Source organism: Stylophora pistillata, chromosome 1 (genome assembly GCF_964205215.1).
Source record: "Stylophora pistillata chromosome 1, jaStyPist1.2, whole genome shotgun sequence".
Taxonomy (NCBI): Eukaryota; Metazoa; Cnidaria; class Anthozoa; order Scleractinia; family Pocilloporidae; genus Stylophora; species Stylophora pistillata.
In genome coordinates this window covers 22946621-23089913 of record NC_142519.1, presented here as the reverse complement: position 1 = coordinate 23089913, position 143293 = coordinate 22946621, and the positions used below count along the sequence as shown (strand labels likewise).

Genomic DNA, 143293 nt, shown 5'->3' with positions numbered 1-143293 from the left:
GTTCCACATTTTACTATAGTACGAGAGTACTCTCAATAGATTTTCAAGGAGCAGTGAAGTAGATTCATAAATCAAATTTTGCTGAGGCTTTAATTTTCTGTCCAGACCTTGTGGTAGAAGTCTAGTTACTGGAAAGTCCCTCAACTCTCTGTCATGCTTCGTTTTCCATGAATTCACTTTCCGAGTCGCTTCCGTACTCAACTGAGTATTTTAAATTCCATTTTAATTACCCTATATACCCACCCTCCCTCATTTTAGATCGTATGCAATTATACTAGTTGTAGCAGTTGGTGTGATTCGTAGTTTTATTGCGTTTGTTTCAGCTCGTGATTATTTCTTTCCTTTTACTATTTTCAATAAAACTTCTTTTGGACAAATACCATTTCGTATTTTTGTTTTAGGAGCAAAAAGGGCGAATAACCTATGTTGGTTCAAGTCCAACCCTGGACAAAAAATAACTTTGTGGCCATAAGTTAATCCTCTCCCTCACAGTCGTCATGCAGAGGAATCTTTTCGCAAAAGACGAGACGTTTAGGCTAGGCGTAAACCGCCGAGAGGAGTGTATCTGCTTTGTTCTTCGTTCTTCTTGTTGTGTCCTTACTTAGTGGTTTTATTATCATCATCATCATCATCACCTTCACTCTGACAGTCCTCTGTCTCATTGGTCTATAGCTCCCCACCCCACACTTTCATCAAAACTTCCCTTTCCCTTGTTCCTTTCCTCCTTTTTTTTTTAATATTTAAAACACTAATTTGTATTAATTATTCTGTGTGAGTTTAAATAAAAATTGACTTGACTTGACCTGACTTTACCTTTAAACATACGGTCACTAAACGAAAAGAGTAACAGTTGCGATTTTCACCTAATTCTTTTCACCATTTGCCTAGAAGAAATATGAAAACTATTCATAAAGAAAGCTCATTAAATGTTGCTGAATCAGACTTACATATTTATAATCATTCAAAAAAAGATCTTTTTTTTATGGAACTTTGGAACTCCGACTAGTGATTAACATTTCTTGTTATAATATACACAATTGGGTAGGTAAGGGTTTCCCTGTTGTTAAATAACTCATTCCTAGCTTATCAGCATCTTTAGTTCCACTTGAAAAAGTGAACTGTCAATCATACTCTTCGAACAACTACTATTCCTTTTTTCAAAAATCTCCAGGTTAGTCAAGACTTCTATTTTCCTGGGAGTTTGTATGCTATCAAATAGTTACTATGCAATGCATTTCTTTTTACTGAGCCATTCATTCATGCTGCTTTCCATCTTTGCCAGATTTAAGCTTCAAGCTAAACCTAGAAAAAAAAAAACAGACTGATGCTTTAACTCATTCAACAAGCTTTATTGTTGCACACATTACGAGGATCAACACTTTTTCAAAAAAAAAAAAAAAAAGAAGCTCATTAGCATTCCAAGAACTATAAGGTAAGAGAGATAAAACTGTTAAACCTTTAACTCCCATGAGTGATCAGGACAGAATTTCTCCTTACAATATCAATATAATATTTAGTAAACAAGATACGAGATAAAAGAAAATATCAGTTACGGGATTATTAGTTGATCCAACACGAAATTCTCCACACTGACAGCATAACAATTGTATGGCATAGGGTAATAAGGATTACTAATGAGATCTTATAAGTGAAAGGTCTAACAGAACATATCTCCACCGAGCAGATCTCAAATGGTGAGTTGCACCAGTTAGCTTTTATCACCAACTCACCACTGGTATGAGTAACCATCAAGGATTGAACTGCTATGAAATTTTTTTCTTTCAATAATTCTCTCACAAGGATCACTGTGTGAAATAAAGCTCACTGATTGCATGAGCTCTTAAATTAAGAACAGAATTCCATTTTGACATCATGCTCCTTGACCTAGAATCTCCTTCAATCTACAATTTATATAATCAGCAAGTGGATCCAGAGACTGCAAACCCACTACTGCAATAAAGACAAAAAGGCAGGTATACCTCTGATTTATTTCCATGGAGAAAATTGTGTTGGAACAAGAACCTTAGAAAATGCTTTTTTTTCAAAGGGAAGGCAGTCACGAACTAAAAAGAGAAACATAATGCACCATTATTTAGTAATACATTCCAACCACAATAAAATATCCACCTGTCTGTTACTTCCAGGGAGAGAACTCAGCAGGTACAAGAACTTTGTTATGTCCTTTTGCTAAAAAGGAAGAGCAGTCTCGTACTAAGAAAGAAGAAAAATAAGAAATGCTCATTTATTCATGTCACTGATGATGCCCTCCTTTTATTTAGCTAACATACCTACAAATTACCTCAATACTTCATAACCGCCTCCCAGTTAGCTCAATTGGTTAAGCGCCAGACTGTTGTGCAGGAGGTCGAGGGTTCGAACCCTGGCCGGACCAACACTCGGGGTCTTAAAATAATTGAGAAGAATATGCTACCTTTCTATAACATCGATCAAGAAATGGTTGATATTCTGGTCTTCTCGGATAGGGACGAATAAATGGAGGTCCTGTCTCCTGCAGCTATTAACTAGTTAATTTGGTTAGCCAGGGGACATTAAAGAACCTACTTCACGAGATTACTGTGATGTGGTCTGGCCTGGTTACTGGGAATTAGGGGGGAGGGGGCATCTGTTATATTTGCTTTCATTTGATTGTAAACTGCTTAGCAGTCTGGTAAAGTCCCTCGTACAGTGTTGTAAAGTGCCATGAGTTTAAGATATGAGCGCTCTATAAATACAAGTTATTATTATATTATTATTATTATAAGTTTCTTCACTCAGATGTCCTTATCAATAAATTAAGGAAATTGATTCAACAGCTCTCAAGAATCATCTCTTTAACTCTTGCTTTAGGGGAAGACATCTAGGTTCCTCATTAAGGTTGGTTTCTGATTGGACAGGCTCTTTTGGAATTTTCATTTCCTTAACCCTTTACACCCTAAGCCCATTATGCATATTCTTCATACTGTTTGTCACACATTTCCAAAGGTGTTAACAAGGAATAATAATAATAATAATAATAATAACAATAACACCTTTATTTAGACGCGATAATGTTTAAAGTTGAACAGCTTGTGCATGGGGTTGTGTATAAATCTAAATAAACTCTAAATTAATAAATTCAAATGGTTTTTGAGGAGAGGGGAAAACCGGAGTACCCGGAGAAAAACCTCTTGGTCCGGGAATCGAACCTGGGACACATTGGTGGAAGGTGAGCATTCTCACCACTACGCCAACCCTGCTCCCCATTAGGAGAATTGTTTTTTAACAGTCAAGAGCTTCTTTAGTTGGTGATCATTTCCTCTATTCTCCTGACCTTCACGTGTGATTCAGGGGGTGATATTGTAAGGAGAAATTAGATGCCAGGGTTCGACACTAACCTTTAACTTACACGTACTTGCCAAGTGGCTAGTGACATTTTAGATCTTACAACAACTTTGAACAGTTTGTTTACTAGCCAAACTGGCTATTGGACATCGAAAAACCACTTGCAAAAACTGAATTTCTACTAGTCTGTGGCTAGTCTGTGGCTAGTCTTTGGCTAGTTGGCTACTGTTTGTGTTGAGCCCTGGGCTGGGTTGTTCAAAGGTGGGTTAAGATAACCCAGGGTTAGTGTAAAATTTGATTTAGATCTAAAAGCTTTAAAAGACAGTTCAGTTTAATTCCATTTGTCTAAAATTCGATGATTGGGTGCTCTAAAAAGAATTGGGAAAATTATCCCAAAACAGCTTTAGAACAGAGAAATATAGAAACCTGGATTAAAATTTAACCCTGGATTTGCGCTAATCGGCCTTCGAGCAACTGGGCCCTGGATGATAGTCACTCTTACCGTTTTAAGGGTTACGGTGTTTAGGTATTGGGTAGTACACATGTAGTGGCAACTTTGACTTAAAGATCATATGAAATTTTTGGCAAAACACCCACCATCGGCATATAAAAATAAAATTATTTGATAACATGTTGGCCTTACTTGCTTCAACCCATTCCTCAAGTCCTTGTGCTTCCTTACGAATCTTAGAACGATCATCTAGGCTTCGATAGGGCCACAACATGACAACTGAACAACCAAAACAAAAAACAAAACAGGTTGAGACCAAAAAAAAAATTGAAATCAGCTTCAAGATTGCTGTACCAAACTAATTTAAAATGGTTTCAAGCTTTATGTTGTTCTAGGTCTATGAACAATAATATTATTATTACTAACAGTACCTCTGTTTATGGGACCAAATTCAGTAAACCAGACACCAACTGGTTCAGAGAGCTTGCATCTCTCAAAAAATCCTTGAATAAACCTGTGTTCCCACTGCTCTTTTTGTCCGAGGATTAAATCATACATGCGCATTTCGTAAACACCTAAAATTAATGTAAAAATTTATTTCATTTAGTTCCTGAATCAGACACTTGCTGTAAACATAACAATACTAAGTTGTCAGTGTTTATTGCAGCTCTATTATCAGATACTCAGAGACAAATACTACTCAATTAACTTATTATAAGCAATCACAAAATTATATACATGTACTGTAAAGTCACATTCAGTTGATGATCATGAAATTTCAACTGCTACACTAATGGTTTTCAATAAGTACTAAGGTCTAGTGATTACACAATGCTATATGTAGCATCCTTGTTATATAACCATTGTGTGACATTTGAATTGTCAATACTATTTCAATAGTACACCTGCACTTTCCAAGAGAGGACTAAAAATTCAAAAATAAGAAAAACACTTTCTACAAAATAATTACCCTGAATAATAATGATAATATACTAATTATAATAACAATAATTTTTCAAGAAGGAGCCCACCTTCCAACTGAAGGCAATTCATGATGATCACTTTATTTTGTCATCTTTACTATTTTAATTATCTTTTGAACACTTTCATTCCCAAGATCTCATTAGCAATTGTCTTTACTGTCTGCCATATAATTACTATCATGTGAGTTTGAAGAATTTGGTATTGGGTCAACTAATAATCCCCTATAATTTGGATATATCAACAAAGTTGAAATGGTAAATTAGCCACCATAACGATTGCAAAAGCTGATGTTTTGAGCGTTAGCCCTTCGTCAGAGCGAATAGAGGAATTGTGGGTTGTGTGTGCATTTAAAGGCAGAAAATGGAGCTACGTTATTGGTGGTAACATGGCAACAAGAAAAACTTATTCGTGTTAGAAAAAGAAAAATTTATTCATGTTTTTCTTGTTGCCAAGTTACCTTCAATAACGTAGCTCCATTTTCTGCCTTTAAAAGCACACACAACTCACAATTCCTCTATTTGCTCCGACGAAGGGCTAACGCTCGAAACGTCAGCTTTTGCAATCATTAAAGTGGCAAATTTACCATGATTTCAACTTTGTTGATATATCTAAATATTTCGTTACCCCCATCGACGCAGCCCCAAACAGTTTCTTTAGAAACTATCAGCCTTTAATAATCCCCTAATTGTTATTTCTCCTCATTCTCATTGGTTGTCTGCCGGGCATTGTCTGCCATAAAATAGATAACGTAGAGAGAAATTATGTTTTGGTCACTCCTGGGAGTTGAAGGGATAACAACTATTTTTTGCACCATTTTCACTTTTCTCTCCTGTGTTTCTTCCAACATAAAATGATCCATTATGGTTGCCACAGTAACTTATTTCAGTTGTAAAACATCACTCACCCCCTATTGAAAGTGGTGGCTTCACATCAAACCAGGGACAAGGATTCATCACCAGGTTATCCTAAAAGACAAAAGGAAAAAAAATTAATGTACTGTTCAGACACCATCATTTAGATTTGTTTTCAGGTATATATTCTGTAAAGGGGAAGTTCACTCAAAAATCTATCAACCCTATGAAGAATAAAGATATTTTCAACGAGCAAAGAAAAGAAAGTTAATTGAGTAGAAAAAAAAAGAAAAATCTCTCAAAATTGTTTCAGATCATGTAGGTTGTACCTGCTTAACCAACATCTTAAGAATTTTCTTTCTGTAGTTATTGACCCAGGTTTCATCTTGCAAAAGAGATTTTTGTGCCTCCATCTTTTGTGTATAGCTGTCTAAGAAATAATATTTGGTTAGTTAAATATCATACCTTATCAAGAAAACCCAGACATTATTAGACTAACTTATAAGTAGAGACTTGATACCTTGCTTGCCATTTTTAGTATTTGCATTTTCATAATTGTAAAACAATGTGTTGAAGAATCTGAATGGAACAAATTGATTTTCTTGAAAATAATTACTTCTTCTGAATTGCTCATCCTTCATCAGTCTTTTGGAATATGAGTGGTTATAAAGTATTAAATTATGTTATCACTTGCTCAGAAAGGCCCTGCCATGGGAGTAGAGTGTCAAAAATATTTGGAAGTTCAAACACCCCGGTCTTTTGTAAGTGATGGACAGCTCATAATGATCTCTATACATGTAGTCTTCTATACCTTCCTCTTGATGGTGTTGTCCCCCATCAGAATGATTTTCAATTTTGGCAAAGTTTCAAGACATTCAGTTTACATAATAGACGTAGTATGTAATTTGTTGGGAAGTTCCTCAAGGATCATTAGTAGCATTGCATAGAACTGAAAGAATTATGGGGAAAACATTCATGGAAAAAGTTGAAGTTGAAGTTCATTTATTTGTTTAAGCAGGTTGATTAGTTGGCAGCTGTAATAGCTGATGTGGACCTGCTGTCCTAACCCACCCATCCCACCCCAGGGGAGGACATCCATCACACAGTAATCTCGTGTGTGGGAAATTAATGTCTCCTACCCCAACCCTGCAGGAGATGGGACCTCTGGAAGTGATCCAAATAGAAAACTCTATTTTATTACAACCCCTATAACTAGAGACAATGTGATTTGCGACAAACTAAACTTACCATATTCCCAAATGTGTGTGACCTCATTAAGCCCTCCAATATCACTTGTCCAGTAGCCATTCAATTTTGAATTACTATCAGCCTTTAGATGTATGTAATCATTTGTTAACTGCATGAACTCAGCTGCAACAAAAAGAGGAAAGAAGTCACATGATATTTAAGCTGAACTTAATAGCAAGTGAAGTTACTTATTCAAAAAAAAGATCCTTTTGGTGTTTGGCATATCTCAAAAACCAGCCCCTCCTTGGTAACCCTTATCTAAAAAAATGGTAAATGAAAGAGGAAGAGTTGTGACCTCTTGGCCTGATAATACAGAAAAACTTTGGATATACCCCTGGCAACAAAGCCTCAAAAAGCTGAGGCAGGAAAGGGGGTTACTCCCTTACATACAGAGTCCATTTTAAAAGCATGCGTTCCCCCTGAAGGGTGTATAGACCAAGAAAGTGTATATATATCTTATTAACCAAGCGCGAGGACTGTACTGGGAGAATATCGGCCCGAGGTCTTGACAGTATGGACCTCGCTGTGCTCGGTCCATACAAAAAAGACCGAGGGCTGATATTCTTCCAGTGCGGTCCTGAGCAAGCTTGGTTAATAAGAGATTTATTATACAACTGAAGTTCGAAGGGAAACAAGTGCGGTATCATTTGGGACAGTGCCCGGTCCAATACTTAGAGAATATTGGACCGGCAATGGAGCATTTTGATTGGTTGATTTTAGTTATTGGCCCTCTGACTGCCCGAGTCGTGTAATAAAGACTAATATGCATCTTTGACTCCTGATGAATGACACAAAGAGATTTGTAAACAAAGACATCAATTAAGCTGAATTTTCAGGTGAATTCAAAACCTCTTGACCTCACTATAAATGCAAATCAAGTGCATTTTTCATGCGGCTGGTGTGAGAGGATGCTAAGATTATATTTAGTATCCACTAAACAGTACGCAAACAGCAAAGCTGGTTGGCAAATATATTTAATTTGGGGAGAACTTGGCAAAAACCATCCTTAAACACTATATGACATTAACCTATTGACGTCCAGTGCGCCCGTATGCGCCCATGGGGACCCACACCCTTTCTACGCCTTGTGACGTCATCACTTTTAACCCTGGAGCACGACTTTGAGCACATACTTGAACAGGTTGAAAATATCTTACAAATTATACCAGAATGAGCACAATTGAGTGAAGGAGATTGGAGAAATAGCCAAAACACCATGTAACTTTGACCTGAAAATCTGCACGAAAATCTTGTTCCATTACCCACCTACCTTTCTGAGCATGTGCTTTGAAAATAGAGTAGTTTCCTAAAAAATCTCTACACCAAAATGAAGCCTACTAAATTTCCAGCAAGTGAGGAGAAACTTCAAGCAAGGAGAGGGGAAACAAAGGGCAGGAGAAAGAGAGAAAAGTAAAAGTCGTAAGTGGGGCATTACTTTTCAACCCAAAAACTATCTCGAAATTTTGCTTTCTGCGCGTGCTTGAGATTTTCAGGCCACCATTTTGCATTTGGATTGAAAGGCCGTCAAGTGTACGAGCTGTCAAGGGGTTTTTGGTAAGTTTGAGCCTTTAAGACCACAACAGTGGCCCGAAATCTGCTCGACTAGCTCCAAAACACAGTTTTCCACAAAAGCTGCGGCCATTAATGGGTTAATTAAAGTGCACCTACACTCAAAAACTTTTTTTCGCTTAACGAAATAAGCTTATTTTTTTGAGTATTTCTGCGCAAAAATTTTTTTATTTGCTCAAATCTTCAATTTTCTATGCCCAGTCAAAATACGGAAAATCGGCCGCCATCTTGCCCCACGACCGAGTTTAAAGAAGAATGGCTCTAGCGGGTAATGTGACGTCAAATCGAGAACACGAAAGTCTGCATCTCACACATTTTCACTTGTTTGGGAAGATTGTCGTCGATATCGTCCGAAATATGCCGACTAGGTGTGTTGTATGAAGATTGTATGGAGCGCGATACCCTCTTGCAAATTTCGCACGTTGCTACATCCTTCTACAACACACTTAGTCGGCATATTTTCGGACAATTATCGACTACAACCTTCCCAAACAAGTGAAAATGTGTGAAAAGCAGACTTTCGTGTTCTCGATTTGACGTCACATTACCCACTAGAGCCATTCCTCTTTAAACTCGGTCGTGGGGCAAGATGGCGGCCGATTTTCCGTATTTTGACTGGGCATAGAAAATTGAAGATTTGAGCAAATAAAAAAATTTTTGCGCAGAAATACTCAAAAAAATAAGCTTACTTCGTTAAGCGAAAAAAATTTTTTGGGTGTAGGTGCACTTTAATCTGAAATTGCTAATGTGAGCAAGGTAAAGTACACTAATTAGGGTTTACATTATTGTTGGTTCTGAAGTGGTATAACACACCATGACTGCCACTTGGTTATCTGCACAATCTTTCCATCTGACTGCCAGTATAGCTTTGATGCATCGGCCTGGTACCAGGCCGTGCAGTGTCTCTTCTCTTGCTGACAAAGTATTTGTTTCAGCGTTCTTCACAAGCTCATTTGTCATAAATAGAATATAAGTTTGGAAGATGACCAATTGTGGAAAATGACATTTTTTCAGTCTAATAATGGGTCTGAATTGGGAGAATCGGGTTGCACACGCCCATAAGGAGTAACCTTCCCTCTTTCACGATCTCATATGATTACCTGTAGGTTGATTCCACCTAGCATAATAGAATCTTTACACTCTTTGTGTCAGATTAGAAAGGAATTTGATGTAGATGGCAATGTACCAGTGTCTTATCAGAGTTGCCAGAATCAGAAGAAAACCCTCGTGCAAGTGCTACCCGGCTTCACGAAGGTCTGAAGGGGAAAGAGCGAAACTTGTCCACTAATTCCAACGCTTCTATATTGTTAATGAGAACATGACTGACTACTTCTCATCTTACCAAAAGCTTTTGGTTTGACATAGTATGTGCGCATCTCGTAAATCTTCGGTGATCCTGTAGCCTGACCAAAGATGGGTGAGGTGGACAGCATTTGACCGTGAAGCCATGTACCAAGGGCGACCTGACGACCTACAGTTTGGCGTAAGCCACGCAAACCACGCAAGCCTGATCCAATAATCGCAGCCATACAACTTCCAGAGCTCTACTTGAGTTTAAAAAAGCACACAATATTAATAATCAGCCAACCAACAAGAAGTGAATTTTTCCGTGCCCCCAGCCAATGTCAGCGGTGATATTTACGAGGACGCGGGCTCACGGGTTTCAATGAAAAGGATTGGGAACGAATTATAGAAAATAGGAAGTTTACCAACACTTTTATTGCCGGCGTTTCGAAGTATTTTGTTCAGAAAATGGCTTTGGTTTCCGATCCTGAAACGCAAAAAGCCATTGAAAATGAACTAGAGATTGTTAAGAAAACGCTGGCCGAAAAAGTGGTGGGATCTGAGATTATTTCATGTCATCTGGTGGCTGTCAATGTACGAATCACGTAAGTTGCTTCTTTACGGTCTCAATAAATTAATTGAGTATGAATGATGGCGGTTTCTAGGGTAGTCAGGGTTCAGTTCGGGGAAAGTACCTTATACCCAGTTGACGTGAGCTCTAACTTGTCTGTCCATTAGGAGAACGAAATTCAAGAATGTCATCGTCCTTCTGCAATTTCCTGAGAAATATCCCAACAGTGGCATTCTTGTGGAACTGAAAAGCAAAACTTTACCCCCAAGGCTGTTGTCCAAAATGATGGAGCTTTGTGATCAGGAGGCCAAGAAATTTCTGGGCAAGCCTCAGGTAAGTGATGTTCTGTCCAGCCTGTTTTAAGTTGTAAAGATTATCGCACAGGTATTTGGAATCTTGATTTCAGGGCTCCCTCTTGTATTACCTATATGTAGTACTTAAACCGTTGTTTTAAATTTTATTTCTATTTTTTGGGGATGAATATTCATTAAGATGTACTTAATATCAGAGAAAAAATAAAATTTGTTCTAATGATTCAGAACAAACCTCAAAATGTGCAAAGTGAAAAAATATGTTACTATTTCAAAAACAGATGTGTCAGAAATCCTGAAATTGGTAAATTTACAGCGTAAGAGAAACACAACAATTAGAAAGAAGATAACAGCTTATAGGTTATAACAATGTGTTTTAAATGGCTTTGAGTTGCACAGGGGAGGACACCTATTAGAAAAGGGAGCCTATCAGACAGGATAGGCTTAGTAAAAACTTATACATGTCTTAATTTGGCTGTAGATATTCTCGGGATAAGGACGAATAAACCATAGGTCCCGTCTCCAGCATCTAGTAATTAGTTAATTTGGTTAGGCAGGGGATGTTAAAGAACCCACTCACGAGATTACTGTGATGTGGTCTGTCCTGTTTACTGGGAATTGGGGGGGGAGGGGGCATCTTCAAATAAGTTTCCTTTGATTGTTTGTAAACTGCTGATGCAGTCCGGCCAAAGTCCCCTGAAAAGTGTTGTGATGCACATTTGATCATATCCACATGTTAATTTGTGCAATATAAATATTAAATTATTATTATTATTATTAGATATTATTGACATGAGAGCAAATTTCTTTTAGGTTATCCCTATGCTTATATTTGTGAGGAGATTTCTTGATGAGAATCCTTTGATTGCATGCTCTGATGAACTGCAGTATGTCAAGTCAAAGTTACTAACAGACACTGATGAACTGAAAATAAAACAGAAAGCTGGAGTACTTAATATACGTATAAATCAAGACAAGTAAGTAATGTTTCTCTTTCGATACAGTTTAAACCCAAGCATAGCCAACCAGTTAAGCAAGTTTTTTTTAAGTGCAAATGAACCAACTTTCCAAATGTTGTGGAAAATTTGTACTGTGTAGTTGGATTGTAACATCATCAATAATAAATGCCAATATTCAACAAAAGTGTTTTTCTGAAATTATTTTATTCTAGATATCACTTGGATGTGAAGATAACTGTTCCTGATGACTATCATTCTGCTGCTGTAAAGTATGTGGAATGTTTCAGTTTGAATAAGAGCCACTTGCTGAAGTATTGTTTTAGGCATGAGTCTTGTCTATCATTTGCCACTAGGAAGAGAGGTGAATTATTGTCAGAGTGGGCTCCAGAAAAGACAATAACTTTTGAGAGATTATAGGGTAAACATGCAGCCACTCTGCTCATTAAAACTACCGGTATTTCCTCATGTTTTTTTTTTCAGGATAGAGCTCAAAGATTCAAACTTTCCTGAGAACTTAGTAAGAGTATTTATTGGTCAAGCTGTCGACATGGCAAGAACATGTGTTGAGGCACCTTTGCGACGTAGACCCAAGTATGTTCAGCCTGGTTTAACCCTCTTACTGCAAAGATCTGATTCTTAATTCTTCTCCATTGTTGGTTAACAAGAATTTGGTGTCAAATCAAGATGACAACTCTGCCTGAGAAGTTTAAGTATTCTTATTACCTGTTTGCTGGATAATGTATTGATTTTATAGAGGGAAGTTACCTGTTAATCTCTTTGGTTTGAGCTGAAAGATAAGTGATGAAGTTTTTAATCCTAAAGGGTGCCATTTCTTCACAGAACTTTCTGAACTTCACTTGGGTACAAACCTTCTCTTCCTAATGCTACTGATATTTTCAAGAAAGATATTAGCATTTTTGGAATATTTTTTTGTCAGTCAAACCTATTTATCAATAGGAATGGCTTCTGTAATCTAAGAAATGTTTGAGAATGAAAAGTGAAATATTATTATATTATATATTATTTTATTTCCAGAGATCCACCATTTGAACCAAAGCCATCCTTAAGGCTAGTGTGTGATTTCCTAGTTGATCAGTGTGCAAGACCATGTCCACAGCAAAGATGTCCAATTTGTCAAAAAAGAGCTCTGCCTGAAGAACCAAAGGTAATCTCAACATAGGAAAATGACTGCACCCCACAAACTCATAACTTTACCACTCACATGCATATTCGCGTGCCCTGTGTACCTGGAGAAGCACCCTGAAGATGAATAATTTTTTTTGGTAGCCAGTCTACAGTATGAATCACTTATTTAGGGCTGACAATACTAGATTACTTGAAGAGTATTACATATTCAAACTTTATTCGCAAAGAATGCAAATGACTCTTTACTGGCACAATTTTCCATAACAGTTCTCCTTCCAAGAGTTGAGGTCATTAAAAAAAAATCAGTTTAAAACTTACAGACCTCAATCCTATTAGTAAGAACTGTATTGTTTTCCAGGAGAAATGCCACGTACATGTATTTCAAAAGTCAGAGTTATTTTTAAATAATCATTTTCACCCAAAAGTCTACATTCTTGTGCAAAGCATTCTTACTCTCCACAGGAAGCTGTTACAGAACCCACAGATCATCAATATGTTGAGCGTGTTTACTGCAGTCATCTATTTCATTATGGATGTCTGGACAAATACATGAAAACACCTCCTTTTCAAGGTAGGATGCCATTGGCCTGATATTAAAAAACTCTTAAGAGACCTTAAGTCTTTATTTGACAGCCAACAAACTCAATATCTTTTCAAGTTCACTTTATTGTCTTTATATATTCGTTTGTTTTTCATGATTGTTTTTTTTTTTTTTTTTTTTTTTTTCAGGTGGAAAGAAATGTCCAGCATGTAAACAAGTTATTTATCACGATCGTTGGAAAGTAACACCAAAACTTGCAGAGGAAAGATGGGCACATCACGAAGCTAAAAAAAGAGAACTCTCTGAAGTTGTGGACTTCTTGGGAGACTGCCTTTGACAAAATTTTATGCAATTCTAAATGACAAACCAAATTGTCCCAAAATAACTAAATTCAATTCCTCGAGAATGGTCACGAATGGAGACATTTAGTAACTACACGATCAACTTACTGATAGAATACCTTAGACTGGTTTGTTCGAAACCCAATTGACACTATTGGTGGACTAAGCGAATTCAAAATGTTTAGGCAGGTATGTTGTTGATAAGCGCTAATCCTACTTCGACTAACAATTCGACTCGGAAGTACTATTCTAATGAGACAACAGAAGCTCAGCTAAGTCAGGTGTAAAGATAGGTTGATGGGCCAGAGAAAGGAATATCAGCGGATCTCAGTCATTGAGTGGTTTATCTTATAACGAAGTAAGACTACAGTCCTACATTTCCAATAGAAAACATATAACCTAGGCTCCGACGACACTTATTCGTTTTAAAAGAATCCCTCTCAATCCCAGACCAAAACGACGTAAGATATTTACGCGCAGACTGGTGCTTTCGTTTTTCTCTCACCTGTCCACGCTACTGGGTTTCCGTTCGATAACGACTTTATGCATTTTCACCCATCTTCCTTCCTAAAACGCCCGGAATGCAGATAAAAGCGGCTGTATTCACTTGTCCGCACAAGTAATGGAACGTTTAAAAAAAAAAAACGCGCACTTTAAAACATTCTACTATTTCATTAGTGTGTCCGGGCGTTTAAGTATGGGCGAGAGGAAAGACGCATGAAGATATCTGCCGTCAGTTCAATAAACTGGCTATCTTATGTCGTTCTGTTGCTGACCAATACACAAGTAGACCAAATGGCTTGATTTGACTTCTGCATCCTACACGGAGATGAAACTGTTAACGGTGTGCGAAGGAAATCTTTCCTTCTTTAGCTTGGGCCCGTTTCTCGAAAGTCACAGAGCCTGAGCCGTATTTTGAAATCTAAACGTGATGTTAAAGTCGTGCATATCCTAGCTTATGGTATTATATCTTAAGTTTCAAGACTATCTATATCCCATTCTTGAATGTAAATGCGGCAAACAGGAGACAACTATCGGGACCAGTAACTATTGGGACTTTCAAGTAACGGGCTCCAGATCTGTTTACATCATTGCGTTAGCTTTTAAGTTCCGATAAATGTGCTTTTAAATGTTACGGGATACGAACCTGGTACATCATTACTGAAGTGAAATAGATCACAGCGTATCAGTATGAACCAGCCATAGAGTAAAAACTGAAAAGTAACGTGAAGTGCTCTCAATTCTCGAAGGTAGCATAGTAATGATTTTAATTATCTTGGACTTGATAAAGTGTAATGAAAGAATTTTACAACAAAAATGAATTTTACAACAAAAATGAATTACTACACAACTTGAAAACACATTTCTCATCGACATATTGAGTGAGATGGTGCATTGTTGAACTTCATATATCTAACCTTTAGTTAAGATTTGAATTCAAAGTCTGAAGTTACTTGGGTCGAGCTATCGCGATGAGTTACCTGATTGTGACTGTTTCGCCTGAGTTCCTTCGGTGTACGTGCCTAGTTTGTCTACTAAACTTTCCTTGGACTCACACTAATTTCTTGTTTTGACTTTGGTGGTAAGAACTTCATTGTTTGATCGGAAGCATTAAGTGGGTTGATGTGTAGTATTCGTGAGATTCTAGTGAAAGTGTTTGGATATTGCTCTGACAACAAACGTTTGAACTTCCGAGGTCACTTGGCCAGCATACCCATTCAAGACAATCGATAGTGAATATAAAAGCGTGTACTATTGAGTTCGAAGTCGGTTGATCTGATTTAAAGAGAGGGAGTCGACCAGAATAAAGTGGATCAGTCAATCAGAGTTAGAGTAGTCGAAGAGAAATTAATGTAAATAGAATTCCGTCAGAGAGAATAGATGAAAGAAGACTGAGAAAGGACATGTCGAGAGTCCTTGGTGCCTTTCGCTGAGCATAACACGTTCTGCAGCTACTTTCCCCATTATTGCCAGGCAACACTTTTCCCCCTACCCCCTCTCCCCTGGTATGTTGCGTCGCACTGACGAGGGAAACTCTACTTACAGCAAATTCTCTTTTTTCACCTCTTGAACTGAGAACCGTTTGAGAGCAGTAATCTCGCTGAAACAATGATGCCAGGCAAATCGGTATCCGAACAAAACGATCGCCTACCGAGAGTAAACAAGCGATCTTGAGTGTTCCAACGATTTGTGTAAATAAATCTTTGAGGAGACAGAGAAGGACGGTCTGTTTCCAGGCTATGGATACATTCTCCAAAAACTCGATGGACACTGTGCTGGTGCAACATAGTAGTTAATCTAAGACTCAATACCCGCCACCCTTGAAATATATACTACACATAGTTAAGTTTATTACTTTTTTTCAATAACCGCTGTTACATTAAATGATTACACCAGATTCAAAAATTTTAAGATTACTACTCAGTGGAACATCAAAGGGATACAAGTGAACGTTCTCAGCGTAAACTTAAACCTTGTTTTTACCATGTAATACCTCGGTGTATTGTTTTTTTCCTATTGCAAGGAATGTCTCTTAGTCTGAGTATTGGTGCTGAATTTACTTTTCGTTTTCTTGTTTTTATCTCCATATTTACACTTTTCTACGCAATTGATAAATAACTGAATCTCTAATTGTCCTAAAATAAATCTGTGAATCCGGCGATCTCTCAGATTTAACGGAAGCATCGCATACAATTTCATTACTGACCTTAAATTTCTTGTTGCAGTATTGAGGTTTATTCCACCATATTACAACGAGTGCATGCACAATAAGGAATTTTACATGAAGTCATAACCAACTTTTGAGACAAGCACAAGTAACTGGCCTTTTCTTGAAAAGGTAGCATACCGCTGGGCATGTGCAACGTTGTCGATGTGGCCATGTGCTACATCTTTACAAGTTATGTATTTAGGTGCACGGATTCTAGTTCTAATATATACATAGAAAACTGAATTACGTGTAAAAAATATCGCGGTTTTAAATGTTTCTATACAAAGGCGAGACAACGTGCTTCTAAGATCATAAATAGACGCCAGCAGTTGTTATTGAGAACACCGGGCTCGTATCTTTTTGCACTTTGGTGAAAAATTGATCAGGAAAAGTGATGCAAGAACAAAGAGATTTTCGTGTGGCGAATTTGAATGATTACACTTTGCCTCACCAAATTTTATTGTAAAATAATGTCTCTAGCCTGTTTCAGACGGCTCCAAGCCAGTGGGGATGACTGAAAACGGAATGCAGTTGTCATGGAAACATTCAACATTTTTTTCAATCATCTCCCCTGCTCATCAGCCCACCAAAGGCAATTTTTTTTCTTCAATAAAAATGCTTTCTTGTTTTACGTCGAAGTTGCTATTTTTACGTCGCCTAGCTATTTTCGCCTAGCTATTTTCGCCTAGCTATTTTTACCCGTTTTATGTTTCTGTTTGATTTCACCAAGTTTGTCATCATTTCATTGCCGTTGTTGCTTGAGTTTGATTTGTCCCCATCTCGGTCTCTGGAGATACCTCATGACCTTTGTTACACCCCAAGAGCTTTTTAAACTCCTTCCTGTATTCTTTGTTGGTAAAACAATAGATGAACGGATTCACGCAAGAATTGATAAACACAAGAACATTAAACCCTTTATGAACGGGACTACCAATTTTAGTGATCCCGAAAGGACTGAGAACGTAAATGGTTTGTGAGGGGAAAACACAGATTGTCAAAGCAGCCGCTGTAAAGGCGCACATGCGCAGAAGCAATTTCTGTCGCCTTCGTTTGTTAACATTCTCAACGCTTTCCCCAGGGGATGATGGGAGATTTACCATAATATGGGCAAATGTGAACCATGTCAACAAACAGGGAATGTAAAATGCCACCAAACTGTAAGTAATGATGAAGGCTCGAGTGCCGTTCTTGCCGTACGGGGCTTTCTTCGAAACACACTTATTACCTACGAGACATGTTTCGAAAAACTTATTCATGGAAAGAAGACACGTGACAATAAACATAATGAAAACAGAAATGATGATACGTTTTCTGTTAAACTGATTCTTGTATCTGATTGGCCTGAGCACGCAGTACCATCGTTCAACCGCCAGGTAGGCCACAAGAAGGATGGAAACTTTTCCCATAGCGAACAGCAGATATCTGTTGGCGAGCAGGCGACAAAAAATCTCACCACGTAATCCGAGAGGGACTGGATAGTCAGACTTGGAGATGGCATATCCGGGAGTAGCCACGAGGAACACTCCTGAACGGTTTAAGAATTGAAATTAGAGTGAAATAGAAAATCAGAAGAGCAGGTTAGGGATTAGTTGCAAAAGAGGAGTTCGATTAAATCATGTAAATGGTCATTCAGATGAGAGAAGCCCTGAAAAGTACTCTTGTTGACTTAAAAATATATTTCTTGATGATCTCCGCTCGAATCACACAAACTTAAGCAGGAACCGGAAATACCACTTTCCTGATGACTACCTTTACCCGAATGATTACACAACTAGATTTAAGGAAGCATTGTTGCAAATATCGATTTGAACCTTTTTTTCTGATCATGACTTTCTCTGTAATTTCCCAGGAAGCAGGGAATTCTGAAAACTGGGTGCAGTTTTCATTTAAGCGGAAACCTTCAATTAGCAGACAGAAAATCACATTCCCAGCCACTTAACCAGCTTTGTACAACTTGCAATTATTAGGTTTGCTTGAATTTCTTGTTTTCCATCAAAAAAAAGTTAAGTGTCTGGTTAACCTACAAACCGTTATGCCTAGGAACCGATGTGATTCTCAACTCTGCTAATTGAACAATCTGATCTCACGCCAACTGATACCAAGCTACCAGTTCCTCAAGCCCAGCAGAAAAATTCGTGCTATCCCAGCCTGAACTAACAGGATTTTGAAACGTATGGCGTGCAATAAAACTCAAATTATTATGGGAGAAGAAAAGGTCCATTCCATTGATCGGAAATTCGCCGAAACCTTCAGCTGTGAATTGAATACATGCCTGTGCCAACCCTAAAGGACACCATCCAAAATAATCGGGGTGCTCTCCTAGATATTCAGAGCATCGTCGAGAATATTCAGAGCGTCTTCCAGAATATTCGGACGTCTTCGGAAGTGATCGGGTTCTTACGAAAATTCTAGCACTCTGAGGAAGAGAATCTACTCCTTCATTGAAATCCTTTGACTACCAATTCCCTTGGACAAGGATCGGTAGCCGATGTAGTTTCAATGTGAATAAGCTGGATTAAGATAGTGCAACTTTATTAACATACAGAACCGGCTTGTGAAACTCACCAGTTAGCAAGTCCACCACAGCTAAACTGAATAGTAGAATGTTATGGGCCTTCCGTAGCATCGACCGTTTTCTTAGGAGTACAATGCAAAATAACAAATTGGAGGTGAAGGAAAGAGCAGCGATCACCCAGAACGTCACGTTCAGAGTAGTGTCTTGACTCTTTGGAGGCGACACTGTTGAAGTGAGTGATGCTGTTGGAAGATAGGTAGTGTTACCGTCCATAATGTTTCTCTCAGCTGCACTTGTGATGAACCTTAAGGAAATGTTCGTTAAGTTCTGTTTAGATTGTTTAGATCTTTGATGAGAATCATGACAATTATTCAGTCCTCTTGAAGAATGCATTCACTGTTTAACGAAAAGCAGTAATGTGCTGTGGTCAATTTTCATTGCTATTCCTTACACGAAAATACGAGTCAGTTACTGGAAGAAATTTATTTGCGTTCAATGTTTAAGTTCCGTATTTTTGGATTATGTTTTTCTCAGCTGCTTGAAATTTTGATATGGAATATGGAATAAATTGTAAAATCAGTCTCAATCCCCTCAAAAAGAATAATAAAAAGATTTTTTCTTTACTAAGAATGATTAAAACCGACAAACGACATCTTTTTTTGAAGGGGTCTTTAATATGCAATATGCCATTTAAACGTTTCGCTACTCTGAAACTGTCAAAAAATCGCAATGTATATAGCTATTGTTCTTCTGTTAATTGTTTATTACAGCTATTTCAGATTACACTGAGAGGAAAAACTGTCTTTTCGAATCGCTGTAAGTTAGTCGTAAGCTGTACTTTTGACATTGAAATGGCGTCTGCTTGTGGTTTTTTTTTGACGATAGCACGCGCATAACTAAAGTGCAAACAGGTTGGATAAGTTTCTCAGACCAGCGATGGCTGATTTTTCTTAATTTTCTCTTATGGTTGATACCGATAAAGAATAGCACGATGGTCACAGTGAACGTTGATTACCACGCGATCTACGCTTTGTCTTTTTGGAAATTAAAATGACAAACATCCTTCCACTTGAGATCATCAAATGTGTTCAAAGAAAAATTATATGTCATCAATCCAAAATTCAATATGAGGAAATGAAAAACAAATATCGGCCCGAGACGAAGGTTTATCGGTTAATTAGTAAAATGGACAAAAAATAATTTAGCGGGACTGACAACTAAACACAAGCTAATAAACTTCTAGAAGGTTCGATGTTTGTCCATGTTTTATCCCTTGCGAAATTAAAGAAACTGGGTGATCAAGATAAGTGAAACAAAGACAGTCCAGACTTGACAAAGGCGCCAACTGGACTGTCTTGCGATGTCAGTAAATACCCTTAGTGCCGAAGATGAAAACTGAACTGCTTACCCGAAAAAGCACAGATAAGGATGATGATTATTCCGAAGGGTCAGCTTAACTCCTCTTCAGCCCACTTCTTATTCTCGCTAAGTCAGTTATTGCGCAGTAAATCTCACCGATAGATATAATTATGCAAATTACCAACTTTGGTGATGTGAAACTGAAACTACAACAAATGCACGCTCTATTGAATTAAACAAGATATGTGTCAGGGAAATTTCATCCTGTAGCTCCCAGAAGTGATTAACATGAAACTTCTCCCTATAATATCCATACATTATCTAACAAACAGGTTAATTAGAAGAGATCTTAGGCTTATCAGGTAGAACTTCAGTGTTATCCATGCTAAATACCAAATCCTCGTAACTAATTTAAAAGGAAATTTGTAGCAGCTAGAGTGGAGAATTAACAATCAGATCTTGCATGTGTGTTAAAGGGTTATTAAGATGTCTTTCCTGTAGAATGGTAATGAATTAATTGACGTCACTTCATGAAGACTGAGTAATCTTCATGCCTTAAAGATTTGCCTTTTTCGATCTTTTTTAATCTTGTGGTAACCAAATGGTTTCCTATCAGAATTCATACTGACACTGTAATCGTGATAGCGGTCGCCGATAGCAATTATTGCATGGAGGAAACCCTAGAGAGACTACAGGCCCAGAGGGTTCGACGTCTATTTCTTTGTACTTAAAAAAAACAGGAACTTGGACAATAAATTTTAAATGAAGTGTTGTTATACTTCGTGTGAAATATTTTGAATTCGCTATACGATCTGCTTAGAAATACAAGCGGCAGGTTGTCAGCTTATAAGGTTCTCAGAAAGTGTTTAGCATTTAGTTTAAAACATGTTAAAAATGTACTGATCCACCTTAGAGGCCGAGAGCCAATTTGCAATAAAAGTTCAGACTTTTTTTTTCTTATCAGTAAACCGTTTAAGTCAACACATCGATTGTGTAACAAAGGGGAGATGATAGTAAATTTGAAATGAAAAGGATCCACTAGAAGAAAGGTTTTCTCTTTACACTCAAACATACACTATCTATTTTTGGGGATTGTTTCGCAGTGTGATGCATTTCGGATTACATACGAGTGGGAATAGACTATTGACAAGTGGCAGTTGGCACGTATGGCGCTTAGAAAGCATTTAGCTTTTAAAGCCTCTTCTTTTTCTTATGAAAGAGCTTTTTCAATACCGCTGAGCCCGGTTTGATGGTCACGCTGATCAAATCAGACTCACGGACGTGAAAATGAGAGATCGAAATGAGCACCTGTCTCCTTTATCGAAAAATAAAACCGTCATTCTTCGAGATTGCAACACTCATGTTGCCTGAAATCCATTGATCCGGCTTGGAAGTCTCAAACTCTTTGCTTAAACTTTCATCCGCTGAACCTTTGGCATCAACGCAAGGCTATCTTCTCGTGATAACATCGCAGGCCTCATCAAACTTGGCTTAAATAATAAATAGCACACACTACGACTATTTGAATTTGTTTTCTGAAATTGGATTATTTGCTCAGGTTCTTTCTCTTTTTTCATTTTCATTACTTACAAAAATGTATTTCTTCAAATAGTACAGTCGCAGAAAAATCCCGTGGTATTTTGAATCTATCTCGCATGGAAACATACTGATAGCCGAATTGATACAGTTGAAGCCAGGGATGTGTATGGAAGATCTTAAATGTTTTCAGACTAGTTCAAGAGAATGAAATGGCAGTGAGCTGTGTCAAACTATAATTTCTCTTTACAATTTCAAGACTTAAGCGTTTTGAAGTTAATCGTTTGCTTGACTGTCGTTTCAGCGTGGGCAATACTGCTCGCACTTGATACGGTTTGGCTATCGCTGCATGCATGCCCAACCATGTTCCTGGTTTTGCACTTGTTCTTAAATAAATCGACTGAATTCGGCTATGCTTAATCAGAACTCTTAATAACTAAACGACGTGAAAAGACGAAAAAATCAAAGCTCACCTCTCTTTCCTAAAAATAAAACCTTTTGCTTTGAACCGAAAGGCGGTTATGCCGGAGAAACTCCCACGGCCAACACTTGATCGTTATGCGGCAAGAGCTCACTTGGATTATTTCTAACAACATTTCAAACACCTGCCCGAGGTGCGAACAAATAAGTTTTCTTTTCAATTGACTTAATGAAAATTTTGGGCTTACAAAACTATAGATAGCTTCTGAAAATTCTATAAACACGTGTCAAACTCAAGTAAAGATAAATATAACAATGTAATGCTGTTCGTCACTAATTAAGCCGGATTTGCAAGGAAATTTGTCGGAGTTATGAAGAAAACTTTCGTTAATATTTTTATTCGGGGAGAGTTTTGTAGTCGAGGTATCAAAACCTTGAAGCAAAAAGCTGAATGGTTCAGAGACACCCCGTAATGACAATGTGGGTTGCACTAAAGCAGTGTCCTAAAAACTATAAATAGATCTACCTTCTTCAACAACACTCTCGCAACGCGATTTTGGCTAAGTGTAGAAAAAAAGTGGATTGGAAATACAAGGAGGGGAAAAAGGCACTATGATTTTTCCGCTACCAAATATCTAAATCATTAACTATTATTGGACTTCTGCTAACACGAAGTGTCGCATTTATATCCTGTAATTCGACAACATATTACAATTATTAAAACAATGCCGGAGTAATTGGCGCCTCGAGCGAAGATCTCCCAACGAGAAACATTACAAACAACAACAATAACAATAATGTAAAAAACACTTAGGACGTAATTGTCGCCTCGTATAATACACCTTTAGGCATTCGTGAGTACAAAGCTAGGAAAGTGTTAGTGATGATACGAAAAAAAAAAAAAAAAGAAAGAAAAAAAAGAAAGAACAGAACATTGTTGGTAGAAATAAAATTCTCTAATAAATCGTATTGTAATCAATATGACAAATATCTCTGTGGATAAGGTTCGCAAGTTCATTTCACGTAAATTCGTAAAATCGATGACTCATTTCCTTTCATTATTAAGAAACCGTGGAACACGAAAACTTGTTATATCAACGGAGAAGATGAAAAAGATGTTTCTACTGGAAAAATTTGAATAACACATCCCCCTGAAAATCGGCAGGACGCAATAATTTGCACAAACACAATGAATAACGGTAAAACGTAAAAGTAAGTGGAAATACTTCTAACCCCAGGAGATAACGGATTTAAAATTCATGCAAACACTCGATTAAATTTAGAACCGGCTGGATCAAAGTAACACAAAAAATAACAAAGTAAATTTTGAAAAATTACACTGCTAAGATGTGCTTTAACGCAGCTCAGTCGTACCCAATTATGAAATGAAAATTCTCCTTAAAAGGTTCATTCTGCCAGCTACATGGGTACTTTCTCTTGACGTCATTTGCAACCGTACTGACATCAAGAAGTGGAGGTGAATAATTGTTAAAAATCAGCAATGCACTGTTTTTTTTCTCTTTTACGCGTAAAAAATGTAATATTTCACGATCTTGCCACCATGTTTGTTTAGAGCGCATTGACAAACACGTCATTTTACTAAGAAACTAAAGGTCAACTGAGGCAAAATTCGCAGAGTTCTCATTTTAACAACTTAATAACGAAGTTCTCAGCTGGAAACGAAATCAAGACACTGAGGTTAATGATTGTTTTACACCTTTGGCCCTTCATGAACGCAACATAAATTTTCATGACCGCCACTTTAAAGTTATATAACACAAAAGTTCATGCTATCAAGTTAGCGAGAAGACAATCATAATGACGATTTGAACTTTCATTTGGGCTCTTCGCATGAATACGAAAATTAATTTATACACATATACTTTCATTTTAAAGTAAAGTAAATTCTTTAATGCTATTGAGTCAATCGACGCTCGCGAAAAGCTCTATTAATATTCACTTATGTGGAATGTTGTGAAATATACTTATGAACATTTTTGCAAAAACTGAAATATCAGTTGATTAATGTTCCTGAGAATGGCCACTCTGTAGTGATCATGACGGGAGAAATAAAAACTAAAAAGAAAATAAAACTCTGCCCGGTTAAGGATTAGTATTCAACTTTACGAGAATTTCAGACATTGAAGACAAGTTTGTGATAAAGCAGGCCGTTGAGTACGTCACCAAATCCTACCTAAAGAATTTTAAATTTATCCCGTAGAAACGAGATTGACACAAGATATGGGACGCATGTATAAGGCCAGTTTTAAATTAACGCGGTCCATAACACAAACTGAGTTGAGTTAACTCAGTTTAGAGACGTACACCAAAGTCCCGTTCTATTCGCTAGCCTGGTTTAAACGTCACAGATTAAGTTGGTGCAGAATGAAGCATACAGCTTGTATTCCAGGTTTTGAATCAACACAAGGCATAACTCGAAACAATTATTCAAAATTCCGAGTCAACCTAATCTATGGTATCAATGTCCTGGACTGCTGAACACTAGTGTTTGGATTCCACAGACCGATTTGACAAAGATTGTGGCATGTATCTGATGAGCCACGTTTAGGGTTAGTGCAGACCCAAGAACTGTTAAGGGCAGTGTGGGTATCCATCTTCATTCTACGGCAATCAATTAAAACTTTGGAAGAATCTCAGAGAAGTAATTCTTGATTTTGAAAGTTGAGATTTCGAATGTTGGATTAATAAAAATCGCTGAGGATGGTGGGTGGCGAGTGCGTGCGCACCTTTTAATGCAGTCTGGCAGTTCCATTTCTTAATACCCTTATTCTGCTTTCGTGTCAACAATATATATTGTAGAGGGGTCAGTTGTTCAAAGGCCGATTAGCGCAAACCCAGGGTTAAATTCTAATCCAGGTTTCTATATTTCTCTGTTCAAAAGCAGTTTTGGGATAATTTTCCCAATTCTTTTTAGAGCATTCAATCATCAAATTTTAGACAAATGAAATTAAACTGAATTGACTTTTAAAACTTTTAGATGTAACCCTTAGATCTAACTCTAACCCTGGGTTATCTTAACCCACCTTTGAACAACCCGGGCCAGGTCGTCAATATTACCTTGAGTTCAACTGAAATAATCTCTTTCAGAGGTGAATAATTGTTAAAAGTCGACAACGTGCTGTTTTTGTTCTCTCTTTTACGCACAAAAAAATGTTATTCTTTCACGATCCTACCGCCATGTTGCTGCCTCTCTAGTACTCTCTAAAGCAGGGCATGGGACCGAGTTTGGCGACCACCTCGCGCGGCTGCCGCGCGGTCTTCGTCATAAACGGTCATTGTGATGTCAATCTTAACTTCACTCGTTCTTGCAGCAAACCAAACGCAAGTTTGCGCCTTTCGTGAAAGAGTTAAAAAAAGTTTGAGAACAATCAGAGATGAAGTGGGTGACTGCGCAAATATAGCGCTTTCGCTTTTTTTTTGTTTCCTAATGCAACATACAGTGCTAAACTGGAAGGTAAGGTTTTTCCTCCTTCTGAAAAAACATTTTTCTCCATAAAAAGCCTTGCAAGTGATGACTTTTCGGACCTAGCAATAGGAACTAGAACTTAACCTGACTCTTCATGTCAAAGCCGCCTACACCTTTTAAAAGAAATTGCTCAGTTTTCGTTGCTAAATCTGTCGAGTAAAGAGGTTTGGCCTTTTCGCAAGCACATTGTTAAAAGTAATTTAAATCGATTTCCGCAAAACAAATGTTTCTGGTTGCTATGGTAGCTGTGCGCGTGGTTTTAAGTTCATTTCTTTGTAGCGCGCGCTACACAAACGGTTACGTCGCGCCAAATCAGTTATTTTCACTGACATTCCAAACTAACGGGCTTTAGTCACTTCAAAGAACCAACAAGAAGTTCAAAACGTTTTAACCATGGAAAATTTACTCTACATATTTTTCTCATTATCATCATTAATTTTCATGTTTTTGTGTAGAAACTCACTTAAGGAGGCTCGAAAGGGTTTTCCACAATTAACAGCAAGTGCCAATCGGTAAAAGACTCCAGGCCCCGGTTGTTCAAAGGATGGATAAATTTATCCACCGGATAAGCTTATCCGGTGGATAAAAAGGCAATCCACTGGATAGTTATCCAGCGGATAAAAAGTTGTTGCAGAAAGCACGGATAGCGAGACGTATAACTATCCGACGCATAACTCGCTATCCAGGCAATTGCCATGGTTACAGCCCAGGCGTTGCGTGATCTGTTCGCTCGCGCGTGCTGGTGGCGAGACAACATGGCAGAAAATGTTGCTCCTTCCCCGGCAAAGCGCGCTAGAAAACCCAATTTTACACCCGCCGAATGCGCAGTTATTTTGGAAGAGGCGGAAGAAAATATAAACATTGTCAAAAGTAAATTTTCCTCCACACTTTGTAATAAAAACAAAACGCGAATATGGGAGGAAATAACCGAGAAAGTTAATGCCCTCGGAGTTTCCAAAAGAACTGCTATGGAGGTAAAAGAAAAGTGGAGAGGAATGGTGAGTGGAGCAAAAAGAGAGCACAACAAATGTGCCACGGCAGTAAAGAAGACCGGGGGTGGAAAGAAACCGGCTTCTCCAAAGGCTACCACAGCTAAAATTATCGAGCTCTTCGAAACGGATCCGTCTTTCAGCGGCATTTTGGGCGGTATCGATTCAGGTAAGCCACTAATGTTTACAGGTTGGTTGACTTACGATGATACTTACCGTAGGTGTAATCCACAATGTGCTGATTGTTTCTGCAGTTCTTTGTTTAAACATGACGCAGGGTAGCAGGTGATTTTTCTTCTTTTGGAAAGTTTACAATCCCTGTAATACGTCTACGTTTCTGAAATAGACCGGTTCACGCTCTTGAGTGCATGCTGGGTAATTAGGGCAAGCAAATCCAAAATGGCGGACACGCTCGGCTACACTCTTTTGCTTGATCTGAATACTTAATGAATATCGGCTTTGTTTCAGAACTGGTCGCAATTTTTAGTATTGACAGTTCAAGATAAAAGTCACAGCTACATTTTGAGCTCTGTATTTTCGATTTTAATGCGTCAAAAAATAAGATATATAATGGTTAACTACCGATGTTGTGTTGGAGGTTGTAACAACGACTCAAGATATCCAAAAAAGATAGTGAAACGGTCACATGTCGAAAATCTTCGCTGGCATTTTATTCCGAAGGATCCAAAGAAAAGAGCCCAATGGATTGCCAGCATATCCAAAGGACTTGTTGGCTTCGAACCCGGCAACTACAAGACTGTTTGTTCGAATCACTTTCAATATGGAAAGCCAACGTACTCCTCACCAACTCCAACTTTGTATATGGTGCCAAGTGACTCTAACAAACCTTCACCCAAGAAAAGAAAGCTTGTGGCAAGACACGAAGTTGTCTCTACTGCTGAGGTATCCAATAACTCAAGCTTCAAAGAAGAAGGAACTCAATGCTTGATAATAAATCCGCTAACATACGGAAGTATGAAGTTTGCTGATTTAACAACAGAGCAAGATGTCCAGCGTTTCACTGGATTCCCTAACGTAGAAACATTTCAATTGATGTTTAATACACTCTTTGAAAAAGCCATGTGTATGCACTACTGGAAAGGAGACAAAGAAAGTGCTTTGAAGGACACCACCAAGCCCAGGTCAAATAATGTACAGAGAGCTCTAACCTTGGAGCAAGAGTTTTTGCTAACCATGATGCGAATCAAGCTAGGACTCTTTGTATTTGATCTGGCTTTAAGGTTCAAAGTTTCCGAGGCGACTGTCAGCTCTGTCTTTACCACTTGGGTTAAGCTGATGTCTAAAGAATTAAAGTGGATGATTTCCTGGCCAGATAGGTATTTAATTCAAAGAAATATGCCTGATATGTTTCGACGATATTACAGAAAGTGTAGAGTCATCATTGACTGCACAGAACTATTCTCTGAAACCCCATCAAGCTTAGAGAATGCGGCAATGTGTTGGTCAAATTACAAACAACACTACACGTTAAAGTTTTTGATAGGGATAACACCAAATGGCCACATATCATTTGTCTCTGAGACCTTCAGTGGGAGGTCATCTGATGTTTTTATTGTAGAAAACAGTGGTTTCTTAAACTATCTTCAGCCACATGACCAAGTTATGGCAGACAGGGGATTCAAGATTCATGACCTGTTAGCATACTACCAATGTTCTCTAACAATTCCACCCTCCAAGCATTCCAATCTCCAGATGTCAGGTGCTGATGTTAGGAACACATCACTTATTGCTAATGTACGGATTTATGTCGAGCAGGCTATCAAGCGAATTAAAGACTTTGCTATGTTAAAGCAAGAAATTCCCATTAGCATTCTTTCCCATTTGGATGACATAATCATCATTTGTGCAGCAATATGTAATATGAAAAAGCCTTTGAGTACATAGATTTCATTTCATCAATTATGTTTGCATTTTGTACCAGTCCAAAATGTTCCCATTCAATTTTCTCACAGGTTATAAGCTATGGTAGTCAAGTTTATTTACACATCTTCTAGAATACAATTCCTTTATGGAATTACACAAACATGTTTGTATATAGCTACAACAATGTTCAAACAATAACTTTGAAACTTTAGTAATACTAAATACTATAATGTTTTGGTTTCATCCGCACTATTTTGTACTATTTAGTAGTTTGTTGAGGTCATATTGCTTCCACTCTATAATTTTAATCATTATCTATTGCTTGTTCATTGCAAAATCTGCAAATGAATGTTGATTCTTGTTCAAAATTTGAGCAGGCCCAGTGAAACCATAGCATACAACATTCACACTGAACACTGTTTTCATCATCACATTCAATTTCATCTGGCTCAAGACAGGGTTTTTCACAGACAGCACAATAATAAATAGGCCTAGTACCTAGCAACACCCTAGCAACATAAGTCTTGAAAAAAATTGTTAGATTTGGTATGATATCTTGCCACAGTTTTAAATCAAACTCAATAATTTCAATATGAGCACCACTAAGTGGAGTCCAAACAACAAAAAAGGTTTTAGGACATCCTGTTAGGGCCATTTGTCCTTGTATCTGGTAATAATAACTGTGGGTTCTCTTGAGCATGATATTCCCATTCACTAATTCTAGATAAGTTGTATTGTTCCAATGCTCATCAAATTTCATGTCTGCAAGTGAGTATGGACATTTATACTCAATACAAGAATGACCACAGCAATCGCAGTGAAAAATACCATCTGGGGTAGCTCCCACAAAAGGGTAAGTTTTAGATATAAACAAGCCACAAGTCTGAAGCTTTGCATTTTTGTGTTTTTTGGATTCTTGTGCAAAGAATGATGCAGCAGCATCTCTCTCATGTTCTCTTCCCCATTTAATGGCAGGTATCATTGACAGATCGGTACAATCTAAAATTCGCTCAAGAAGAGGTGTTACTTTGCAATTTGGCTTTCTTTTTCTAAGAATTGTTTTTGTCTTTGTGTATACTTCATGAAAATGAGATGCAGTTATTCTACCTTTTCTTTGCTCTTTCCATATACTGGAGTTAGCCTGATCCCTTGTGGCCTTTTCTAATTCTTTAATGCTACTGTCATTGAAAGATAATTGTTCCAGAAATTGTCTCACTAATTCATCAGCATCTACACCATTGTTTTTAGAGGATATATCATCAGCTATAATTTGTAGTGATGGGGGAACATCATCAGAAGTTGGTGGTGCATATGAAATATGGATGACAGCATCAGGATTTATGTTTCGAAGAGAAGCTAGAAACTTTTGCTTGCTTTCTTCGGTAACAACCCTCAAGGATTCTGGCCGAGGATCAAAGTTCTGTTTTTCCTTGCTATTAATAGCATAACTTGGGTTTTCTTTGACTACCTTGTGGCTTTGGAACACCATGTCCTTTAATTTCATGGGTTGGATGTCTTTCTTGCTAGTATTATTCCACACACATGCCTTATCTGTGCAGGAAGGATCTGTGAAACCTTTCTGGTTGGCAAACTCAACTTTATATAAAAGGGCTATGACATGATTACAGCACTGACTGTATCCAGCTGTACAGCTACAATATGCCCCAAGAATTTCACCGGGAGATTTACAAATTATCCACACTTTATGAGGTTCTTCGCGAATTCTTTGAGATGGAGTGACAGATGCAAACAACAGAACTTTGTCTTGTCCATGAATTGTTTTTGAGTATACAGTGTGCACAAAACCACTTTTAAAGTATGAATACGCTTTTCTGATTTTATATTGACCAATATAGTCAGTGTCGAAAGCTTTTTTTCCAAGTATAAACGAGAATATTTGACCAATGTTTGTATGCGGCCACTTTGTTACACAGTCCTCCCAATCGACCATGGATAACGGATCCTTTATACCGCATGTGCGTAGTAGTTCTACATGTTCATTTTGTAGTGACTTGGCTTGGCTTTCGGCCGAATCTCGAATAGGCGTTTTATGTTCAAAAGCTACCAAAGCACGAGCAGCAAGATCCGAGTGTGTCCCTCCAGAGGGCAAACCTCGCTGTTTAAGATAAAACTGCAATTCCCCACATGAAAGTTCCAAAAAATCTTCGAGGTGCGTGGCCATGATCGTGTTGTTGGGATATTGAACTGTCAACGACTTTTGAGCGAGATGGCAATAACATAAAGAGCTCAAAATGTAGCTGTGACTTCTATATTGAACTATAAGTATTCAGATCGAGCAAAAGAGTGTTGTTCGTATCCGCCATTTTGGATTTGCTTGCCCTAATTACCCAGCATGCACTCAAGAGCGTGAACCGGTCTATTCAGCGGACCCTTGTTGAATTGAATCGATCGAGAAAAGCTAAGCTGCTCTCGTATCGTGGCCGGAAAGTACTTCTAGACTTACACTTTAAACGTTTCACACATTCGGACTCATTTTTCGTAATTTTTTTCCATTTTGATTGTGAAGTGAACAAACGCTACCTTAATCATCGATATTACAGAGCGTTTTTTTTTTTTTCAGAACGGTTTCCTTGGCAGTCCGCAATGTATTTAGAGATGACCTCCTTGTATGAAATTCTCCTTTTTAAAGGTTCTTAACAGCTGATAATTGTTGTCATTGAAATTAATTCCTTTTATTATTATAAATATATTGCTTAATTTAATAGGAGTGTTAACTCAAATTTTCTGGAGTAATTTTCAAGGAATGCGTACCAATTTATGGTCAGAACTTACACCATATAGGAATCAAAGGTTTAATACATTTTGTACAAATTCTACGCAGCACAAGTTTCAGACTTATCAACAGTGGATACAGGGATTCTTGCAATAGAAAGTGAACTTCACCCTGTTGCTTCACACTGCGTACCTCCAGACACCTGTGAATCCACCGACCCCAGTGAACTGTCACAGCTAGATTGCCCCAGTATCTGTTCTAAAACAGCTGCATCATTACCATTGGAGGAGCCAGCAATACTTGCCAAGCCACACTCAAGAAAAAAGGTCACCATTGATGACATCAATGAAATGCACCTTGAAGTCCTTAAAAAGGAAAATGAAAAACTTGACCTAGAAATTGAAAATCTAAAACTAAAGAAGAAAGAAATAATGTTAAGGATTCTAGAGCTTGAGTCTCAAAGTAGGGCCGAAAATAATTTATGAATCAATCTTTATACAATCAAACTGAAATGGCTTTGATTGTGACTCATGTAACTGGTTATTTATGGATTGTTACTGTCAGCTCCCTATATCTTCAATCCACTGATAAACTGTTTCCCCAGAAATGTACACAGGCTTTAATCACATTGGTTTTAATTTGGTTTCCTTTTAGTACTAATGCATCAATCTGTTGAAAGGTTCAACATCCCTCCCTTTAAAAATTTGAGATTGATTTGTTCAAATTCTGCCCCTGCCCCTCCTCCCTCCTCCTCCTTGGGCAAAAAAATTTGTTCAAATTCCCCAACCGTTTGTAAAAGCCAAAGTCAGCCAACATGACTTTGTGCACCTCGACCAAGTTTTTTAAATTTAGACCTTCTATACCTTTTCTTCTTGAGCCATTTTCAGTTACAGAAGTGAATTTTTTTTTGCCATTAACTCCGCTTTAGTTAAAGATATAACACTTGTATTTCACTGAATGAACTTAACAATTCTAGTTCAAATTACCAACCCCAGCCAGGCACAGATGATGGTTGAATGCCCATGGTTCCCCAGCCTGAGGGAAGGGGTGGTAGGGTGGAATCCAATGCTTCAAATTAATTGGCCCATAATTTTGTGATTCAAATTTTTTTCTTTTCAATTTTCAATTCTCAAATGAGTTTGAATTTGTTTCCTGTTATAATGCTCTCAAATGAAGGGAAATGAAAAAAAAAAAAGTTCTACCAATTCAAAACCAAAAAAATAAACTAACTGTACATGCATGTGTTTATTGGTAAAATAGAAACTGCAGATATAAAGCAAAGACAAATGCATCATGTAACTAATATTTACATCTCTATGATGTAAAACTAATTATTCAATGGAGTTTATTAATTACATGTAAATATATTTTTTCAAGAATTAGTTACACCGAAGCAATTTTGAGCATTTCTTGGATTTAACCACAATTTATATTTTTTCATATCAAAAGAAAATTTAATTTTACATGAGACCCATCTTTTAATTTAGAAAACAATACAACAAGCTACAATTACTGAGCACACCCTGTGAGGAGCCATCCTTACTTCGGAGTGCAGCACATGAAATCTCCTTTTAACACCCCAAAAGTTTGCTCGATGGTACATCGCGTTATTTTGTGAGCTCTGTTGAAACGTTCTTCCTGTGGTGTTTTGGGGTTGAGATAGGGAGTCATGAGGAATGGGGAACATGCATATCCACTATCTCCAAGTAGTACACCATCTGCCAGACCAGTTCCTTCCAGGTCACGCCCTATGGCTGATGTTCGAAAAATGTGGCTATCATGTGTAGAGCCAGGCCATCTAGCCACAACATTTGTAAACATTTCTACAAAATTCAATTACATTCAATGCAACACAAATGGTTTTTACGTCCAACACAACAATCCCAGTGAAAAAAAAAACTTAGCAATTTATAGTGCAAGTGTACGTTTGCCTAGTCTTAAATTGTATTCTCGTAAAAGTTTCGTAATGTGAGCATACACACAGACCCTAAATTTGGAGCTGTAATCGTAAGGTTTTTGTAAATCAATTTTGTCAAAACGAAGTGTTCGAAACTGGATTGCCGCTTGCATTTAAACCACAGTTTATAACCAACATCAATTAACTACAACCTATCCCTTTTCTAGAAATTGTAGATTTCAAGAGATTTCTTGACATGTATCTTTGAGTAACAGCAAACTACATGTTATTAAACAATGCTACTTAGCGAGAGAATGCTCTGTAAAATTATGTTATGTTTCAGCACTCAATCTAACACAGTCCACTGAAAAATGTCCATGTTGGAAAACACATCAAGTGATCACCGATGAATATTTTCCTTGCGGTCGTGTCACCATTCGAAGGCTCAACACTTGTTAGCAAACAAGATCGATTACAGTTGAGAGTTCCAGAATGGAAAGGCAGATCTCACGGTTCGAAAACTCAATTACTTCAATCAATTCATTCAGTTCGTTTCGTCGTAAATTGTGTACATGCGTGAATCTTGGGATCACATGATTGATCACATGCGTTACTCAAGCCAATCACTCGCACATTCCTCCTTACGTGACAGAAAAGCATTACAATTTTAAAGTGAAATTCTTCGGCTTTCATGCTCATATTCGGGACAAAATAATACCTGAAATACACATGAGATAGTTAGCATAGTAAAGCTTGGGTTAAACGGAATGTTACCCTTTGCTATACAAATAATGAGAGCAACACAAACTTGCTTACCTCGATGGTCGCAGATTGCCTGGACATTGATTGAATGAAATCCTTTCCGGTTCACGAAGTCCGGCTCGTTTTCGTGAGGGCCTTTATTCTGACATGAGTACCGTCGATGCACCCGATAGCACAGGGAAAACCACCTACTCTGAATAAACCTTGCTTTATTTCGTCTCGTTCTGCACGAGTGCACGGAAATTTTATGAAGTCGCCTAACTTTGCAGTCAAGGCTTTTGTCACCCGGCGAACTATCCGGCTGACAGTCGACTTGTCAAATCCCTGAAAAGTGTCACCTACTACTTGAAGAAACGAACCCGAAGCTAAGAATCTGAGGGTGATAAGGACTCGCATTATAGCAGGAACAACACGGTTGCGATTTGTTTGGGGAGTGATATCGTCTGCAACAAGGCCAACGATGTACTGTATCGCCTCTCGTCCAAAACGATACTTGGATCTCAATTAAGCGTCTGTATATGTTTCAAACGGATCGAGTTGGCGGCGATAAATTCTCCTTTTTCTTCGATGTTGATTGTCGGGAAGGTTACAGCGAAGAAGATGTAACTGTCGAGCAGCCATTTTATTTGTGTTTATCCGGTGGATAAAATTTATACTACCTACCTAATCATGGATAAATTTATCTCCTGGATAGCGAGTGGATAGCGCTATCCATGCTTTCAACAACCGATATGACGCCATGGATAAAATTTATCCGCTGGATAGCGATTTATCCAGCGGATAAGAAGTTATCCATGCTTTGAACAACCGGGGCCTGGTGGATAGCGCAGTGCGCAGTACGCAGTACGTTCTGGTAACACTTGTCCAGTTTCTTTCTCAAATTTTGTCATAGTTTTGATTAATTGGTAACAGGACTTTCTGTCGATATCCAATTCAGTCTGTAATCAAACTCATGATTTAAAAATGAGACTCGACTGCATTGGACTCTCTTGGTCATATTACCACTTCTAATTGTCGTCATTTTGATCTTGTAAATGGCATCTTAAGGCAATAAAAGGTCAATCATCCAGCTTAAACTGAATGGAATCATGTTACCATATTAAGAACAAGTCTTTTTAGCCAATAGATAGGGGCTTCTCTACTTTTTCAACATTACTTTGACAAAATGAATAAGCCCACAAATTGTTATTGGCAAGCAGCCTTTTGTCTTTTATTCATTGCCTCTTTATTCACTCTGTAATTTATTGAATTTAAAGTGAGGAAGTGATTTTCAAGTCATTGGTTGGTTTCAACTGCAATTCTCAATATATAAATGAAGATTTTGTTATTTGTATGACTACAGAAAAAGTGCAATGGAAAATTAAAATTGCTGCTTCAAGCATTATTTAATCACATGAAATGATCAATGAACTTTGAACTTCATAGTGTAAATTAATTGTTATTAAAATGCCCTCTGTTTTCTAAATTAAATGATGGGTCTCATGTAAAATTAAATTTTCTTTTGATATGAAAAAATATAAATTGTGGTTAAATCCAAGAAATGCTCAAAATTGCTTCGGTGTGACTAATTCTTGAAAAAATATATTTACATGTAATAATAAACTCCATTGAATAATTAGTTTTACATCATAGAGATGTAAATATTAGTTACATGATGCATTTGTCTTTGCTTTATATCTGCAGTTTCTATTTTACCAATAAACACATGCATGTACAGTTAGTTTATTTTTTTTTGGTTTTAAATTGGTAGAACTGTTTTTTTTTTTTTTCTTCATTTCCCTTCATTTGAGAGCATTATAACAGGAAACAAATTCAAACTCATTTGAGAATTGAAAATTGAAAAGAAAAAAATTTGAATCATAAAATTATGGGCCAATTAATTTGATGTATTGGATTCCACCCAACCACCCCTTCCCCCAGGCTGGGGAACCATGGGCATTCAACCATCATCTGTGCCTGGCTGGGGTTGGTAATTTGAACTAGAATTGTTAAGTTTTTTCAGTGAAATACAAGTGTTATATCTTTAACTAAAGCAGAGTTTATGGCAAAAAATAATTCACTTCTGTAACCGAAAATGGCTCTAGAAGAAAAGGTATAGGTCTAGATTTAAAAAACTTGGTCGAGGTGCACAAAGTCATGTTGGCTGATTTTGGCTTTTACAAACAGTTGGTTGGGGAATTTGAACAAATTTTTTTGCCCAAGGAGGGGGAGGGAGGAGGGGCAGGGGCAGAATTTGAACAAACCAATCTCAAATTTTTAAAGGGAGGGATGTTGAAACTTCCAACAGATTGATGCATTAGTACTAGAAGGAAACCAAATTAAAACCAATGTGATTAAAGCCTGTGTACATTTCTGGGGAAACGGTTTATCAGTGGATTGAAAATATAGGGAGCTGACAGTAACAATCCATAAATAACCAGTTACATGAGTCACAATCAAAGCCATTTCAGTTCGATTGTATAAAGATTGATTCATAAATTATTTTCGGACCTACTTCGAGACTCAAGCTCTAGAATCCTTAACATTATTTCTTTCTTCTTTAGTTTTAGATTTTCAATTTCTAGGTCAAGTTTTACATTTTCCTTTTTAAGGACTTCAAGGTGCATTTCATTGATGTCATCAATGGTGACCTTTTTTCTTGAGTGTGGCTTGGCAAGTATTGCTGGCTCCTCCAATGGTACTGATGGAACTGTATCAGAATTCATACTGGGGCAATCTAGCTGTGACAGTTCACTGGGGTCTGTGGATTCACAGGTGTCTGGAAGTACGCAGTGTAAAGCAACAGGGTGAAGTTCACTTTCTATTCCAAGAACCCCTGTATCCACTGTTGATAAGTCTGAAACTTGTGCTGCATAGAATTTGTACAAAATGTATTAAACCTTTGATTCCTATATGGTGTAAGTTCTGACCATAAATTGGTACGCATTCCTTGAAAATTACTCTAGAAAATTTGAGTTAACACTCCTATTAAATTAAACAATATATTTATTATAATAAAAGGAATTAATTTCAATGACAACAATTATCAGCTGTCGAGAACCTTTAAAAAGGAGAATTTCAGACAAGTAGGTCATCTCTAAATACATTGCGGACTGCCAAGGAAACCGTTCTGAAAAAAAACGCTCTGTAATATCGATGATTAAGGTAGCGTTTGTTCACTTCACAATCAAAATGGAAAAAAATTACGAAAAATGGGCCCGAATGTGTGAAACGTTTAAAGTGCAAGTCTAGAAGTACTTTTCGGCCACGATACAAGAGCAGCTTAGCTTTTCTCGATCGATTCAATTCAACAAGGGTCCGCTGAATTTTAGAAACGTAGACGAATTACAGGGATTGTAAACTTCCCAAAAGAAGAAAAATCACCTGCTACCCTGCGTCATGTTTAAACAAAGAACTGCAGAAACAATCAGCACATTGTGGTAAGTATCATCGTAAGTCAACCAACTTGTAAACATTAGTGGCTTACCTGAATCGATACCGCCCAAAATGCCGCTGAAAGACGGATCCGTTTCGAAGAGCTCGATAATTTTGGCTGTGGTAGCCTTTGGAGAAGCCGGTTTCTTTCCACCCCCGGTCTTCTTTACAGCCGTGGTACATTTGTTGTGCTCTCTTTTTGCTCCACTCACCATTCCTCTCCACTTTTCTTTTACCTCCACAACAGTTCTTTTGGAAACTCCGAGGGCATTGACTTTCTCGGTTATTTCCTCCCATATTCGCGTTTTGTTTTTATTACAAAGTGTGGAGGAAAATTTACTTTTGATAATGTTTATATTTTCTTCCGCCTCTTCCAAAATAACTGCGCATTCGGCGGGTGTAAAATTGGGTTTTCTAGCGCGCTTTGCCGGGGAAGGAGCAACATTTTCTGCCATGTTGTCTCGCCACTAGCACACGCGAGCGAACAGATCACGCAACGCCTGGGCTGTAACCATAGCAACTGCTTGGATAGCGAGTTATCCATCGGATAGTTATACGTCTCGCTATCCGTGCTTTCTGCAACAACTTTTTATCCGCCGGATAACTATCCAGTGGATAGCCTTTTTATCCACCGGATAAGCTTATCCGGTGGATAAATTTATCCATCCTTTGAACAACCGGGGCCAGGCTCCGGTTGTTCAAAGCGCAGATAGCGCTATCCAACGGATAAATCACTATCCAGCGGATAAGTGTTACCAGAACGTACTGCGCTATCCACCAGGCTCCGGTTGTTCAAAGCGCGGATAGCGCTATCCAACGGATAAATCACTGTCCAGCGGATAAGTATTACCAAAACGTACTGCGCTATCCACCGGATAGGGATTTATCCACTGGATAGCGTTATCCGTCCTTCGAACAACCGGGGCCAGATAGAGATTTATCCAGTGTATAACGTTATCCATCCTTTGAACAACCGGGGCCAGATAGAGATTTATCCAGTGTATAACGTTATCCATCCTTCGAACAACCGGGGCCAGATAGAGATTTATCCAGTGTATAACGTTATCCATCCTTTGAACAACCGGGGCCAGATAGAGATTTATCCAGTGTATAACGTTATCCATCCTTTGAACAACCGGGGCCAGATAGAGATTTATCCAGTGTATAACGTTATCCATCCTTTGAACAACCGGGGCCAGATAGAGATTTATCCAGTGTATAACGTTATCCATCCTTCGAACAACCGGGGCCTGACCCGTAATGAATCCTCTCTCCCTTTAAACGTTTTTCTTCCCCTATTAAATATCTACACCGATGGAATTTTTTTTCACATACAGGCAACTTGTCATAGCCCCCAAATCTGGACCAACACAAATATGAACATGCAGTGTGGTCCAAAAAGAATCGATCCTCCACATTCAAAGCGCCCAAAAGAAATAAGCATTGATTTAACAATCGATATCAGTCAAACATCAACTTCAACTTTATTGTAATCAGACACGAGTACCCGAGAGGTGATTGATAAACTGCTCTTGGTTCCTGTTGACGAATATACCGGAGTTCAGTCTCGATCTCGGGTGGGCGATATTGAATGTAAGCTAATTGACCTATTACCACCAACACCCCCAAGATAGGGTCATCGTGCGCTTGCTTTACTCAGTCGATCTATTTCATTCCTCCATGATATCTCGAGCGCGCGTTAAAAACATGAAAATAACTTTCATACGAACAACAGTGGACTCCAAACCTCAATTTGCCTTGAAACTACGATGCCAATTCTTGAACTTGTCCGTTTCGAAATTCCAAATAATAAACACCACGCGCAATGAATGACAAAACAGTACGAAAAAATAGCGTTTCTACCACTAATTCAATGAAAAGAAAAGAAATAAAATGGTAGAATCCTTAAAGTGCACCAAACCGCTAAATTTTTTTTTCGTTTAAAAAAAACTTCATGCTTTGGTGAGTATCTCTACGAAAAAATTGTTGGATTTGGTCAAACCTTGAATTTCTGTGTCCCGTTGAGGTACGGAAAATCGCATTAAAATCACTGCCATTTTGACTCACGACCGCGTCGCAAGGATCAAGAGTCTGGCGACTAATGTGACGTCACTTCGAAAACTCAACAATCTGTATTTCGTGCCATTTTGCACAGTTCACTTTTTTTTTAACAACAACAACAACAACATTGACTTTATTTTTTAAAATGAAAGAAATAAAGGCTTTTGTAGCCCGCAGTTAGCAAAGCTATTCTAGGCGGGCTACCTAAACAGACACTGTATAGGCTCTCACACATACACACACACACACACACACACACACACACACACACACACACACACACACACACACACACACGGACACACACACACACATACACACACACACGCACACACGCAACAATGAAATAAATAAATAAATGAGCAAATAAAAATAAATAATAAATAATAGTAGTGATAATCATGTTAAAGGTTTTAACTGAGCCAGTCACACAAGGGAGTTTTTAACAGGTCAAAGAGAAAGCTAATCAGTTGAAATACAAATATAAGCTAGAAAGGTCAAGGTAGCGCAAGTCAACATTCATCTCCTCAATTTCAAGAATTTTCAAATGCAAGTGAGTTAGCTCACGTTTAAAAGGTGCTTTCTTTAGCTTACGAATTTCAGGGGGGATGCCATTCCATATTTTCGCACCAACTCTAGAAAAGGAAAACAACTGATGATTTGTTCTCGCCTGTTTTATATAAAAGCTTCCAGCTACTGAGAAACGAGTAGAGTAGGAATGAACCTGTTCAGAGTGAGTAAAAAGTTCACTGGTTATGTTTGGAAGGTTAGATCGATATTGGTCGTAACTGATGCCGCAGAATGAATCTAGTGCTAGAAAGTATTTCGCAGGTCGACGACTGGCTGAAAATTCCTTGAGCGTCTTCTCGACGTAACGTCACAAGTCTACTCTGCCCAGATCCCCATTTACGCGGTCGTGGTCCATTTGGATCTCGACTTCAACAGGGCATAAAAAAATGAGGGTTTAACCAAATCCAACAATTTCTTCGAAGAAATACTCACCCAAGCAGTAAGATTTTTTTTAAGTGAAAAAAAAAAATTTAGGGGTCAGGTGCACTTTAACTCCGTTGCAGTCTTCGCGGTTTAAGAATTAAACTAACAGAGACTTTGTGTTTGAATAAGATATTCAACGGTAAAGTTTTAAAAGCGTAGAGGAGAGAAGTAAACACAAGAAGGGGCGTCATCTGCGCATGTCTGAGATTTTCCTTAACTCACGTGCGTACGCTGTTCCGTGAGGCCTAAATTTAATAATAATAATAATAATAATAATAATAATAGTAATAATAATAATAAACAGTTTAACGTGGAGAAACACTTAGCTAGAAGCTAGTTTACAGGTTTTCCACCAAACAACTTAGACAAACAATTCAAATTGAAAATGAGTTTAATGATAATGAGTTTAATGTTATATTACAATGGTATATTACAATATTACAAAAAATCAATATGCACTGCCCGCAGTAAGCAAAGGCTAGTCGAGGCGGGCAGTGTTTAATACGTATATTATAAAATATAAAATAAAAAGATTTACAGACCAAGAGAATGAAAATTCTAGACAAATTACAACTACATTAATACATTTAAGAAACGGCAAGAAAACAGAACAAGCTGGGGTCTTATAGTTGTGCTATTAAAGTAGACAAATCAATACAATCGTCATATTTTTCGAGTCGAGGAGGAAATCATGAATTTTACTATTAAAGTTGTATTTTGATAGCTGGCGCACTTCACAAGACAAGCTATTCCAGATTCTAACACCATTTCTTGAAAATGCCCTTTTTTGTATATCTAATCTTGAACTTTCAACAAAAGGGCGACATACGATTAAAACATAAAAATAATGATGTAGAGTGAGAGTATCATTCACGCATAGATTAGGAAGCAAAGAAGACTTTTCTGTGGCGCCTTTGCTATACAACGACTCCACTACTGACGTTTACACGATAAAATACCATCTCTCGTCATTACAATTAGGTCAAAATTCGATAACCTTCCAGATTATGGACAGTCAGTCGAAACTTGAAGGTTTGTAAGTATTTTTCACAAATACTTTTGACGAGTTCATCACAGCTTTTTCGATGTGCTGTAAATGAACATTAATTTGTCATAAATTTTAATGAAAAAATTTGAATCAGTATATCGTAACAAATACAATGATTTGGTTACTTATTTAATCTCTAATTAGAAAAAATATATTGAAATTTGTCCCTCTAGAATAACTCTACACTGAAAAAAGTTGGAGTAAGACCACTTGAAACAGTTTGTCTCAGAGCTTGCTCTCACCATTTACAAAACAATGGAGATAACCTTAACCTTGTATCTCTCTTTCCACCAATAATAATCACGTCTTAAAAAAATAAACAAACTTAGTTGGAAATTACTTAAAAACTCAAATGACGTCTCAATGAAGCGTCCTATCGAAATAAGATATTGAACAAGAAACTGCAGGGATTCACTCTGTCATTTCCAACTTTTTCTGCCCCTAAAGTTCATTTTAGTTTTATTTAAGCTTTTTCTCCGTAAGGGTTCAGGTGCCGACCTCTTTGGTGGTGGGCTGACTTCCCTGGTTGCTCTTCCTCTCAGAGCGCTGACATTCAGAGTCGTTGTATGCGCTGACCGTTTACGAGATCCCCCGTGAGGGTCCCTTAATGTAGCTTCGATAATTGGAGGACCCAGTACAGGAGGATGCCGTTGCCGCACTACTTCTGCTGCTTCTTCAGCACTCCGCACTGTTTTACGTTTTTCATCGAGAGAGAGAGTACGGCTTAGTCCTAATGAATTTGAAAGGTTTGATGGTCGTGCGGTTCCGGGCCGCAAGGAAAGAGTAGAAGAGTCATTTGAAAGCCTTGACGTACTAGAGGAAGATAATGCGTTTGAAGCATTAGCTGTAGATCCCTGAGGTCTTTGCGGATGACCGTTACCTTCCAATACACTTTTCAAGGACGGAGGTTCAGAGTTCCGCCTGAGCGGAATAACTTTTGACGACCTTGACGCATTAGAGCGAGATGATGAGCTACTGGCGTTATCTGGCAGAATTGGAGCAGTTGGGGCCAGGGGAGTTGTATTGGAAGGCCCAGATGATACAAAAGAGTGGTTAGACGACGTGGGCTGTGGGACCCTTGTTAAGGCGGTTAGAGCCTGGTCGACGGGTGACCCAGTATTACCTGGTGACCAGGTGCGTTGGACTGGTGAGGACCTTGCAGTTGCTTCTTTTTCTTGTCGATACAGCTGCCAAAAATAACCCTTTTTATGTGTCATATTGTTTCGGATAACATTATGCAGCATAGGATTTTGCGTATCAATTTCAAGTGAGGAATCTGAATCATTATCCTCCAAATCAGAAATTGGATCCCTGGACGTAGGAGTAGGGGCCTTTCCAGAAAAATTAATAGCTGTAGCGTCTAGCATATCATCACTTTCGATACGCTTCATTTGCTTTCCATGTACACTGTCTTCAGGGGGATGACGGGGCGATTGCTTCTCGATGGCAATGTTTGGAGAAACAGTCTGTGTCCTCTTACAAGATGGGCCGTTAGAGGTCGCTTCGTCCCTGTTTGAAACTCCATTTTTAACCAAAGGATTTATGGTAGAATGTAATTGATATGTGACTTTATCATCTGATGTCTTTTGGCTTTGCCCACCTGATCTTTCCTGGTGTGCGCTCCCTTTTCGATGCAATGAGTGACGTGTAGAATGCTTTGACTCCTTCCCGACAGAGTGCTTTTCTCTATGATCTTCAGGTCTGGAGAGTTGTTTACAGTCCTTCCTAGAAAATTGTTGATGACGATTTCTGGAGTGAGTTCCTTCCTCACCACTCTTCTCTTCCCTACTTATACTCTCAGGGTTGACAACTTCAATTATCCTTGTAGGATGACTGTTCAAGGATGCCTCACTGCTGGCGGAGGTCGCGTTGATGCTTGTTACCTCTCGGAGCTTGGTTACTGAAGCTCCAACTGATTTTTCCATCTGATCCATCCCCTTTCTAAGACCTGGTGCCTCTGTCCCACCATTATGTTCAGACTCTTGTCGTGTACTACAAACGTTTCCTGGTGCATGGTTAGGGTCCACTGCAAGGTCACCACTGTTGGAACGGTGATAACCAACCCTTGTCGAGGACGAGTTAAGGTTTTTAACCCGTGGATCTTTGGCAGGCGAATGGTCTGTCTTAACTGATCCAATGGAAAGAATCGACCGTACCTCTAATGAAGATTTAACAGGAAAGAAACATCCTCTTTTTTCTGCATTTTCTATCAAAGCTCTCCAATCTGAAGATCCTCCCTGTTAAAATATAAAGGTAGGACGGAGCAGTTATCATTTAAGTTGTTCTTGGAATCACAGAACGCAGTCTATAAGGATTAAACAAACACTACTCATATCATCCCACCTTCAGAGTTTCCATATGGCCAAAAACATACAGGGCATGTCGCGCCCTCGTTAACGCTACATTCATTCGTTGTTTATCGGTTAGAAATCTGTGAAAGAGAAAATAAAAAGTCCAGCAGGATCACATCTAGTAACCTTCCAACATACAGAAAACGTTTTTGACGTTTTTAAGTAGACATGACAAAGTCAGTTAAAGGAACTGACATCAACCAAAAATTATATTAAGAGTCACAAGTTTAACTAGCTCAAAACCTATACGCTGACACAGGGTGTTGCATTGGCTGGCGAGGAAAGGTGTTTGGATAATGATTAATGTAAATAAACTTACCCTATAGACCCACGACACTGCTGTGCTCGAACACAACTCAAAATGATGACATCCTTCTCTCTTCCCTTACAACGAAAAAAAGGCAACAGTGTACTTCACATTCTACAGGAGCTACATAAAGTGGAAGGCAAGAGAAATTACAAAGATCGGATAGTTTAAACAAACCTGAAAGCCATCCACAGTGTTGACCTCGATTACAGCAGTTCCTGTGGATAGACCCCTGAAAAACATGTACAACAGGGTTTCGACAAAATGGTTTAGCATTAGAAAATTTTTCTTGGTCGAATCTTTAGTTTTAAGCGCACGCTCTTAGCAAAAGTCTGTGGATTAGCTGTGTTCTGGATACCCAACTAACGAATGCAGTCTTTGAGAAAAGACTAAATTCAGAGTAAGCTGCTTTTTTTTTCATTTTTTTTTAAGGCTAGAGGGTTGGAGACGCTCTAGCCAAATGGTACTGGAGAGCAGATCAAAAGGTTAACGAGCATTTACAATTGCGAAAAGTTGCTACATATGAAGTCAATTCAAGCGACACTTGAAGCAACGATGCTTCCGGACTATTCTTTACTTTCCACCTGTCATAAAAAAAACGTCAATTCCGTTGAAGTAAAATCATGCTTTGCTTCAGCTAAAGTAAGGGGTCAAACCATCTAACCGATGTTCATCAACGAAAATTTACAACATATACTATACTTACTTTAGTCTCCCCTGGATCTCAACTTTCTGTTTCCGATATGGTGTGATAATGCCAATGCTTTCAGGTTTTAAAATGTCTGTCAAATCGCGGCAAAAATTTACAATCATATCAGCTTCGTCAGGGTTCCACAAAGCGCTGGAGAGAGAGACGACTTAGAACAATTACTGAACTAGAATACTTTTATTACTGTACAATAACTTCGTACCTAGCGCCTGATCGGTTTCTGAACCACTTCATTATACATAGATATACAACACAACGAGTTGATATTACTAATGTAAATAAACTGTACACTATAGAAAACTGTTCAAGATTGATAGTTAAACAAAGCTAAAAGTAATTTAGGCAAGGCTAAAACCCAGACAATACAACGTTTTCACCAATATGAAGTTGGGCATTCCAAGGAGGCTTGTAGGAAAAAGTCATGTGCTGTCGCTCAATTTACAATCCTTTCCTCTCTCGCACACTTAGTTAGACGGTATTGTGTTGGCAGCACCTGGAGGTGAGCTGCGGCTCGGTTACCAACGTGACCTCCTTTGCCACTGAGAAGAAAACTGGTCTTCTCTGTTACTACCTTTGCGGCACCTACGCTACAAGACTATTGACTAAGGGCCGGTTATTTGAATGGGGTCTAAACCAAACCGCGGTTTTACGCAAGCAGCAGGCCTAAGGTATCCTCTATATGAGGACTGATTTAATTAAATAAATGTCCTTCCACTCTTAGCTTTCGGCTCTTTTGGCACTGTTCGCAGAATAACTGCTCAGATAATAGGTTCAGCCAAATTGAAGATAGTTTAGAATGCTGTTTAGCACTTTGGTTTCTCGAAACTCAAGAGAATTCAAACCAAGAAGGTTTTGTCGCTTGAGTTACAACATTTCAATGGTTGAAACGATTAATGTAAAATTAACGTTTGCTAGTTGCCAAGGCTTCATAAGAGAACACCAACATTGTTTAACCATGGTTTTTGCCAAAATGGTTTCATTTGCTTACCCTCTATCCTGGCATAGCTCCCTTCCAGTAACAACGTCAAAGAGTGCATAGTGCTTTACCAGAGGAAACTGTCTCTGCTCCAATGATCTAAAGTACAATATACGCATAAGACAGATATGAAAAAGCAGTTGATCCAAAATTTGATCAAACGGCGAATTAACCTAATCATTTCTACTTCAACCATCCATCCTTTCGTAAGTTATTCAAACAGTGAGACACTCGGCATTAGTCCGTCTGTTGGCCAGTCTGCCCGTCATATTTGTTGGGGGGTGACGCATAAACAGTTTACTAAGACGGGGACCTAACACCGTCAGCCGGTCACTCTGTCCGTCCGTCCATGAGTGAGTTATTAGGTCAATTAGCTGCATGGGACAACGGAGGGTCAAATAAAAGCAAACACAGAAAGGTGGTTGCTCAAAAATGAAACGATACTGAGAAACTCCCAACCATTTCTCTGTAAAATTGAGGAACAATATCTAACCTATGGCTTCTAAGAAAGTTATTGTACACACGAGAGGAAGGGAAAGCCGCAATCTCTGGATGCATCCGGTACTGTTCCTCTAGCATCAGTACTGGCTTCTCAATTTCTACAAACATCAATAGAGTTTGAAAGTGCAACATGAGAAATAAGGCCATCTAATTTCAGACTGATAATGCGGAAGCCAGAAGTAAGGAAGACGATCGGGTAAACTGAAGGGACACCCTTGTACACATATGTTGGTCTACAACAATCAAGGGAGTTGCAAACCTATACTGCCTCTACCCAATTCATGCCAATAATACTTTTAGAGGTACTCTTTCATGTAATAATACTTCGAGGTTTTCCGTGGATACATCATAAAATAAATCGAACGTTGAGTGCTTAGACATGAATGGGGTAGCAGACAAATTAATAGTGCTTAAAGAGGTAGCTATCACTAAAAATGTAATGGTTACAGATCTTTGTAACTTGGCATACTAATTAGTTCAATCAGAACTTGCTGAAATATCAATGCATAGGAATAAAATCATTGAACAATACAGCTAATCCTGAAATGGAATACCAATTAGTTTTGCAAGGCTTCCGCCCTAGACTAAGATTCTCCTTGGAGTTCGATTTAGACGCTCACAAGTCTGGATTTCGAAGGAATCAACAGGCTACAGCACAGATTTTGGAGAGTGCTTCGTACAAGGTGTTAGAGGCTATAGATTCGGTAACATTTCAAACGGTTCTTTTGGAAACAAACTGTCCACTCGAGCCAAGACGTTTTTACACTTCAAAGACTCGACGAGTCTGGAAATATTAGTACTAATGAGGAAACAAAGCAAACGAACGTTCAATGTTGTCAGTGTCGAAACAGCGTCTGCTCTGAGAGACACAGCTTCAAGAGGCATTTTTAGATAAAAGGACAACACAGTTTTAGCGAAACATAAAGCCCAGGGCAGCCTTAAAATAGCTTGTGGTTCTGCAGTAGAACACTCTTTTGATTTCTCCTCCTTCTTAGAGAAACAGTTTCGTAGGAAACTCACCTATGACCAGGTACGTGAAATTCTCGACAACTGTAATATTTCAGCTGTCGACTGTTTATTTACGCCTTCCCTGGACCCTTCTGTCGCAAATCAAATAAACCCTCCGCAAACAAAGAAGTACATACAGGATCACGATAAGGAGATGGCTACGGTCCAAAGGGCCTACCTTAACACAACAGGGCCTCTCTGCTCTCTTCATGATGCTCTTACCTCTGGAACCCAGGTCCCATAGAGGACATTAAAAGCATAGTTGAGCAAACATTGTGCCTCCTTGGTTCAGCAAACCATCAAATGTCAGTATTACGAAGAAAGAAAGTTCTTGCAAATATCAATGAAGATAAAATAAGTCCGGCTGATCAGCCACTCCCTAATGCCAAACGTTTCCTGTTTGGAGAGGATTTCCCTGCGGTTGCTTCAAAACAAGCAGAACTCTCTAGTGGCCTAACCAAGAACTTATCGCATGCCCAAAAGCCCAAACAAACCTTCCAAAAATCTGGGAACACAAAGGACAGGCAACGCCGTGGGACCCCGGGCACTTTCTCTAAGTACCAAGCAAACCGACCAAAAAACTATCGGTCCTTTCGCCCCAACAAGGGTTCCTCAAACCAAGACTCAACAACTTCCTAGATCAGTGGAAGGAAATCACCTCAGATCCAGAAATCTTAAACGTTGTGTTGGGATATCAAATTTCCTTTCACTCTGTTCCTGTTCAGTTACACGTTCCAGTTACATGTTCAGATTCGACAGCTCCCCTTGTTTAGATGCAGAGGTGAACATACTCCTCTCAATGGGGGCAGCAAAAGATATCCCATTCTCCAAAGAGAATTTCAACAGCAGAATCTTTCTGGTTCCAAAAGGAGGGAACATTTCGCCCTGTAATCGACCTGAGTCGTCTCAACAATTTTGTGGAGAACTTCCATTTTCAAATGGAAAATATCTCCTGTCTCAAAACTCTCTTAAAAAAGGGAGACTTTATGACATGCATAGACTTAAAGGATGCATATCTCTCCGTCCACGTACACAAATCCTCACAAAGGTACCTTTGCTTCCAGTGGAGAAACAAAACATTTGCCTTTCAAGGTCTGCTAGTTGGGCTAAATACAGCCCCCAGAGTGTTTACAAAGCTAATAAAACCCATAGCTGCTTATCTACGGAAGAGAGGTATTCGAATAATCGTCTACCTAGATGATTAAACTTCCTAATCCTAGGCTCCTCCTTAGAAGAGTCAACAGCAAACACCAGGCAAACACTGACCCTTCTGCAGCAGCTGGGCTTCACCATAAATTGGGAGAAGTCTATCCTGGAGCCCACCCAGTCATCAACATTTCTGAGCCTTTCTATAGACTCGCAGACAATGTCACTCAGCCTTCCAGAGGGAAAGATCCTGAATATACAAAACAAATGTCAACACCTTCTCCTCAACCCTACCCCTTCTACTTGCGAAGTAGCAAGCCTGATAGAGACATTGGAGGCTGCTCGCCCTGCCATTTGGCAAGCCCCCCTCCATTACAGATATCTACAAATACAGCTCACAAAGTCCCTGCAGGAGTCTCAAGACAATTACGAGACACTCGTGTCCTTGAACAGCAACGCTCAAGCAGAACTAGAGTGGTGGCTCCAGAATGCTGTAACCGTAAACGGCAGTGCGATCAATCTTCCTCCCCCAGACCTCTACATAACATCAGACGCCTCCAGAACGGGCTGGGGTGCTTGCGTGCGGGAACTTAACCACAAACGGCCGTTGCTTGCCTGTGGAAGCCAAACAACACATAAACGTCCTTGAACAGAAAGCGGCCTATCTTGCCGTCAAAACCTTCCTCAAGGACAGGACCAACATTGTGGCATGTCTCTGCATGGACAACACTACAGCTGTAGCCCACGTAAACGACAAAGGGGGAACACGTTCCCCACAACTTGTCAGCTTAACTCTGAAACTATGGCAGTGGTGTCTTTAGAAGTCAATCCTGATCACTACTCAACACTTACCAGGCAAGCTCAACAGTGTAGCAGACTGAGAGAGTTTTACGACTCCAGCAAATGGCAAATAGACCCAAAGGTAATCCAACCCTTCATAACAGGGTGCAATGTAGACCTCTTTGCCTCTCGCCTAACAGCTCTTCTCCCAACATACGCCAGTTGAAAACCAGACCCAAGGGCTTCTTACACGGATGCAATGACCCTAGACTGGGCCCCTCTGAAAGGCTATGCCTTTCCACCATTTGGCCTGATAGCGCCAGTCCTGAAAAAGGTCTCGCAGGACAAGGCGGATCTGGTCATGGTAGCTCCAGTCTGGCAGGCGCAACCTTGGTGGCCAGTTCTCCTGAACCTCCTCACCAAACAACCAGTCATGATCACGAACTCCAAACACTTGCTGAGAGACCCTGCATACCCCCTCAGAATCCATTCACTGTATCCCAGGCTCCATCTGGCCGTCTTTCACGTATCAGGGAACAACATCAAACAGGTTTTTCAGAGAACATTACCGAAATACTCCTCTCAGCCACTCGTACCTCCACACATAAGACATACCAGTCAGTCTGGGGGCAATGGAACTGGTGTGGTAAACAGAAAGTTAATCCAGTTTCAGCGACACTAAATGATGTCCTTCTCTTTTTGACTGATCGCTTTAAAAGCGGGGCTGCGTATAGGTCAGTCAATGTAGTACGTTCAGCTATCTCCTCTTGTCACCCAAAATTGACGGCTACCCCGTGGGCCAACATCCCCTTGTTGTTCAACTCTTAAAAGGAATGCAAAACATGCGTCCTCCACAACCCAGATACACACACGCGTGGGATGTGCAACTTGTAACTAAGTACTTGGACTCTCTTGGGAAAACTAAACTGTTGCCCTTAAAGTTCATCTCTATCAAGCTGGCAATACCTTTTTCCCTCATGTGTCCTGAGCGAGCTTCGTCCCTTGCTAAATTGGACCTCCGGTACTCCCGTGTAGCCCCCGAGGGAGTTTCCTTCACACTCACACTTCCGAGGAAGCGAGGTTCAACAGATCAGTTACCTCAAGCATTTTTTGCGTCCCTTCCGTACAAGGGACTCTGCCCTGTTGACACTCACCTTGTTTACCTTAAGGCTCCACGTCACTTGCGTCCAGTCGTCCCATCGTCAAAACCAGATCCCTTGTTTGTCTCCTATGCTAAACCTCATAACCCGATCACGACCCCAACACTTAGTTGATGGCTTCGTACAGCTATAAAGAATGCTGGAATTAACACTGAGCTTTTTAAGGCTCATTCGGTTCGCGGAGCCTCGACCACAGCAGCTGCGAACAGTAACGTTCCACTTGACGATGTTATGAAAATGGCAGATTGGTCTCGTGTCAGTACCTTTCAAAGTTTTATTACAAACCTGTTTTTAAGGCCAGTTATGGTCACTCTGTACTTCAATAACTTACAAGTTCTACCTGATGTTTTCTCATATATTTCTCACTTCGTTTGTTTACATAATTTCAATTATACTGGCAGGCCGCTTGGCGGCCCTGGTATAATTGTTAAGTGTTACTCTACCAAACCCTCAAAACGATACAGCCCACTAGTAACTTAAAACGTGCTTTATCGCTTGGATCACTACTTTTGAGATTTTTAGACCAATATAACAAACCTAAGTAGCATGTCTCCCTTATCCTTCCACATTGCTCCCTTTCTCTTGTGACTACTATCTCTGTACACCCGTTCCCTCTGTCAAAATATCCTGCCAGCCCCTTTCACCTTCCATACACGAATTGAGCAGCGATTTCCACATAACTTGATGCACCAAATTAACAAACATATGAGCGTGTTAATGTTTGGATTCCAAACACCAAAGTCACCTCTCGCCGCTCTTCCCTCGTCTGCATATGTAGGCACTTTAGACCCGTTTCCTTTATTTTGTACTCCTTAAACAGTAGCTTCCTTGCAGAGTTTCGTATCTTTTCCTATTTCTTATGCATCAACACGATGATCTACAACCTCTTTTAAACTAAGCACAAGTTTAAAAACACCCGACTCGTAGAACGACCCGGTTGTCCACTCCTTGCTTCAGCGTATCCCTGTGATGGAGAAAATTCTCCATCAATCTTGACGCTCGTGGAAACTTTCCAGGCGCAATGAAATATCCTCATACATTTCAACAACAGTCCCACATTCCAGAGTTTACAAGCTTCTTCAAATGCGTTTCAAACCATCCGAGAAACACTCGCTACCTTTCGAAGGCACTGGATCTATCGCAAAAAACATCTTCCGTTGCACACTGCCCAGAGAGCTCTACATCTTGACTAGTACAATCATGACAAGGGTTACCCTGTCAGGTAACACCACCAGTATAAAGACGTTTCCTTTTAGTCAACGTAGAAGAAATTAAGGTTTCCCATCATTAGACAATTTCCCATGCGCTTTTTACTTTGCTCCATTTTCAAGCTTAATTTCCTCTATTTTGGACTCTCTCGTCGACTCGTACCATAATGTGACATTTGATGTCACCCTATATCAATCCCACATATGCTGAACGAACTTTTCAATACGTGAAAAGGTTTTAAACCCCATGGCCATTTAACCGCAAACTACTCATGAGGGCTCACAGAAGGATGTGAGACTTCGCTACTGACAACGGCTCCTCTTCATGATATATTACACTTTTGGAACTTCCAAAAGTTATAACCGATGGTTAATAGTGATGCTCTTTGATTTACTGACCAGAACTTGTTAAACAGTTGCTCCGTCTCCATTTGCCAATTTCCAGACGGTTTAGGCCCAGAGTTACAAATGTGGTACAGACCTTGAAAGAAGCTCCTCCTGTCATCCTTGTGTTACAAATTTGACCTCAGACCTTATCCACTTATTACCTTGACACTTTATTCAGAGCAATATAGCCCCGAATAGGAAAATTACAGAACGGTCTGCAGCAATAAGGTTATAATCAATTTGAATGGTCGGGTCTACTTTTCAAGCTCAGTAATGCCTATTAAGGCTCGACATTCCACGAATAGGACGGTCACAGATATTGTAAATGAGAAGGATAATAATAGCCCAATTCCGAATTGACCTTAGCCTCTTTTTCAAAGCGAGTCCTGGTGCTCCTTCTTTCGTATGGTAATAACTTTTCATTCACATGCAAATTAAACTCATTTTCATATGTATGGTTGAGCACCAGGCCTCGTTTTGAAAAAGAGGCCAAACGTAATTCGGAAATGGCCTATTATAAAGTCAAAAGCAATCGGTTATAAAATTTCGATGCGAAATGTCTTTTTTTTCGCTGCTTCTTACTTGAGACCTCACACAAATCACAGGTTATAGAGTAAGGCTGAGATGACACAAAGGCTTGCGAGTGAGCTTACCTGCTTTGTGATATCTGAAGAATCTGTAGAGTCTTTCAAACATGGATCGTGCAAATAATTTCTCCTTTGCTCTCTAAGAAGTTATGAGTAGATAAGGAAAGGATATCACGTTTTCGTCTGACTTTAAAACTTTCTTTAAACATCCTTATACAAAATTATTGATATGGTATGCTTGGTGGAAACGGCAGACACAACTCAGAAAAAAATGTGCCAGAGATGAATCATTCACTGAGAAAGGGGCAGAAATGCCTAAATCTAAATCAGGAAATACAACAAAAGCAGGCTTGTTGGTATGGCCTAGCAACTTGGATCGCAAAGCCATGAAGAAGAATAAAGCTGGAAAACTAGGGGATCATTGAATGAACAAATCTGCTACAGGACGGCAGAAAAAGAAAGAAAGTGGTAAGGATTTGCCAATTTATGTTTAACGTACCCCAGACAGTACAGTGCAGGGCAACTGCTCAGGATCGCCGACAAGAACCAGTTTAGACGCCTGGAAGCAGAGTGGTATCAGCAAATCCAGTTCATTGGACTGACAGGCCTGTGCAAAGTGACATAAGACATAACACACTTTACTGTATGTTTTTAGAGCAAACGATTAAATGGAGCATTAGCCGAGCGTGCTTTAGTTCCGTTTTAACTTTCGCGCGTGATAAGCGCAAAGAATTCGTACCATCCTCTCAATTGATTAGGAGTAACCTGACTCTATCATGCGCGTTTCCGCTTTCAGTTTTTTGTTGCCTCGAGTTCTCATCATCACCTTTTAAAGTCTCTCGTGTTGTATTAGGTAATTTTTATTTGTTTGGTTTCCACATCACGGCACACAGTCGAAAATCGCTCAAACATAAAAACAGCGACTAACATTCTAAGAGAGTACAAACAAGTTTCAAAACTAAAATATTTTAAGCTTAGGGGAAAAAATACAGCAACGCCATATTCAGTATCATATTGGAAATGAAATATTCAAGGTTAAAATCTTAATCCATGGACGTGAATCTTGTCTCTCTTGAAGTTATCTTACCTCATCGACAATAACACATGTGAAATGGGGATAAATACGCCTGCAAAGAAGAGAAACAATAAATATAAAAATAAAAACCAACAAGTAACATCATGACCGCTGAAGCAGATCAGTTCTAACCGTCCTTCCAGGTCCTGCTTTAAGCTTGTGCTACCAGCCCCGCTGAGAGTTGTACAGATAATATCAGCACGATGAAGGATCTCCTTTCTTATACTTGATTCTTTTCTACGTTTGTTAGCTTGCTCTGCCCTTTCTTCACGATATTTCTTTTGCAGGGTTCGTATTGTGTCCATAAGGTTTGACTTCTCCTTTTCCAATTTCTCCAGTTGCTGGTCGTAAATCATTTAAATAGAAAGGTAATGAGTTTTGAAGTTTAAATACCTCTTTATGACTTCCACCACTTCTAAACTAATGTTGGTACTGTCTTCAAAAATGATCTTGCAAAGTGGATTGTCCATAAGTAACCTACGTTTTAGCTTTTTACCTTTCTAGACTACAAACACGACAACAACAACCACAACAACGAACCAACGAAAGTAAAAATAAACAAAAAAACAGAACGAGAGCAAAAGACCCTCAATTTTAGGTTGACATATGTACCTCGTGAGACGTGCGAGGCGAACTTTTCAACTTCGTTATCTTGTGCTCCAGTTTCTTCTCTCTTTCATCAATGATTGCAAGACTTTCTTTGGTTTTGTTTAATCTGTCCTCCGATTTTGAAGATGACTGATCGACTACGAGCTTTGTCATATTGTCTAATGAGAACTTCAGAACGCCCGGGTGGATATATGACTTACGGCCCACTCGTACCAGACACAGATCCCCACAGTTTTTAGGGATCGCTTGAAAAGGGCAAATGAATATAATTGTCAAAGGCCTTGATAAGTTGTTCACAAAGTACAATTATGTTAAATGCCTCAAAGACTGCCACCAACAGAAGAATGACACTTTAGATATAAAAACGGATGAGTAAAGCTTTGTTCCTTAAAATGCTTCTTTTATGGGTTTGCCTTCGAATGTCAACAAATCCAATTGCTAAGAGAGTAATTGGTTTGAACCCAGGTGTGAAATTTTGTAGGAAAATTCATTACTTGACGAGGGAATTCCGCATTAAGCTGCACGCGAAAACCGATATCGCACGGATCGCGAAGCGATGAGTGCGATATCGGTTTTCAAGTGCAATTTAACGCGGAATTCTCAAGTCAAGTAATGGATTTTCCTTGAATCGCATAATCGAATAAAAACAAGAAAAAAAGAAAACAGCATTATCTATAGTTGTTATGTATACGTAGATGCGAAGCAATATCACTTAGCCTCGTTTTCAACTCGCAATTCCACGCTAAAGACCGCATCTTTAACTAATCAGAATGCAAGATTTTATTCAGTGATGCGATTCATGGCATAATCGGATCGTCCAGATGAGAGTGCTCTTGAAAACGACTGTTGCCGGTAGTGGTAACAACTGTTTCAACAATTTACGCAAGGCATCATTAGGATGAAGTGTTGTCTTCCGCTATGGGTATCGGGACGTCGACCACCGTTTCCGACACAGTCCTTCTCAGGACTAGTGCCACTACCGTTCACAAATTTCGGACATAAAAAAATGCGAAAGCAAGCACCTCGATCGTAATCAGCTGTGGTAAATGTTCAACGTGACGTAACAAACAAGCGAAGAACTAATGATTTATTCCAGAATGCTTACTTTTGTGGCAGAAGTACCTTTCATACTTTACTAACCTCTCTTGACATCATCCTGACGGTTACATCGCCTGTTTTCCTTATTGTCAGAACGATTTTGAAGTCGGATCTGAGCCTTTGTCAACCGAGCAATCAACTCATCTATGGCAGCATTAGAAGGGGCACATAAGAGAATTCTCACTTTGTTTCGAACATTTCCATTCGATGAGGTAGCTGTGGTCTGTCCTGGCATTTCTTGACCCCGCTACGAAAAAAAAAAAAAACAAAACAAAAATGAAAAAAAAAAACATAGAAAGCTCATGTGGCTCGTAGAATTTCAAAAATTTAGAGCGGCGCAGTCCAGCACAAACAAGGTGAAGAGGTATTATGTGTAGGGACGTAACGCGGGAAGTGTAACCCTTAAAACACAATTCGAAATTCGAGTGTTACTTTCATTTTGGCCTATGATCACACACAAAGCAAAAGGCAATGATAAATTAAGAAGAATTAAGTTGTGGTAGGGAACAACGGACGTTAGGAAAAAAACTTACATTAAGTATCTCCTTCACAAGGCCAACGATCGTGTAGGACTTTCCTGTTCCCGGAGGGCCTTGAACGAGACAAATGCGTGGTAGAGGATAGGGATTGTGAACAGCATTAGCCGCAGTTGAGATGACTCTCTCTTGGGATTCATTGTATTCCTTGTAAGGATGAATAGTACACGCAAGGTAAGCATTAGGCCGCTCTACGATTGACATAATACCAATCCTTGCCCTGGCCTTTTTTATCGTATGCAGATAAAGTAGATCGTTGGGCAATGTTGCAAAGTGATTGTCCAACTAGCTTTGTTTATATATTTTTTTCAGCACGAAACAATTCATAAAGAAAGTGATCTACCGGTACCAAAAACAAAACAAAACAAATAAAAAAATTAGGGTGACCATGCATCCAACTGCTATATTCTCAGACCAGTTATTGAAGTGGCTATCACTGCTCATTACAAAGCGTGGCAAATGCTTGTTAATTGTGTTACACATCAGTAAGTAAGGATGCGCAATAAAAAATGGGCATTAACATCCAAGAGTAGTTACCACTCGCGTGCGCGCGGACGTTACCTATTTTCATGTTGCACGCATCGCGTTGTTACTCATGCTCCGGTATCCCACAAGTTTGCTTGGTAAAAAATGACCATGAACACAGTGTGAAAATATTTCGTGCGCTCTCGAACGCAACTGTGTAATTTTCGGTGTCTTTTTCGCATTTAGCGGAATAGGAGGTACGATGTATGCACCACGAAATCCTATTTGCATCGTTTCCAACCAGGTATGGGAAATCTGAGATACAATTTGGGTTAGGTCATCTAAAGGGACGACAATTAACTAAAAGAACAGGGAATTACTGGAAAACGACTAAGGATACTATTTCGCAGATTCCTCTCCCCGTGCACAACTAAGGAAATAGTTGACGGCTGCGCGCCGGTTTGTTCATTGTAGTACCTGAGCGACATGTGGTGAGGGACGATAATCTTCAGAGCAGAAATATATTGCTTTCCGCGGTCTAAGAATGTCGTTGGCCAACAGGCTCTTGCTAAATTGCATTAAAGCAGACCACTGCCTTAGCGCTGTCAGCAGTGAAGTCACAAACTGTACTTGAAGACGACAGTTCCTCGCAGGGCGGAAGTTTGACGCCGTTTTGATGGTCAAGTTAAGATCAAACGTCGTCATAGCAGCTTCTACAAAAACAGGCGCTTACAATTTTAAATGTTACGGAAACAGATAAATTATGCAAACTAAAACATTGTCACACGAAGTGCAATGAGCTTTGCAGAGAAAACTATATGCGACCATAACAACTTGTATGAAATAAATTCCATTTGAGCCCGGATGAAAATCTTTTTAGTTTTGAGACTTTGGTGTCAATTCAAATTAAACTCCCAAATTACAACTTTTCTTATTTCCTATCACCTTTTTGCTTGGTTTCACTCCTGGAAGTGAAGGAGTTACAACTGTTCGTAGGTCAAGCCAATACAGTCCAACCCTCCCCTTGTGACCACCTCTCGTTACCAGCCACTTTTTCAAAATACCAAAAGTTTCCAAGTCAAATCATCATAAATGGAACCTCTCGAAAGTGACCACTGTTTATAATTTTCCACTGCTTTTAACCTCTCGCAGGCGACCACTTGACAAACAAACGGCTTTATCTCTCATGAGCAGAAACTCTAAATTGTTTTAACAAATGTGGAAAAAAAGGAGCTACTGCAAGTGTTTCTCGAAGTAGCTTTACCACGTGAATAAAGCATTGGAAGAATTGACAAAATACAAATGCAGATTTAATCACTTGTAGGAAAAAATTCGCGCATCTTGTGAATACTAGACATGTACACTGTATCAATCTTGCATTAAACAGAAAAGTTGTGTGGCGAAGCGGCATCAAAGAACGTCAACTGAAGTATTAATAAGCCGCTAGAAGTGATTACTATAGCTTTCGATAAGTGCTGGTGAAAGGGTCCGGTTACCATAAGCAAATTACCCGAAATATGGACTCCTTGTGGCCTGTCCTCTGGTAACGACCACCTCCCTTCACATTTCCGGTGGTCGCTTAAGGAAGGTTCGACTGTATTAACAAAACTACGAAAGAGCTAAAAACAGACCAAGAAGGAACCAAGTAGCTTGAATAATCTAATTTAATTTAATTTATTACTTTCGCCAACAGGCAGGGGTACCACAACAGCTTGCGCCAATTACTGCGGGCCCAGTAAACTCACCCATCCCACCCCAGGGGAGGACATCCACCATACAGTAATCTCGTGCGTGGGAAATTAAACACGAAGGCGCGCTATATAAGGAAGTCTTCCCTGAGAAGACCTAAGCTCATTTGTCACTCACCGTTGACGTATGCGGGTCAAATTCAAATGCTGGTAGACGAACAAAAGGAGCTAATGAGATATCTATTGTTTACTTCCACCAGCATGGTGGCAATGAGGTAACGTGCGAACCACCTAATTCGATCTCAAATCTCAAAAATTCTTGTAAGTGATGAAGACATAAAACAATTTTGAGGAATGCGCCCGCTATTCACTGCTTTGAAGTAGCTGAAGCTCAAGCTGACCTGACTCTAAGAGTTCTACATCACACGACGGTTGATTGGCAAATGGTCCAGTGGGACCTAAGGCTCCTTTTATAGCGCGCCTTCGTGTTCAATGTGGCTAAATGTGATTTAGGCAAGGTTAAATTTCGAGCGAATGCGGTCAGCGGTCTCCTCCCTAAGCGTACGTGATCTGCGGGGGTGACCGCAGGGGCCTCAGCTTATCGTGCGACTTACGTTGCATCTCATGCTGGCATTTTGGACTGATCTTTGCGGATTCTGGCTCTCAGCCCGTCCCCCCCCTTTCTGTGCACCGGTAAGTATGAGGTCAGGTGAGTATATTCCACTGAATTCTTTCAGTGTGACGGTGCCAGTTGGCGGCTGCATGCAAGGGTGGTTCCCGCTCGCAGGGTTGCCATGGATAACTCCTTGTTATGCCTGAAGCGTTCAGGCTCCCGTCCGATCTTTAAGGCACCAGTTCCCAAGCCCATCTATTGGTGATGAATTTAAACGTCTCCTACCCCTAACCCTGCAGGAGACGGGGCCTACCCTTTATTCGTCCTTATCCGAGAAGACTAGAATATCTATCCATTTCTTGATATTATAGAAAGGTAGCAAGTTCTCCTCAGTTATTTCAAGACCATGAGTATTGGTCCGGCCTGGGCTCGAACCCCCGACCTCCCGCACAACACAATCCGGCGCTCTAACCAATTGAGCTAAACGGGGGGCGGTTAGGGAAAAGTTTAACAAAGTACAAACGATGCGAAGTCGGTCTGTTCGCCTCCTCAAACAACAACATCCCGACTCATACAAATCACTGAGGTTTAAAGAGTAAACATCCTGTCAATATAATATTTTACGGGAACGAAACCAAACCTTCCTCTCCACCACTAGTTCCCAGACTTTCTCTTCGCGACTGTTTAGTTCTTTGAAAATCTGACTTCTCCACCAATCCAAAAACTGCTGAATTATTATCACTCCCCCCTGAAAAAAAAAGGCAAAAAAAGCGAAGTAAAATACAGCCACTATAAGAGCCAAGAATATGGAGTTTTTTGATGGCTCGATGATACATTTTTCAAGTTTTCAAATTTAAAGTACCTCTAACAGCCAACATCGACTATCCTCACTAAAATCATAGGGATTTAACATGACTTGATTTGACATTCTCAAATTTTCAATTATAAGGTAGCTCTTATGGCAAACTTTCATTGGACTTTCAATGTCAACTTTCTTTTAGCAGAAGACACTTTCATGTGCTATCAAATACAAACGCACAATAGTAATCCCATGAATCGTTACTACAGTTACTTAGAGGAACCGTAAGCAGGTTATTACGGTAATCGCAAAAATTCAAATACACTTTAGTTAGTGTGATGTGGCTCAATGTTTTCTCTGGCTTGAGTTTTTGTTTTTGAGTATGGTAATTCATTAAATTGTGGGTGAACGAGTAGCGCACTGGTCTTCAAATCGAATCCTGGCTTGGTCATGGAGGTTGCGTTAAGGCACTTTAATCTCACAGTTCTCAAAATTACCAAAGAGTGTACGCGGTTTCTATAAGACTGTCAGGGAAACCTAATGACATGTTGAAGAGTAACTTTCAATGAGCCTGGTACGCTCAATGCTATGGAAATTACATACGTTCCAGTAATGCTGGCCATTATCTTAGCTGAAAAACATTATTTTAATAAATCTTCTCGCGAGCGAAGATCAATGAAAAAGTCTCGGTCTCCCTCGTAAAATGTAGCCGCAGACATTCCTCAGTATTCCACGCAGCTTTAACTGAGCAACAGAGAACTCTATCGCCATCTCATGATCGAACAAAAACATATTCCATATTTCGTACCGAGGTCTGATAATGATAAATAAATACTGGAGCTAAGGAGAGAATTTAAACACATCAGACGTGTCTTCCTCACCTCTTCCGTCAGTTGCAGAGCGCGTCACAAGAACTAAATCACTTTCCCTCGGGAACAGTGCCGATTTTTGTTGCTGTTCGTTGATAACACCTCTGCAAGGAATGATCCAGAAACTATTGGCGTTACTTCCATCGAGGACATTCATGGTAACACACTTCTTGTTCACTTCCTTGTCACCCCAGGAACTAAGAGCCTAAAAATGAACATTTGAGAGCTAGTTGTAGTTCGATCGAGGTCAACATCACAAACACATCACCATTACATGCAGTCCAGAAAGTGAATAAAAAAACCAGTAATATCCTGAGTTTGCACTAAAAAACGACAGGACTTTAGTTAGGAAAACATTAGCATTCAAATATTTTAAAACAATGTTCAGTAATGTAGTACCAACATTAGATTACGAAAAAGCTATATCTACGACGTGCAAGCCAAAGAGCTGGAAAGTCAGGAAAGCAGTTGAGAACGAGGAACAAAATTATCAAGATGCTTTTATTATGGGACGGGAGCAGATTGTTTTTCATGAATATTCGCCCTTCACCCTTCTCCCCCTCCCCTAAGTCTGGACGACTGCACAGCATTCATAATATGACTTCGCTCAGGTACCTGTTGCCAAATTTCCATGAACAGCAGAGGCTTGAATATTTTGTAATACTCGTCCATCGAGTTGAAGCTTTCCGGAACACGATCTGCCGCATAATTTCGCGGTAAAGTGGTGAATCTTCCATTGCTCGATGATTTTAAAAAGTGATACACCCTCCAGTTTAGGATCTCGCGGAAAAAGTCGTCTTCTGAAAGGTGTCTCGTGGGCTTTGTTATAACCGGCTGATAAGACGCTAGCTTATTAGAACTTGCAACTCCAGCAGACGAGTTTGCGACTGCATGAGATGAACCTACGCAAGGTGCAAATGTTACTTGTTTCTTAGGTTTTACACTTTTGACCTCTCCATCTGTTGCGAAGTTGCCATTTAAGTCTGCACCTTGCAAAGTCTCGTCCTCCTGGATATCCCCAATATTGACATCTTCACTTGACAACGGAAGGTCATCTTCCGTCTGATTTTCGGTTTGTGTGCCGTATACATCTACGAGATCTTCTTCTACGCTTGCGAGGGCATTATCTTGAGAATTCAGCACAAGTTCACTGTAATCACCGTAGTTATCCCAACAGTTCATATCATCGTCGAAATGAATCTCATTTTTAAGCTGTTTACTAATGATAGAGAGGGAATGTGTCTTTTCTTCCAAAGGTTCAGGTTTGACTGTCGAAAGGAGTGGTTGGGCGTCTTGCTCCGAATCTGAACGATCATCACATGCAGTGTCAGTTGCATGGACAACTGATGAAGTGTTACAAACTTCTTCTACTTCTTCTCCTTCTTGCTTTACCTGACATACTTCCGGGCTTGCAAACTCCATATTTATGGCTTCATCATCCGAAATGCGGTCCACTTCAGTCTTCACCTTCCCATCAGCAACAATAGCATGTGTTATATCCTGAACTGATGTCTTAAAGGAGCTGCCCGGCAAATATGATGCAAGGGGCTCATCATCTAGGTCATCTCCGGAATCAGCAGGTTCCGTTTTTGCTGTTATAGTGGTATACTTTGTTCGAATCCGTGACGAATTAGAAGCGCTAAGAGGCGCCTCAGATCTTACGCTCTGGAATGAAAAAACATCCCTTTCAGTTGTAGTTTTCCTCTTAATCTTATCAATGCTTTCGCCAGGGACGGTCTTATCACAAGAGGGACCTTCACCATCCATCTCTCTGTCTTCATTTTTCACCTTAGCTTTACCTTTGTAATGGCTTTCGAAAACAGAGTGATGAAGCTCTTCATCTGAAGTATCCATCTCGCTATCGCTACAAACAGCTGGCTTCGATAACGAGTTTTTCGATTGAGCCGTTCCTGAAGTTGGCGATGGATCTACTTCATCCATGAGCTTGTTGAGGGCAATGTCGTCGTCTTGAAGGCTCTCGTAGGTCAAGTCATCGTCTAAAAATCCAGGATCCTCGTTTCTAGAAGAAACGGGCTTCGTTTGATCGGATGTATCCAGTGAGGATTCTTCGTCATCTGACAAAAGAATTGCGTCTTCTTTCCTCATACCTTGATCAAAAAAGCAAATCAAATCGCGTGTAAGGTACTTGCGTGAAGAATAACCTCGTAAAACTGTATAGACTAAGAATTAAAACCTACCAAATTCAACTATGATTTATCTTGGTAAAATATAGGAGACCCCCCCCCTTCCATCGAAAACATTTTGGGAGAAAATAATCTACTCAACGTAGGTTCATGGTAAAGATATTTCACATGTCCAGCTTTCTACTAACTTTTCACTATTCTATTCTCCATACTCCTTTTCAATTTCATCGCTACCGATTAAGACTAGCCCCGCTAGTGACACACAAAAATATATTCTTTTTGCTAGTAATTTAATGTGGAATGTTATACTAAGAGGGTACAATCTATATGGTGTAGGGGTAGTTCAATCCCAGTCTGGCTCAACATTATGGTTCACTCTCAGTTTTTTTTTGTTAGGAGGGATGGATTAAAGGCCACAAGTTCGCCGCCGCCCAGTTAGCCCAATGGATAGTGCGCTGGACTGTTGTGCTGGAGGTCGAGGGTTCGAGCCTCGGCCGGACCAACACTCAAGGTCTTACAAAAATTGAGAAGAATTTGCTACCTTTCTATAACATCAAGAAATGGTTTAGATATTCTAGTCTTCTCAGATAGGGACGAATGAATGGAGGTCCCGTCTCCTGCAGGTTTGGGGGCAGGAGACATTAATTTCCCACGCACAAGGTTACTGTGTGATGGATGTCCTCCCCTGGGGTGGCATGGTGGGTACAAAGGGGTTAGGTGTCAATTGGGACGAAAGTCCTGTTCCTTTTTCCTACCATTCCCGTGACGAATGAATTAAATTCTACAATTAGCGCCAGGTGATAATTTCATGTAGCTTTGAAACGGAGGCCATACGGATGATTCTGACAAAAAAAAAATTGCATAGAGAAAATTCAAAAGGGGAGCTGAATAGTCAAACATGCACCGCAAAAAAATCAATTTCACACACGAAAAATACTTTTCATACACCTTCAAAGAAAAGTAGTGTTAACCCTTGACTCTTGAAACCTATGGATGTACCAACGTACCAGACTTCTCAAGGATGGGAGCCTGAGAAACTTTCTCCATCCTGCCTGCTGATTTCCTAACTCTGTTTCTTTGCTGCACCATGGGTGTGGCAGTTGTTTGAAGAGCCGCATGCTGGACGCTTTTTTCAGCTTTTACAAGGCCCTTGCAGTCTACTAAAGGAATTTTGGCTGTCATAAGTCCAAAATCCAACTCTGAAGACATTTTAGACCTGAAATATCAATAGTACATAGTCTTTCTAAGAGTCAAGTCAGCTTGAGTTATAACTAATCCAAAGCAGTGAACGGCGGGCGCATTCCTCAAAATTGTTTTATGTTTTCATCTCAATACAACAATTTTTGAGATTTGTATTTCCTTTCTCCGATATGTAAACAGAAGGAACACAGTTCACTTCTGTATAATATACTTTATATTTCGACACGCACGGCAGAGAAACATTCGTAAGAAGCAAATAAGAAGAACATTGTTTATTTCAAAATACTAGGTACCAGCCAATGGCCCACATCACGCTTTTTTCAGCTTTTACAAGGCCCATGCAGTCTACTAAAGGAATTTTGGCTGTCATAAGTCCAAAATCCAACTCTGAAGACATTTTAGACCTGAAATATCAATAGTACATAGTCTTTCTAAGAGTCAAGTCAGCTTGAGTTATAACTAATCCAAAGCAGTGAACGGCGGGCGCATTCCTCAAAATTGTTTTATGTTTTCATCTCAATACAACAATTTTTGAGATTTGTATTTCCTTTCTCCGATATGTAAACAGAAGGAACACAGTTCACTTCTGTATAATATACTTTATATTTCGACACGCACGGCAGAGAAACATTCGTAAGAAGCAAATAACAAGAACATTGTTTATTTCAAAATACTAGGTACCAGCCAATGGCCCACATCACGCTTTTTTCAGCTTTTACAAGGCCCTTGTAGTCTACTAAAGGAATTTTGGCTGTCATAAGTCCAAAATCCAACTCTGAAGACATTTTAGACCTGAAATATCAATAGTACATAGTCTTTCAAAGGCTAGGTAACAGCCAATGGCCCACATCACACTTTTTGTTTCTTTCTTTGTTTGCACTTTCTTATGATATATTTTTATGCATGTCTAAAGCCACCTTTGAGTGAACTGTTGACACTGATGCACCATTGTACTGGTTTTACTTTTCTTCTTATAATGATTCGACTAGAAAGCTCGAGCCACTTTCTCAATCAATCTAAATGCATTCGCGACTACGTCACTAACATTGGCATATTCCCGTGGTTCAGGCGGTTTGCTTGTTATACTTTGAATTCTCAATTTGCTTCTTCGCGTTCCCTGGTCCTAATATTGGTTGTTGCGATTAATAAAAAGAATAGTATTTTTTTTCTTTATTTAAACAAACGGAACCACTGATTAAGAACTGTTTTGATGATTGTGAGAATAAGGAGCAAACAATACATTTCAGAATCATTTTTTTAAACACTGACAAAGGGCTTCCCCTTGAAAGCAACATACATACATACATATTAACCACACTTAGTCGTGTATACAGTAGTTACAATGACCCAGCCCTCGACCTAAGGTAAAACAAGACATATAAATGAAGTAATTTACAAGGAAGATCTCTTACACTTTGATATTCCATGAACGATGTTGAGGCTTTTTGCGCCTCTTCATTGGGTCCCTGCTAGCAATCTTTTCCTCTTCCTCTTCCTCTTCTTCATCTTCAGAACTGCTCACACGTGAACTAGGGCCAGGTTTCACTCTTGATCGAAAACTTATCTTCTTTGTTGAGTCATTCCTTTTTCTTTTTGTTAACCCATTACGATAAATCCGTTCGTGTGACTGTGGGGCATTCTCTTTCTCTCTGCGGATAACACCCTGTTCACCTTCAGAACTGCTCACACTTGAACTCGGACTACACTTCACCGTTGATCGAAAACTTCTCTCGTCGCTGCTTTTTCTTGCCGTTAATACATTAGAATCAAACTCCTCGGGTGACTGTAGGCCTTTCTCTTCCTTTATACGGGTAACACCCTGGGTGGAGAGGCTACCATTAGGAATTTTTTTGATAGCTGCGTTATCCACGGAGTTTTTAAAGGAAGGACGAGCCTAGGGAAGAATACGAAACAGTCGTTAAGTCAAATCTGATTTTTATGCAAAGGCTTCGGTGCGATTTCATGACATGAATGCTACTTGGGTGTGCAAGTGAAACCAATAATTTCCACATACTCCAATTAAAAAAAACAAAACTACTGAATCCCAACTTAATAAAGACTCAACGTCAATCCTTTGGCCCCTAGGAGTGATCAGCGTCTAATTTCTCCTTACTGTAATGCTGCTGAGTCATTCATTAAGATCATGAGAATAAAGGAAATAATCACCAACCCAAGAAGCCTTGATTGTTACCTGAATTCTCCTAGTCAATACCAAAGGAAATGTATAGAGAACAGAATGGAGAATATGTATACTGATGTTAGGATTTAAGAGTTAAGAGATAAACTGCAACTGTCAATTGGCGCATGCTGGGGAACCTACGTTCAAGGGATAACCACTGGACTTAAAATTATGTTCCCTGAAATGAGGTAGACTACGAGTCATCCCTCCTTTTCGGAGCAGTCCGTCGCGTAAGTGAAAAAAAAAAAAAAAAAAAAAAAAAAATAGCGAAAAAAATTAGTGTCAGCGCATGGGTGAGGTACTCGAAAAGTTGGTCTACTTTTTTCGAGCGCCTCAATCATGGAAATCCTGCGGCGCATCGGCATCACTCCAGGAGTTTCCCGCGGCGCGCTAACAGTAATTTTTTTTTCACTTTTTTTTTGTTTTGACTCGCACTACGAACTTCACCGAAAAGGAGGGGCTGCTCGTAATCTAGAAAAGAGGTGTCACTTTATGAGGGAAATAGATACAGGTCTACAAAGGTTATAGGAACATTATTTCGATTGAAATCAAAGTGTTTGCGTCTCTTGGAGGGAGGATCCACTGTCCTGAGCTGAAACTTTGCTGGTAATTTATTTCAGTTGGAGGAATATTATGAATAATAGGATGTGGACTACAGTGTCATTAGTTAGTTAATCTCAACCGACTGTGCAGACTGCAACAAACTGCCATAGGACTCATCACAGCGCGTTAATTATCAATTATTTTCTGAAGTGAAAATTGGCGAATAGTCCCTACCACCTTGATTGAGGGTGACTTTAGCAAGAGAAAACACAATCCTAAACCAATCAAAGCATGCACATCTCTATAATCACCTAGAGAAAGCAATAAATACTGAAAACTGACGATCACCTACATAAATTTAAGTTGATAATAATCGTATAGACATCAACTTTAATATCGTAAGAAAGGAGTAAAAACAATTGGTAGTCAAATTAGCACAACTTTATCTAAATAAATTAAACCGAGTAAATAAATCCTAGGGTGTATAAGTGGCTTGTCAAACCAGTCAATTTCTACATTTCATCCATTATTCTGATAAACTTAAAAAATTAAACACAACCATAAAAAGACCTTCCAATTGTCAGCTCCAAATACATATAGGAGGCACTCAAAGACTGAAAAATGGAGGTTTGATTGTCAAGGCAAAAACAGTACCTCGATAAGTGAAATTATTTGCTGCTTTTCCTCTGCAGATAGCTGCTTGGGTCCTGGCAATGCAAACACTCCCCAGTACTTGAGGGCATGTTTGGATCCCCCTCGATGACAAGCCTTAAGCAGGAGCTGAAGCAGTCTTCTGGTAACATCAACCTTCTAAAAGCAAATGTGCACATTAAAAAATGACTTTGAACACAAATGTCTCGGATTCAAGCCAGGGCTTTGATCATAATGTTATGTTCTTAAACAAGACCTAACATTGTCACTCTTGACACAGAGAACACCAGAGATAGCAAGGTGATTTTTAACTCCCACATCCTGTATTTTCAGTTCCAGGCCTTGCATTCGGTGGTTGTTTATCAAAAGTAGATGCCACAAAAACAACACTAATTTAACATTAGTAACACGGATATGTAAAATAGGAAACCAACACTGGTTTAAACATACTTAACATGGAAAACATAACATCAGTATGGGTACAAAACGACTCAACTGACTGGAAATGCATTGACCTCCTGTAGCAGGGTATGAAATGATTGGGCACAAAACGACCGTGGGTATGAAAGGCCTCTTAAGTAACCATAATTATACAATAGCAGGAAATACAGAACATGTAGTATTATGTCAATGTTTTGAAATTCAGTGGAAGATACTAGATATCACCATGCATCACTGGAGAATAAACCACACTAACCCTATACAGAAAGGCTACTTCCCACAGCCATGTGGTCTGAAATATTGACTAATGCTAAATCTCAAAATGTCAAAACTGAGATACCTCAAAATTAACAATCCACATTAATTTACTGGTAGTTTCATTGTTTTGTTTCATAACACTTTGAGAAATCAGTTAAAGAAAAAGCTCTGACTCATTTATTTGTCTTTACTTCGACAAAAGAATTAATGGGAAAGCTCCTTGGAACAAGACTACATGTGTAAGCTGATAGAATCATAACTGTATATATTATGCTTGTAACAAAACATCAGTCACTAGTAAAAACATTTCCTGAAAGTAAGTTTCTCCATGAAATAAATTATGGTAAAGACAAATTTTACCTTCTTGTCCCCTGTTTCAGCTATGACAAAATCTACCATGTCTTTTGCCCAAAGGTCAGCTGTATGAGCCAGGCAAGTGGAAAAATTTCTATTTACCAATTCATGAATTATGCCTAACAATGTAGACTGGACATCTGACTTGAAAGTGTTTTGAGTTAAACACTTATCTGCAATGAATTTAATTGATGTACGGTTATTTAAATAATTTATATTTTCACAACCGCTCAGATGTCAGTATCTTTAATAATTATACACCAAATCCAAATATGGTGTCTAATTTGAGTTGCCACTGTTCTGGACTCACTAGCCTCTCACACATGTAATAATCCTTTTGTGTTTGCATGTGAAGATGAGGCTAGTGAGTCCAGAACAATGGCAATTCAAATTGGATGCCATATTTGCATTCGGCAAATACAGTAAGGGGATTATTAGTTAATTCAATACCAAATTCTCTGAATCAACAACATAAGAATTGTATACCAGTCAAAAGTGTTGTCTACCAGAGGTTACAAAAAAATGTTAAGTCTAAACTAGCTTCTTTTCACAAAGATTGCAAGGGGAAAATCATCAATTTCCCAAAATTATCAATTAAAAATCTTGTATCATGACCTTGCAATAGGTTTCCTTGTTTTAGATCTAAAACCCACTCGCAAAGAAACACAATTCCAAAGCTAGCAAAAAAAGAAAAAAAAAACATACTTATCCCTCATGGGGTTGAACTTCAAATACATGTGAACTCTATTGAAATGCACTTTATACACTTCTGCAACCCTTCGATCCCTACAAGCAATTGGCTTCTCTAAAGGTCACAAGAATAGAGGAAATGTTCATTGAACTATGATGCTTCAGACTGTCAAGTAAACTCTCCTGGCCAGGAACATAGCAAATGTAAAGACAACAGTGGGGAGAATTTAAATATGGGTACAACTGTAACAGTGTAAACGCTTAAAGTTGTGTTGTTTCTCCTGCATTTATAACTCTCCCTACCTGCAACATTGTGAAGATATCTAATTACCAGTGAGACATAATGTTCACCAAAATCAAAGTCCAGAAGAGAAAGCACAAAAGGTTGAAACCATGCCAAAGCTGTGTTATAAAATCCACTGGAAGATTTTGCACCACTCAAAGACCTGGCTCTATTTGACTGCCTGATGTCTTTTTGCTTAAAAATCACTCCACCATCTTGGGTTTGCCACTGCAAGATAGCCTCTTTAAAGAAACAGTTTTTCGTTATAATCCCAAAGAGTTGGTCAGGGTTACGTGTGAACACAGAAATCTGCCAGATTCTCTCTCCAAGTCTCTCTAGCAAGACTACAAAACACTGGAGCATTGGCCAAAATGCTTCCCCCTCTGAAGATAACAAGAAGTTAAGATTCTGAGTTAAACTTGCACAATTCTAAATTAAATAAAGGGCTTATGTCAAAGTCTGGCACCTGACACAAGAATAATAGTCCCAAAGCAAATGGGGAGAAGCATAAGGGCAGAAAAGTACTGAAGTTACCCCAGACACCAAGAGGGGATCAAATCTCTGCAAATATTCCCATTAAAAACTTTCCAAGAGCTCAATCTTTCGCATGAACAACTATTCATGTCACAAAATCAAACAAATTCAGATTTACTTTAACTGAAGATTATTTAGTCTATGATTACTTTTAAAGTAAAATGTACCCTGATTAGCCTGAAAAGAAGGCCAGATAATGCAAAATATCAATTTTTTTGCTTTACACGTAAGTATTCACAGTACAATAACGCTTTGCACTTTTAGGTTTAATGCTCACATAAGAATAATTTAAGCTCACTTGTAACTGTATGTACATGTACATGTATACCAATAAGATATATTTTTTGCTTCCTTAAGATGTTGATACATGCCAAATTAATGCTGATTTGATACTTTGGCAGAGGCATTTTGAAACAAGAAACTTTTGCTTTCCAAAACAGCACAGGACAAAGCAAGCTGACTGTGTTGAATAACAAGAGCAAATTATGTACTCATTAATTTTTGATGTGCACTTTTTTTACACACGTGCATTGGCTGTGTACCTCTGAGCTGTTCAGTATACCAATCAGATATATTTTAAAATAAATAAATTATACACAAAACTGAACTCATTTACATATGATGCATGATCCTCGCAGTAGACAGCACTAATTATGCAACAGCGAAAATCAGACCTGAAAAAAATCAGGCCTGTAAGAGACTTGAACCACTGACCTCTGCGATACTAGTGCAGCGCTCTACCAATTGAGCTAACAAGCCAACTGGGAACAGGTCGTTAAGTTGATTCATAATAAACCCGTGATGATAAATCAGATACGATGAATATATTGAAGTTCATATATTTTGAACTGCAGTTATAGATATGTATGATGCATGATCCTCGCAGTAGACAGCGCTATTTATGCAATAGCGAAAATCAGACCTGAAAAAAATCAGGCCTGTACGGGGCTCGAACCACTGACCTCTGTGATACTAGTGCAGCGCTCTACCAATTGAGCTAACAAGCCAACAGGGAGCAGGCCATTAACTTGATTCGTAATAAACCCGTGATGATAAATCAGATACGATGAATATATGAAGTTCATATATTTTGAACTGCGGTTATAGATATGTATGATGCACGATCCTCGCAGTAGACAGCGTTATTTATGCAATAGTGCAAATCAGACCTGAAAAAAATCAGGCCTGTACTCATTTACTCATTTTTTAACAGGTTAACAGTAGGCCATAAATACCTTGATTTTCCATTGGCTGTACAATTACATTCAGAATCCCTATGTGACCAGTGTAACTCATAAAGCACGATTTCACTGTGGCCACATCCATTCGCATCAATAGCACAAACAGTCCCATCCAATACTCTTTTACAGTAAGTGGAACAAACAAGTGTGGTGGGAGAACATTTAGAGGCAGGCTGATAGCATTTTTGTCCTCAGGTGTTACAATATCAGGATATTCAAACAGATTCAACTCCACAACATCAATCATCCACTTGATAACTTCTTTCAATAGATCATACTCATCTGGATTTATCATTCCTTGTCCTCTCACACTTTTAACTGCCCAACCCCGCACCTGATATAAAGATACATAAAATAACAAAACATAGTTAATTGGCTTCATTAACTGCTGATTTAATATAGCTCCTCTGTGGTATTCAGTACAGAGAATTGTGTATTACAACACACAAATAATAATCCATGGAGAATCCAAACTTTTAAATATTGGAATGGTGAGGGAATTATATAAAATTCTGAAACACCCAAAGGCAATCAAACTCAAATGCAGTGATACACAACCTATCAGGGGGTGTTTTGCTTATCAACAGCCTCTGTGGGCAGTGTTTTTTTATTTACTTTTCCCCACCCCCTCCCCTCTACTGTCACCTCTACATCTCCAAATCAAAAGTAGCCAGTCAAATAAACAATCACCAGCTCCTTAATGTTAATTGGTCCTGATAAGACATCTGATCATTTTCCATACACTCTTGAGTGTTGACACTAATTCCACAGTGCTAAATTCAGTTACAATTGTAATTATTCAGTAATAAACATAAAATGTAATTGACTGGATGTAACTAAATCCTTCATCATACCTCTGGATCTGGATGAACAAGCAGAAGATATGCTCCAGGAAGTTTTTCCTCCAGTTTAAGTGGACAGCCCCACACATTCAGAGCAATAAGTCCTCTTTTAAACAATAATGCTAGCATCTCATTATGTAAGAAATATGGGAATCTTAACATTTCCAGAAGGGGAACTTGTAACTTCAATGGGACATCCTGGAAAGGTTTAAAAGGTTATTAACATCACCAAAAGGTTATTAATATCACCACTGACAAAAAGAGGTTTTCTTTGTTAAGGAGTGTGTCACTGAGATGTATTGCAGAGTAAATAGGGTGCAGTAAGGAACAGTAACTACACTGTATTTTCATGAGGCTTTGTAACATACACTGTACCTTTATCTGTCATACGTAAGGTGTACATGTACACAGCGCATGGCTATTTCTTCATTCCATTGTTCACTCATTTGTTTGTTCCTTCAATTTTTTTCCATTCACTCATACACCCTTCTCTGACACATCTATTCATCAGTGTTCACCTTCACGTTACGCACAACAGGTAAAATAAATAATTTTTAAACTGGCAGTGCAACCCTTTAGCCTGTTGAATTTTTAAAATTTCCGAGCAGGTAGTAATATTGTAGGAGGGGGTTGCTATAATGCGAGCCTGCAAGCCCGAGCCTTTTATGACGAGCCGGAGCCATTTTTGTGAGCCCCGGGAAAATAACATCCAAATCCATAATGCCTTTTTATGGTCATGGTCCCAAGCATTCCTTGTTTAAACCGCGGAAACTGAGGATGAGAATGCGACAACTTGTCTTATCGTGTGCTTGCTGATTGTAAACAACACAATTTTTGAAATGTTGTGTTTCGGGAAGGTCGCACGGCAAAGATTCCTGTCTTATATGCTGTTCTCAAATACAAACGCACACACCGTTCATCGTTGGCCCACACCAAACAGTGTTGAGCATTTTCGCTCAAACTACGAAAATACTGCCAAAACTGTGACAGCCAATTAACCACAAACTATGAAGCTGAGACGAACACCTAGCTCGAAGGTGACACTAACAACAGTGAATTGGATAGGGATACTGACAGAAGCAACATGAATAGTAATGTTAAATATCTAAGCTTAGCTCTTCCGTTAAATACCTGTTTCTGTAATTGGTTTCTATCGGGTTCAATACTTATAAAGTATGATTTGATATTTCGTACATAATCACTATTATTGTCGTGCAAGCGATCGTGAAAGTTGGTTTGCTCTTTGCATGGAGTTACGAGTGCTTAGTAGAAGATGTGATGAATACTCCTGATGACTGTGATCTACTACAAAAATTTTCCAATATGACCAATGTGCATAAACATAATGATGTTACAGTGTCAATAAAGGTAAAAAAAATTCAGATCTCATGATGCATATTATAATTGTACTCGTGTTTTGTGTGAATGCTATGGCTTTGTAGTTTTGAATAAATTATACGTGCAGTGAATTCTCAAGTAAAGAGCTCGCTACCAAGCCCAAGTGAACGCTCCTCAAGCGTCTAGTTTGACATTTTTTCAGATTTTCACCGTCAAATGCTTTCTGGAGAGGAGCCAAAGACTGTTAGAAAGATATATATAGAACAAACAGTGGCTCACAAGAAGAGGCTCGAGGCTCGCAAAAAAATGGCTCTGGCTCGCAGGCTCGCACATTAGTTACTCTCATTGTAGGAGGTACTATGGGCAGTAGATTTCACTGGTCACTGCCTAAAGAGGAGAACACTACCAGTGAGAGAATAACTTAGAAAATTCTTAATCTACATTAATATATGACTTTCCTGACACTGTGTCCAAATAAATGCTGGGATAGGTCTACCCTGTATCAGGTCCCTCAAGGAGCATGTTGTTTCATGCAGCCTAAATCTCTGTTGCCTGAAGGCACTGTTCAATCAAGATTGTCTTTAAATCATTCCATTTCAGATTTTATGGCCATGAAGTCATGTGAAAAGTGATTCCTGCACAATGAATTTATCACCCAGGTTTGGAAAATGCAGGAATTTGATTTGTTTTTTGCTTGTGGATGGTATATTAAGCAAATTTTTGAATAAGGAGATTTTCTTGGTCATTTGCCTTGCATTTTTTAGTTTTTTTTTTTTTTTTTTTTAAACTATATGTTAGTGTATAGATTGGTGTATTTTGGTGTAGTGTAATCTGATCAGTGCAATTTGGTGTATCTCTAGGCAATCTGATTGGTGCATCTTTTTTTTGGTGTATCTCAAAGCAATGTGATTGGCGCAATTTTACGGTGTATCACAAACCAATCAGATTGTAGTATTTTTCGATGTTGCACCAATCAGAGTGTTCTTGCTAATTTGTGGCTTGACCGGTCTTCAAATTTCAGCGAATCAATGTGTGACTCGGGGAGAGTGGTTCGCCAATTAAGGAAACGTATCAGTTGTGTTGGGAAAGCAGTGAAGTTGAGATCGATGTACTACTATGGTTATTCTTTATTCTAAAGGAGACTGAGTGGAACATGACAAAACTTTTGAATCAAATACTGCTTGAGATGTTGATGGGAGCCACTTCAGAATACCTGGCCACCATTGACTGTTATGAATGGATTGCTCACGCGGTTCCGATGTCAAAAAAAATTTTAAAAGAGAGGATATTTAGACAAGTAGTCCCACATTCAAGCTTTCCTGAAGTTGAAGAATGATAAAATGATATGGCCATTAAACTAGTGCATCCGCAGTTGAAGAATGATATAATGAGAGGGCCGTTAAACCAGTGCTCTTGTAATTCTGTGCTTTTGAAGACGAAGAATAATTACAGAAAAGGTGAAGTTTACCAAGTGTTGATGCAGTCCTGCACTAACTTTATTTTGTTTTCTTGACTGAGGGATATTTCATTGCCATATATAAATTCCATTTTTAATTTCGCTTAAAGAACGAGGTAAGAATGACATCTACAAGAATTGTGAGCTCATCTATCCAGTGTAATGGCTGTCCTTTGTGAGGACTTTATTGCTATGATCTGTCAGGATTAGAAAGGTCATCAGGGAATTTTTTCTACAAATTGCAAGTTAAAACGTGCATGTTTTGTGTGCCACTCTTTCACTTACAACGCACACACCGTCAGCTAAAGGCCTAACATGAATTTAGCACCAGAATGTGCTGTTTTCAAAGGGCTAGTTTTGCTGACTCTGGTAAAACTTGCACAAGGCATTTGCATAAATTATATTTGATTGATGATCTTGTTTTTTTCCCTGTGGCTGCTCCCTTTGTAAAGGTTGAAAAGACCACCAAGTTATATTTACTTCTGTGTTGACTGCCATGTTAAATATCATTTCTTTGCTTCTAAAAGTTCTCCGTGAATTAAATATTGTTTAAACAATACTTTCCCGCTACAATTGTGTGTTTACTTTTTACTCGCCAGTATGGATTAGACTTTCTCAGATAAAATGCCATTTTCCAGTACCACAATTTCTGGCCGTTTACCTGCATGGCCAATTACCTGCACCAGCCAATTATTGCATATAGCGAAAAAAAAAAAGTCAGCAGATTACCTGCATTGGTAGATAACCCACACCTTAAAAGCAAAGGAAATTTGTACAAAATGCTCTGCGAATTCGTGGCCACATTTTGTGCAAACGATCGTTCAGTGCCATGTTGATTTGTTGATTTCTCAAAAAATCGATATCTCCGGTTCTACTGGGCCTAACAAAGTCCCTTAAAACGGGAAAATTCTTTTCAGCAGAGGCTAGTGTTAACTGGAAATTTCTTACTGATGCACTGGTTATCCTTGGTTTATTTTTGTCACCCTCAAGGTTTTGTTTACGCGCGTGCCGATAGTAATTTTTTCATCGCGTAACTAATTGTGTGTGAAATAAACTCAAGTCAGCATCATGTTTTCGTGCCGCTTTGTGGCACTTTTGATACAATAAAATTCATCTGAGAGGTGTAAACACAGGTAGGTGAGAATTTTTTTCAATTCAACTGCCAGTAGATTTCAAAATTGTCACATAACCCGCACCTCCCTATTACCCGCAGTGGCATGTGTTTAAGGCAAAATCAACAGATTACGCCTGGGTAAATGGCCAGAAATTACGGTAAACAGCGTAAATTTTATGACATAATTCTACCTCACTGAAAAAATATTTCACAAGTAACATAATGGTACAGTCAGTCAATTTTCCACACAACTCTCACGTGCTTAAACATTTTCTACCAATAAAATTTACTTTTAGCTTCTTTGGACTTTACCCCCATTGCATGTCAACTCCCTGTAAACAACTTGCATTTTACCACTTATTATTTTGCACACACAGGGCAAAGTCCAGATAGGCAAGAACCAATTAAGAAGCCCTCATTGTTATGCTTTGATAAACAATACTTTTTTCTTTGTTCAGTCCATTTTCACTTGTTCGAAGAATGGAGACCGGAAAACATCTTTGTCCAGAGGTTGTTGGAGATAAAATAGAGCTATCCACTGCAAAATTATATGGAAGAATATTTTGAGGCAACTATCTGTTACTGAACAATAGGCTACCACGGAGCCTATATTCTGGCTGGATTTGCAGTTCAGCGGATTGAATTGAATTGAATTGGTTCAAATTGAAGGTGTTGCTGTTTTAGTAAAATCATTGTCAGGTGCTTTTCATTATTTGTTGACATGGAGAGTTCTGGAGATTAAGACTTTGGAACAAGTTGATGCCATCCACAACAATTTGGAAATAATAAAATCGCTAGAGGAAATGTGGGGTTGCTCAATAAAAATTTGCTTTTGAACGTGATGACTCTGTTTACATCTAACAACAAACCTCTGAGGTTTTTCTTGCCCCGGAACAATATATCAAGGCATTTTATAGACTGCAAGTTTTTTGACTGATTAAAATTTAAGGTATGTGGCAGTGACTTCCACAGTGTTTTTTTGTCAGATAAGTATACTTGTTTCATCCGCTGTATTAATCAATTAATAGATCCAATCGCCAAAGGTTACATAAGACAATTGTATGAATTAATCGAATTTAAACAATCAGCCAATGAACTTTTACTGTTCCCAAGGCTTCTTGTGTTCATCAGTACGATAACAATAGAAGTGATTTACAGTATTACAGTGCTTTAAAGTGCACCTGACCTCTAAATTTTTTTTTCACTTTAAAAAATCTTCCTGCTTTGGTGAGTATTTCTTTGAAACAATCCTCATTTTTTTATGCCCTGTTGAAGTTGACATCCGAATGGACCACAACCGCGTAAATGGGGATCTGGGTAGAGTAGACTTGTGACATCACTTTGAGAAGACGCTCAAGAAATTCTCGGCCAGTCGTCGACCTGCGAAAGCCTTTCTAGCACTAGATTAATTCTGCGGCATATTTGCGACCAATATCGATCTAACCTTCCAAACATAACCAGTAAACTGTGCAAAATGGCACGAAATACAGATTTTTGGGTTCTCGAAGTGACTCACATTAGTCGCCAGACTCTTGATCCTTGAAACGCGGTTGTGAGTCAAAATGGCAGTGATTTTAATGCGATTTTCTGTACTTCAACGGGGCACAAAAATTGAAGGATTTGACCAGATCCAAAAATTTTTTCGAAGAGATACTCACCAAAGCATGAAGATTTTTTTTTAAATGAAAAAAAATTTAGGGGTCAGGTGCACTTTAAATAAATATATTTAAGTTCATTCGAAAGATAAGTTTAAACTGTAACAATAAAGGCTGATAGTTTCGAAAGAAACTGCTTGGGGCTGCGTCGGTGGGAGTAACGAAATAATTTGGATATATCAACAGAGTTGAAATGGTAAATTGGCCACGATAACAATTACAAAAGCTTACGTTTCGAGCGTTAGCCCTTCGTCATTAGCCCTTCGCTCTGACGAAGGGCTAACGCTCGAAACCTCAGCTTTTGTAATCGTTACGGTGGCCAATTTACCATTTCAACTTTGTAGATATATATCCAAATTAAACTGTAACAAGCTTGGTTATCGGCCCAGCATTTTAAGCCTGACTGACATTCTATGCCAAACTCAGCCTCATTCCTAGGCTATGTCCACCACATTGCTTTACACCAATGAAAAAGTGCTACGTAACACCTATTGTGCAATTTTCTGCACAGAAAAAACCAAACAGAATTACTGAGTGTGGCCCTTTAATACAGCCAGAATAATAGTCACGGTTTTGTCTCTGATAAAGAGGGGAGAGTAAGCATTATTATAGCCTATGATAATTTGAACTCGTCATGCAACGTTGGAGAAAGAGTGTTGCTGATGAGTTCAAATTAGGGCTGTGGAGATGACTGTGGGAAGCGTGGTGTCAATGCAGGTTATTATTGCCAACAACTATTCAGACACCAGCATCAGTTACTAAGTGTCCCATTTCAACCCACATATCCAAAAAAATAACTCCTGCATGCATAGCATGCCTATGTTATCAATAGATTCTGATCAAGAGAATATAGTATACAGTTCATGTATCTTCTCTACCTTCTGGTTGCATGCAATGGTAAACTCAAACATTTGCAGAATGGCTTTGAGCATACCCTGTGATTTAGAAATTAAATGTTTATTTCTTAGGAAAGCCAAAGGGATAAACCACCAATTGGGGCAAAGAAGAGAAAAACAGGCATCACAACTGTGATGGAAGCTGACGGTGTCAGGAACAAAACATTTTACCGTACCACGAAATGAAAATAAAAGATCTTCTCTAAATTCAAGTAACCTAAAGGATAACTTTAGTTATTGTGACATCACCTCCTTGGCCCATCGTAGAGGGAAAGAAAGTTGCAAACTTACACTTTATTAAAACATTTGTGAAGCTTTGTGAAGTATCCAGGCAACGTGAAATGGGATGGAACAGAAGGTGTAATAACTTATGTGGACTTCTGCAGAAACCCATGATATGAAAAAAAGGTTTTTTTTTAAATTTTGCACTTTATGAGATGTCTTTAGTCATTTTAACATTCCCACACAGATCAATGATCTCCTCCACCCATCACAAAAAGAAAAAAGGTTTGCAAACACACTAATTCAAAATAATTTACAAAGCTTTTCTTGGTTCTGCATCTCAAACAACAACAATTAAGAACGAGGCCGTGTGAAACAACATGCTCCTTTAGGGACCTGGTGCAGTGTTAGCCAATCCCAGCATTTATTCTGACCTCAGGATAAGTAAAGTCGCACGCCGTCAGCATGCAATGATATTGGCCGAACAAACCTGCATATACGAAAAAGATCCTTCTCCACATTCTGCATCTCCTAAGGCACTGCTGATTGCCAGTTTCAGTCTGTCAACATCCAGGTGCTGCAAAACCTACCATGGAACAAAATTAATCCTTGTAACAAAGACATATGTATATTTTATTGTGCAAAACAGTAAAAACCTGATTTTGGTCATGCTAGAAAACCTATGATAAAATCAAAATTCTCACAGCCATTATCAGACCCCAAATTGTCATATATGACTTGCAAGCCCTAAAATTGTCATTTTCCTTAATATATAAATGTTCAACTGTACATTACAGAGAAAGGCTATTGTGCTCTTGTAAACTTTAATACGGTTCCAAAAGAAACACGGGTGTAAACACATTTTCACTTTTATCAAAATTAATTTTTGTTTGCAAGCATACTCATTTCATAACCACATGGCATACTCAGTACTATCAAATGACCCACCAGGCCCTGCTTGTACAATAATGCAGAAAACCATAAGGAAACTGGAAAACATTTGCTTCTTATTAATGACACAGCAAACTCCATGCACCTAGTCTCAACACACCTCACAACCTACGGTTAAATATTTTCCCATCCAGCCCTCTTGCTAAATGTACGTCAATAAGGACTTACAATGCGACAGCTACATGTATACTTTTAAACATGCCAATCGATTCAATATGATCAACAGGTGGTTTCATATATTCAGACTCAAACCTTAACATTTACAAATTTCTTTGAGACTTGGACCGGACTGATGCACCAATCAATGTCTTGCCCAAACGGGGAGAGCCCGGGCATACACGGGCTATTGACAAAATAGCCTTGCCCGGGGGAGGGGCTGTAAACTTTTATTGACACAGGGCTCACCCCAGGGTGGGGTTTATTGACCACTTCATCAGAGAAGGACTGGGAAAGAAAGTCAAGTTGGCATAAATCAAAATGGCGGCTTTCGTGCCAACTAAGTCAACAGAAGTCAAAAAGGGTAAGAAAAAACTTAAATACATTCAGCTTGTTTATTTTTCATTTTTTAATAGCCAGTACAATAAGTTTCCATTCAATTTCTGCACATTCTGTGCATATATAAATAGGAAAAAAAGTTAAAGTTGAAACTTTGTTTGACAGTCTCGCTCGTGGCATACTCCTCAACTTCTTTTGAGGAAATATACCTCTCAGTGTCCTGGTATTCCTTAGATTATTAAACAGGTATCTTTCCTCCTTGTGAGGGGCCTATTGTCATTCTAATAAGGCCCTCCAGAGGGGCTTATTGACAATTTTTTTTTCAAAAATGTCAATAGCCCCTGGTTATGCCTGGGCTCCCCCCGTTGGGGCAAGACATTGATTGGTGCATGATACAAGAATCAAACAGTCACCACACCTTTTTTTGCCTCTGTTCAGTCAACTCTTCCTGTAGCCTGTGATACTCCTGTACACAGTCAAAGCAGTAGCAGAGATCCAATAATAAATCTGCTGGCCATTCATCCAATTGTTTATCAATATATCTTGGGAGGTCACCTCTCATAAAATCAGGCGAAGAACACCATTCACAGGTTCTGTCAATTGACGGCCCCAGCCAATCACAGTCCTTTTCCTATATCAAAATTAAAACAAGAAAGAGGGAAATTCAATAGCTTATTTTACTTATTTTCCATGTAAAATTATAACATTGTTAGCAAAGCCCACAGTGAAATTTAAAATCAATCTGAGTTGTACAGCTTGACTGGAATCGACGAGCCCTCGAGAATCCAGAGCCTCCTTCTGCATGCTTTACATTCTAACCAGGTGAACAGAAACAAATTATGATTCCATAGCATGCTTTACATTCCAACCAGGTGAACAGAAACAAATTATGATTCCTAGCATCACTTATGGGTTGTCGGTATATGGTGCTTCTGAGGCGGAGCGGACAGCAATGCAGTGTTTTCTGGATAGATGTCACAAACGTAAATATACATCTAAATCATTTTCTATTAAACACCTTCTGGAAAAGCAGGATAGAAAAGTATTTCATAAGGTATCTGGCATAGACCGACACCCTCTAAGGGGATTATTACCTGAGAGGAAAGTATCGACTTACAATTTAAGGTATCGAACAAGTCAGTATCCGAAAGTTAATACAGATAGATTCAAGAACTCTTTCATTAATCGCTTAATTTTTAAATACAATTTAGCTATGTGAGTTTATAATTTAGATATATTTAGATATTTTATATATACTTTTTACTCAAATATTGTAACATAAGATATGTATTTTTTATCTTGTGGAAATAAAGACTACTACTACTACTACTACTACTCCATATCATAATAGTGTCCAGAGTGAGCCTTAAAGGAAACAGTGCAGCTGCGATACTCTTCGGCTGCATGCTCCATTATCACCAGCTATTCAAGAGAGGAGTATCTCTCTTCAAGCCATTACGATAACATTTTGAAAATCTACAGTCCCAAGGCTTTATAGTTTATTCACAGGGTACCCACACAAGCAGCGTGTCTGGTCGTTTGTTCGAAATATAAAGAAATGTATGGGAGAATATTGAAGAGTATATCATAAACTTATATCAAGGAAAGTCTATTGTTAAGGCTCAAAATAAATGTAAACCTACCTCACTTGCTGTGTATTATCATTTCTGTGGTTCTAAATGGCCAATTTGAGCGATTTGGTAGATTTTGTGTTGACTGTTACTTTGCTGTATGAGAAGGAGACAAGGGTGGAAAGCTCATTTTCGACTGCTCAAGCGCAAAGCCGATTTTCACCCAGAAATTAGAATCGTCTGGCTTCCAAATCAAACACCAGATAAACTAGAAGGTTGACGCTTCCTCTCGTGTCATTCATTCAAAGATCCATTCAAAATCCAAGCGCTAACCGCCGAAAAACTTTTGAGAAATGCAGCTTTCCAAGCAATTGGCATCCACAGCGCAGATTTGGTGTGCCAGGGAGCAACCGTCACACTGTTTGCTCCACGTTGATTGGATGATGGTAAAAAATGCCCTGTTTCAAATGCCTTATGTGAGAGGGGAGTCCGGGCATATTCATGCCGGTGATTCATCTACTGATGCGCCATAAACCCCACACCAGGCTAGTCAGTAGATGAATCGCTGGCACAAATATGCCCCTGACTCCCCTCTCACATGAGGCATTTGAAACAGGGCATTGTTTACCATCATCCAATCAGCGTGGAGCAAACAGCGCGACTGTTGCTCCCTGGCACACCAAATCTGTGCCGTGGACGATCGCTTGGAAAGCTGCATTTCTCGAAAGTTTTTTTGGCGGTTAGCGCTTGGATTTTGAATGGATCTTCGACTGAATGACACAAGGAGAAGTGTCAACCTTTTAGTTTATCTGGCGTTCGATTTGGAAGCCGGGCGATTCTAATTTCTGGGTGAAAATCAGCTTTGCGCTAGAGCAGTCGAAAATGAGCTTTCCACCCTTGTCTCCTTCTTATGCAGTCCTTCGTAAACAGTAAAGTAACAGTCATCGCAAAATCTACCAAATCGCTCAAACTGGCCATTTACAACCACAGAAACGATAATACACAGCAAGTGAGGTAGGTTTACTTTTATTTTGAGCCTTAACATAGACATTCCTTTATATAAGTTTACGATATTATGACTCTTCAATATTCTCCCATACATTTCTTTATATTTCGAACAAACGACCAGACACGCTGCTTGTGTGGTTCCCCTGTGGTTTATTAACAACGTTTCATGTTGAAGGAGGTATGGTTAAAAATCACCATGCCTGTAGCAAAACGAGTCTCGAGCCGTAAAACCGAAACTCCTGACAACTTAAAGGATCAGGAGAGTACGGAAAGCACAGTGATGCTAATCTAGAGATAGATAAGAGACCGAATGAATGAATGTGGACAAAATATCGTCTGCTAAACTCTCGTCCGTAGCACAAAGTGAAAATATAAACACAGTTTACCTTTTTCACAACCACGTCCATCGTGGTGAGATTCCAAATTCAGTTCAATCTATGCGATAGTTCCCAACTTCATAATGTGTTCCACCGTACAGTAATGTTAGAGTCATTTAGTAACACTCCTGCTGATGTCGCGCGATTGGGATTCCCGCGCCATATTTATTCAACCGTGTTACGTCATGTGACCACTTCCGTGACAGTTCAAGAAACTATGTAGTGGTCATAATGTATCCTTAGCTTATGACCCGTTTATGAACCTTGAGCGCAGGTTTTTTTTTTGTTCGTGTGTTTTGGAGCATATTAATTTTTGGATCTCATGGCAGTTGGCAGCTGAGTTTGAGCTCGGAAGCTCGCTTACCCTTCAGAGGATAGTTCCCCCACACGCTGTTTTTAGAATTTAACACCGACTTCTCGAAGATAAGCAAAATTTTTAATTACTTTTATTTCCTGAGCTATGCTACGGTAATTAAGATAGGTGTTTTAATATTACAGCTAAAAATTTTGATTTAAGTTTGCTCTTTTTAATGGCCTAGAATCTATTGTGCCCGTTTTCTTAGTTTTGAAATTCTTTCCGTCGTAGAAACAGCCGGAATATTCAAGTAGGAATCGCTCAAATTCAGAGACATTTTCTTTCATTTTTTTTTCCTCTTGTGATACTAGTCAAATAATGTAAATATAGAGAACAATAGAACCACGCGCTCGATAGTTACATTCCACGATTATGAAGTTGTATTCTAGAGGTCATGTCAGTTGTCTGCATGAACTGAAATGATAGTACTAGGGAACCAAACGCTGTCTTGTCCTTGACGTCCGTACAACTTCTCTCGAAGCAGATCTCCGTGTACCAGGAAATCGTGACGAGTTTTCGTTCCCGCTGCCGAGTTGTTTCCACTGAGCTATTTCCCCCCGTTGTTGTTGCGTTCCCCGCAAAAGTCCAGTTTTGGCAAAAAACGCATCGTCACACGATGTCTAGTAATGGTATATATCTCAGCCAACACATAATGATGTGTAGAGATAGCCAGTGAAGTCTAATAGCAGAGAATGACAATAGAGAATGATTTGTAATGACCAGGAATAATGCATAGTTGAACAATGTCAAGTGGTGGTAAATGGTGGCGGTGAACGGTGATAGTAAATGATGTCTAATGACTGCTAAGGTCGAGTGGCGGTGAAGGACGCTTAGTGACAGAATTTCAAGGTTTTCCTCTAATCGCGGAAACGACTAAAAGCAACACGAAGAAACTCTGTTAACCCTTTAACCTCCAAGTTGAAGATCAAATGGTCATGTAGCGGCAATTTCTGTCAAACATTTCTTTCAATTTTAGGTCTGGGAACTAGGTGTCAACTGAAACAAATCCTCTGTATCTCATTTTTCTTTCTTCTTGTTACCTTTCTCTTTGAAAACGTATCGATGTTGTATGGAAAAACACCCTTTTGGTCACTCCCGTAGGCGAAGATTTAAAACAAGGCTCAACAGAAGGCTTGAACCAGCCAATAAAACTGCTCAAAAGTCTCTTTAATGATATCTGGTATTTCACATCTCGAATAGCTTTTTACAAGTATTAAACACGACCAAAATATTATTACAGAGACAGTGTACAAGAGAAATCATTTCCACACAGACATTTCTAGCTCCAAAGTCAAATACGCACGGCCAGGCAAAATATGTTACTGTGCTGTCACAGATTGCAGCGTAGGTTTGTCGTCTAGCTTGTCGTATTCCAAATGGAATTCCTTCGCAACCTTCCTCCACGTACTGCAGTCAAAGAAGTAGTATGTGCCACGCTCGTACGAACTCGTTTTCAGTTGAGGGTCAACACCAGGAGCACGTGTCAACCATAGTCTTTCGTCTTTGTGGTATCGCCAATCACGTGCATACCTAAGGAGAAAAACCAATATGGACTAAGATTACGCAAATAAATAGAGAGGGTAAGTTTCTGAAGAAACTGTGGTGCTGCGTCGGTGGGAGTAATAAGGTAATTTGGTTATATAAACTAAGTTGAGATTGTAAATTGGCCAGCCTAAATAGTTAAAAAGCTGACGTTTCGAGCGTTAGCCCTTCGTCAGAGCGAATGACGAAGGGCTAACGCTCGAAACGTCAGCTTTTTAACTCTTTACGGTGGCAAATTTACAATTTCAACTTAGTTTATATAACCAAATTAAGATTAAGCGTTGCGCATGTGGGCAGTTTTCGTACGACGTCATTTGCGATCTTTCATGAGTCAAACATTCATTTGAATGTATCCAGCAGTACACTTTTAAGCTGAGTGTCTGAAAACCAAAGATCTAATTGATAATTCTTCCCTCTTGCTGCTACACGTTTCCTTGTAAGTAACAAGAACTTGGTGTTAGATCAAGATAACAACTCCCAACTGATAGGTTTGAGTATTCTCATTACCTGTTTTGTTGGATAATGTATAGGATACTAAAGGGAGAAATTACATGTTGATCACTTCTGGGAGTTAAAGGGGTTAAACGGAAAATAGAGAACTCAACCAATCAAAACTCAAATTTATTCCAAGCAACCAGCAAGAAACGCCGCAAAACGCAAATTAACAATCTGCGATTTGATGAGGCCGAGTGAATCAGTGATGAACAAGGTAAAGTTTGAATTACATGAGTTGCCAACTGTATCGTTTCATTGAGATCCAAGTCTTTTCTGTTCGCAATGAAGGATTGCATTGGGGGAACCTAACACTCTGCAGACTGGATTTGTACTTACAGTTCAGCTGCGGCCGCCAGTTGGAGAATATCTCCTCCATTCGTGTAATAGAGATAGAAGAGTAAATCCTCGGTGTATCGACTAAGTTTGATAGGTGCAAGCTGCAAATACACACAAAAGAGCTCAAACAGACGGAAAACAGCGCAAAAAGGGGGGAAAAGGAAAGGAATAAGAAACAAATTCGAGAGAGTGATCAAAGTCTGTGAATATTTGAAAATCATATATTTGAACTGCGGTTAAAGAAATGACTCTGGGAGCGATCTTCGCAATAATGAACACTAATTAAGCAGTAGTGAAAATAAGGCCAGAAAAAACTTCAAGCCTGTACGGGATTCGCACCCATGACCTATGCATCGGTATCGCATGCTTTGTTGGCTAAACAAATCTGCTTTGAGAGCAGTTACTCAACTACTACATCAACACGTCATAGTTTAATACCTTGTCCCGGATAAATGAGTTTATCCGGTACTCCGAGGGCACGTGATAGTCTGTGGAGCAAAGCAAACAATTACAGTTTGCACCAAAACTGATCTTACTGATCATAGATGTTACACTTGACAGTTCAACAAGCGATAGCTGTTGGAAACCGGAAACCGAACGAAAGGGTCTGTCACAAAATGTTCACTTGTTCGTTTGACCCAATGGACACTTTTGTTCGTTAAACAGTGACATATATCAAAACAAATCAGTAAAGTTTGTCAGCAGCTTGTACTCTTGCATCGAGATGGATTCAAAAAAGATTTCAAAATCATAAGATTTCCTGAGGCCTCTTTTAAAAGCATAAATTCTTCTGAAGCCATACCTATTTCATGTGGTCTACATGGACTGTCCGCAAATGGTGAACCAAACGTATGGTAAAGACTCCTAAATTGCAACAACAATAAGTAGTAGTAAATAGATATGAATTAACAAAAGGAAACTACCCTTGAAATTGTCATTCCTTAACGCCTAACCCTCCCCCTTAAAAAAAAAATTGGTCTAAATGTGGTCTATAAGGACTATCCACAAATGATGAACCAAACGTATGATAAGGACTCCTAATTTGCATGACAATAAGTAGCAGGTAAATACATATAAATTAATAAAAGAAAGCTACCCTTAAAAATTGTCATTCTTTGAACCCCCTCCGAAAAAAAAGGGAAAAAACAGTAATAAGAAAGTACAATTTGAGCGAATTGTTTGCCGGTATTATCTCGTGAATTGGATTGACTAATATCGTGAAACTTACGGTACAAACTTTTCTTCAAAGTTGCCGCATCCCACTTCGGTAGAAAGTTGCATACTTCAACTTCGGCCTTTAACTTATAATAACTTTTCACAACTCTCCTATCTCGCCACAGTTCATTTCTTCGTGAGAAGGTAGCGAGAATTTTAAATGTCACACAAACAGTGCTCTTAAGCTGATAAATTTAGAGATAATGTACAGATATTATGCGAAAAAGTTATGTGCTTAGATCAATTCTAGGAGATCTAGAGTTAATAATAATAATGATAATGATAATAATAATAATAATAATAATAATAATAATAATAATAATAGTTAAACAAGCAATAAACCAGTCAACATTTAATCAAATAATGCAACAAAATATGCTTCTACTTACTCTGGTGAATTTAAGTTCAGTCCTAACGTCGTAAGGTCACTAATGAATAAGAAAACCATATTTCAGAATCACAACTGTCGAGTAACCTCTGCGGAAATAACGGCAACGAAGTAAAAAAATCTGGGTAGTAGAGAACGCATGACTCTGTTACATTTACCTCCCGAGCGCTAACGTCACAAGATTGGGTTCCGTTTCTGCGGCTCTGATGAATGTTAACAATCCTATCATTCCAAACTGATCTGTTACCATTCCCTTTGGAATGTTTGAGATCATACCTGAAGAGTACAAAGGTAGAGAAGTGAGAATAGTATGTACATGTTGTGCGTTTTTTGATTGAGAGTCCAAAACCCACACTAAAGTAATCATAACAGACAATCAGCACCAAGGCGGATTCCTTCAGAAATCTAAACTGGACTATTATGTTTGAGGAGCAGGGTGAAACTTTGCCAAAATGCGGAAACAGGTAAATGAAACAGCCATTTGATAAGAACCTGAAGGTGATGTCTGAATTCCCCTTGGTGGTTGCTTGTGATTTGTCGAGTTCGCCTTTGCCTCTGCTGTCGCGAATCTTCGTTAAAAGAGAAAACAAAACTTTACATTAGCCTTTCCAAAATATCTTTCAGTGTCTAACATTTCGTTTCAGGAATAAATTTTCAGCGGCATAACATATATCGTAGTCTCCGCTAACTACGACTATCTTTTACTGGATATTTTTCCTCTTTCACGGAAAGTAGTGCTATACTGATATCTGGAAGCCTTTGTGAGGACCAACATTTTGAAATTTCCTCCATGCCTGAATGGGGTTCGTGAGTAACCTGGCCCACAGATAAGGCGGCCTTCCAAAGCTGACTATACTTTTGCGAAATCTTTAACTAAAAAACAGGCAAGTATGTCTCGAGATCAAGGGGTCTGCTTTCCTTTCGAGCCAAGGGAAAGTGAGGCAAATCAAGGCTTTCAGGCGCCCCATACGTAAGTGTTTGGGAAAAAGAGGGGAAAAGGGGTTGCGAGCGAGACCACGACTCAAGAAGTTCGGCTTTTAGCCCTGACTAGGCGAGATCTTGTACTTAGACAAGACTGTTGCTCCACCGAGCAGTAGAAATGGGTATTAATGAATAGCAAGGGAAACCTGAAGAGATGCTGAGGGGTATCATGAATAAACTCATCACCCTCGTCACATCCTAGAGGAGTAACAATACTCCTTGTCAGTTCATTCTATGGACATCGGGATCGGCTACATTGGAGTGGGCCAATTGACTCGTGTGTGAGAGTTAGCTTCCTCAGAAGAAGGTCATTACCTTGCGTCCTTTGCAACATCTTTCAATGCTTGTTCGTACGACGATCCGCCTCTAAGATCTTGGAAACGTAATCAGGAAATTAGCGAGGACAAATCAAGTTACTTTTATTTAGAAATTAGAAAAGAAAAAGGTACATGTACTATTCGGGAGAGTCTATTTAGGGAGTTCCCACAGCATACCTACAATGAATAGGAGCCCTGGACATCGGGAACCTTGTAGATAAAGACCTAACAGGAAATAAGGTAACAGTCACTACGAAAAACGTTACCTGTTCCAGGGAAAATGCTCGAGCTGGTGTTAATAACCTGGAAAAGAAATATGAACAATCCATGAACACATGAACATAGCATTACGGGGTGTACCATTTAACTACGAGTCTACCGTGTACTTACTGATGGCTTGGAAGGATCCTGGGGAGCACAACTGTCCGCTTGGCTTTCTGTAAGTACAAACAGAAATTGAATCTTTTTTAAATGGAATTGTTGTGATAACGTTGGAATATTAAAGGGTTTTTTTTTTTCCTTGAAAATCGATCTTGCTTTTCAGTTAGAAAGGCGCCTCTTATTTCTCTCCTTTCTGGGATCTTGTGTCTGAGTAATAAATATTGCTACCCACAAGAAAACTGCTTTCTTTAGAGGTTGGATCTTCGAGGCACAAACTGACCTGTTTTTCATGCATTACTCACTTCAGTCAAACTACAAAATGATGGGAGATTAAGAGCAGTTTTCGATTTGGCGCGCAAAGTAATCCGGACTCGCATGGGTTTTGCTTCAATGCGCTCTATAGCTAGCTTTTAAAATCTCACTCCGATTTCTCCACCAACCAAAGGCAAAACTCAAAGAAATCGCGCCTTGTCACATGTATAGCTCTCGCTCTTTAGCTTTTCAGGCAGCTTTGCTTGTATTCAAATTGAGTTTTCAGTGACTGCCTGAGATAGTTTCCTTCTTTTCATACGCTGTAAAAAAAAAAAAAAAATTTACTCACTTACAACACTCAATCAAAATACGCGCTCAGATAGAAATTACCTGACTTAAACGTATTTGAACCAGGGAGAGCAGGGAAGTCCTCGTTATGAATTGAAAAATCCGGTGGGGGTTCTGCAGGTTTAGACACTACACCGTAACTTGGCCTGTTGGTTAAGCTGCTGGGAGGTGCACTAACACCCCCTATACTGTCCAAACGTGCCACACCCTCCACGCGGCTGAGACTCTCTAGTCGACTTCTGTTCGCTAGTGCCGGGAACTCTGACAGGTCTAACCCACCCGAACCACCAGGTGTCGCGTCAGCGAGTCCTGCAGATGATGCAACAAACACACGTGAGACAACTAGCCAAATCATAGCTTCATATGGGTATTGCTACTCTCTTATACAAGTAACCATTTGTTTCAGAGCAAAAGTCTTGTGTAGGGAACACAGTGTGACAGCAAAGTATCCAGTCCAAAATGGCGAAACAATTACCAATGACCCCAGATAAAGCTCCGACCCTGAACGTTTGATCCACAGTCCAGCGTTTTTGACCAGATAAACAGCAGTCACCATTTGGGTCTCGCGACCAAAAGAAAAAAAAAAAAACGGTACAAAGTTGTTTTACAAGATTTACCTTGACCTGCTCCTGAGAATATGTGCCGAAGAGATTTTGGTGAATCAGGTGCACCTAAGATACAATAGAAAGGGAGGAAGTGATTTCAGTCTCCCTCCAATCCATATTGGAAGAATACAGGTACCAGAACTGACATTGAGGTCAAGTATTGTTAATAGAAAATGACATCCTCCTTTTTCTAATCTTCCCTAAATGTTCCACTACGATACAGTAATTGGAAATGACAACGAAAACCGGTCAAACTTCTCATAAAAGAGGGGCTGCTCTCCCTTTAAATCCTTGCGAACATATCCATCAGGGGCAGGTGTAATCCATTAGTTCTCCCTGAAAATAATCTTGTAGGATCCTGTAGTGCACCATCTCCATGACAAACAGGGTACGCGTGATTTTGAGGACATGAGAGACTTACCAGGAGGTTGAAATGCCCCTGAAAAAAGTGGAAGTCCAGAACCACCCATACCCTACAGGAAAAAGAGAGGGAAAGAAAAGATTACACAGAGATTACACGTGTACAGCTTGAATAACTTACCTGGATAATCATTAGAAGCCGTTTACAACTGAGCCCATGGCATTATTTAATTGAGAAACACAATACTCCTTCTAAAATGCTTTAAAATATTCCGTGCAAATCTACACGTACTACAAAATTGGCAAGTCTGCTGTCTAAGGATTTTTTGGCAAGGAATACGCAATTGTTCCTTTACGAATGATTGGCTAAGGTGAGTGCATTTTTCATGCAACACAAATGCAAAGTTGTAGTACCAGTGCAAACTACAAATAGGACACACCCTGTTAAAACTTTGTCTGTCTTGACCTTCTACGATGTTTTTTTTCATGTAAATCATTATCACATAAAAAAATGATTTCTCGTGCAATTTGGTGTAAATAAGCACTTGTGAATTTTTCAGAGGATACAAATTGCACGTGCCTACTGACTCATGCAATGTTGTCTTTCAAAAGACAACATAATATTGACTTGGGACCAGAGGAATTTAAAAAATCCGTAGAGTTGACATGAAAAGTCCAGGAGGCCAAAATTCACATAGCTGGTTCAGTTCCTGGGGCATGAAGTGAATAGGAGTACACGTTCTGGAAAACTGCTCTCTTCTATGGTGGAATGTTGGACCAGCACAGAAAATAACCCAGCATTTAAGAAAATTTCTCAAACAGCTTACTGCCACAAATTTTTCTCTTGACAAGAGTAAAGCTTTCTTTTTATTGATACATCCTCAATAAATGCGCTCATTTACATACAGTACCTGTGTCACTCCACTAGTTGATTGGCTTCTTGTGAGACCAAAACTTGACATGGGACCAGACACAGAGCTGTTTGCACCACTACTAATGCTACTAATTAAAAAAAAAAAAAAAAAAAAAAAAAAAAACATCTATTAGTGGAAAGGTATGAAGTAATGGACATCACAGAGATGAAGACAAACACTGATCGCTTTATATATTTTAAAAATGTCACAAAGATTTCCAGTAAGATTACAAGAAACAAGAAATGATAACCTGTGATGAGGCCTGAACATCCGAGAAATGATCAGAGTAAGTAAGCTTCTACTTTTGTCAAATTTGGATCTCACTATCTCACATATTAGTGGTTGCTATAGTGGTTGACTTTGAGCTGTAGGAAGCCGCCGAGTCTTTATCGCCTTGGGTATATGAAACTGTTAACAGACTCTTACATCATACTCAGAGCACCCTATAGTTGATTTTTTTCTCTCAATGAACCACAAAACCTTATCTATCAAAAAAAATTGTAAAGTATCATTCAATCTAAAAGTCATAACAATAGGTATTCTATGAAATAGAAAAGCACAACCCACAAAGAATTAAGCATGAGAAAAAATTGGCCAGAGGCAAATGCCTTAGGCCTAGTTTATACGTCGCGCTACAGTCGAATTTAATTCAAGGTCCAACAAGCAATTAAATTCGACGGGTACACACGGGTACACAGGGTACACACGGGTACACAAGGTACACACGGGTACACAGGGTACACAGGGTACAAAGGGTACACAGGGTACACACGGGTACACAGGGTACACAGGGTACACAGGGTACACACGGGTACACAGGGTACACAGGGTACACACGGGTACACAGGGTACACAGGGTACACACGGGTACTCGGGGTACACACGGGTACACAGGGTACACACGGGTACACAGGGTACACACGGGTACACAGGGTACACACAGGTACACAGGGTACACAGGGTACACAGGGTACACAGGGTACACACCGGTACACTCGGGTACACAGGGTACACAGGGTACACAGGGTACACAGGGTACACAGGGTACACAGGGTACACACGGGTACACAGAGTACACAGGGTACACAGGGTACACAGGGAGAATGGGTAACAGGGAGTCTATATGGAGACTGGGTAACAGGGAGTCTATATGGAGACTGCCATGAATTACTTGCGCATGTTTGTTTCAAAATGACACCTCTGACCAGAGGCACTGCATTTGGGAAGAGAATTAAATCTTCGATCATATTAATTTCGAAGCATAAAACCACGCCACGATTTACGTTGACCGAATGACAAGTTTAATGGAATTAAATTCGTCTGAATTAAATTCGACTGTAGCGCGACGTATAAACTAGGCCTTACTAAAGTAATGAAATGATGGGTCATGTATTAACAAAAACTTGAGAATTCTGACCAGGCTTCATCTTATGAAGACAGGAGGATGGTAAAAAGACCCTTTTAAAAAGTTCTTTTCAAGAGCCATTGTACATTTTTTTTGCATCGCCACATACCCTCCAAGGTTGAAGCCTCTCTGTTGATGTGTCTGTTGGGGTGCCTGTGGTGCATTCATTCCAATTGCTAGTACTGGTGAACTTCTTGAGGAGCTGCTATGGGTCATAAAGGATATAAATGAGAGAACAGGATCAGTATCAGTGAATGCATTACCAAAACAGAGCAATTTCAGTTGAACCTTGACAGTAATTCAAGATTACTCTACTTTCTCTTGGTGTGCACTCCAATCTTTTCTTGCCTTTGCTAGCCAAGCAAATGTAAAACTAAAGAAAATGCACCATAGCCAGTCATATTTTCCCATCCTACTGCCAGCTTATAATCATTTCTTTTGAGTTCTTATTGACTCCTTGTAATATTTCTCCTTTATTAATTGGCTGATATGATTTCTTTTATTGAACTGGTTTTCTGAGATTCAACCCAAAAGTACTCTATTTGACCATCCCAGTGGAATCAGATAAAGAACATCAGGGTTTACATTCCAGAGAAAGACTGAATGAAAATGAATGAAAATACTTTTTGAAGGCTTTAAGGGAAAGAACTGTTCTGAAGCTTGCTCTTAGTTATTTTACTGAAAAAAAGGAATCTAATGAAAGGAATAAATTGCCTCTGTTCTTTTATCACATACAAAGCCAAATTGAGCTTTTAGAGTTGAGTAACAGTTCTAACCAACCCCTTCTGAGTCAGTAAAAAATGAGCAAGATTTAAGAAATAAATTTAACCCTCTTCAAGCAGCATGAATTCTGGTACTATGTTATGTATCATTGTAAGATTCCTCAGGAACAAATCAACTGCCTTTCTTGTGACAAACAACACCTTTACTATTCAATCACTTTTTCTTCTTTGTCATTGATTTCCTAACCAGAATTAAATTTAACCCACCTTGATAACGATGATGGTATGGAGATTGTTCTACTTGTCTTTGGCAAATTATTGAGACCACCCTGGTTTCCTAAGTGACCAGGACCAGGTGGCATTTGCCCCATCACTCCTCTGGGACCCATAGACAAGATCCCTCTACTGCAGAAACAAGCAATTAAGATCAACAGTCAAATGCATTGATAACATGTCATTAGGAACAATTGATTTCAAGATTTTTTGGGTAAATTTCCAGGATAAGACCTGAACCAGTAAAAATCATAATTTTACTTTAAAGGCTGGATCCATACTTTTAATGGCCCTCATTACATATTATGAGTTTGTGCAAGAGCCACCATGGAACTCAGCTTAAAGGGAAAGTAGGGTTAAGAAAAAGTTTACTCAAATCAAAAGTTCCTTTCTTGACCTTTCCTAACTGGCCATTCATTTGAGCTGAAAATGATTTTGTAACAGTCATGTTCCAAAAAAATAACATTTTCAAATTAAAAACCGTTGTCTTTGTTATGAAATAACTATGATGTAGCAATAGTCAAGCATGCTGACTTAAATCCCTGCAGTGTTAAGAGGCAACTTTCACAGCTGATCTTAATGTGAAGTTTTCCTCAACTAAATCTCAAGCCTGATTGAAATAGCCTCAAAAAACCAACAGAAAGACCTCCATATCTGTTATAGAATGTTAGTTCACATTTGGCAGTAGCTAATTCTACAATGTTCACCTTGCTGATTGTGATGACATATTTCCTCCCTGTGATCCCACCATGTTGTGAAGACTGGATGGAATGCTGGGTACACCGGGAGTGGTTACACTTCCACTGAGCGACGTTGTGGAGTGGGTAGGATTAGGATGTGACAAGCTTCTCCCAAACTAAACACATGAAATATCAAAATGTGTCTATTAACTATTAGTTAATTTGGTTAGGCAGGGGACGTTAAAGAACCCACTCACGAGATTACTGTGATGTGGTCTGGCCTGTTTACTGGGAATTGGAGGGGGGGGAGGGGGCATCTTCAAATAAGTTTCCTTCGATTGTTTGTAAACTGCTGATGCAGTCCGGCCAAAGTCCCCTGAAAAGTGTTGTGATGCGCATTTGATCATATCCACATGTTAATTTGTGCAATATAAATATTAAACTATTATCATTATTAATATGGACTAATATACTGGTGTTTGCATTAAAACTCCTTTTTGTTACCTCTACAACCTTTTTTAATTGGGTAAACTAGAAATCTAATCCTAATTGGTGGTGAAATATGACAGAAAAATTGAGTAATAATGTGTTACTGAGTCTCATCATGTAACTTGTTCTTGCTGAGGCAGAGAACCAGTAGCTTGACAAGATCACACAATGGCTTCACAGGAGGCTAAACTTCTACATGATGATTAAATTCATAAATACCTGAGCAGACGACATTCCTCTTGGAGCACTTGGTGGAACCTGCATGGAGTTGACATTTGGAGGAAGTCCTAGTAAATGACAACAATAAATCATGTAAAACCACAAAACAATCACTAACAAACAATGAAAACGTTGCCAACAATAAAACTGTACCAAGCATGAAAAGACAAAAGAATATAGACCAAATATCAACAAACATGGAGTTCACAGATGAGGTGAATAACCTTCTAATTAATTAAAAAAATATGGCTCTTTACCCCACAAAGTTTCTCAACTCTAAGGCATAACATTGGTGAGTCACCCTTTGTGAGTATTGCATCTCTTCACTGGTTCATTCACCTTTAATAACTTACTGTTGAAAGTCAACTAAGTGTTCATGTGCCTGCTGATAGTAAACTTGTCAATTTGTGTGTTTATTGGAACTAATACTACCAAGGATATTACCGGTATGTTGGATTTACTACTAAAGTACTGTAAATTAAAATCAGGTTTATTTCCTAAGTTTCAATGGAAGATGTAACAAACAGTTTCAGCTATTTTTTTTTTTTAAATTTATTAGCTTTGCTGACAGGCAGGGTCCCCATAACAGCTTGCGCCAATTACTGCGGGCCCTAGTACCAACCCATCCCACCCCAGGAGAGGACATCCACCACACAGTGATCTCGTGCATGGGAAATTAACATCTCCTACCCCAACCCTGCAGGAGACAGGACCTACGGTTTATTTGTCCTTATCCAAGAAGACTAGAATGTCTATCCATTTCCTGATAATTTTATTATAGAAAGTTAGCACATTCTCCTGAGCAGTAATTTTAAGACCTTAAGTATTGGTCCGGCCAGGGCTCAAACCCTCGACCTCCCGCTCAACAGTCCAGCTACTTTAAAATCCTCTAATGACCCTGACCATAGCCAGGGCTGAAAATGGCTGTCCAACCAATTACAGCTACTGTCTAACAGTATTTCTTAACACACGGTTTTCCCAAATGAAAAATAATGAAACTGGAGACTTGATTGGATTCATGTCTTCTCAGGAAAGAAAAAATTAATTGTGAAATGACACATGAACTTAAAAAGTTTATACCTGAGCTTGGGAGCCCTGAGCCATAAAAATTAGATTGGTGAGGTCCAGGTGATTGCATACCAGAAGGTGTTCCATAAAGACCCCCAAGATGAGGCTGCAAAAGAAACATATTTTGTCATGATTGGTTGGCAGGTGTTACTTGCTCTTGGTTGATATCAACACAAACATTATAGTACACAAGAAATAAAAAGGAAAAGGAGACAAGACCCTTTCAAAAGTAAAGTGGAAACATTACCAAAATGTAGATTATTTACTTGTCTTATCTTAAAAGTCACTCTCAGACAAAGCTTAATTGAAGAACAGTGAAAAGTCAAATATTGCTAAGGGCTACAGGTATACTATGAATTAACCCCAAACAATGCAATTATGTACAATGTAATTATGTACAATGTAATTAGAGCCATTCATGGAAAGTCTCACAAGTTATAAACAAAGCATAACTTTAACCTCTTTCTCTGGTCTGTGTGGAGGAAACATTGAAGGATTAAAGTACATTCCACTTGATCCATAATCATCTTCCCCATCATCATTAAAAACAGGCAACTTTTTCCTCAGTGAGCCAATAGCTGGCATGTTTTTCCTACCACCTAAAGGTTAAAGCAGAAGGCCTTATATTAATACACCAAGACTTTGTACCATCCCAGGATTGGTTTCTGGAAACACAGTCGGGTTGACTGTGCGTATAATTCTGAGGACTGGATAAGAAGACAACATTCAGTTTCCCACCTCTTCTAAAGAGAACTTGGCTTTGAACCATGGTTTATTAGCACGTGCTCTATACAGCTAACATCATGATTTTCCTCTTACTCTATTTTTTTTTTAAATACTCACTGCTTTACATAAATATTCTGCTAACCTACTTACTGTATACCCACCATGCCTGCAACTTTGGAGGTATACCGTATTTACCCATGTATAATACGCACCCTTGTTTTTAACCTAATTTATCAGAAAAAAAAGTTTTCACGGCAAAAAGACAAGTTAAATATTCCTACAAATATTTATTAAGACAACAAGAATAAAAAAATAAACTATATCGTTAACATCAATATCTTTTGCTACTTAGTTATTTATGATATTATTGAAATCAAATTTTAGGACTTCAAGTGAGGCCTAGCTAATTTGACAATTCCATGGCCTGGTAAATATTATGAGTGAGCAACAATATGTCCAAAAAGTATTGAAGATTTTGTGTCATATCGTCGTATTTTTAGAATTTTCAAACTAACACTATGCGATTTTCTGGCCGTTAAGTCAAGTAAACAACAATATAACCATGATGAATTCCACTGCATGCGCTTTGTACACGTAAGAAATTTGTGTGGTTTTCGCTTAAAACAGCAAATCAAGAACTGCTTTAAATAGAGCTTTGGTCCTGAAATATTTCTTGCTCACTTTCTTCTTGCCTCTCATTGAAAATTTCCATATGAAATCTCTTCACACGTAGCCAAATTTGCATATTCCCTTTGAAATCTGATCCACGTGCCTGTTTGTACACTTGTGAAAATATTTAGCGATTTTTGTCTTTCCTCTTGATTTTAGAGTAATATGCACCTATAATTTTTCATTGAAATTAAGTTATTTAATCAAAGCTTTAAATGTCTGACTTTTTTGTTGTGTTTTTATGTATGCATGTTAGGATGTGCATGACAAACAATGGAATCTGTGTATAAAATGCACCGCGATTTTGATGGTTATTTTTGTAGAAAAAAAGTGCACATTCTACATGTGTAAATATGGTATTTAAGAACTTATAACTGAGTTTCATGTGACAAAAAATTCAAATTCTTGGTGAATTGCAAGTAATTTTAACTTACAGTGGCCAATCAGGGATCATTAATATCAAATAAGTTATTATCAGTAGTGTCTACTCAACCTGAACTACTTGTTTTATTATAATATTATATTTATTATAGTTCTTTATGATATAACATGCCTCTTCTGCTCTTTGTCACTAACAATAAAAGAAGAAACTGTCTGCATAGATGCTATTGCTTATAAGGAATGTAGGTCCCAATGGGTCAGCTATTTAAAACAAAGTCTATTTTGGACTGCACTTTTTGACATCCAATGGACTTCAAAAGTTGGGTTTTTTAAAGCTATCAGATCTTTCTTTTGGTGACAAATGTAAGGCAGCCCTTTTGAGAGTATCACTAAGACTTTACCTTTAGGTGATAATTTCTGCTTGACTTAAGATAGTTTAGAGCTGGTTTGGATGAATAAGGCTTTTACTTTTAGTAGTTCAAAAGAGCAACTGAATTTATATTTTCATTTGTTCAAGATTACTTATAATTATGCTAATTTTTAAATTGCCAATTCTATTCTAACTTTCAACAAATAGCCTAGATTAATGTTTTCTTTGTCCTTTTTTAAACTTAAAATGCAAACATGTATATACCTGCCAATCATTAACAGATGATGCATGCAAGGACCACACACACACAATGCATATTTTGTAATCATAATTTCAAAATGCAACAAGACTGTTTTACCTGGGGAGAGATCCTGTTGACCTTTCCTCGGAGGAAATGGATATCTGATTTAAAACAGGGAAACAATAATATTAAGAATCACTACACTGATGAGTATTCAATAAATACATGTACATCTCACAGAAGCAAAAATCACACACTGAAAATATAGATTGACAAACATGACTCAAATGCTGTCAAACTTCTGATGAGAATTTCACTGTTAAAGTTCCCACAATAAGTCATAACAAGCCTGGCTATCGTTTATGCATGGTTATTATTCCTAGATGATGACCCCAGGCTTAAGCCAGCCTGGGATTCCTAATTACCACAGCATCAGACATGAGTGAGTGTGTGAGTGACTTATTTGTGTATAAGAGTCCCCATATTTGGAACTGGTTTGAGTACAAGTAATGATGACTGCAAAAAAATTATTCTAATTTGGAATCATGATCTGATTTGGAAAAGGGGCTCACTCTGTGTCTTGTCAAAGACCTTTCACAGGGAATTTTAACTTGTAAATACCAGTCTGAACCAGACTTACTGGATAAAGAAATCAAGTTTCATTGACTGAATAGAAATATGGCGTCCAATTTGAATTGCCATTGTTCTGGACTTACTAGCCTCTCACACATGTGATAATCCTTTTCTGTTTCCACGTGAAGACGAGGCTAGTAAGTCCAAAACAATGGTAATTCAAATTGGACGCCATATTTCGATTCAGACAATAGAATTTAAAATTAATCGAAATCCATTGGAAATAGAGTTATTTCGGTAATACTCTATACTCACTGGTTTATTCCAGAAAGTGGATCACCCAAGGGGCGATGGTGTGCCATTGGCAAAGGAGAACAAATCTAAAAAACCAGTACAGGTGGTCAAGACCTTAGGAGAGAGGATAACATTAGGAACCACTTGCCAAGTGCAGTCTTCATATGATTTGATACAATGAAATAGCGCAACCATTATGTCCTATCAAAAAACTATCACCTTCAATTGGGTAAAAAAAGAGGGGCAAGGGGGAATGACTTTCATTATTTTAAACTCATGCACAAAGAAATTTTGCAAAGGTTCCCAGATTTTGTAATGAAAAAAATATCACAGCCCTTAAATAACAAAAATAAACCAAATTAGAGCACATATAAAATACAGGCCCATTGAGGGACAAGGAAAAACACTTACAGTGGAACCTTGATTTAATTTAGTGCCAAGGGACTAGGGAAATTGATTTGTTACATCAAGGATTCACTATACAGAAAACCTCGATTTAATAAATTTGAGAAAAAAATGTTCATTATATCGAGGTATGGTTAATAATTGTTGTTATTGTGTGAGTGTGTGTGTGTGTGTGTGTGTGTGTGTGTGTGTGTGTGTGTGATGTTGTGCTTACTGTCTATATGAAGCTTAAGTACACTGTACAGGTCTGTACAGAGCTGCAGCACTGGAAACTAAATGGGCCAACAAATTATTAACAGTTGCAACTGGCTTGTCAAATGTCGTAGTGAAAAGGTTAATGGATAGTGTAACCAAACAGAAACTTTAAACAAAAGAAAACCACTTTACTTTACTACTAAAATTGCTAATCAAGCTGCAGAACCAAAAATTCTCCAGCTGAAAATTGCCTCATTTTGACATTCTTTACTTTACTACTAAAATTGAAGATCAAGATGCCCAATCAAACATTCTTCCAATGAAAATTGCATCATTTTTTGTCATTTTTTACTTTACTACTAAAATTGCTAATCAAGACGCTTAATCAAAAAATAATTGCCTTATTTCCTCATATTTTGTCTTTTGTCAAAATGCGCCTCTCATTCAAGAGAAAGAGCGCAGAAATTCCCTTTCATGAACAGTGAACAGTGTGTATAGTATTAAACAACAACACTACTGTATAGTACTGCACTGTTGGTCTGTTTCGCATTTGTATTTGGTCAAGTGTTGACATTTGTTCAATATATCAGGGTATCTGTATACGTTTGGGCTTCATGAAACAAGGAATTTATTATAATTATCAAGGTTCATTATATCGAGGTTCTGTGCCGTATATTTGGCTGTAACTTTAACCAGGCTAAAGAGTATCATTCATTGTACCAAGGACTTTGTTGTATATAGGTTCATTAAATCAAGGTTCCACTGTAATTAATACTATGAGATTTACCTATGAGTCCCTAGATGTAAAGTCACACTATCAAATGTAGATTGCTTAGTGTTGTCTACTGCACTGCTTTTCTTCATTAAGCACTAATGATAACTTGTAACTTTTAAATTCTCCTTGGTATTCCCGCAGTTTGGTGTTGTTTCCTCACACTTCTACTATGTTAACAAATGGCTGTTTAGGCATTTTAGAAGCTTTGAAGGAACAATATCAATTATACCTCAAAACATTCGACTCCATATAACAATGCAATGCCAACTTTATTTCGCTCCAACAACAGTGATTTACAGAACTCAACCAGAAAAAACAAGAAAAACGAGTTCAACGGCCTCATGGTCCCATAAGTCCTTGCAGTCACACACCAGAGTGCCTTTTTGTTTCCCTCCACCATTTTGAAGGACGCATTTCTCAGTCATAGCTGATGAATTGGACAAATCAGACAAAAACTCCGGTGATTTACTGTCCCAGGGACCTTCACAGCCTTCTATGGACCTCTGTGTTGAAGGTAAGTGCTTCAGTCAGGCGCTGTTAGCCAACTGTGGTTTTATTTAGGCGATCTCCTCAGCTATCGTCTCTGGTTTGTCAGAGAGCGCGGGAAAGCCACATGGCTCCACAACACGTCCCGAACTACCTGGAACTAAACGTTCTGCCAGTGAGCTTGATGGCCCCAGAGATTTGGTGGAAAAGTCTGTTGACTCCACCAATGCTAGCCAGTTGGCTAAACATTTTAGACATGATTCTCCCTTTCACTGGGAAATCGAGCCTGCTGTAAACATCGATGACTCTACCAATGAGTCAGCAGTTCAGGGTGAATGTTCTGACAGTGTGGAAGCCAGTGCAGCCAGATGGCAGGCTTCGGAAGAGCTCTCGACGTTTCTAGGCACAACAAGGACACCATTATCAAAATCTGACAAGCGTCAGATCGTTAAAGATTACCCTAGACCCAATGTGGATGCCACGTTCACTCCACGCTTGGACTCTTACCTTCCTGGTCTCATGGGTGGTCTAACTGGCCCTGAGGCAAAGTTGAGGGAGATTCAAGATAAAGTGCTCGACATTGTGGGCCCTCTTAGGACTGCCCATGAACACTTACTGGACAAGCTTGATACCCCTTCTTCTATTATCCAGTTCTCAAGAGAGGAAGGGACTGGCCTCATGGCAATCATCCAAAGGTCAATTCAGTTGGCCAAACACGCTTCAGCCACAATCTCACAAAAACATAGGGTAGGAGTCCTATCTAAGGTAAACAAGGCTTATGCATCCCTTGGTAAGGAGGCTTTCCCTGATGCAGGCAAAGATCTATTTGGCAAAGGTTTTGAGTCACTTCTTAAAGAGCGTACAGAAACGGCAAAAGCAATTACTGAAGCTAAGAAAGTGGGGCAACAGCTTTTTTGGCCCGCCCCTCCACATGGATGCCCCTACCTGGCACGTGCAGGGTCATGGAGCAACCTACGACGTGGGACCTGCCAAGGACATTGGGAAACCAGATCCCATCCTTTTCAACCAAAGGGAAGGGGCTTTCTCCCACCCACAAGCCAAACCTCAACCAACCAGTGAACAAAGGTATGTTCCTCAATCTTTTACCAGTAAACAGAGCCCCAGCACAAGTAGCTGGATGCCTCAGATTTTTTCAGAACAATTGGCATCTTATTACGGACAACCCTTGGGTGTTGGAGGCTATTATGGGTTACAAAATAGAGTTTCATTCTTTGCCTCGCCAGGTAGCCTGGCCTTGCACTTTCATGTCAACAGCCCAGCAGGAGGCTGTTCAAGCAGATAGAAAAAATGGCTCTGCAAGGAGCCATCCACCCAGTCTTCTCCAACACTGATGGGGGATTCGTCAGCAGTATAATTCTAGTTGAAAAAAAGGATGGTTGTTAACCCAAAGAATCTAAATTCCTTTGTGAACTTCCAACATTTCAAAATGAAGGGAATTCATATGTTACGAGACCATTTAAAAAAGAGGGAATTTTATGGTCAAACTGGACTTAAAAGACACCTACTTCACTGTCCCAGTCTGGAAAGGCCATCAAAAATTCTTAAGGTTCACCTGGAAGAAATCTCTCTGGGAGTTTGCAGGTCTCCAATTCGGGCTGGCCAGTGCACCCAAGTCATTCACCAAACTCGTGAAACCCGTTGTGGCAACCCTTTGGAACTTGGGGATTTGTTTTGTTATATATCTGGACGACCTTCTCATCCTAGCATATTCAGAGCAGTCTGCCAGACTCCACCTGGCAACAGCTATGAATCTCCTAGAGAGTTTGGGGTTTATCATCAACCCAAAAAAGTCTGTTTTAACTCCAGTGCAGATAATAGAATTCCTGGGTATGTCCGTGGACTCAGTATCCCTGTGTCTTGCCCTTCCTTGAGACAAAGTCAGGAGTATCCGCAGAGAATGCGAAGGCCTGATTGCCAATCCAATTACGACAGTGAGGCAATTAGCCCATCTCCTAGGCCGGCTGAGCTCATCCCTTCAAGCAGTGTTCCCTGCCCCTCACTATTACCGCTACCTGCAGCAGGCAAAGATCCAAGCACTACAATTGGGAGGCCATTATGAGTCTCAGGTCTTTCTGAACCAAGAGGCAATAGAAGAATCACAATGGTGAGCAGAGAGAACCTTATGGCTTGGAATAGGAGGGCCCTTGCCCACCCAGACCCCAACATGGTAATGGAGAGCGACACCTCAAAGGAGGGCTGGGGTGCCCTTTGCAGTGGAGCGAGTAAAGGCAGCCTCTGGAGTCAATCCGAACAGTTTCTCCATATAAACTGTCTGGAGCTTCTAGCAGGTTACTTCATGATCAAATGCTTCCCAAAGGGCAAAACAAACATTCACATTCAGCTCTGGATGGACAATTTGGCTACAATTACATTCATCAACAAAATGAGGGGAACCAAATCTTGTGCCCTCGCCTCTCTGTCTTGCAACCTCTGGCAGTGGTGTCTTCAGAAGCAGATAACAGTGTCTGCTACTCACATCCCAGGGATCCTGAATGTGACTGCAGACAGGGAATCCAGGTATCTCCTGGACTCCTCCGATTGGAAGCTTTGCCCAGTAGTGTTCCAGACCCTTCAGAACCTTTGGGGCCCTCTGGAACTCGACCTGTTTGTGTCTCGGTTGACAAACCAGTTACCTCACTTTGTGAGCTGGAAACCAGACCCCCATGCAGAAGCAGTGGATGCCTTCTCCCTTCAGTGGAACATGGTCAGGAGTTATGCCTTTTACCCCTTCTGTCTTCTAGGCAGGTGCCTCAGTCAAGTTCTGAGACAACAAGTCCCATATCTTGTACTGGTAGCACCAGCGTAGAAATCTCAACCCTGGTATCCCCTCTTGCTGGATCTTTTAGAAGACTTGCCAGTCCTTATTCCCCAGTCTCCCAATCTTTTAACCCGGGAGGGAGTGTCCCACCCTCTGACCCACCTCCAACTGGGAGGATGGCTTATCTCTGGCAACAGTATGAGGAGGAGGGCTTTTCATGCCAAGCTAGAGAGCTCCTCTCAGCAGCTTGGAGGAAGAATACCTCTGACCAGTATGCCTCTGCTTGGAGAAAGTGGACCAGCTGGTGCTCTCTGAGGAAAATTAATTCCGTTTCAGTTTCTCTAAACAACATCAATAATTTTCTTGCGAGCGAGTTTTTGCAGGGAAAGCAGTACCAAACACTCAATGTTTACTGATCTGCCATTTCAATGACCCACCCAACAATTGACTCTGTACAGGTGGGAGAGCACCCCATGGTTTGCCAGTTGTTGAAAGGAATTTTTAATTCTAGACCTCCACAGCCCAGATACTCCTTCACCTGGGAGGTGTCTATGGTTGTTGAGTATATTAGAGGTCTTGGGTCTAATTCATTCTTATCTTTAAAGATGTTGACTCAAAAGCTTGCAATGCTCTTGGCTTTGATTTCTGCAGATAGAAGCTCTGAACTGGCTGCCCATGACCTAGGTTTTAGACAGTTTTATCCTGAAGGGGTAGTGTTCAACCTTCCTTGCCTGACTAAGTCTATTTGAACTGGAAAGAATTTAAAGCAGTCCTTTCATGCCAGCTTCCCTGAGGATAAAAACTTGTGTGTTGTCGAGTGCCTCAAATGAATCCCGTGCTAGGGAGATGAGATCTGTTCTTGCTGGCAAGGAAAATCGGCTTTTCCTGTCAGTAGTCCAACCTCATAAACCCGTTTCAGCTAGTATGGTTGCTAGGTGAGTATGAAGTCTGCTACAAGCAGCAGGTATTGACACATCTCAATTTAAACCTCATTGTGTGTGTGGGGCATCGGCCTCTACTGCTGCCAGGGGTGGGGTCGGTTTGTCAGATATTTTGGCCACGGCCTGCTGGTCATCTGACTCCACTTTTAAGCATTTCTACTATAAACCTGTGCTTCACCCTGACTCAAGTAGGTCAGTTCTTTCCATTCCCAGGGTAGGTAGCCATCTTTGAACATGCATTGTCACATGGAGTCAAATGTTTTGAAGTATAATCTCAGATTATACAAGGGACTGTAGGTCCTGAAGTATAAGATAGATTATACGAGAAACATGAGAAGGAATGTAACAATGCAATCCCACCCACACCCATAACCCTCATGTTTGACGTTTCTTTGTTTTTGCATTTTTTCTCTTGTTTTCTGTTCTTTCCAGGTTGGCTTGCTCAACAAAAAGGCACTGTGGTGTGTGACTGCAAGGAGTTATGGGACCTGGAGGCCATTAAACTTGTTTTTCTTGTTTTTTTCTGGTTGAGTTCTGTAAATTGCTGTTATTGGAGCGAAATAAATGAATAAAGGCTGATAGTTTCTAAAGAAATAAAGTTGGCCTTACATTGTTACATTCCGTCTCATGTTTCTCATATAATCTATCTTATACTTCAGGACCTACGGTCCCTTGTATAATCTGGGATTTGTTGAAATAACATCTGTAACATTTCTTTGTTATTTTGAACTATGAACAAACACATCTTTAATAACAGAAATGTTACTGTGATTCAGTAAGGTGTAGCACCCCCTGTCTACAGAGTACAGCAGATGTGTGTGCCTTGTTTTTCTTTCCTTACAACACATTCAAGCATTAGAATTGCTTTTCTGAAATCTCATCAAATTCTGCCACACTCTACAGACTGGGTTGATCCTGTATTCTACAGCTATGAAGCCAAAAGATCATGCTCCAAAACATATCTGATACCTCATCCAAACCTACTCCAATAGTAAAGTAGATTTAGCTCAATGTTTTCTTCTAAACCTGTTACAATACTTATCACCATAAAACTGTTTGTGAGGGGCTGTTAAACTTAACTTGAACACTTAGGCTCAACACTAACAGCAAGCTGGTAAGCAACTGTGAATAATCATACAACAAATTCTATCATCTTGTACACAGTCCTCAGAATTTTGGTGGAAAACCAACAACTTGTGTTTTGATAATAAGGTAGGGTGGCACTACCTTATGTAGCTTCCTTTACATTACTGAGAGAAAGTATCCGTTTACACGAACAGCACTCCAATTCAAGCCAAATTGTTCTCCTCGTATGCATAAATTATTTTGATATGACGCGCAAGAACATTGAAAATGTAAACAATAAACAAATAGACATCATAAACATCAAATCTCATAACGGGAACAGACTTGTTTGTTCCATGCCAAACAAGGTAAAATGACATCAGAAACACTTTCAGAAACCACTCTATCCACCTGTGCAATTTTTTTGAAACCGTACATTTTGCAGCTTAAATGTATATTAAATCACCTGTGTTAACTGTATCCTGACAAAATTAACTCCAGCTTAGGTTGTTTTAGATAAAACTTTGGTCACAACCTTGTCACAGTACCCTTTCGCTTCAAAAAGTCGATTCGTTTTGGTACATGCGGAACACTATGCAACACGCTGACCTTCATATGTTGCTGGCTCATATGAATAGAGATTTGGTCATCGTTGGACCCCAGCAAAAGACGCATTGGTGTGGTCTCACTTCTAGCGCCGCAAATATGTCATACGAGAGCAAAGTGAATATGTTGTGGCACGGAGGAAGTCATAACCTGTCAATTTATGGACCAGTTCTTGTGCAAAGTCTGGGAAAATATCAAACACGGAATCAGGTTTCCCGGAAATAGAAAAAAAACGAAAGTTTTAAATTTTCTGAAGAAGATTTTTTCACGTTGCAGTGCTGCTCTTTTAGTTCAGAATTTTGGCCTTAATAGTCATACAAATAATGAATAACGCTAACCTATTATTCCATGTTGTTTGAAACAGGTAAAAATGAAAAAAAAAACACCCGTTCATTCTTTATACGAAATCTGGGCATTTTCGAGAGAGGAACGCGGGAACGAGGCTAGATGGACTTTGAACTCCGCTTTCAACACTGTTTACTAATTCGCCCGCTAAGGAGGTGTGTGTGTCGGCGTGTAAATTTTGTAGCCAAAGAACACGAGAACCGTTTTGTGTAACAGTTAGTGTTTATAATCTCTGCTGAGCTGATAACGTAAATAGTCCTTGGAACCTGTAAGGAATCAGTATGGCTGAAGCTAGGCTTGGCGTAGTGTTTCAATTCCAAGTGACCGAGGATGGAATTGTCGTCAATTTCGACAGACACAGTCTTAAGTCTGTCGGTCGAGCTATGGTGAAATCTGCTAAACGGCGAGTTAAGGTTGCAAAGAAGGCGATTTTAAAACGATCTTTTCCTGCAACCCCAGCTTCTTGGATTCTTCTTGTTGCTGCCTTGGGTGCTGCTCGATATTCAGAGCATGAAACAACTCTGGGAGTATTAGGAAGGTTGGAACGTGGAATGCCTTGGTAGGTAAAAATATTTAGTAGATGGACTTTGCCCGCCTTGTCGAAGATTGGAAGAAGTCCTATTTCTTTGCCCATTAGCTGTTAGAAACCTAGTAATAAGATTTAAAACTACTTGAGTTGAGACTATGTACCTCATATATTTAAATATTCGTGCTCTTTTCTCTGGTTAAGATTTTGCTATAAAATTTGCGAAGGTCAAGATGACCTTAGGCAATAACCAGAGTCATCTGACACGAGTGAAAATCTGAATCGCGACTTGTTTTATTTTCTCTAGATCGGTACTTTTGAATCCTTTATTTTTTATAAAGAAAGAGCAGCATCATTGAAATTTGTGTTTACGTTACAATCATAATTCATGCATTTAATGCCAGACAGGTGTTAAAATGAAGATAATCATCATCGATAATAAATATTATATTTGTATATATGTACAGAACTTTGCCCATTTGTCGCCGAATCTTGAGGTTTGTTGGGTCAATTAGACCTTACGTAATTCCTCTTCCTGAAAAAACGTCAGATGAGGATGTGGCAAATAGGTGTGATCTTAATATTATAATAATGCTAATATAATATTTGTTACTTGGAAAGTTCGCCGTGGGGTTTTTACGTAGTCACTTTTATTGTCAAAGTAGGCTCTTTTTCAACCTCTACTGAACAGATCGGAGTGAAACCTCGATTTTGTAGCTTGCCAACCATATGAAAACTGTTGATCATTTTATTAACAGGATCTAATTAGGTATTTAGATGGTTACCACCAGAGAAGAAACTATCCATTTTCTGCTAACATTGTATGCATAATTACTTTCGTTATATCTTGTTTCTTTTGTTAAGTTGATTAGGGAAAAGGCACACATGGTGTGACAACAGTGTCCCGTGGGGATTGGAAGGAACCCAGCCAGCTTTATTTGTTGTGGGCTATGAGTTTTTCCTTGGGTCATATTTAATTTATGGCAGATATTTAAGTATATTAAAAATAATGCAGGAAATGATATTTTGAACTGAGATGAAGATTGTGTAGGATGACAATCCAATCATTTTAATTATTTACTCACTGATTAGGTCTATGTTTAGAAGAACCAACTGCCAAAAAATTTTTGGTACATGTTCAAGGATAAAGTGGCAGATAGTTTTTTTTTTTTTTTTGGTTCAATTCAAGTTGAGTGTTGGTTGGGGTTGTGGATGGGCCTAAATCAATGAATATAACAACTAGTGTGAACTTCCTAATGCTGACCCTACAGTGAAGTTGTACTTTGGTATCACAATTTGAAATGGTTAATGATTGTCAAAGGTTTAACTTGGGCAGAATGTATATAAAAATTCTTTGCTTAAAGTTTTAAATTTACTGACGTTATGAAATTTAGACTTTGCACTGAGAAAATTCAAACTATTTTCTTTCTGAATAAAGGCTGATAGTTTCTAAAGAAACTGTTTGGGGCTGTGTCGGTGGGGGTAAGGAAATAATTTGGATATATCAACAAAGTCGAAATGGTAAATTAGCCACCGTAACGATTACAAAAGCCGATGTTTCAAGCGTTAGCCCTTCGTCGGAGCGAATAGAGGAATTGTGGGTTGTGTGTGCTTTTAAAGGTAGAGAATGAAGCTACATTATTGGTTGGAACGTGGCAACAAGAAAAACACGAATAAATTAGTGGAATGAAAAGCGTTCATTGATCCCCATGGGATTTAGACTGCCGGTTTGAAAGCTCATCTTTCTGAAGCACCTACACAGTTTGCATATATTATACATTATAATGTGTTTTTGTTCTGTTTTGCAATGTCTATTACACTACTACCCACATACAACCACAAGAGATAATTAATTTTACATGAATGGCATATGTTGAGAAAACATCAATTTTTTTTATTCTTTTCTAAATCCACTAAAATATCTGAATGTCAGCAAGAGTTATCAAAGGCCATGGAACAGGGGGGCAGGAGAGCCATACCCCCAAACAAAATTTAAGGGGCACAACCCCCCCCCCCCCCCCCCCCCCATGTTTCAGTGCCAAAAATATGGCTTGCACAGCATAAAAACTTGGCAAAATATTATGAATTGTGATCTTTTCACAGATCCTTTCATGCTTTCGAGCCCTGGCCGGACCAATACTCATGGTCTTAAAATAGCGGAGGAGAATTTGCTACCTTTCTATAATATCAAGAAATGGATAGATATTCTAGTCTTCTCAGATAAGGACGAATAAACCGTAGGCCCCATCTCCCTTAGGGTTAGGGGTAGGAGACATTAATTTCCCACGCACGAGATTATTGTGTGGTGGATGTCCTCCCCTGGGGTGGGATGGGTGGGTGTTCACAGGGCCCCATTTAAACTAGCTATCTGCTAAACTTGGCTACCCTGTATAAATATTCGTAAATGCATACATATTCATGTGAGAGAGTAGCCGATACCGTTGAATAGTGCTCAATACACGTGTGCAGAGCTTAATACAGTAGGTAGCGATCAAACAAGACTACACATGGTTTCTGTTACTCAGAGTTTCGTGCTTACGCACTCATCAGACAGATTTATACATACATACAAATACATGCTTTTTTTAACAGGGAATTAGTCATGATTTAATTTTGTGTGCGGTTATCCAATCAAACCCAAAGCTGAAATATTTTACACTGTGGCAATTATGGACACACTCGAAACTGTAAAGGTTGCGAAGAGGTTTGCTTGTGCCAATGAACAACAATAAGGGCATTTTGGAAAATTAGAGTAGGGGTTTGCTCATGGCTGGTTGAAAGATAAGACCCCCCCATATTTCAAAATGCTCTGCTGCCTCTGGTCATATGAATGTTGTCTAAAGTGCACAAAAAAAAAGTTCTTTCTTTTTAATGAAAACAAGTCTAAAGGTCACACAAAGAAGGTAAATGGGATCCAACTTTACAGGCCATGCCATGTCAATTCAACCCATATTTTTTATACTATAAACTTTTTATGCTCTTAGTTCACAGAATTGTCTTTTTTTTGTATCACGTGATTCCAGAGAATGAAATACAAGGGAAAAATGTATTGTGTATCATACAGTGATTTGTTTCTTTTTTCTTTTTCCCAAGGAGTCACAATTTAGACCCCAAAACAGTAATAGCTGTGGCAGTTTTGGTGGGTGCAACAATACTGTGGATGCTGTTAGGTCACATTCAGCAGTTCTCCTTGCGCCAGTTGCTGCGTTATAGAGCATTTTTGTATGAACCAAGAGGGTAAGGTTACTTGACTTTTAATTTGTGATTGAGAACTTAAGATATTAAAACTTGATGATAAAAAAATTACTTAAAAAAACGGTTTTAATTTTTTTGTCGTAGGAAGCTGTCATTTAAAACTAAGTGCTGGCTGGTATGTTTCCTTTACTTGACATGTTTAGTGTTTGTATTGAATATTGTTTTTCATTATTAGTATGATCATAATACTAATACTACTAATTGTGACTTCAGGGATTAGTAAAACTCCTTGGAGGTAAGAACCCAACTTTGTACAGTTATGAGAAGTCTCTACCATCCTTGCCTGTTCCAGATCTCAATGCCACTACTGAGAGAGTAAGTTAGAAGTTAGAAAATGATTTCTCATTTTTTTAATTATTACTTTCTGATCATAAAAGAAACCCAATATAATAACTAGAATTGTTTGATTTTTCAGTACTTGCGTTCAGTCAGACCTGTTCTTGGGGAAGAAAGATTTAAAAAGATGGAAACATTAGCGGAAGAATTTAAGGTTTGAGAGAGCTTTAAATCGAACTTTGCTGTTAGAAATATCACCTATTTCTGTTTATTTGCAGTTTATATTAAAAAATTAACCATATGCTAGAACAATATTCTTTTCACCCTAATTGACTTATAATTTTGACTGGCTATTGTAAGCTTTGAAATTTTATTCTGGCAGCCAACTTTATTTTCAATTTTTTATTCAGTTATAATTAACAGATTTGTTAATTATTTTGATTCTGGATATTTTACTCTATTGTATAATTTGGCTGTAATTTATTGCAGCAGTTTTATGTTAATTCTCAGGGAGTTTATAACTAAGAAGTTGATATGAGTTGATGGATTCAGTTTTCAAATAACTGATTCATTAATAGTCTTCATTAGTAGCCTGGTTTATTTGGCTGCAAGTAGGTTTCTTAACACACCAAGCACAGCTCTTCCTTCCATAGATTTGTGATCTAAGGCAGCTTTGACACATTTTGTAATATTACGGTTCTTTAGAATGGTCTTGGAAAGAAGCTACAGCGCTACTTGGTTTGGAAATCTTGGTGGTCCACAAACTATGTATGTTATTCCTTTGAAGTTGTCTTTTTTATTACCCTCAAGGTCTCTGTCGATTGGGGGCTGGTTATAATGCTGGTATTAGAATTATAATTTACTTCTGTCAGTGTTAATAAGATTTTTCAATGAACATTGACTGTTATTATTCAAAATTAGTAATAAGACATACACTGGACCTATCAGTGATTTCTCACACTGGAAGTTTTAATTACCTTTTTAAATTGATTTGTGTTTTGTCATGGAATCTTTGTGAACTGGCCTCATATCTGTCCTAAACTACACACTTTGTCTATGTTTCTATTGCATATATTTTTTTTTCCCCTCAGTTATTACATCTACTGTTATTGATCAATTTACAATAGAATACAGCCTGTTATTTTGAACAATGACACCATGCACATGCATTAACTGAGAAATTTATGTCAGTGTGGATATAATTGATGTTTAACTAATTCTGTGTATGACTTAAATAGATCAGTGACTGGTGGCAGCAGTTTGTGTATCTTCGCTCCAGAGAACCTCTTATGATCAATAGTAACTACTATGGAGTGGTCAGTATCTTTCATCTTGTGGTTTTATATAAATTGTGATGTAGATACACAGAACTTGTACAGACGTAATTTACAAGTGAATTCTGCGGATGATCAACAACTGGTGACCATTGCCAGTTAAATCTGTAATTGTATAGGGTCTCACAAGCAAGTTTAGTCATCAGTTTAAGATATAACCAAAAGACATGATATTGATCGAAATCTAGATTCCATACACACAATTTACTTTCAACCAAACCTGCTCACTTTAAATCTTGAGGAAATCCATGTTGGTCAAGGTACCTGTGAACACACATGTGTTTCTTACCTTTGTGTAAACTCTTTTTTTACAAAACTTAGATTAGCCCTACAGATCCTGTATGTTTTTCTATTAACTGCTTAAAAATATTGATGAGAATTTTTCCCACCGAATTTGCTTTTGCTAAATTCCTTTTGTACATTAATAATAGCCACATTTGACCTATTAAGTACTGGAGCTGTATAAATCTCTTGGGTAGACTTAAATGATTGCAAAATGAGATGTCAGTTATAAATGACCTTTCTTTTACCAAATGGTTTTATCCAGGACTCTATGGAGGTTCCATCACCAATACAAAGTGCAAGAGCAGCCAACATCATTCATGCCATGTATGTGTATAGAAAACAGATCTTCAAGGAAAAACTGGAACCTGTAAGTTCAATTAATTAGCACTTGATACAATAATTAAACAATGAAGTGTTTCTGTCGAGGAACTATCGGCTGATAGTTGTTCCATGGAAATTTGATGTTCTTAAAACAAATATGCTAGTTTAATTTAAGAACATCAAATTTCCAAGGGGCAACTATCAGACCGATAGTTCCGAGACATAAACACTCTATGGTTAATTTATTGTTCACCACTAAATTTTCTTCCGTGCCTACAGCTTGTCACAAATGTCAATAATTCGCAACTGTACATTGGCTAAATAATATGTTATACCTGTCAGAATTGAAAAGTCACTGTTTTTCCGATCTGCCCAGCTTCGTGGCCGTCAAACTATTCAAAACTTTTCACGGATGAGTACTATCAATCCAGGTATTTTCTGCGGACGGGCACTATCCATCTGGGTATTTTCCACGGGCGGGCACTATGGACTGATAGTGTCTCTCCATGGATGAACACTATTGCGTCATGTGATTGATTTAAACCAATAAGAACTGGAGAAAATTTAGTGGTGAACTATAATTACTAGTTAGGGGCCCTGTAAGTTTGTGTACTAATTAACTACAGTTGAACCTCTTGCAAGTCACCACCCAAAATGTCAATTCTAGTGGCTGCTTACTTGAGGTAGTTGCTTTCTTGAGATCAGCCACAGGGGTTCATATTTTAGGTAATTTGCATATGATGACTGGACCCTTTTGCCATGGCTTTATTGAATCATATAGTAATAATGTTTAGTGGCTTAGAAAATATCTATAGGTCTATGGTGATTGTTTTGTATTTGCAGAAACAATTCCAATTAATTTTTAATTACTTTTATGACATCTGTTGAAACAACATTTTTCCACTCGTGAGAGATGAAGCAGATTGTTCGTCAAGCGGTTGCCTACAGGAGGTTAAAAACAGTTGAAAATTATGATAATAATAATAATAATAATAATAATAACTTATACACAGAATTAAAAAAGTTGACACTTATTTACATTGAAGCCGTGTACAGAATAAATTATAATCTACATATAAATAAATTAAATTAATTAAATAAATAAATAAGTATGAAGGCTAAATATATATGCAACTAAAATTACGTACAATCATTTTGCAAACCAATAGTTTGAAGTAAAACTCCTTATTGATTCAGAATTCTTTACATGATTTGGTAAGTCATTAAAAAGCTCAGCAGCTGCATAAGAAACATTAATGATCTACTTCCTGATTGTAAACAATCATCTCTAAAAGTGGTGGCCTATGAGAGGTGGTCACTTTTGAGAGGTGGTCACTAACAAGAGATTCCATTTACAGTGATTTGACCATGAATAGAGTCCTGAGTTGCTAATGATGTTACTGAGCAGTTTTAACGAAGCTGTTACCCTTTTAACTTCCCTTTTCTTTCTCCAGCCTGTTATTGTAGTTAAATGGCTACTTGTTTTCATTCAATCACGCATTCAACCATTTAATCCCACATTCAACCATTCAACTGGCAGACTGGGGAACCTGGCACGAAAGATGGCCGAGCTGGAGCCTGAATCCTAACTTATCGTAGAATGCAAGATGGCGGCAAATGCACAGCAATTTGAGCTAACAGAATTGAATACCTAGTTTTTTAAACCACATCCTAACTAGACGACTCAGTTATGTAAGATTCCTTTCGAGGTAGAACCATTGGAAAAGCATGCCTTAACACTTGACAAAACAGTCTCCTTGTTAAGAAAGCTGGAAGATTGTTTCCAGTTTGAAGATAATGAGAAAACACAGTGTTGCATAAATTTACGTCTGCTTTTGATGATATTTTACAAGGCTGGAACCATTTATTGGTTCCAGTATAGATGTGGTAGCTTCCATTACCACATCAACTGTCGCTAACTTGGGCTCAAACAGATAAGCAAATTTATCTATCTTCACCCGGGAGGCCATCATACAACTTATCTTCTGAAACACTTGAGGAACTTCTGCAAAGAACTTTGGGAAACCACAGGCAACCCATCTTAGTGTGTATCTCTAGCCAACGAAATTTTTCGGTCTTTTCAATTCGATTTTGATTTAATTCTTTTATTGAACCTGTCTGAAGAAATACGTTACATTGCTATAAATGTCAATTGAAGGAATGTTTACTGTGTACAATATTTCCAAGTTAACATAACAGACGTCTTAGGATGTCTTTCGTGTAATTGTGCCAGGTTACTCAGTCCTGCAACCATCAGGTCTGAATGCAGGATTGAATGGTTGAATGCAGGGTTGAATAGTTGAATAGATTCTTGAATGGTTGAATGGGGGTGTTGAATGGTTGAATGAAAGAATTTTTGAATATTGCTACAAACGGCCTGCCATAGAGGACTCTCTAGTGGTTGCTAGGATTTGTAATTAAATTTAAAAATATTTAATAACTATTTGGCAGTAGGGGAGGCTCTCATACTTCCAAGGCCCTCAACCCTCTCTTGGTGATACAAGAACTGTTATTATAATAATAGTTTGTAAAGTACATTCATACATTTAGTTCATAATCTTTATATGGTTTCATTTGCAGCAATTTGCAATGGGTTTAATTCCACTTTGTTCAGAACAGTTCAGGAAAACATTTAATACAACTAGGATCCCACTGAAAGAACAAGGTGAGTGTAACAATTTAGTTTCTGTTGGTCCTGGTAATCTTTTTCCTCTATCACATGCCTCTTTACATTGCTACCATTAACAGTATCAAAGTGCTATTTCATCATCTTCATCCTATGCTACAATAATGTTTGCCAATAATTGTCATCTGGGATTAAGTCTCATTTATTCTCTTGGTGTGATTCACTGTTGGCAAAAGTAAAGATATCCCCTTCTCACAATGACTTGTCCTTGTTAAGGAACCACTATGATCAGATCGTAATAAATCTCCTGACAGCACTATCGTATTTTGTGGTATTATTGTTTTTAGATCACCTCCATCACCATGGATCAACATCCCATACTGTTATCTATCATCGGGGAAGATTTTTTAGACTTGAGGTCTTTCATCGTGGACAGTTGTTGAAGGCTGCTGATCTGGAAAAGTATGACAATCTATATTATATATTTAACAGCTTTTTAGAAAATAGGTTAAATGACAAACTAAGGTGTTTTAAGAGGACTACCTGGGTTGTCACAAGGCCCTTGTTTTACCAAAACACAGGCTGCTAGGATCTTATAATTTCTCTTTAAAACATAGGACTTGGGTAATTAAGTTCTCAAAAACAAAACTATGCCATGTCTACCATGGCACATTTCTGAATGTCATTGATCCAAACAACTGTGTATCAAAAAATGTTCCTGATGCATAAAAATGCAAAAAAAAGAACTCAGCCAATATCCAGTCATCTTGACCTCACATTTGGTCAATAAAGCATATATATTATTTAATGGCTAAGCCAATCAAAACCCACTGTTGATTGCACAAGCAAACTTTTTGTCACAATTAATTCCATAATTTTTGTTTATTAGACAAATTGTAAGGATCCTGGAAGATGATTCAAAGCCAGCACCCGGGGAAGAACTTCTACCTGCTTTAACAAGTGCTGAAAGGTATAATGATAACAGAATAAATTTGTTAACAAAACAGTCTTGTAATTTACTTATAATGTCATTTCATTGGAAATAACATTAACATACAACATTAACAATTTGCCGCAACCTCTTTTGGAATGTTGCAGAAATCTATGGGCTGAGACAAGAAGTACTTACTTCAGCAAAGGTGTCAATAGAGAGTCTCTGGGCTGTATAGAGGATGTAAGTGCATAGAAGCTATGAAAGATGTTTGAAACCATTTGTCACATTCAAGTTGCACAAAGAAAATGTAAATCTCAGCCAGTTCAGAAGGTTAAAGGTTTATAAATTAGATGTGATGCATGCCTTGCATGCTGTGAGAATTGTCAAAAGAATATCAAAATGAAATAGAATGTTGAAATAGAGTTAGAAACGATTGGAACACTTTGGGTTCAGTTTTGAAGAAAAAGTAAGAAGGATAGGAGAAAATGAAAACTTGGGTCTCCCTTTAAGGTTTTAAACTACCTTTCTCAACCAGTTTTCATGGCAAATATTTCAATTACTTTTTTTTAAGTTCAATCAAGCTCAGACTTATTTTCTTTCTTGCACTACCCTTAATCATTTTGTCCATGGTGTGTTTGAAAAGGGGAAGTAGAAAAGGTAGTGGTAGGCTAATATGGCTCAAGCGCGTACAGTTACCTGTTAAGCTTCTGACAGTACCATAAATTGAGTTTTGTTTGTTTGTTGTAGTTGTTGTAGTAGTTGTTGTTGTTATTGTTTTTTTTTTTTTTTTGTTTTTTTTGTTTTTGGAGGTTTCCATTCAAATTAAATCAAATTACAGACCGATTGCAAATCTATCTCTTCTCTCGAAACAATCGAAAGGGTGGTCGCAAATCAAATATACAAATATATGGCCGAGAACCAGTTATTTCCAACGATACAGTCAGTATACCGCAAATACTACTCCACTGAAACTGCTTTACTAAAAGTCTCAAATGGCATCCTAAGAGCTGTAGATCAAAATCAATTTAATTTATTTAATACTGTCCGAGACCTGAGTGTCATGCTTGATTCTGTGATGAACTTACGCTCGCATATAAATTCCATCTGTAAATCGTCGTCTCTAGCAATCAGAAATATTGGTCGTGTTTGTAAATACCTCTTGACGCAGCAAAATGAAAGATTGATACACACCTTCATCTCATCGAGACTTGATTACTGTAATAGCCTATTGTACAGTCTACCGATTTGTGACATAGAAAAACTCCAGCGGATCCAAAACACAGCTGCCCGCTTGTTAGTCGGTGCTAAATCAAGAGACAGTACAACACCTATACTTACGAAACTTCATCGGCTCCCGGTCACCAAACGAATTCAATTCAAGATACTGTTGATAACATACAAAGCACTAAATGACATGGCTCCAACCTATCTTGTTGAACTTCTTAGTTATTATATTCCAGCATGAATCCTCCATTCATCAAATATGAATCTACTTGAGGTCCCAACAATTCGAACTAAAACGTATGGGCAAAGAGCATTCTACATTGCACCGTATTTGTGGAATCAACTACCTGAATGCATAAAAAACGCCGAATCTGTTGACTCCTTTAAACGCTTATTGAAAACTTATCTTTTCAAAAATTAAGCCACCAGATTTTTTGATATCGTACGTTGTCAAATTTATGTATAACACGTAATAATTCGTTAGTTTAGATAGAGTAGCGATAATTGCATGTATAGGATTTTTATTGAAATCTTGTTAATTGTAATTGTAAAGCGCATAGAGTTCAATGTTAATGCACTATTTAAGAATTTATTACTAAATTAAATTAAGACAGAGACTATCAAAATGAATTTTTGTCATAGGTTTTTTTGTCAGGTTTTCCCAACAGTCTTCATTTTGCATCACTCAGTAATTTGTGTGAGGAAATCTATGTTATTTATTTTCCTGTTCTAATAAAATTTTTCAGGCTGCAGTTTTCTTGAGTCTGGAGGATTTGTCAATGAATTATGGAGAAGTAAGAGCATAATATTTTGAATGTTTAGAATAAATTGAAGTCAGTAGAATTGATGTATTCTTTATAAGGGGCTTGTTGAAAAAAATGAGTGCTAATTTTTTATGATTAAGGTTTAGTAATTACCATTTAACTGCTCATCTATTTTTTTAACAATAGGAAGATTCTGAAGACATGGATTCTCTCTGTCGATATCTGCTCCATGGCAATGGCCACAGTTGCTGGTTTGATAAGTCATTCTCCAGCTATGTCTTCAAGAATGGCAGGGTAAGAGCCAAATTGTAGATGACCATAACTGAAAAGTGTAGCTCATACTTTACATTCCATTTTTTAACTTAAGCACTATCAGTGGCAGAAAGTGTTGAACTTGAACTGAAGAGAATTTTTTTTGGTAACAATGTCCTCAGTCTGAATTTAAAATTTTTCATTAAATCAAGAGGACCCTCCTCCCACATATTGTTTGAATACAGCCACAAGGTTAGATAAAGAATACTCCTCATCAGATAAAGGGTGGGGACAGGAAGGCAAACATCATACATGTTCATCCAGATAAGAAAAATTAACTTCACTGGGTAATGTAGTTTTAACATTTGCATCATTCTGCTACTGTTGTTTAATTGTAACTTTTCATTTTGAGGACTTACAATTATGAGACAGTGTGGATTGATGTTGGGTGATTTTGAAGCCCGGCTTTAAAGGAATTTTGTTTCTTCCTTTTGTTGCAGTTTGGCCTTTGTGCAGAGCACTCATGGTATGAAAACTTTTTAGTATGTCATATTGTTTTAACAATTTTTGCAAATGTACAGATATACATGTATTCTGGCAACATTTAGAATTGCTCTTCCCCACTCCTGGCCAATAATTATTTTGAAAAAAGTATCAGATGAAATGAACATAACAAAATAATTCAAACCTGGTGAGATTGAAAGTTAAGGGTTGATTCAGAGATATTTCAGTCCATGAAACAGTTTGTTACAGTAACTGAAGGTATTCTGCTTGTGCTTCTTAAGGTTCAAGTCAGAAATAAAGGGTGGGTGCCTGAGTGGCTAAGGGGCCGTAATGGAAGTCACATCAGATGGTGCTAGAACACCAGGGACTGGCCTTCCCAACCTGCAATGCGGTCAGAAATCCCCTGCACCAAGCCCCTGACAAGCAATTGTCACACAAGAGCCAGATGGCTCAATAGAAGGGGAAAAAAAATGAATGAATAAATAAACAGACAAGGACAAGAAACCCTGGGAGGGATGAGAACTGCAATCCTCAAGGACAGCAAGACCACGCTATAGAACAGCGAACACAATGCAAATATAGAAAAAATAACATATATACTAATAAAGAATCACTGGACAAGGAAAGCCCCTGGACTCCAACAACCACATGACCAACACAAATGCTAACAGACAGTTAAGATGCTAACAGAATGCCTACAAAATACTACTGACCAGATTTGTTCCTATAGATGTTACCATGTTAAATTCAATTCCATTAACCACATTAAGAACAGTGCTCACAAAAATTATTATGCAAGTTTTAGAGTTTAGTTAAAATAAATTGTTATGAAAATAGGCAAATGTTAAATTTCAAATTAATTTTTCTATCCATTTTTAGGGCAGATGCTCCAATCATGTCTCATTTTGGGGAGAGTCTTATGATAGAAGACATCCAAGTTATGGGGTAAGTTATCAAATCAATTCTAGTACTGTATGGTTATGAAGCTGCAAACTGTTTTTGTTGTTTCCTAGAAAGTTATGGTGTCAGTTGTTTTCATTATAACGTCAAAAAATCATGAACAACTTTGTGATTATGCAATCCAATTCAGCATGGTGTGCTTTGTGTACATTTCCTTTTTGTTTTTTGAACCAACTTACTTAATCTGTATGAGCTGACAGTGGTTTAATTGCAGTTTACTTGAAGAAGAGAGATTGTAGTCAACAATTTTATAACAAAGCATGTTGCACTCCATAGTCTTTAACTCTTACAACTGTCTTTAGATACAAGGAAGATGGTCACTGCAAAGGTGAGCCAGAGTTTGACCTTCCCCCACCTGTAAGGCTCAAGTGGGACATCCCTGAAAAGGTGTGGCACTGCATTTTTATTTCTTAAACTGTTTACACTTAGGGGTGAAATGCTGGGAAACCCCAACAAGTTTTGCTCTCAAGTTTTCACAAATCACATGGTTTATCTTTTTCAGAGTGAAATGCTCTAATTATGAATACTTCCTTGTTTGTGGATTAGTCATCACAGTGTTGTGTAAAATTCAGGCTCTATCAATCCCTTAGTTGACCATTTTTGTTTTTTCGCTTCACAAGTGTATAGTTGGCAGTGTATAAAAATAACGTCGCTCTTTAGCACAGTTAAACCATTTTTATTGTTGTAAGAAGTTAATTGCTGATCACTAACAGAGCATAAAAGTTAAAAGGTGGCCCTGATTAGTTATGAAACTTTGAGAACAATATGTTAGACTACTAATTGGTGCTTACAAGTCAGTTTGCAATAGAAAGAAAAGGTATTATAAGGATTCCAATAAATTTGAAGCAAGGATTGCTGGAAATTGTGCTACAGCTGCTGTTCTGAGCCTCTTTTTCATATTCTGTTGTTTGCTGAGTACAGCTTTCTATACACATGGTTAGTTTTGGTCAAGAAAAATAAGACATTGTTTCATCTACCATTACTGACCACAGTAAATGATGACTGAAAAAACATTTCTTCTACTCAGTGTGTTTCAATCATCGAGACTTGCCAGGAGAATGCAGAAAAGTTGATCAATGACCTCGACCTCCATGTGCTTGTGTACACTGCTTTTGGTAAGACGATACTCAAGTCAAATTATTTCAAAATACAATAATATTGCTTAGTGGTTACTGTCTTTAGACATAAATCAAGGTGTCCTAAATCAAAGTTCATCTTGTGTTCTTGAATAAGACACAAAACCCTTTCACTCCCAGAAGAAAGTGAATGTAACATTCTCCTCACAATTATTTTCAATACATCAAACGGATGACAAGAATAGACAAATTTATCAGCTTGAGGGCAGTGACTGCGATATGAGACTGAATTCTCCCAACAAATATACCAAAAAAGGAATGGCAGTTAGAGGATAGAATTACTTATCACATCCTCAGGTTTAAAGATTTAAAAAAAAAAACTGCTGTACACTGTTTGAACTGTTTTCTGTAGTATGCAAAATTATCTTCAACACTTGGCTCATTATCAACTTTGAGCAAGATGTTGTTTACAGCTCTTTACTCTGAGAAATTGCCAGCACTTGAAGTACGTCAGCTTTTCTGAATCGACTATGTTATCCAGTCTTTCTTGGACACAACCATTTCTTAATCCCCTCTCATTTAAAAATAGGGGCTTGGTTATCAATTGTTTCATTAGAAATTGTATAGCTTTTGTTACAAATAAAGCAGAAAGTGACTAAGAACGGAAAGGTTTACTCACTAACGTTTTGCAATTTTATTTTAGGAAAAGGTGCCATTAAAAAGTGCAAATTAAGGTACTAATATGCTGTTCGTATTGCAATTATTTTTTATTACCCTTGCATTTACCTTTGACGTTTTGACGAGCAAAGGTGCAGCATGTAACAAAAAAAAAAAACCCTCACTCACCTGGAATTGCTGAAAATTGTAGAATGCATAGCACTAAAGGAATGGCTGCTTGTATTTAGGGTCAAGATATCATAATACAAGTTGCTGCTACTTGTTGCAAGAGCAAATTGCAGCAATAATTTGATTCGCGCCATTGAGAACTAAGAGAATGTTTGAGTGAATTTTGGCCCCATGGAGATAGTTTTGTAGCGTCCATGATCAAGGCACAAAGTGGATTGAATTTATTAGGTTTAATGTTTCATGTTTCAAAGAGATTTCACAGTCAAGAGATGTCTCAAAACGATTGTTTATTAAAAGTTGCAACATTAATACTTAACGAAGGAATGCTTTCATGAGGCCAAAAATTTCACCTCTTCTTTAATCCTTTTCCACAGCCCAGATGCTTTTATTCAGATGGGTCTTCAGCTGGCCTACTTCAAGGTTTGTTTTCGTTAGACGTGGCTTTCTTTCATTCTATATTTAAACGAATTTAGTGGAGGTAAAGCTTGTAGTCTGTGGCAATTAAATATCGGGTTCCTAGGGAACATTATCGATAAGAATGGATTTTGTGGACACTGTCCCTAAAGTTATTCTTTTAAGTGAAAAAAGGACATTGTAAAGTGGAGCAGGAAAAGTACCAATACAAGCTTGAACTTACCAGAATTGCTTTAACTGTGATATTCGAATTCTCCACACTTGTCTCATTCAGTACACTTCCTGTGTTTCTGACAAGGGAAATCTGTTTTGCAATCAGGAGCTTCTTAAATTGGTTCTCAGTTCCCTTATGATCATGACCTTTACATTTGATCAAGGGTGAAACTAGAAGGAGAAATTAGAAGCCAGTCGATCGTTACTCAGGGGTCAGTGGGTTAAGCAAAATTAGAGAGGAAGTTCTGCATGTTAGAGGTACGTGCATTTACCATGGGATGCCAATGCTTCATTGTTTTCAGGATCAACAATCTTTCAGTCTAACTTATGAGTCATCCATGACAAGACTTTTCAGGTACGAGATCATTTCCTTCACTGGGCTTTTACTTTCAAGCGTGGTTTTCACCAGCCACGCAAGCGCAAGCGCGAGCACAAACGCACGCATGAGGTAAATATACCAAAGTGGAAACGAACGTCGACAAACACAAGCACCAGCACAAGAAAAAAGGACAAATTCTCATCCTTGTAATTGTGTTTGCGCTTGCGTCGAGGCCGTGTAGTATGAGCTGTCGTGCTTGTGTTTGTGCTTGTGCTTGCGTCGCTAGTGAAATCCAGGCATTAGTAATACAAGCTAAAACCAATCGCCACTTGTCACTCACATTTTGCCCGCCGTGCGTATGATTTCTGTTACGCACTTTGAGCTTTCATTGGCTCTCTACGATTTTCATATTACTTTGGTTTTACGTCACTCACTCAAAATTCGTTCTTTGAGAGTCCTTTGGTTTTCCGATCTTTAGTTTTTACAGCCAGAGCCAGCATGGCTAGTTCATGTAACTAATTTTCAGCCCATCCCCCTCCCCCAGTTTTACCGATGTGATCCTTCGTTTCTTTCAGAGAGGGTCGCACTGAAACAGTCAGACCTTGCACCACTGAGTCATGTGCTTTTGTTAAGGCAATGCTAGACCCTTCTTCCACGGTGAGTGTCTTTGTTCTTTCATTGTTGAATGAATGAATGAATGAATCGACTTTATTTAAAGAGGGTATACACATAACAGCTTGTGCTGATAAACCAGTGGCCCTCAAAACTAAAGTTAGTAAGTAATAAATTCTAAGCCATAGAGATTAAAAATAGAACTAACGAGTCGAACAATGTAACTATTCAAAGATTATAAATACAATAAAACTAGATTATAATACAGCTTCAAAAGAATCAATGTCTCTGTAAGAATTTATGAAATAATTCATCAGATCATTCCTAAGAGAGGAGATGCTACGTTGTTTCCTATGCTCATTTGGAAGACTATTCCATAACTTAATACTACTAACTTGGAAGGACCTTCCTGCCTCAGTAGTATTCCGATACTTGGGACAGATTAGGTTATACTGGCCATGCCTGGTCTCTGTACCATGCAGGGAGTGATTTGCAGTTAAAGTACTTTCAATATACGTAGGGGATTCCCCATGCAGTGCCTTATAGATTAACACGCACTTTCTTATCTCGACTTCATCATAGAATGGGATCCAATTTAGTTTCTTAAAATTTTCCACAGTTCTTGATCTGATACCTGTACCTAATAGTTAGTCCCAGAGGTTTCATGCACCGGCCAACATCTAACTTTTCCTCGCACTTTCCATACATTGACCAGCAGACTGGTGATGAAAATGAACACGCTAATCCCCCCGATGATGTTATCATGATCTAAAACCATATTTTCTTAAGTTAACTACTTGACAAGGATGAATTAGAGTCGTACAATTTTGCGACATGTCAGTGCAATTGGGATAGACTCTGGCAGAATGAATCTTATAGCCCGTGAGCTGGTTTTAGATGTTTGTCCTATGTTCCAGTGGGCTTTCTGAACTCGATTTCATATTGCAAATGATCTTAATTCTTAATTTATCAGCCTGGGATACAAACACTGACAGGTGATATGTGCTTCTCATTTGTCACAGAATTCTGAGAGGAAAGAGCTCCTTGAAAAAGCCGCGGAACTTCATGTCGATGGTTTCAAAAAGGCGATGTCTGGAGAAGGTAAAAAAAAAAGTTAAGATTTTTCTTTGCAGGGTGTAAACTATGAGAACTAGCTATGTGGTCCAAAAGTTTATGATGAAACATTGAACCAGGTTAACATTTCACATTTTCTTCCGAGGTTTGTAACGGCATTGTACACTAACGAAGGCAACTGGGAATCATTATCACAAGATTGTCACCATCATTTTGATGCTAGCGGGAAGCCAGACGCCTTCCCGCTGCGTAATAACATGAGCAAACGAATCTGTATGCAAAGAGCTTCAAATCAGTGTAAAATGTTTTATTAATAAAGTTTTGTTCTCAATAGGTGTCGACCGTCATTTATTTGGCTTGTATGTTGTGTCCAGGTACTTAGAAGAGGACTCACCGTTTCTGAAGGAGGTTGGTTTCTTCAATTTTTTTTTAAGAAGGCTCTAGACGGATTGTTGAGTTTCGAAAAAAAATTCACTTATGTAAGTTAACTGCTTTTCTTACTAAATTTGTGCCACCATCCCGATCAAAAGAAAAGCAAATCTTAGAGTAATTTCATTTTCTCGTGCCTATTTTTATTTGAATTCTCATTTGTTCCCTTGACACTTTCCTTTGTTCTGAGTGGCCGTAGTACATTAGTTTTAGTTTTATGGTGCTCAATCAAAATGCGCTTTGTTCACTGGGTGGAAATTCACAGTTATTTCTGTAATTGTCTTCTCCTGTAGGCTCTCAAAGAACCATGGAAGCTGTCTACAAGCCAGGTAAGTGCAGCTGTATGTATTGAAATCTCAGTTGGAGCATGGTGAAGCGCGGTGTGTGTGATTGCTTGGTTTCCAGAGCTAACCCGTTTTAGACAGTCAGTTTGTTGGAGTGCGCGAAAAAGGGAGACGAGTGATGGCAAAGAACGAGGGAGGATTTATTCTCTCATTCGTTTGTCTCCATTAACAAGAACTTGACATAGGCCATCCAGAACAAGCGTTAGTACGAAGAAAAGGCTTATTAGATTTTGGGTTAAAGATTTACCCCGGTTGCTAACCGTTAACTCGCCTCCTCTTCGTTCTGCATGTAGGAGAGCGAACGAAACGTTACTTGTTCTGTCGGTTATATGTTTATGTGCCCTGTATTCGCATTGAAATAGCTCTTCATCATTTCAGACTGCAACCCAGCAAACAAAAAGAGGAGACTACGCCAAGTATCCAGGAATGAAAACGGCAGGAGGAGGGTTTGGACCTGTAAGATAACTTTCCTCTCTCGAGAAATCATGCATTACTTTGTTGGCTAGAATTAAGAATTTGGTTCTATATCAGAGCCACATGTCCTGGTTGGTAGACAAACAACTCCTAAATGAGTAAATGGAACTACGTGTAAAATTACTAAATAAGTAGAAATAAATAATCAGTAAAGTCAGCAAAAAATACTTTCTAGGTAGACTGAAGTAAATATAAAAATAGGATTAAAAAATGAAAAAATTGCCAAATTTCCATCATCAATTAAACAGGCATGATGATAAAATGACTTCTTCTTAATGTTAAGGTCCTAAATCCTCCTTGCAAATGCCTCTCTTCTTGACTTTGTTTTAGAATCGCATCATTGAATAAAGTCTCGCATTCTGATTGGCTAACGAAGCAAGGTATTTAGCGTGGAATTGCGAGTTGAAAACGAGGCTAAGTGAAATTGTTTCGCATCTACTTAAGCATAACAATTTTAAGTAGTGCTGTTTCCTTTTTTTACTCATTTTCATTCAGTTATGCGATTCAAGGAAAATCCATTACTTCACTCGTGAATTCTGCATTAAATTGCACTTGAAAACCGATATCGGTTTTCGCATGAAATTTAATGCGGAATTCCCTTGTCAAGTAATGAATTTTCCTATAAAATTGTTAGAGGAGTTTGCACACTATATCAAAGGCTCTGTAGAGTGGGTTTTTTTTTTAGGTATAGCTGTCGCAATCTGTTTACTACGTATTCTTATTTGTTTACTTATATTATTCTCTTTCATATTCTTTTGAAAGGGTTGTTAAATCTGAAATTGCACGCTAGCCTTACAAACCCTATCTCGTTCAACAGTTTCACTGTTGTTTGTTTGTAAAGTTTCATGTTAACTTCACTGGTCATTACCGAATAACGAATAGAATATCACCACGGATGAAAAGTTTTCTTATTTCTTATCAGGTCGCTGATGACGGTTATGGAGTATCGTACATTATTGCGGGTGAAGATGTCATCTTCTATCATGTCACATGCAAGGTTTCGTCGCAGCTCACTGTAAGTATTTCAACTCTCTGTACTCGTTCAGTTCTTACAGAAAGATGTTTTCGTCTCGTCACGAGCGTGGGACTGCGGAAAAAATCTGAGGAATCAAACCTCAGACGTGCTGATTCCGCGCTCCGACGCTCAACCACCGAGCTATAAAGACTGTCTGTGGTAAGCGAGGCCGTTACGCTTTGCCAGGTTGATGTTTGACCCGCGCCCTGCATACTGTTAGGATCAGCAATGCGGATAGCGTCATTAGGGACTTTAAGCAAACCACGACGGCTACGGCAACGAGAACGTGGAAAAACAATAGATCTAATTGGCAAAACAATAGCCCAGCACATGCATTTTAAAACTTTGTACATTTCTTAGCCGTCCTTTCAAAACAACAACGTGAAATCACCCAAATTTGCGTAGTCTGCGAAGCGAAACCGCGGCGGCAAATTATTTTAATTTACATTTGGAACTCAACGCTACTTTTATGCGTTATGTTGAGTTTGAGGTCTGGCGCCCTATGAGACGATAAACACATGCAGCCATTTTCGAAATTCTAACTAAAAGTAGAAACTCATTTTTTAATCGACTTCTTCCGTGGCGTTGCCGTCCTGACTGCTTTAAGTCCCTAAAAATTTGTGCAAATAGAATAAGAAAGATGGTAAATTCTGAACTCGGAAGTAAAATACAGAAAGTTTTTTTTCGTCCTGTCGAGAACGTAGGGCAAAGAAAAATACTCTTGCTTCCTTCTATTCAGAATTCTTTAAATCTTTGTGCAATTTTTGGCAGTCCTGGCACGGTTCATATAGAGCTTAAGCACCAGACGTATTTGACAACACGAACGGCAGAGAAGCCGCGTAAGACTGGATCGAGGCCTTCGTTTTTGGCGCGAAATAGGAAGGTTAAGCAGTCGACGTTTTTCAGACACGGACTTCTACCCGTGTTAACATGTCTTTGCTAAAAGATGCTAGAGATATGACCTTAATGAGCAAGGAATAAGTTTCTTTACTCCACTCTCTTGACAGAATGAATAATTCGTCTTTCATATTTATTAGGCGACTTGAAATTTACCACTTCACAGTTGTGTAAACAATGCGAACAAACGAGCGCGCATGAAGTTTTCAGTGCATGATCTGGATGCCTAGAGGACCATTTCTCTTTTTCTAAATCCGTTAACCACAGCAAGATTTGTTATTCTTATGTTTGTAGTCGGTTGCTCAAAACCTAGCAGGCATGCATACGATTTACAATGTGCAGTTACAAAATACAACCGATGCGGAAAGCCAATCATCTATCTCATCATAGATGAGATATGATCTCATTTTGATCTCACTTTGCACTTTGTTATTGTATATAAATGTTGCTTAAGTGTCTCAATTCTAAATTATTGCTCAAAGTAATTTGTGATAAGCTTAAGCCCGGTTTAAAAAAATCTTAGTTCTGCATTTGATGATTCAAATGGACATGAAATCAAATGACTTAACTCACCCAGACTTGGCGAGAAGATTGTCTGCCATTGTCGAATTCCGTTTAATCTATCGATTAAGCAAAAACCACTTTACGCGCTACGAAAACGTTTTTTTTTTTAACACTTAATGAAAAGCAGAAGAGCTTTTTATGGTTTTGAGTCAATAATTTATCTCCTAAAAACAAAATTACAACATATTTTTGTGGCGTCCTACCTTCAACCTGAAAAGTGGCGTTCTGGCGTCTGCGACGTGACCACGCGAACGTCATGACATGCGCAGTATGTACATAGTTCCTCTAATGACTTCCGGTAGGCGTTCGTGACCTCGAGAACGTCTGGTGCTTAAGCTCTCTATTATGAGTTAGGGCGGTTCGCAAGTGTTCCGAACTCAGGGGGTAAGTTTCTAAAGAAACTGTGGTGCTGCGTCGGTGGGGGTAACAAGGTTATTTGGTTTTATCAACTAAGTTTATAATGTAAATTGTCCACCGTAAAGAGTTTAAAAGCTGACGTTTCGAGCGTTAGCCCTTCGTCATTCGCTCTGACGAACGGCTAACGCTCGAAACGTCAGCTTTTAAACTCTAATGGTGGACAATTTATATTATCAACTCGGTTGATAAAACCTAATTACCTTGTTCCGAACTCCGTTTTTTTCTTTCCAAGTTCCTTTCGAAGTTGTAACTGAACTGTTTATTGCACTGAAACTTGTCTGCATTTTAATTATTTTCTTACGTTCTTTCCCTCACAGGATTGCAAACGTTTTTGTGCAAACATTAAGGAAAGCATGGCAGAAATGAAAGCTTTGTTCGATGACTAAACCCTCAAAATCTATAAACAGAGGTTTCGATCAGTTTCTCTGGATGCTTCTGTACTTAGCCAAGTAACTTTTCTAACTAGCTTTCGCTCCTTTTGAGTTTCCTATGTTCAGCTGACACGCCTCACCTTTCCATCCCTATGAGAAATAGGATGTAGGGCCCCTCCTCCAAACTGGTCTCCGTGTTTGGCTACCTCATGCCCAGCTAACACTTATGATAATGAGAAAATGATCTGATTCTTTTGGGAAAAAAAGTTTACTGGTCTTTTCAACTGAACAAATCTCAAGCGGCCCATAGCCAGTCTATTACCGAAATATTGCCCCTCCAAAGCTCTTAAATGCGTCCTTTTTTTTTTTGAAACAGCTCGCTGAAAATGTCAGCTGTACGTAGGATATTCTGATACGAGTTCATCTAAAAGTAAGTAGGAGTGAATTTAATACACAAGAATGCGATGTTGCACATATTTTCATTAACGAAACGCGGGATGCTTCTTCAGCTTCATTTAGTATCAAAGAATTGGACTAAATATTTTTTACAACACATATATTTGATACTGTGTTCACTAGCATCTTTATGGGTCTGTGGAGTGAAAATGTTAACTCATTATTCAAAGAACGTTTTCATTCACGTGACAAGCGGCCATATTTGTGTCCTCAGACGAAAGAGGATTTACAACCGCATGGGCTGACTTGAGGTCACGTGATAGCGACAGAGTGTTCATTCTTCGGGTTGTTACACAACGTATCCATCTTTTTTTTTTTGTGCGACGTATTGATCCCTTCGCTGCGTTGTATTGCAACCCAAGTAGCTCTCATCAAACAGACCACTTTAGGTTAGAATTTCATAAATGATTCTAGCAACACCCATATAATCTTTTGGATATATTTTAGGTAAAGTTAACGCATGGTATACGCGGTAGTTAAGAATGATATTGACGTTCGTAACAAATTAAGTTGACTTAGTTTTAAAGGATGAAGGTGAATGGTGACGTGAATGAAACACAGGCAAATCGCAAGTGAATGAGTTCTCTAATTGACATAATTGGGTTTTTCACATCATGATACACGACAAAATTATAGTGTTTAGGAAGGACTAGACTGAACAAATGGCGTAAGCGAGAAGAGGTACGCGAGTAAGGAAGAGAGAGCGTGGGAAGAAAGTCTAGGAGATGAACTTTGATGTTGAGAAAAGTGCCAGGTTGGAGCTGCCTACAGATATACTGCACTGTATTTGTGAGGTATGTGACTGCCACGTAAAAAGCTAGGAGAAGCGGATAGCGCGTTTCTAGGTAATTTTGTGAACTTTACAGAAAACCACTTTACAGGCACACGTAAATTTTAAAATTAATTCAAGAGTGAGGTTTTAGTATTAGTGTAGAGAATATTTCCTTAATAAAATGTAATTATCAAGAAGATCGTGTGGCTTTTGTTTTTGTCTTCTATAATTGTTTTATCATTATTCATTTTTGTTTTGAGTGATCTCACTCACCCTCAGCAGAGATCCTTTTTGACGATCCAGCCGCTAAGGAGTCAAAAGACCCTCCCCCTCCCCCTTCGCCTTTTCACCTTGCTTCATCTGTTTGTGGGGTGATGATGCTGTTTATTCAAAGGATAGAACATAACGGATTACTCATTCTGATCAATAGGTCTACCCCAATAAAATTCTGTGGAGAACAAAGATACCAACAGAAACGAACGTAAAAGCAAGTTGCATTTGCGCTTGTACTTGCATTGCGCGGGCTAAGCAGTCTTGATGTGCTTCTATCTACCCTTGCCCCGCAGCCTGCTAGGCAGTTCGATGAGACCTGTAGTATAAGGTGCCTGCGACGAACGGGTCTCGTGCAGGTATCGCGCTATGCTAATGATACAAGAAAATACTCGTGTGAACTACCCTAGCGTAGCTGAAAATGCGTCGATTTAAATACTTTGAAGTTCTCCTAGATCAACTTGAGTAATTCTCCTACGACCAGACGACATTTTGAATTATGTGGATAACTCGACGTACTAAGGCGAAATTTCGGTGTTGTTCGTGCCACCCTTAGATATTCGAACAGAAGAAAGTAGCATGACTTTAGGGACAGAAACAAACCTGGTAAGGGAGGCTGGGGATGATCGGTTTAATCCAAGTTTAAAGCATGAAGTAGTTGTCTAATTCTAACAGATCAGGAAATGGAGTGCGTGGGTGAGCAAGTGTATTTTCCTTTCATACCAAAGCATACCATGAGGTACAAAATAAATTAAAGTCAACTCAGCATCTCGGCCTGAAACGCGTTTCTCGATCAAAAATACAAATTGAACATTTTGTGAGAAAAAAAAACTTACGCCAACGTGAGGTGGAGATTGTAAATATTGCAAGTGCCGTAAAATTGATGAGATAGAATAAATATATGAAGTTCATATATTTTGAACTGCGGTATTAGATACGTATGATGCACGATCCTCGCAGTAGATAGCGCTATTTATGCAATAGCGAAAATCAGACCTGAAAAAAATCAGGCCTGTACGGGACTCGAACCACTGACCTCTGCGATACAAGTGCAAAATTGATCTTCCAAGAAAATTTAATTTTGAAGGTGAAAAAGTCAAGAAAATGCTCTTTTCTAATACGTTTTTGCTTTTGGCTGTCTGCCGAAATGCTATCTTTGGGGGAGTTGATTTTCATCGAAGCTTAAGCTTACAAAATTTTGGCTTCTCACTCTAGTGAGGAAAATGGTACTCCGCGTTAGATCCCGCATTTTCCACCAGACTCCGTGTTTTCTACACCCCCCTGCTTTCCACACCCCGGGACCCCGAACCCCGGCTAGGCCTTTATAGATTATGCTAGCATAATTTTTGCCATAATTTGAGCAAACTGGCATAATTTCTGCCAAGTAGCAATGCAAGCATAATTCGCATATTTTGATAATTATGATCATTTTTGATGCTACAATTTGATCATTGTTCATCTCTTCTCCCAAGCACTTGGCGACGTTATTCGATGTTTTAAGTTTTAGTTCAAGTAGTAGCATTTGTAGTTCACTATGAATCACTTAGCGGCGTCTGAAACGGTCTGAGCCCGGGTCTGGGGTGCTCCGGAACCGGAAGTCACATTGTAGGCCATGTATAGTCTACTAATGTGCATGTTAACATGAACCACATGTTTATTTGAATTTCATTGTGGATTTGTTGTGTTTCTTTCTTGTAGACCAACGGTTTCTAATTAAAAAATGTATTTTTTGGACTTATTTGCAATTTTTTCAAAGAGCATAATTTTAAAAAAAGGGGCATACTTTGGAAAAAAGAGCATAATTTTAGCATAATTTCGCCAAAAAAAAGAAATGCTACTAGCATAATATGCTACTTTTACTAGCATAATCTATAGAGGCCTGAGCCTGGCCCCGCCTTTTCCATCTAGTCTCGCGCGTTGTCGTCGGGATGGAAAGATTTGAAGAGAATACCTTGTCTTCTTTTGAGCTCAGGTCTTCTGATACTCCTGGTTGATTGGCTTATTTTACGTCAGCCGTCACACATCATAAATTGTCACTTTGTCATAAATTATCATTGTCACGTCATAAATTGTCACTTTGGTTTGAACATTATCTATTTAGTTTAGTTTAGTTTAATAGTTTAGTTTAATAGTTTAAAAACAAATATTACATCTCCCAGCGTTAGCCTAGCTACTTGGGAGTATAAGTTCTAAGTTCCAAGCCGAGGGGCTGAATTGCATAATATTTTACAATGATATACTACTTTATAAAAGATACATACAGGAGTATAATACATACAGGACTATAATAAATCATTATAATTATATTTACCGGTTCTTTTCACACCCTTTTAACTTCCACACAAGAGAAGAATGAACTCTTTTTCCGAAAACCGACATCAATTGCCAGAAAAAGTTTACATGTAATTTTTTTCATTATTTTCATCTTCCCTGGGTTTCGATAAGGCTTCAATGACTAGTGAAACTTGCCATTTGAGCCCTTCTGGCGTTACTATATAATTCTGGTGTTGTATTTAATTTTGCATTACATTACGTTGTATTGTACTGAATTTTATTGTTTTTATTTTATTTGTTTGTCAGTTTTTTTTCTATGCTGATGTCCAAAAAATTATCATGACTATTTAGCTTTGCAAAAACGAAGTGTAATATTTTTAACTCTACTCCTGTGGAGTTCAAGCACGCGTGACATCAAAAAAGGAAAAAGCAGAGCCTCTCCCAAACCCCTTATTTAGGAGACGCCTTCTTAAAAGTCAGGTTAGAGGAGACAATTGACGTTCCATACAAATGGAAGGAAACGTTTTCCCTTGCTTTGATCAAATAGACGTACCGATCCGTCAAAAGTGGCACACGCAGAGCACTTCAGAACTTCTTTCATTTTAGTCCTTTAGAGTCCCTAACCTCTGTGTGCAGATGGGCCGGAGCACCTTTACGATATCGCTTCAGAGAATTTGAGCTTCCAGTATCATGCTCCAGTGCAGCGCTCTACCAATTGAGCTAACAAGCCAACTGGGAGCAGGCCATCAAATTAATTCAACTGCGGTTATGAAACGTTCATAACCGCAGTTCATATATATGTATTTCATATGTTTGTTGTTTGATTTATCATCTACGGGTTTATGTCGAATTAATTTGATGGCCTGCTCCCAGTTGGCTTGTTAGCTCAATTGGTAGAGCGCTGCACTAGTATCGCAGAGGTCAGTGGTTCGAATCCCGTACAGGCCTGAATTTTTTTCAGGTCTGATTTTCACTATTGCTTAAATAGTGCTTTACTGCGAAGGATCGTGCACATATACGAAACTTTCATTTTGTTTTTACTGATTCCGAGGATGTTCGAGAAAATTAAGACGTCAATATCATCCTGCAGGGGAAAGTAGAGGCATTATAGGGCCAAAGGATGACCGCCAATACCAGTGTATCAACGGACGGCTGAGAAATGTAAACTCACTGGTATCGCAATGCTGAAAGTTCTCAAGGCTCCATCTAGTTTACACCTCAGTAACCGCACCTAAGTAAGTTCCCAATGGAATACTCATCGCATCTATCGAAGTATCCCTTTGGTGACTTCAGCGACCAATCACCACATTACTTAAAAAAAGGACAAGCATTTAATCTCTCATATCTTCAGTATGAAAAAAGAATTTAGCAACTAATGGTTAATTTTACTCAAAAACGCTTTCGCCATTCTGTTACCTTTGTGTGCTTGTTTTGAAGAATTTTTTGTTCTTTTTCGGTCGTAAGCTGTTCTAGTTTTCCGTTTACAGAATTTCTAATAAAATTATGTTGAGTTTGCACTTTTTAGTGACGGCGGTGACGTGTTCCTTTTTACGTTGGTTTACCATTTCCTTGCAACTGCGTCTTAGAAACTGCTAGTGTTATCATTTTACCCTCTATAATTATCATAATCTGCGTCAAAAAATCCGGCAGAAAGATTGATGAAATTCTGACTATATCTGTCAAAGGCCAAATGAGTTATTCCACTTATATTGACTGACTTCATTCCACGAGCTTAGATAGGCGCGTATTATTGCCATGCCCTACCCAGGAATTAGGATGTAAGACTCAGGGAAAGTGGAGACAGAACAGGTTCATAGTTTATGATAACAAGCAAAATGAAGGGAATTATAGCAAGTTGTCCTTGGCTATTCTATCTAAAAGCAAAGACGTACTAAAGAAGCGCTATCTGTAAATCTTGGTGGAGCGAATCCATGAGTCTCTGACTCCTAGCTGGTTGTTTGAGGTAGTGTGCGCTCGAGTAATCTCCTTCGCAGTGACATGTTCCTTGGGAAGTCAAACAACGCTGCCTACTCTTGCGGCGTATTATGAGATCCTAAAGAGCAGCTGCGAAGGAGACAAGCGCTGGTGCCTTGTCATTCAAAAACTTGCCACGAAGATTGATACTGACGAAAGTAATTCATCTCGGCTGTTAAATTTTAACGCACATGCTTATGAATGTTTTATTGCCCAGTGACATTTTGTCTTACTTAGGTACAAGGTTACAATCTGGGGACTTAAAAGGTAAACAATGTCACTACTTTCAAGAAGTTAAAATTAAAATTAGTAATTAAAATTCCTCTTCTGTCTTCTGACTTTGCCATGGCAATGACCTTTCACTCCTTATGTATATCGTCGTGCTGCTTATCAAAAGCTCTGCAACATTTTGACTAAATATTTCTTTTCGAAGTTAAAATTATTCAAGTAGCATTACTCGAACTTCAGAGTCAGAGAAATTCAAAAGGCCAATATTGTTACGGGCCAATATTAAAAGTTTTCCTAATTAAGTTTGTAAAATGAAATTATAACACTTAATTACCTTTGACAATAGAAGTTAAGAAATCGGCAACAAAGTGCCCCGACTTGAGTTCATGTGCATGGGCTTAAGTCACGATAGATGCCAAAAAAAAAAAGAAAAAGAAAATAGAATAAAAGAAAAGAGAAAGAACTCCAAGAACTATGCAACTTCTAGGATAAAAAAAATTATCTCTTCTAAAACGACGTTGAGTGCAAAGCCCTTGATATTATAATTATTTTTTATTCTAAAACGAAAAAACTCACCTTCACAACAAATCATATAGGACTAACAAGGTAATTTGGTAATATCACTCATGTTGAAATTGTAAATTGGCCACCGTAAAGAGTTAAAAAGCTGATGTTTCGAGCGTTTGCCCTTATGGTGGCCAATTTACAATTTTAACTTAGTTGATATTACCAAATTACCTTGTTAGACGTACCCCCTACCGACGCAGCACCACAGTTTCTTTAGAAACCTACCTCCTTTATTCATCTAGGGCTAACCTTGGTTTGAAGGCGAGGATTCTTGGAACTCAGAAATGGTTATTTTAGTACATATGCTGCCTCCTGAAATGCCTCATGACTGAATTTTGTTGGTTGACTTATTTCAGACAAGTTTAAACCATGCCTCTTTGCAAAAAGACCAAGTCGTGGGAAGATGAGGAAGTAACTTAACTTGACCCATGCAGGATCACCGACCCCTACCCCACCTAGGGTGGAGCTGTAAAACTTAGGACACCTGGACTTCTATCGGTTTAGTTGCTAATTCATGTATTTTGATCAGCATTCAGCATGCAATTTACGGCGAAACCACAGCAGAGTTCGATCTAGATGTAATTTTTTAGCCGTGCTATAAACTGAAGGACGATTCCAGCATAAGTATACAAAGCCGTTACATTATTTCAGTCTTTACGTAAGAGGTTTGACCCTATTTTTGCACCAAATTTCAAGAAGTACTCATTCGGATAAACTTAATCTTTCGGAGCTAAAAAAATATTCTTGGGAAATCAGAAATGTACGTACTTAGTAGTTTTAATTTCACACTCGTGTATCGTTGGGCTTGCTGTTCCATACCGACTTAGTGTGCTTTCGTAGTCAAGGGTTTGACTAGGGGAAAAAATTCAATATCCACCGAAAACAGTAGGTGATGGGCTCCTGCCGAAACATACAGTTGTGATTTCGACAGAGAAGGAAAGTGTTTTGTGGAAGCGAAACGAGTTTTAAGATTTGGGGGCGAACTGGAGAAGGTTGGGGCGAACTTGTTTTTGTCCTGGAGGGAAAGTAGTGTCTAATGACCGTGGACAGGAACCCTTGTTCGTCTAATGATTTTACTGAGTGATCGGTGATGATGATAAACGTTGCCTAGAGACGGTAAGGAATATGTATTAAGGGTGAATGATGTTACTGGCAAATGTTTAACTAACTGACTGTGAATGATGTTTAATGACGGTAACCGATGCTTAGTGGGCAGGAAGGAAGAAGATGTCTAATGACTGTGAACGATACCTTCTGACGATAAATGAGTAGGCAGGACGGGAAGAAAATGTCTAATGACAGTGCATGAATGATTTCTAATGCACTAAATAATGTTAACTGAAAGTCGAAGCTCTGTTAAAATCAACATCGTGTAATAATAAGGCTTTTGATTTTGTTTCCCAAGAGTGACTTTATGTCGGTATATTGACAAGTTTTCGTTTTGTATCCTAGATGTCAGGTACGTCCTTGTAGCCTCTTTGTTCGATTTTCATTTATTTTGTTTATTATCATAGTAAAATTCCTGTTAAATTTAGGTTATTTCTTGGTATGCTTCAGAAACTTGCTGAAAATCTACCAGCTCGTTGCGGGTTACATATACATCAATGCGAGAAAATGAATCGAAATACCGAGAGATGATTACAGGAATCCTTTATCAGCTTTCGAAGAGATCTCCTTTTTCCTTATTTGACTTAGAAGTGGTCTCGGGCTAGGACTGATGCTTAGCGGCCAAACTTGGTACCAGGACTCTTCGCCAATGCCCCTCATTTGCCTTCTGTCAAAGTTTACTAAAGTTTGAGGGCTTCTCTATGAATTTATTTCCAGGTTTACAGAAACTTTTATGGAGAAAACTTCAGGAGAGGTAGGGAAAATGAAACACACCAGTTTTCTTTTCTCCACGAAGTCGGAACTTTTTCAAGGTAGGTACAATCACGACGGCAATCTTATTCGGTAAAGTTTTTAAGATATTCAACACTCGACATCTGCAGTCTCATTTATTTAGTGCGAGCCGATTATAGCAGCGTCTCTGACTTATTTTGTCTCATATATTGTACTTTTTGCACAAAACCTCTAACGAGCAAAGGCGAGTGCTGGTTTCCTTAATTGGAGGGTTGGAACAGCGTCGATAATTTAGACAGATTCTTCTTCCCTTCCTTTGCATTGACTTTTTATCCCGGTGCGGCCATTAGTTCGCTCAATCAAACTCTTTCACAAGTGCTTTCTGTGACATGACCTCGGCTGATATTGTGTAAACTAACAGAAACTACATTCCTCGGCTTAAGCAATATAGCTCTCTTGATTATCCACTTGAAATATCGTAGCAGATTTTGTTTTATGGGCTCTGGAGGCTGGAGAGTTTTTGTCACCCATTGAGTCGCGTAAATCTTATGCTGAAGTCGGCGATATTACCAGTTGTAAATTTCCACTTATTGAAGCAACTCATTAGCCGCTCGTAATCTCTTCTGAAAACATTGAATGTGAAGTCTTGGCAGCCTGAGAAATACGTTTATTGAGGTGCTCTTGTCGCTAGCTATTTTAAATTGTGCGAGACTCGATATTGAATAGTTTTTCACAGCTTGAAGTAAGAGCGCTCGCATATCAACATTCATCCTTGTAAAGTTAATTATGCATTTGAAATAAACTCCAATTTGACTCTATATAATTTTCCTCTGGTGAATTAATTACTAAATGATTTCCTTTCCGTAATCCGCAGGTAAAAATACGTGTCACGATGAAGTAATTGTGGAATCCTATTGATCTAACGAGGATTATGTCTCAGTATTCTCGAAAAGACGGCTCTGCCAGTAACAGGACTATCCCACATACACGAATTGAGGACGAAAGGCAGATAGAAGACATTTACGAATTTGGAGAAGTGCTTGGAAGAGGGAGTTTTGGAGTTGTCAAAGAAGCGACAAACAAAGCAACGGGCAGTAGATGGGCCATTAAAGCTGTGAACAAGGAAAAGGTATGGCACATTGACACGTTTTATCGCCCTCAATCCAAGTGCAAAATGAATACAGTTCCTCCGATATTATGTTAATGGTTTTGTTTAGTTTCCGGTTGTTCATAATTCGTGATGCAGATTAAAAATCTTAAAGTAAAACCAGCTGATTTAGATAAAGGTCAGAGGTGAATTGTAAAGTTTCCTTGGTTGTAAATATCTTTCTGGCTTCATCATTTAGTGTATCGCTAAGCAAACTGTTTGTATCCTGGATTTTAATCAAGTTATTTCTTTTACACTGTAACCAATTGTTTAGTTGTTTAGCACTTTTATCTGCTCCTACAGAGGTGGGAAGTTTATCCTTTTCATTTAAAACAAAATTGGAGTCAAACCATGCCCGAGATTTTTTTTGTCGTTTTTTTTTCTTCGTGAAAAATTGAATTTTGAATGCAAACCAATGTTGTTCGAGAAAAATCGTTTACAGTCATTTCACATGCTCTTTACAAGCCTGATTTACTTACTAAAAAAAACCAGTTATTTGCACACCCTTTCTAGAATTTTCAGGAATTGTTTTCCAATGGTCCCCAACTGAGTGGATATATTTATGACTTGTGTGAAAACACCACCCCTCTGTGAGATCTAAAAATATGTCTCATTTCAATATTCCAACTTAGAGTATACAATTCTGTTTTGAAACGTTGTTTACATGTATTATAGTCCAACCTCAAAACCTTAGTCATAGTACTGATATTCTACTATTAGAGATTGTGTGCAAAAAGCACATCTTGTATTTGGAGTTGCCTTTATACAAGCGGCCTCAAAACTTTGAAAGTTGGTCAGACAAATATCATTAAACATGCTTTATAGGTGATATGCCTTGACCAATATGAATCCCCTTAGAGAATAGCAAAATAAGGGTTCTGATCCTGTTTCATGCATGAATTTTGGAACAATTTACAAGTCATGGGCACTTTAAACAGTTCTTCATATATCATGAATTTAAGAGGGAAAAACTTCAAATCTCACTTTACCTTCCTTTTCTGTAAAATTCATGCATCACATATTAATTTTGGGCCTAATGACTAATTTTATCATGTCAGGGCTCGACACTTAACTTTTCAACTTACTAGCTAAATGGCTAGTAATGTTACAATAATTTCAGTTTGTTTAGTGGCCAAACTGGCTTGTGGAAATTGAAAACCACTGCCAAAACTGAATTTCTACTAGTCTGTGGCTAGTTGGCTACTGTTAGTGTCAAGCCTTGCATATGTCACATGTAAAACCCTTTGCCACCTTCTTCTCAATATATGCTTTACAGACACATAGAACAATAGTTGTAGTGCCTGTTGAAAGTCGGCTGTAGGTTTGGTTGGATACAGGATTTAGAATAAATTTTAAGACGTGTTGGGAGTGAGATAATAAGACAAGTGCAAATCAGAAATAACTAATAGTGGGCATCCATAATCTGATCTTGTATGCTGATTTCAATTGTTTCATTTTTGTTGCATGAAGGTTGCTAAATTTAAAGTTGTTGGTTCTTTTTCATCCTTCTGAAAACAGAAATGTCTTGAATTGCCTTTTCAATTATTTTGCATTTTTGAGGATATTTATCAGAACATGGCAGTTCTAAGAGTAAAATACATTGGTCAGATCAATACGTACACCAACCTTTGACATAGAGGGCAGTTTCTCATGCCCAAATTAAAAAAAAAAGAGACCACCTATAATGATACCCCTTTAGCAGTGCATGCATAAACCTTTACATTCAGTATACGTATTCTCCATATTGTTAGTATACATTTCCTATGGTAATAATCAAGAGCTTCTTTAGTTAGTTACCATCTCATTAACCATAGTGTTTAACCAGTAGTGATACTGTTTGGAGATATTAGATACTAGTCACTGTTTAAGGTTGAAGGGTTGACTGGCTTGTTCCTGTTTGATTACACTGTATGGTTATGGCCTATTTGTGCAGTCTTTGGACTTGGTTAGGGTAGTGATAATCAACAGTATTTGTTTTCCACAATAGGCTGGTACTTCTGCTGTAAAACTTTTGGAAAGAGAAGTTCTCATTATGAAAAAAATTGATCATAAGCATTTGGTTCATTTAGAAGAAATATACGAAACATCAAAGGTTAGTAACCTTAGCCTTGGCTTATTTTTTGCAATATGTTGTTTCTAGAAAAAAAGAAAATGACTAATTACCTGGGCAAGTGTGAGGTCACAGCAGACCTCAGTATTTCAATTTGTTTCACTATTATATTCTTTCAGTGCATCTGTTGAATTAATGGTGTTCATGTCAGGTCATCATCATTTGATAGATAGGATTGCCAATATGTCTGTTTTTGTTTCAGCGCATGTATTTGGTGATGGAATTGTGTGATGCCGGTGGTGTACAAAAACTTCTAGAGAAAAAGACCCGGCTTACAGAAAAGGTATGAAATATATTTTGTATACTCTTGAGCATTAATTTTGAAACAAAACAAGGGAGCCTCTGTGCTCATTTAGGAGTAGCAATACCTTTTAGATAGCTATACAAGTCTTGAATTGTCATGACACTTATATTTTTTACAAGTACTTGCCAGAATGCATGTTTCTGAAAATGTGTTTTTTCCCACTCAGAGAATTGGTTTATATTTTTTACGGACAGTGTCATTGCTCACAGTACTTGTTTGCAAGAAAATTGATGATTTACCCATCTGGTGAGCTCTGACCACCGAGAAAAAGATGCCATTTTTTAATGTGTGCTCTATAGTTTTGTGTGAGTCATGCGCAACAAGGGTGTGCATTGCAATACTACAGAATGACCAGTGCTTTCAATAAGACCCGGCACCCGCAGGAGCTCCGGCGGGTATTCTGTTGTGAGTCGCTGGGTCTATTTCACCGCGCTCAAGTCACAGTCACCACGCTAAGTTGCAATCAAGTTGCTTTCCAATGGGTGTTGTACCAAGGTAGCCACCTATTTCAAATCTTATTGAAAGCACTGAATGACCTTAACAGATTTTTAGAACTGAGTTTTTTATTTTGAATATCCTTTTTATCTTACAAGGTCACCTGAATGACTGTAATACACAGGGAAACAATTCAGACAATTAGAGCAGTTTTAAAATTGTTATTTAAAACCATTTAACAGGTATTTATCAATTTTCAGGAAACATGGACAGTGATAAACCAGCTTGCTCATGCTGTGGCGTATCTCCATGACTGTGGTAAGTGAAGAAACAAGAGGCCTACATAATGAGATTTCAATTGTCATAATGAGTTTAACTTCTGTCATTTTATTAACACATCCAGAATATTTTAAAGACTTCTATACTAGTAGTCACATGACGAATGACTTGTATCATACAGGGTATACAGAAATACATTGTGTAGTTTTGAGAATTTAGTAATGTCCTAATTGCTTTGAGTGTTTGTTTTGTTTGTTTATGAGACTGGAGTAAATACATAATTATGTGTTATTAACCAAGCGTGAGGTCAAGGTGGCTGGATATTGGCTGAGTTCTTTTTTTGCATTTTTATGGAATGAGACGAAGTTGAGGTCCATAAAAATGTGAAAAAAGAACGAGGCTAATATCCAGCCATCTTGACCGAACAAGCTTAGTTACTAAAGGATTTATTATATTGCTAAAAGATTTTGCTTTATTAAGAATAAAGAATGACTTGTTTACTTCGAGAGCCAGGAAAGAATTAGCCAACTGTGTTTGCAGCACAACAAGCTCACAAGAGTCGTTTCTGTTTTCTTTGTGTTGACTATCTTCTGCCACTTTTTGCATTTCGATCACTGAAATTGTCCAAGAATTAAGAACGTAGCTGTGATTCTATTTTTTTATGCGTGGGATCAATGCAGACAATCTCGAGCAGGCAAGATGGGCCCATCTTGTCTGCTCAGGTAGCCAATCAGAACACAGGATTTGCTTCATCTTTCCCATGGGCGCTGCAAGTGATGTAATAAACTGAGTTATTCTAATTGATAAGCAAGGAAGCTTACTTGTACTCCCAAGACATTCAGACAGGAAGACTTAAAAATGAAGTAGAAAGAGAATTAAATAAAATGTAGATCAATGAGATAGGTCTGTTGTTTATATGGAATGATTAATTTGTTTGGTTGTGTTTTTCTTTTTGAAGACATTGTACATCGAGATTTAAAACTGGAAAATATTCTTCTTAGTCAACCTGTGGGTAATGAGCTGTTAAATATCAAGGTAGGATGAAAAACACTGAAGTTAAAAGTGTATCTACAATTGATCAGGGGTGTCTGTTAGCCCTAAGAGATTAAATAATTCTCCAGCCATTATCTAGAATCCTCCAGCCAGAGTTAAATGGCCTAAGCTGTGTTTCGTTCAGACCTAAAGAATTCTCTTTACCTTAAACTTTTTCTCTGTTACTACATTTCTTAACAGAAATCCTGATTGACAATTCGGTGTCCTTGTCTGTAAATGCAAGACTCAGCCAATGATAATGTCTTTACCCAAACTGGCTACTGAACTGTTTTTAGGCTACATTTTCCCCTAGTTTTTCCTATTAGTTAAATGGTGCATGGTCAAGACTTGAATTATGGTAGCTTGGTAGTTGAATTAAGTCT

The 143293-nt window shown here is 38.6% G+C and overlaps 8 protein-coding genes across 17 annotated transcripts in view; 3 read left to right on the top strand and 5 right to left on the bottom strand.

Moving 5' to 3' along the window:
* Window positions 1–287: 287 nt before the first annotated feature.
* On the bottom strand, window positions 288–10070 carry LOC111326405 (protein NipSnap homolog). Of its 4 annotated transcripts, XR_015995440.1 has the most exons (9): window positions 9767–10070; window positions 6856–6978; window positions 5937–6037; window positions 5661–5721; window positions 4204–4347; window positions 3965–4051; window positions 2300–2403; window positions 1980–2063; window positions 288–1302 (listed from the first exon to the last, which is right to left on the bottom strand). XR_015995440.1 is itself a non-coding variant. In XM_088745292.1 (8 exons), the coding sequence occupies exons 1-7, from the start codon at window positions 9951–9953 to the stop codon at window positions 1987–1989; spliced, it is 780 nt and encodes a 259-aa protein (XP_088601418.1). In that variant the 5' UTR covers window positions 9954–10070; the 3' UTR covers window positions 288–1302; window positions 1980–1986. The 4 variants fall into 4 exon arrangements, 3 of the variants coding, with proteins under 3 accessions (XP_088601418.1, XP_088601400.1, XP_088601410.1); XM_088745292.1 differs by lacking the exon at window positions 2300–2403; XM_088745274.1 differs by lacking the exons at window positions 1980–2063; window positions 2300–2403 and adding an exon at window positions 2128–2211 and having other exon boundaries at window positions 9767–10069.
* Window positions 10068–14928, top strand: LOC111326452 (uncharacterized). The gene is made up of 8 exons (XM_022930453.2): window positions 10068–10313; window positions 10447–10612; window positions 11404–11567; window positions 11762–11818; window positions 12030–12140; window positions 12585–12714; window positions 13158–13266; window positions 13425–14928. The coding sequence occupies exons 1-8, from the start codon at window positions 10177–10179 to the stop codon at window positions 13571–13573; spliced, it is 1023 nt and encodes a 340-aa protein (XP_022786188.2). The 5' UTR covers window positions 10068–10176; the 3' UTR covers window positions 13574–14928.
* Window positions 14929–15914: 986 nt separating this feature from the next.
* On the bottom strand, window positions 15915–22283 carry LOC111326453 (5-hydroxytryptamine receptor 4). 2 transcript variants are annotated; one of them, XM_022930455.2, is made up of 3 exons: window positions 22171–22283; window positions 18853–19106; window positions 15915–17812 (listed from the first exon to the last, which is right to left on the bottom strand). In XM_022930455.2, exons 2-3 carry the CDS (start codon window positions 19073–19075, stop codon window positions 17025–17027), a joined length of 1011 nt encoding a protein of 336 aa, XP_022786190.1. In that variant the 5' UTR covers window positions 19076–19106; window positions 22171–22283; the 3' UTR covers window positions 15915–17024. The 2 variants fall into 2 exon arrangements, with proteins under 2 accessions (XP_022786190.1, XP_022786191.1); XM_022930456.2 differs by lacking the exon at window positions 22171–22283 and adding an exon at window positions 20211–20346.
* Window positions 22284–35052: 12769 nt separating this feature from the next.
* On the bottom strand, window positions 35053–37982 carry LOC148741723 (nuclear apoptosis-inducing factor 1-like). The gene is made up of 2 exons (XM_088745221.1): window positions 37337–37982; window positions 35053–36718 (listed from the first exon to the last, which is right to left on the bottom strand). The coding sequence occupies exons 1-2, from the start codon at window positions 37737–37739 to the stop codon at window positions 36342–36344; spliced, it is 780 nt and encodes a 259-aa protein (XP_088601347.1). The 5' UTR covers window positions 37740–37982; the 3' UTR covers window positions 35053–36341.
* Window positions 37983–40711: 2729 nt separating this feature from the next.
* LOC111326411 (uncharacterized) lies at window positions 40712–82871 on the bottom strand. Of its 2 annotated transcripts, none has more exons than XM_022930400.2 (28): window positions 82711–82871; window positions 80164–80376; window positions 78790–78885; window positions 71631–71816; window positions 70771–71110; window positions 69022–69384; window positions 68035–68201; window positions 66979–67134; window positions 65015–65496; window positions 63410–63618; window positions 60874–62366; window positions 60271–60463; window positions 59231–59338; window positions 56767–57002; window positions 55822–55971; window positions 55331–55535; window positions 54194–54435; window positions 53714–53922; window positions 53594–53633; window positions 53006–53113; window positions 52573–52645; window positions 46223–46328; window positions 45742–45828; window positions 44751–44885; window positions 44222–44276; window positions 44057–44121; window positions 43730–43817; window positions 40712–43623 (listed from the first exon to the last, which is right to left on the bottom strand). In XM_022930400.2, exons 1-28 carry the CDS (start codon window positions 82729–82731, stop codon window positions 41806–41808), a joined length of 7644 nt encoding a protein of 2547 aa, XP_022786135.2. In that variant the 5' UTR covers window positions 82732–82871; the 3' UTR covers window positions 40712–41805. The 2 variants fall into 2 exon arrangements, with proteins under 2 accessions (XP_022786135.2, XP_088601341.1); XM_088745215.1 differs by having other exon boundaries at window positions 66979–67131.
* Window positions 82872–84202: 1331 nt separating this feature from the next.
* LOC111326471 (CCR4-NOT transcription complex subunit 2-like) lies at window positions 84203–106547 on the bottom strand. Of its 5 annotated transcripts, none has more exons than XM_088745188.1 (23): window positions 106413–106547; window positions 99322–99386; window positions 98551–98594; window positions 96506–96645; window positions 96059–96152; window positions 94979–95046; window positions 94298–94446; window positions 93585–93722; window positions 92705–92800; window positions 91188–91278; window positions 90338–90389; window positions 89929–89982; window positions 89354–89620; window positions 88721–88767; window positions 88597–88633; window positions 88329–88386; window positions 87525–87601; window positions 87191–87308; window positions 87034–87072; window positions 86232–86293; window positions 85868–85917; window positions 85430–85530; window positions 84203–84586 (listed from the first exon to the last, which is right to left on the bottom strand). In XM_088745188.1, the coding sequence occupies exons 2-23, from the start codon at window positions 99366–99368 to the stop codon at window positions 84376–84378; spliced, it is 2040 nt and encodes a 679-aa protein (XP_088601314.1). In that variant the 5' UTR covers window positions 99369–99386; window positions 106413–106547; the 3' UTR covers window positions 84203–84375. The 5 variants fall into 5 exon arrangements, with proteins under 5 accessions (XP_088601314.1, XP_088601307.1, XP_022786210.2 ...); XM_088745181.1 differs by having other exon boundaries at window positions 99322–99414; window positions 106413–106541; XM_022930475.2 differs by having other exon boundaries at window positions 91188–91275; window positions 99322–99414; window positions 106413–106541.
* A 486-nt stretch (window positions 106548–107033) lies between these two features.
* On the top strand, window positions 107034–129386 carry LOC111326406 (carnitine O-palmitoyltransferase 1, liver isoform). Its single transcript, XM_022930392.2, has 28 exons — window positions 107034–107456; window positions 110517–110660; window positions 110763–110793; window positions 110892–110993; window positions 111094–111168; window positions 111660–111722; window positions 112193–112270; window positions 112836–112940; window positions 115475–115559; window positions 115868–115982; window positions 116410–116490; window positions 116619–116694; window positions 118425–118472; window positions 118629–118736; window positions 119195–119220; window positions 120078–120143; window positions 120461–120545; window positions 121186–121273; window positions 121938–121968; window positions 122455–122500; window positions 123010–123062; window positions 123602–123683; window positions 124661–124739; window positions 125047–125120; window positions 125435–125470; window positions 125864–125941; window positions 126882–126974; window positions 129170–129386. Exons 1-28 carry the CDS (start codon window positions 107179–107181, stop codon window positions 129236–129238), a joined length of 2295 nt encoding a protein of 764 aa, XP_022786127.2. The 5' UTR covers window positions 107034–107178; the 3' UTR covers window positions 129239–129386.
* An 8140-nt stretch (window positions 129387–137526) lies between these two features.
* Window positions 137527–143293, top strand: part of LOC111326459 (serine/threonine-protein kinase 33) — a 10069-nt gene continuing 4302 nt past the window's right edge. The window contains exons 1-6 of the mRNA XM_022930463.2: window positions 137527–137683; window positions 138478–138732; window positions 140738–140842; window positions 141063–141143; window positions 141860–141917; window positions 142837–142913. Of these exons, the coding sequence (XP_022786198.2) occupies window positions 138535–138732; window positions 140738–140842; window positions 141063–141143; window positions 141860–141917; window positions 142837–142913 (519 nt within the window). The 5' untranslated portion in view covers window positions 137527–137683; window positions 138478–138534. The remainder of the gene's footprint in view (window positions 137684–138477; window positions 138733–140737; window positions 140843–141062; window positions 141144–141859; window positions 141918–142836; window positions 142914–143293) is intronic.

What these genes read in the sequence shown, in the direction of transcription:
- LOC111326471 (XM_088745188.1), bottom strand. Translation starts at nt 99,368, where the DNA reads ATGGCACACCATCGCCCCTTGGGTGATCCACTTTCTGGAATAAACCA. An exon ending in GAGGAATGTCGTCTGCTCAG is followed by an intron (nt 94,447 to 94,978) that starts GTATTTATGAAT and finishes TCATGTGTTTAG; the next exon opens with TTTGGGAGAAGCTTGTCACA. An exon ending in AGAGGCTTCAACCTTGGAGG is followed by an intron (nt 91,279 to 92,704) that starts GTATGTGGCGAT and finishes TTTTTTAATTAG; the next exon opens with TAGCATTAGTAGTGGTGCAA.
- LOC148741723 (XM_088745221.1), bottom strand. Translation starts at nt 37,739, where the DNA reads ATGGCAGAAAATGTTGCTCCTTCCCCGGCAAAGCGCGCTAGAAAACCC. An exon ending in TTTGGGCGGTATCGATTCAG is followed by an intron (nt 36,719 to 37,336) that starts GTAAGCCACTAA and finishes AATTCTATGCAG; the next exon opens with CACAAGTTTCAGACTTATCA.
- LOC111326453 (XM_022930455.2), bottom strand. Translation starts at nt 19,075, where the DNA reads ATGGACGGTAACACTACCTATCTTCCAACAGCATCACTCACTTCAACA. An exon ending in TGTGGTGGACTTGCTAACTG is followed by an intron (nt 17,813 to 18,852) that starts GTGAGTTTCACA and finishes TAAACCGTTCAG; the next exon opens with GAGTGTTCCTCGTGGCTACT.
- LOC111326406 (XM_022930392.2), top strand. Translation starts at nt 107,179, where the DNA reads ATGGCTGAAGCTAGGCTTGGCGTAGTGTTTCAATTCCAAGTGACCGAG. An exon ending in CATTAGCGGAAGAATTTAAG is followed by an intron (nt 111,169 to 111,659) that starts GTTTGAGAGAGC and finishes ACGGTTCTTTAG; the next exon opens with AATGGTCTTGGAAAGAAGCT. An exon ending in ATGTCTTCAAGAATGGCAGG is followed by an intron (nt 118,737 to 119,194) that starts GTAAGAGCCAAA and finishes CTTTTGTTGCAG; the next exon opens with TTTGGCCTTTGTGCAGAGCA.
- LOC111326452 (XM_022930453.2), top strand. Translation starts at nt 10,177, where the DNA reads ATGGCTTTGGTTTCCGATCCTGAAACGCAAAAAGCCATTGAAAATGAA. An exon ending in ATACGTATAAATCAAGACAA is followed by an intron (nt 11,568 to 11,761) that starts GTAAGTAATGTT and finishes ATTTTATTCTAG; the next exon opens with ATATCACTTGGATGTGAAGA. An exon ending in GAAAACACCTCCTTTTCAAG is followed by an intron (nt 13,267 to 13,424) that starts GTAGGATGCCAT and finishes TTTTTTTTTCAG; the next exon opens with GTGGAAAGAAATGTCCAGCA.
- LOC111326411 (XM_022930400.2), bottom strand. Translation starts at nt 82,731, where the DNA reads ATGGACGTGGTTGTGAAAAAG. An exon ending in GATCTTTTTCGTATATGCAG is followed by an intron (nt 71,817 to 78,789) that starts GTTTGTTCGGCC and finishes AAACCTTTCCAG; the next exon opens with GATGTCCCATTGAAGTTACA. An exon ending in CCTCACCACATGTCGCTCAG is followed by an intron (nt 55,972 to 56,766) that starts GTACTACAATGA and finishes CATCCTTACAAG; the next exon opens with GAATACAATGAATCCCAAGA.
- LOC111326405 (XM_088745292.1), bottom strand. Translation starts at nt 9,953, where the DNA reads ATGGCTGCGATTATTGGATCAGGCTTGCGTGGTTTGCGTGGCTTACGC. An exon ending in TGTCAAACCAAAAGCTTTTG is followed by an intron (nt 6,979 to 9,766) that starts GTAAGATGAGAA and finishes TTTTTGTTGCAG; the next exon opens with CTGAGTTCATGCAGTTAACA. An exon ending in ATTTGGTCCCATAAACAGAG is followed by an intron (nt 4,052 to 4,203) that starts GTACTGTTAGTA and finishes TTGGTTGTTCAG; the next exon opens with TTGTCATGTTGTGGCCCTAT.